The 144,179-nt window shown below is 35.4% G+C and overlaps 1 protein-coding gene across 2 annotated transcripts; it reads right to left on the bottom strand.

Annotated features, from left to right (window-relative positions):
* Positions 1-38,925: 38,925 nt before the first annotated feature.
* Positions 38,926-98,121, bottom strand: MANEA (mannosidase endo-alpha). Of its 2 annotated transcripts, none has more exons than XM_055330448.1 (5): positions 98,047-98,121; positions 83,539-84,117; positions 65,740-65,849; positions 44,741-44,817; positions 38,926-43,956 (listed from the first exon to the last, which is right to left on the bottom strand). In XM_055330448.1, exons 2-5 carry the CDS (start codon positions 84,077-84,079, stop codon positions 43,299-43,301), a joined length of 1,386 nt encoding a protein of 461 aa, XP_055186423.1. In that variant the 5' UTR covers positions 84,080-84,117; positions 98,047-98,121; the 3' UTR covers positions 38,926-43,298. The 2 variants fall into 2 exon arrangements, with proteins under 2 accessions (XP_055186423.1, XP_055186424.1); XM_055330449.1 differs by lacking the exon at positions 98,047-98,121 and adding an exon at positions 97,833-97,906.
* Between the last annotated feature and the right edge of the window lie 46,058 nt (positions 98,122-144,179).

The raw sequence follows: 144,179 nt of genomic DNA, 5'->3' as shown, positions 1-144,179 counted from the left end.
GGAGGCATAGTACCATCAATTGATAACAGATCTTGTCACAGAATTCCATATCTGAATTCTCGCTCAGTATTCAATATCTACATGATTTGAGGCAAATTATCTTAATTATCTGTGCCTCAAGTAGTTTATGTGTAAAATGGGAATAAATATTGTATCTGAGTTTCAATTTAAAAAATGTATCTGAGTAATCCCACTTCTGGTCATGATGGAGTAAATATTACCAGATTTTCCTTCCTTTATAAAGAACTAGATAAATACGTACAAATAACCTATATGAAACAACTGTTTCCAGACATTGATCTATGCCAAAAGCTGACTGCCTTAAATAAGGAAAAAAAAATCATTTCAGCTTTCTGCCTGGATGCATCTTCCAAATTATGGAGAGGGAGAGAGAATCTATGCAAGGGTGACATTTTTGCTCAGTTGAGGAATTAGCAAGCAGAGATCAGGGAAGCTAAGGCAGCTGGAACTTTCAGGGCACAACTGTAGGTAAGGGAGCAACACAAGAAAAGAGCACTAAAATTTACAGAGGGGTTCCACTGGTCTTTAAGTCTGAAACTGTCACATGTTATCAAACTCAATGAAGACATCAAAGAAAAGTTACTGAACAGGACAACTTCTGGGAACTATTCACAAAAAAATAAAACAAAACAAAAAACCCACCTTTGAACAATTTAGCCTGTATTGCTTCTCTCCAAGGAGCCCCTTGTTGTTCCTGTTTCATTTTCTAAAGTTTGATGTAGGGATGGAGGTAAACTTTTCTAAAAGGGAAGTGGAGATATGACCCTCTTCTTAGAAGAGGAAAAAGAGGAAAAGAAGGAGATAGATAGAAAATACACATAGGATACACATGAATCCAAAAGGAATCTGACAAATTTCATAAAATAAGAGTTCGGAACCACTTTAACACTCATGACAAGTGCTCTTACCTCTCAGCACTATGGCCTAATAATGTTCTTCGATATGACTCCCAATGTTGCTTCTTCTTCTTAAGAGGTAGAATACAGAGGGCCTGAATTCAGCTGGCAAGACTGAAGTTTTCCATTAATAATCATGGCCTGAACTCCAGCAATGGCAACATGGGGGGAAAAAAAAGGAAATAAATTGAGAGATGGTGCAGAGGGATAAATTAAAGATGGGAGTTTCAAGAATTAAAACGAAAGAAAATTGTGGCACCATTTATGGTATATGGAACTTATATATAATTGACAAAGATACAAAAATATGAAATGTTTGGATGTGTGGAAATGGGTCTAATTTTGCATGTACTGAATTGGAAGTGCTGCTGTAGTACTCAGGTGAAGTTGTGCAGCTAATAACAGAATAAAGAGATATATATTATGTGAGCTGTTGGAATTGAATATATAGATTTTAAAGTGATCTGTTTGAAGGTGACTATAGATATTTAGAAGGTAATCAATGAAGAAGTTGACATTAAAGGAAACAAAAGAAAGCTTGAGATAAAATATGGAGTAAATTGGACAGCTGAGTCAAATGGAAGATAAGCTGGCCAACGTAGATAAAGGGTGGTGAGAAGTGAGATTTCCAGTGTTCGGTGGGTAAATTAGCTTGCTTGTGTGATATTGTGGTTATAGTAGGAAATATATGTTTTTTGACATCCTTTCAGCACAGAGCTCCTAAAACCCTTAGGTTTTCTCTAAGTGATGGGAGTAACGAATGTGTTTTCATTATGGTAATGAGATGGCTTTTAGAACACACCTAAAGAAGAGGGCTGGTTGCCAGGAGAACCAGGCAGAAGGTTAGAACTTCAAGTCCCACTCCCCCCCAAAAAAAAACATCCTGGGAAGAGAGAGGGGCTGGAAATTGAGTTCAGTCACCAATGGCCAATGACTTAATAAAGATGCCTATGTAATAAAGCCTCCATAAAAACCCCAAAAAGATGGGGCTTGGAGACCTTCCAGGTTATGAACATGAGAAGATTAGCAGAGTGGCAAAGCATGGTAGCTCCACATGCTTCCCCCATGCCTTGTCCTATGCATCTCTTTCATCTGTTTCTGAGTTATATTGCTTTATAACGATCTGGTTATCTAGTAGGTAAGATATCTCTGAGTTCTGTGAGCTGCCCTAGAAAATTAATCAAACCCAAGGAGGGGGTCATGGGACTCTCCAATCTGTAGCCAGTGAGTCAGAACTCAGATGACAAGTGTCAGATGACACTTCGAGTTGGCACTGAAGCAAGCATGGGGGAGCAGGGCAATCTTGCAGGACTGAGCCCTTAACCTATGGAATATGATGCTATCTCTAGGTAGACAGTGTCAGAATTGAGTTGAGTAGGACACCTAGCTATTGTCAGAAAGTTGGTGGTGGTATGGGGAACACACACACACACACACACACACACACACACACTAATTGGGTACAATACCCTTAGGCTGCTGTAACAACATACCATAGATAGGTGGCTTAAACGACATTTGTTTTCTTAACCTTCTGGAGGCTAGAAGTCCAAGACTAGGGTGTCAGCCAAGTATGAAATTCTTCTGAAGCCTCTGTCCTTGGTTTGCAGATGGCTGCCTTTTCACTGTCATTTAGGGTCTTTTCTCTGTGAAGGAAAATCCCCGCTGTGTCTCTGTATGTCCTAATAGCTCTTTCTTATAAAAACACCAGTCAGATTGGATTAGGGCCTACCCTAACAGCCTCATTTTTACTTAATTACATCTTTTAGGCCCTATCTTCAAATATAGGCTCATTCTGGGGACTAGGACTCAACATATAAATTTTGAGGGAATACAATCCGACCTTAACAGTGAGGGAGAAAAAAAGCATTTCAAGAAAGGCATACTGAAGAAATATCTACAATTAATTATAGGGTGATCAAGGATGAAGAGATTATAAAATATAAGCTATGGAATTCATAAGCAGAATAGTGTGATAGGGATAGAGCACAAAGTAAAGGGTTTATGGTTCAGTGGTTGAATGGGCAATGATGAAATAGCTGTTGAAGTTTGAGACTAGAAGTACTATTTTTTTCAAGTGCAAAGATTTGAGCATATTCTGTTGAACGGGGGAAGTTGATGCTACACAACAAAATAGATATAGTTGGAAAAATTGTGAAGGACTTTGGAAGAAAATGGATTAAAAAGAAAGGGGTTGGGGCATTTAATTTGCATTATATATATAATATATAATATATATATATTATATATATTTTTTTTTCTGACTTATGGGTGAGAGAAGTTGAATATGCCAGTTGGTCTCAACCTTCATTAAAATAGGTTGCTAAGCCATCTTGAAATAAAATGAAAAGTGTTTGTCTTTCTCTGACTAGCTTATTTCACTTAGCAACTTGTATGAGGTATCTAAAATAGTCAAATACAAAGAAACAGAGTAGAATGCTGGTTATCCAGAGGCTGGGGGAATGGGAAATGGAAAGTTGCTATTCAACCAGGTATAAAGTTACCAGTATATGAGATGATTATATTTTAAAGATCTGCTATACAACATTGTATCGATAGTTACAATACTGTTTTTTTACACTTAAAAATTTAAGAGGTATTTTTCATTTTAAGTGCTCTAACAACAACAACAACAACAACAACAGCAACAGCAGCAGCAGCAGCTCTACCTTACTGGTAATGAAAACAAGTAGGGAATGATGGAGAGAATATAGAAATTAATATAATGTTGGTGTTGGGTAGGTTTAATAGGATGGAATGAATGGGAGGTTGAAAATAGGAAATTGTATTTAAAGATGTGTTCGGTGGAATGCTGGAGAAATCATAGGAATAGAATTTTTTCTCCTTCAGAAGAAACAATGCTAATACTATGGGTTTCAAGGATTTGGCAAATAAAGAAAAGTAGTTTAATTTTACTGAAGGATGGGTGAGAGATGAGCTAATATCAGGCAGCTGACATTAACAGAAGTAATCACTTTTTTTTTTCTGTGTCTCTTAGTGGCTCTGCTCACTATAATAAAACCACATTAGGAGCTAAGGGGTTATTTTAATTCTGTAACAGTGCCTCATCTTTGAATTATCTGAGTGGTTTTCATTATAAACTTTTGTTGCAAAATTTAATAGGCTGAATATACAGAGCCTTAGGAAAGCTAATTTGTTTCTAAGGAATTCTTTAATAGCTATTACAAAAACTAAGAAAAAAAACAGGCCTTAAAAAAGGATTAAAGTTGATTTATTTATGTCTCAGAAATTGCAAGCTAACTGAAAATACAACATGCCTCAATGCATGGAAATTGTTGTCATAAAAATAAATTATCTCAGTGGATATGCATTCAGAAAGTGGTAAATAATGCTATTCACTCATAGGAACACATTTCAAACTGGCAAAAATTACAGACATCTCCCATTAAGAAAGATAGCCTCTTATGTTCTTGCAATATAGACACAGTAAATGGTATAAAATCACAACACAGTCAGCAAGTCTGGAAACTCATGAGGTCATATCTACATAATGATAGTACTAGGATCCAGGTTCAAAAATTATATTGTGCTCATGTTGCCTGTTCTCATTCTAGAACAAAATAGTGTAGCTAAAATAGAAATAGATGAGCAGATTTTTTATCTATGGTTTCCTAGGATCAGAAAAATTTGGTACATAATCACACTCACAAGGACATAAATTTGGCAGGTGGCAGGGTAACATATTCACTTCCACTGCAGTTCAAAAGCAAAAAGAGTGCATAAACCTTCTATTCTTTTTCTCTGATCTGTTCTTCCTTAGAAGCCCCATTCCCCACTGGGCAGGTGAAAGAAAGAAAACTAAATTTACCTAGTCCAGTAATCTTAGTTTGAGGCAATAATATCAAATGACTCTTTAAGTTATTCCATTTCTTTGGACTAAAAGGTTTTCTTTCAAATGGCCATCTCTTCCCTTTTGAGAGAAGGTGGCCATTTATGCACTCTCATGTCAGCAGAAGAGATTTAGGCTGTAAACTCACATGTTATATGCAGGAGTTCTGATAATACTAACTCCACTTTGTTTATGTCTCAACCATGACCTCCCTTGGGACTAAGTGTTCCAGGCTCTTTGGAGGTTGATGCATACCTGACCAGAATTCAGGAAAGCTTGTTCTGATCTTCCCTAAAGTTTGGATAACTAGTAGACACAACATAGTTTCTTCCCCTCTGGCACACAGACTGTGCCACTTTAGATAACTACCCTTGACTTCACCATAATGCCCCTACTCTATAAAATCCGGATATTAAGGTCCAGACTTTGTGGAGAATAGCTGTGTACTGCCCTGCCCATTGTCCACCCAATCTTTCCGTAAGTTACCCTAAACAAAACTCTGTGTAAGTGGTATGGAGTGGCTTGATTACATTTTTTTTTTAAAATCTCAAAGTGACTTCTCAGTCTGGAGAATTTTTTACTGTCCCTTCTCTACCTTCTAACTGTGCCCCATGCATCCTCTCTGATCTTGGCTGTGGAGGGTCTTAGACTGGTCAACTCTCGAGTTCAGTAAAGTACGACTAATCATATATCACTCTATGTGTGTCGTGCTGGCACCCGCTTTTGGATTATGGCGACAGATACTTGTCCTATATCTCAAATTTTCAATCTGTAATAGCTGTCAGAAAACTGCAGGTTGGACACGACATCTCCTATCCCCCTTCGCACATCTGCTTTCCCTCTCAAGGTATGTCTGAAGGCACAGAGCCTTAGTACAACAAATAAAAGCCTAGAGGAACATGTGCATGCACATCTTCAAGTCTATCTACATACCTCTGGCCATCACCGTTGAACCAGTACTTTTATAGCACCTTGACGCATTGGATCCAGAGCATTTTACCAGGGATTTACAGTTCCCATCACAATTTCTATGGAACTATGCCATTTGCTACAATGTTTCCAAATTCTAACTTACAGGAATGCATGTTTTTTAAAACCCTCACCTTAAAGTTTGGGTACTGAGTGATAAAGAAAGGAGTTTTGACCTCGAAACTACCTTATCTTCCTTAGGAAACTATCTTACCTTCCTATAAACTCAGTTTATAATGTTCAAAATAGTATTTTGATGAAAAACAATTATCTAGATATCTAAACTTTTCCAGAGAGACATAGTTTTCTAAATCTTTTTAGTATATTAAGCAATAACCCTAATAGACTCCATTCATATTGCAGAGAAGATAATTGTTTTTCATCAAAATACTATTTTGAACATTATAAACTGAGTATAGCATTAATTCTTTAATTCCCTTTGCACTCCTGCTGCATCAACTATTACTCTCCACACATAAACTGAAAAGAATGCCTTGTATACTAGTGGGATAATTACAAACCCATTATGGGAAAAAAATGGTGCCTTAATATACTTCAAAACATCAGACCCACTACACTTGAAAGTGAAACTGTAGACTTAGGGTGGAACTGATTTGAATTTGGAATGTATTATCTACTAATTTCCTCCAGACTTTCCACTAACTTCTTTTGGATTGAGAGAACCATGCAAGTAGAATTCACATTTTATCATTTCCCTATTACCAAATCAGAAATTGACTCCCTTGTGTAACATGAGCTATCCTTGAGAACCTGTAACTCTAAGATGATCCACTATCTGATGAAAAAACAAAATTTTAAGAATCCATTTTTTGATGTATGGTAGGATTCTATTAATGTCTATTAATTGTCTACCTTTGTTACTGTTCTTACAAAAACCTAGACCTCATTCGTCTCTCATATGGCTTTGTTTTCTTTGTCACCTTTACCGTAAATTTGACCTTTATAACCTGTACCAGTCATACCTATTAGTATCTGTTCAAAATAATTTCTGTATTAGTTCTCAATAGCTGAGTAACAAATTACCTCATAATTTAGTTCTTCAAACAAAAGACATTATCATACCACACTCTGTGTATCAAGAACTGGAGAGCCTTGAGGGTACTTCTGGCTCAAAGTTTCTCATGAAGTTGCCATCAAGATTTCAGCTAGGCTGCAGTTGTCTGGAGGATTTGCTGGAGCTGAAGGATTTGCTTGGAAATATATTTGTTTGTCAGAGGCCTCCATTCCTCACGATAGGGGCCATAGGAAAGCTCTAGTGTTCTTATGACATGGAGAAAGCTGCATACCTTTTATGATCTAGTCTCAGAACTGTGACTGGCTATTACTTTCACTTTCAACATATTCTATTTGTCAGGAGCAAGTGATTGAATCCAGCCCACATTTAAGGAGAGGGGGAAGTAAGCTTTACTTCTCTAAAGGGGGAACATCAGATAATTTGTGGATATATTTTGAAACCACAACACCCTCCTCCAGAGAACTACTTTTCTGCCATAATAATGCATTTGACTTTCATAATGCTCTCCTGAACCCAGGAGTTATGTAATCAGATAAAGCCAGTGACTTCCATCCACTGGACAATGATGGTGTATTTTAGAGTTTATTGCTAAAGCTTTTTCACTCTTCAACCCAAGAGATGTGTCTATACTTACTTGTTATAATCCCCTTATCAATATGCTCTTTGCTTTCCCAAATCTATAGATTTGTCCACTAGATTCCTGCCTGAAATACATTTCTAAATAATTTCTTCATCTTACTATATCTTCTTAATCTTTATGTATAAAATCCTAATATATCTCTGAATTCTAGTTCAAATACTACCTCATATTAAGGTGCTCTGTATTAAGAGTACCTTACCCCCCTTTCCCATCCTCTTATATTCTCTCAGTCTACCCTTTATTTCAGCCATTGCCACAGATTCACACAGGTACCCCCACGAGCTATACCAGTGATCTTTTACTTTCTGTCCCAAGCTTCTCTAACACAGAACACCTGTGGGAACCAATCTGGGCAACCTGGGAATATGAGAGCATTAATGTCCCAATGGGCCACTATTAATAGAGAGGAAATAATTGTTATTAAGTTCTGACTTCCTTTGTCCTTCAGACAGGCAGTTCTGGGACATACCCTCCATGGCTCACAGAAGGTCAAGGGAGAATCAAGCCAAGTTGCCATCAGTAGTGACTGATGTAAGAATGTACTCTGTGGTTGGCATTTCCTTCTTCCCTATTTCCCTCAGCCTGATCTGACACTCCTCTTCCCTGTGACTATTCCTGAAAATAAACTACCTAATAGCAATATTCTCTACTTCTGTTTCTAGGTCAGTAGCTTGAGGAAGACATTCTACTTGGTGATAATGAAAAGCAATCACTTCTTTCTTTTCTATCACAGTAGGTCTTCTATGTTGCTCTTATTATGCCCCCCTGTACTTGGCTGTAAAATTTTTAAAAGTGGAAACAGTATGCCATTTATCTTCACAGCCATGATGCTTACCCCAGTGTTTTTAACATCATAGGTTTTTAATCATTTCTTGAATGAAGACGTAACTCTTAAATTCCTTAAAAGGAGATGACATAGTGAATACATATGCATGTTGTCCACAAAACCAGACAAGTAACTTAGCTGAAATGTGCACTATAACATTTAGTCAATGAGACAAGTCAATTTCAACTTGTTTATATTCTCAAAACAGATGCACACTCTGGCAGTTTGGATTTTGGGAGGCATCTCTTCTAGCAAATTATAGCTGTAGATTTATGGGGAACTTTCAGGGATTTTAAGGACTTAATATTAAGTCCAAACATCTTGGGAGAATCATCTGAGGCTATGTTATATGACACACACACACACACACACACACACACACACAAAAGAAAATAACTTACAGCATAGCCAGATTAATATAAGATTGAAAAGCATTATTTTAACATAGAAACCAGCCCTATCATTTCCCTTTGCCTGTGTTTCACAATGTTCTGCTGTAATGAAGGAGATTTCTAGAAAAAAATTCCTTATCTTTTGGTTGGTCTGTTTTCTAAATCTTCACAAAGTCAACATCTTTCCTTTTAAAGAGTTATAAGGTATAAATGTTTTCCCTGTTCTCATTTGACTTAAAATTAATTTCCCACACACAGTGCCAAAATATTTTTGAAAATGCCTATCAGATCATGTCATCATCCTGCTTAAAAAAGGGGATGTTAGAATAAATCCACCTCTTACCCAAATTACATAGCTCTGTATCATCTGACTCTTGTCTCTCCCAGTTTTCATACCTTTCTCACTGTTGATTATGGTGCTAGGCACACAGTCCAGTATTCTTTAACATTCCAGTTTTTTCTCATGTTGGGATCTTCACCTTACTTCTCTCTATCTGGAGTGCTCTTTTTGTATGTCTGAGTCCTTATTATCCATCAGTATCAGTTCAATATTATCTTCTTAAGATAATTCTCCCCTATAATTTTATCTAATGAAACCATACTTGATCATTTCTTTCACAGCACCTTTTACAATCTAACATTAAATTACATGTTTATTTGATTATTATACATTTCCCATGTCTCTCTCCACCCCCATTAGGTCCATTAAAGCAGAAGTGTCTTTTGCTATATCCCTCTTGATCTTCCCATAGCAGGGGGTATTCAGTAATTCTATATTGAATAAATGAATGAAAATCAGTATATAGCATGGTAGGAAGATGATGGGGTCTAAGAGTCAGACTGCCTGGTTTTGAATATCAGCCACACTGCCCACTTGCTATACACCATAAGCAATTTACTTGGTCTCATTATGCCTCAGCAATATGGAATTGATTAAAAAAATAAAAAAACCTCAACATTATTGTGAAGATTAAATGCCTAGAACACAGCTCAGATTAACAAGCACTCAATGAACTTAGATTTGTCAGGTTAGGGAGAAATATGGCCTTATTTTAAAAGATGAAAACTGCCTATATCTTTACTACTCATTTTCAAAATTAGGGATGCTAGTAATTAGAGGAAAAGAGAGTGGTGGTGGATATTCTTTGTTATCTTTATGTAGAAAGGGAAAATTTGAAATGTTTCCATTAGCAAGACCCCTGACAAACTGGGCATAATCATGGGGTGATGTAGGCTTGCCTAAGAAAAATGTCTAGGAGGCAGTGATGGTTCTTCATGGAGTACCATGCATAATGACATGAAAGATTCTCAGATAGAAAGGTCAAGATGGGTAAATGCTAGAATTTCCTTAGACTAACTTATGAAAAGACTGAATGATTTTCCGAAAGTGGTTTTGTACAAATGAAAAACACTATTTTGAACCAGAAGTAATGGATAAGCCAAATTCAAGGTTTGTTTTTTTACTTATTTCAGTCTTTTGAAACTAGGGTTAGATAGCATGATGAAATCAGTAATAGGAAATAAGATTACAGGATTTGTGAATGTATTATATACATTTTGAAATTCTAGATGCACACAATACACTCATTTTGAAGATTTTAAAAAATATTCTATGAAAAAATTCACCAATTATGCCATATCTAACACCAAGGAAAAGGTCCTCAAACTTCAATAGGTAAAATAATTGTATGGTAATATTATGCAACTATAGATATGCACTATTTAACTCCAAATAGTCTGATTCAGTAAGGTTGAGTAGGCTTGGAAATCTGTTTTAAAAAAACTCTTTCAATGACCAGTCATATGACAGGCTGCATGAGGACTAAACTTAAAACTCTTTGTGTTAAAGATCTGTCAAACTGGTAGTACCAACAAATTAAGAAGGCATTTTCACAGGGCTTATTCCACAAGGGAATAACAAGCCCAGATTTTAGATGGTATGAAAAGAGGGGAATAAATCATTGAAAATATAAATGCCATCTGTTCACAATCTAAAAACCTGATAACTAACACTGGTTGTATTAACTGATAACCAGAAAAAGTTGAAATACTTTAGAGAACGCAAGCTCTGTATAATTACAAAGCTTAGGGAAAAGAAATATTACAATGAAATGAAGACAAAATTTCATATTTTTCTTTCTTCTACCCTTCCTGAGTATTTTATTTCCAAATAGCTACATTATACCTGAAGTAAATACAAGGTGTGCTAACTGCTCACATGTACCTTAATTTTATACCTATGAATGTGCATAATCAAGGGCAAATATGTTCCCGTTGGAGCCTCAAGTGACATGAGCCAATTTGTCATTTCAAAAAGAATTTTCTTCCCACTGTGTGATTCTTTCTGTGGTTTACATTCAGCAACAGGTAAAACTAATCTATACTGTTAGAGGTCAGGATTGTGGTTGGAGGGATAGAGACTGGGGTTGGAGGTCTGGGGAGAATGAGGAGGCTTTGGTGGTGCTTGTGATATTCTACTTCATGATCTGGGAGCTAGATACATGTGTACTTTCTAAAAAATGCTTTGTAAAATAACATTTGTTGTTTTAGAATAGTTTTAGATTTATAGAAAGATTATAAAGATAGTACTGAGAATTTCCATATACCTCACAACCAGTTTCCCCTATTAGTAACATCTTATATTTGCCATAATTAGTTTATTCAGATTTTCTGTTCCAGGATTCTATCCAGAATTCTACATTGAATTTAGACATCATGTCTCCTTAGCTGTAACAGATTATCAAAGTTTTTTGAGTTTTGATGACCTTGACAATTTCAAGAATATGGTCAAGTGTTTTGCAAACTATCCCTCAATTAGAATTTGTCTCAGTTTTCTCATTATAGATTGAGGTTATGGGTTTTTTGGGGGAGAAAGTGCCATTCTCATCACATCATATCGAGAGTACATACTATCAACCTGATTTACCACAGTTGATGTTAACCATCTTTACTTGTCTAAGATAGTTATTGTCACTGTAAAGTCATCTTTTTTTCTTCCTTTCTATACTGTGCTCTATGGATGGAAATCACTGTGTACCCACACTTAATGAGTAGGAAGTTATGCTCTAACTACTTGAATTTAGGTATCCTAAATTATTATTTAGGTATTATTAGGTATACCTAAATTATTTTAGGTATCCTAAATAAATTATGTGGAATTCTTCCACACAGGAGTTTTATCTATTTTCTTCTGTTTATTTGTTTATTCTGTTAGTTATATCAACATAAACTCATAAATATTTATATTATACTTTGGATTGAAGTAATATTACTTTGTTTATTATTTGCTCAAACTTTACCAGCTTTGGTCACTGGGACCCATTTTAGCTGATTCCAGTGCCCTTTTTATGTATCCATACATTGTACCTTTTTTGTTTTGTTTTTGTTCCTTTTGTTTATTTGTTTTGGTGAGCATTTCCTTCCTTCCTGGCATGACAAAAAGCTCCATACTCCTCATATATTTCCTGCCTCAGGCCTAGAATCAGCTATTTCTTCAAGGAGCAACTGGCTCTTTTTATTGGAGAAAAATAAAACCGAGATTTGAGAGCTAAACGTGATCACTATTACTAGGATGTCATTGATTCTAATCCTTTTCAGCTTACACAAAAACACGTGTGTGTACCAGCTTATGTATGTTTAAATATCCATAGATATTTCTATATGTCATCACCTATATCTACATTAATCTGAATATAAATATAACATAAATATAAGAAAACTCTATTCTATTACTCCATGAATCCTTCCAGCTCTTCTTCTTACTTACCTGTAACCTCTCACTCTAATAATAAGAATCTTGGTTCACAATGTATGCAGTCTATTAACTGGTCAGTTGAAGTATACATGTAAAACATTATCAGAATTATTAACCAGTTATGCTGTATGAAACAGTTTTATCAATTAGGGTACAGTACATACATGCAGTTTCTTTTGCCTTTTGTCTTAAAGACTTCACACTTTTCCAAAGTCACTTCAGTCAGCGCCTGTCACTCCATCCCCTTTGGTGAAATTGTTTTATACATTTAACTCTGCATTCTATCCTATGGTATCTTTTTAAATATTTAAATGATTAAAAATTTTCATACATAAAAGTTCATTCTTTTTGCTATAAAGTTCTATGGGTTCTGCTAAATATGCAGTTTCATATATCTATCATTACAGTATCATACCGAACAGTTTTGCCTCCCCTCAAAATTCCATCCCCCTCCCCTTCAAAATTCCATCCCCCATCATCTTCCCCCACAACCACTGAACCCCTAGAAGACACTGATCTGTTTATTGTCTTTATAATTTTGCCCTTTCCAGAATATTATATAATTGTAAGTATATGTATGTAGCCTTTCAGACTGGCTGCTTTTCTTTAGTAATATGCATTTTAGATCCAACTATGTGTTTGTGTGGCTTGATACTTTGCTCCTTTTTATTGTTGAGAGTATTCTGTTGTATGAATATAAAACAGCTTGTTATCAATTTACCTATTGAAGAACATCTTAGTTGTTTCTAGTCTTTGCTGATTATATGTAAAGCTACTATAAAAAATTGTATGTGGGTTGTTTTGTGAATATACATTTTTAAATTATTTGAGCAAATGTCTAAGAGTTTGATTGCTGAATCACAAATTAAGGTTATGTTCGGCTTTGAAAGAAACTGAAATGTCTTCCAAAGTGGCTGTGCCATTTTGATTTCCCTCCAGTGATGAATGAGAGTTTCTGTTGTTGTATATCCTAACCAGCATTGGTAAATGTCACTTGTTTGGATTTTAGCCATTCTAATATGTGTATAGTGGTATCTCATTATAGTTTTAGTTTCTTTGTCTTAATGACATACAACACTGAGCATTTTTTCAGGTGCTTATTTGCTATTACTATATCTTCTTTGATGAGGTAATTTGTTCAGCTCTTGTGCTCATTATGTACCGATTTAACTTAATTTTGTGTTTGAAGAGTTCTTGTATATTTGTCATTTGTTCTTTATCATATATGTGTTTTACAAATATTTTCTCCTAGTCTGTGGCTTGTCTTTCATTCTCTTAATATAATCTCTTCCAAAAGCTTTTTATTTTTTTAAAGATTTTATTTATTTATTCATGAGAGAGAGAGAGAGGCAGAGACATAGGCAGAGGGAGAAGCAGGCTCCATGCAGGGAGCCTGACATGGGACTCAATCCCAGGTCTCCAGGATCACGCCCTGGGCTGAAGGTGGCTCTAAACTGCTGAGCCACCTGGGCTGCCCGAAAAGCTTTTCATTTTATTAAAGACCAGCTTACCATATTTTTTCTTTTATAGATTGTGCTTTTAGTGTTGCATCAAAAATTAATCACCAAACTTAAGGTCACCCAGACTTTCTCATATATTTTCTTCCAACAGTTCTGTAACTTTTCATTTTACATTTGGTATCTACATTTTTTATGTAAGATGTACATCAAGGAAAAAAATCTTTTTGTTTTTTGTTGTTAGTTTTGTTAAGATGGATCTTCTATTCCAAAACATTTTTACCAAGGGCTCAGCCACCAGGGATTGAGCTGGATTAAAGAAAAGTTGTCTCCAGGAGTTGTCTGACCTCAATTAGATGTACCAAAACTGTGGCAACATTTCCTCTAAGTGTGATAGCTGTGTTGGCTGCCAAGACCAAGCTCCAACTTGGTGCTATGAGACCCCAGAGTTCCAGTCCATTGCTCATTGTCCATTGTGGATCTTCTCTGGCTTTAGGTGAACTTGAGGGCTCCTAAAATCTTAGGTTGAATTTTTAAGGCTGTATCATGGAGAAGGAAGGTAGAAGGTAGTGGTGGGTTCTACATGGCATACACTTGTATCCTTAGTTGCCATGTTTGAGGTTCAATCCTATAAATGGTTTTATGCTAAAGAAAAGACAAAATAGCTTGACCTGATTATATAAATGAAATTTACTTTGTTCTTGTGCAACTCTTACTTCAGCAATTGATACCAGGAGTTCAGATTGATAGACAGCTCTTTGGAAACCATAGCACAGTTAGAAACGCAGGTGGGTGGGCATGGCTGACATTTTAAAAACTAGATTTATTATACAGCTAATTCTAAGGTTCAAGTACTCTCCCTTAGGTTGGAATTCAGTTTTTTGTTAATTAAAAACTCATTTATCTAAATTGTATTAGGTTTCCCACAAATCTGAAATGTGAACACCTGCAAGTGATATTGACATTCTAAAGCTCTGGCTGCATAAGGGTGGGTGAGTTATTTTTCATTGTCAGAAATGCCCTTTTTCCAGATCTCTATATGAAGAAAATAAGTATGTAACAGAGAAAAAAAATGAAGCCCAGCATTATCCTCTGAGAAGATGGATATTTTTTAGAGGCAAGGGAATGTCACTATATTGATAAATCCTTATTCTGAATTATTTTGCAGTGGATATTTAGAAGTAGTAGAACATTATGATAAATTAAAGCTCTGAAGCCACACTACATGGGTTTGTATCCCAGGTCCAAAAATGACTGAATAGTTGATCTTGCACAAGTTACTTAATCTCAGTTTCCTAATGAAAATAGTATGCTAATTACATACATTATAATGAGTCTAATGTTACCTATGCTCACAGGGAAATATGCTGGCTTAACTTAGTGCTGCTTTGGTCAGGGGTGAGGTTCTTGCTTCAGCCCTGTTTCCATCAGGATGTTCAAATTTCCTACCATCTTTTTAAGAGGGAGTTTACAAACATCCAACTGTGAAAGAGCAAGTTGTTTACCATTGATACACTGGTAGGAATAGGGGAAATTAATGACCAACCACAGTTCCATCTAGGAGGTCTCTCCAAACAATCCAGTCTCTCCTTTAGGTTTTAATGTCACATCATTTTTTATCTCTCGTTTCCACAGGCTATTTTATCTCATAAAAAGCCTGTTTCTGAAAAACAAAACAAACCAAAAAAACAAAAATATGTTTTTTACTTTAGATTGGCAGTTTTTTTATATCTTTCTTTTCCCTTTAGTGTAAGATAGACAGAAAGAAAATAGCCCCTGGGTTACAAGTGTGAGAGAAGAGGGAAGAGAAGCATGGAAGATACCTATATTAATTAATACTTCAGGATATAATTTGACCATACATATAATGCCCAAAGTTCAGTGACTGGCACCAGTAAAAAGACTAGTAACAGACTTGTTATTATATAATCATATCACCACTATTATGATGACTGTCTTAGTCAGTTTGGGCTGCTGTAACAAAATACCACAGATTGAGTAGCTTATAAACAACAGAAATTTAGTGCCAGCATGGTCAGGCAAGGTCCCTATCACAGACTTCTTATTGTATCTTCCTTTGATGGAAGGGGCAAAGGTGCTTCCTGAGGACTCTTTTATAAGAACACTATCTCATTCATTAGGGCTCTACCTGAATGACCTAAGCAACTCCCAGTGTCCCCACTTCCTAATACCACCATTTTGAGGCTTTATATTTATAACATATAAATTTGGATGGGTAGGTGGTGGATGGGACACAAACATTCAGACCATAGAAATAACCCAGAAAGTTTCCCTGACATGGGGTTTGGAAAAGGTTATAAATAAGAATTCCTGACTAGAGAGACTTAAAAAAAAAAAAAAAGAAAAAGAAAGAAAGGAAGAAAGGAAGAAAGAAAGAGAAAAAAATAAAGAAAACTGTCCTGACCACTTCAAATAGCCACCAAATAGAGACCAAAGAGAGAGTGACCCATGGGATGAAAGGAATCAGAATTGTCCTGAATGCTTTCTTGGACTAGTTTGTACATCACTCTAAATAGCACCTTGATCTCAGATCCAGGAAAGACAAAATCAGTCCTTCTTAGGCACCCAAATACATTTTGGTAAGTGACAACAGATCATTGTGCAATGAACAGCAAGATAAGTAACACACATAACTTTCACATCAGTCTGGTCTTGAGTGTTGGTCGCCTCAGAGCCTCAGATGGTGCCAAGACCAGGGCTCACTACAAGGTCCAGGCTGGGTGACCCCTAAAATTTTCCTTTTCTTTTCAGGACAAATGATTTCCAAGTCATTTGGAATAAAGCAAATTTAATAAACAGGAAACTCTTATGCAACTGGCTAATGTTTATTAACCAGAAATGGTGAGGTAGTTAAAAGATTGATCCTATATTAAGGGTTTAAACAATTTGAGAAATCATTTTTTTATTTCTTGGGTCACTTTTACATGTTGTAACCAGAAGCTAGCGTTATTCCTGTTACTAGTCATCAAGCCTATTCCTTTTCCTGACAGGATAGTCTCTGAAGCTACTCTGCAGCTACAATGCCTTAATCATAATTTTTTATTTGTTTTCACTAAACATGTAGATTTTTAGCACTGAACCTCAACTTGACTTTTACATAATAATGGCCTATTTGCATATGCTTTACATGTTAATTATTATGCTGCTAATCTCTTTGCTATAATTAAAGTTAGCACTTCATTATAAAAATCCTATTTTCTAAGTTTTATAGCATGGCAGTAAATATTTCCTGAAGCTAATATTAACCTACCCACTTATTTGCAGTTACTTTTTATGTATTGAGATGGATGTGTGTGTGTGTGTGTGTGTGTGTGTGTTTACCCAAGTGTGAGGATGGTAAAGTTTAGAAAGTTTTGTATTTTTGTTGTGTTCTTTACTTAACCTAGAGTTAGTTTACATGTTTCACAGTGATTGCACATATTCATTAATAGTTGTTTTATCTTTATATTAGTTTGTGTTACATATATCTGATGCAATATTTCCTATATTCCATTTATATTCCTATAAAATAAAACCTTTTATTTTAAATCACTTCTACCATCTTATGATTTGTGTGGGTTTTGAATAATCTAACTATTTGAGTGTCTTCTTCCAATGGAAATAGACTCTACCAGAACTTTGCTAAGGGCTGACACCAATATTGACTCTGCCAGTCTTACTAAATTTAGAGACTCCAGGAGAAACACAAAGCACAGATATCATTTACTTTCCATCTAATTTCCAAACATAAGCCATATCTATTGTCTCTTCAAATCCATCTTTACTAACTGAAAAAAATATTCTGAAAGTAATTTGTAGCAATATGATTGGTTGTCAAGAGACCAAAGTTTTGTCTAGCAGTTTGACCAGCTGCATGCCTCTTAACTTCTCTGGTATTTGGTTCAAAATATGAGGTTTTTGATGAGATCATTTGTAGGATCTACATGCTTTAAAATTCTGAGATTCTGAGACTGAAATTTTAAAGCCCTATGCTCAAATCCCAAATCTACTCTGATAAGCTATTAATTGGCCAATTGATCTCCCTGGGGTTAGATTTCTCATCTGTAAAACAAAAGAAAGGGCACTTTGGGTGGCTCAGCAGTTTAGCGCCGCCTTCCACCCAGGGTGTGATCCTGGAGACCCGGGATCAAGTCCCACGTGGGGCTCCCTGCATGGAGCCTGTTTCTCCCTCTGCCTGTGTCTCTGCCTCTTTCTCTCTCTGTGTGTCTCTCGTGGATGGATGGATGGATAAATAAATAAATAAATAAATAAAATCTTAAAAAAAGAAACAAAAGAAAGAAGCATCTGATATCTATAGGCTTTTTCAAATGTAACATTAAGGATTATACATTACAAGTGCAGCAAAATAAAGAATGAAACCAGAAACAATGGCATGTTGAATGGATGTATTATGTTCTGCTTCTTCCTAAAATCCCATTAAATGACCCCAAAAGGATGTTTATAAGATTTGGAGATTTGAAGATTTGGAAAGAAAATCTTATAAGAAAATGACAAGAACAATGAGAATGGGAAAAGACACAATAGCAAAAAAATTTGGAAGCTGGAAAATTAAGGTGGAAGGAGTAAATGACTTGGTACACCCAAGAAAACTGAACCCTAAGCAACGGTAGGGAAAGCAGAACAGCAACTATATTTATACTGTGACCCTTGAAAAGGATCCAGAATTCATTTTACTAGTTAATTCTGAAAATGGGGCAGACAGTAGGGCTATACTAGGTTGATTGGATATCTCTTTAAGATATTGGTAGACTTCCATATGCCCTTCTCAGTTTTACAACTGAACAATGCCTCCTCCTCTATCTAGAGAGTGATTGAAGTTCTGTTTAAGGATTGAATCATAGTGAGGGTTTCTGAACTGGGGGAGAGCAGACCAAGTTGAAAGTTAGATTCTATACAGAAAAGAGGCAGAAAATTAAAGTACACATATTGATTAAGTCCTCAAATTTTATCCCTCACTTGGTCCCTAGAATGCTAGCAACCAAGTCAGGAGATAGAAAGAATCCAACTACTCTTGATCAATCAAGAGGAAAAACCTAATGATATTGACAGAAAATGTCTCAATAAATAAATAGTCCACATGAACATCCCACATTAAAGCTACACTCAATACAATCTTACCTAGATGTCCCTATCAGTGTGTTATTTTCTACTCTAAAACATAAATGGACAGCCAAGGATTAGTAATCTGACATTTTAGGGATGCATTTAATAGAAAGGGAAGGCCAAAAATAAACACAGAAACAGAATAAAAGGATAACTTGGAAAAAACAATCTTTTTAAAAGCAACATGATAAGGAATTACCAAAAAGATTTGAAAAGATGAGGGGGAAATATAGGGATCTAGGGATGAAGAGCAGGAGGGGGAAGAGAAGCCATTCTCTGGATAACTAATGTAGTAAACTGAGCCAAATTTCAACCAATCAATGCCCAGAAAGGAAACTTTGTAAGCTATTGACCAATTCATTCCTTTCTTTAATATGAAGAAATCAAGAGGTAAATTTCAAGCTTAAGGAGTATTCAAACATAAGATCCTAAAATAAGAACTTACAATGAACTTTTATTTAAAAGGCTCTTTTAGTCATGGTTATTTGGATTCATTGTCTCAATTTTCTACTCAATTCTCTTAGCTAAATTCTGGCTGCAGTGACACAAACATGCTGAATTCTTTCTCTTTGCTTGCTTTGGAACTGATTCAGAGGGAAGTCTCTCTCATATCTCTAGAGGTCCTCTGGGGGACTAACAAGGGCAATCCCAGGTGTTTGAACCACACATACATTGGGGGACCCACTGATTTACTCCTGTCATTCTCAGAACATTGTGGCAAAGGGGTGTATTTGAAGTATGAATTGGCAAGGACTGTGGCAGATCTGTCTGAAACAATGGCACAGTCACCAGATGGAGAGGAGGGACTCACTTAATGGTCTGGGACCCCAGTGGAGAGCATATGGCTGTGCTCATGAAAGGAAATCCACATGTACGTGGATCCATATGTTTCATCTCCTTCCTGTGGCATTATCCAGGGAAAACCAGGAGCCCTGTCCCAGCTTATCGCTTTACGTGCTTACTGTAACACAGTGGCCTGCTTGGTATGTGCAATTCACAGGCTGAATTGCTCACTTTTCTTTCAACTTTGTAGGTGTCCAGTTTCTATATTTTAACCCAGTGGTTGGCCTGGCCTAGGAGCTCCCAGCTAAGGGAGGAGGCTATGCTGCGTGAAGTAGCCCCTCTGTTTTGTGAAGTAGATTTGAGAGCAAGTGGAAGAGGCAGGACACAGCTATTCTAACCTATTTTGTGGGAAAGGAAACCAATATGCATCCTGTGTTTGTTTCTCTGCTACTGCTTTTTTTTTTATTAGTATGCAGGAGGGTAATTATTCTTAAAACACCAATTTTTAATTTGATTGGTATTTACTTTGTATTTTTAGGTGTGGAAATACTATTTAACTATATAGCATGCCAGTGATATGGCTTCTTGTTCCAGTATTCCCTACTTACTTCACAGAGGTGAAAGAGATTGTCACACTTCAATGAAGGATCCTTCATAAACTGCAAGTGCTAGTTTGAGAAAGCTGACATTTGAGAAGTCATGCTGTGTTTCCATGGAAACTACTTGCGGTTTTAAGAAAAATTCTTAGAGCCAGATTTTAATCTCAAATGCAAGAAGCATAGAACTACACATTCTAAATGGAGAAGAGAAATGGAGGGATGGAAAAAATGCTAATTTGAATGCACAGAATGATTGTTCTTTGCAAATTTAAAACCTCATCCTAAAGTTATATTTGTTGTATGTATATAGTATGCTAATAGTGCATCCAAGTTTGATTTTGTCAGAGGTCCAAGTGCATTGATTTAAAATGAAGCATTTTAATATGAGACTCATCTTCAATTTTGGAGGGAATTTGAGAAAGCTATTTAAAAGGAAGAACTCTATGAAGGGACACTTTTGCAGTAACCCACGATGAAGCTATGAAAGTTTGGCATAAACTCATCTCTGTGGAAATAAAGCACCATTCTTAGGCACTAAATGACAAATTGGCTGTGTGTTAAAAATTTATTACAAGGACGGGCAGGGTGTGATAAATAAAGACTTAGAATAAAGGAGTAGGATTCTTTTGTAATATTAATAATGAAAAAGAAATGGGAAAAGGGAAAAGCTTTGTGATAGTCTCAAAAACATTCCTACGTATGTTGGCACATTTAAAAAGTAAGTTGGAAGGAGATATGAGGTATTGCTAGCTAAGACAAAATGTCTTTCAAAAGTTTTGAAAGGTCTTTTGAATGTTCTTGCCATCTGTGAAAGATCAAAGCCAACTAGAGGATTAGTGAATAGGTAGGTGATGAATGTTATAAAATGTCCTAAATAATTCTTTTTTTTTTCAGTGAAATTTTCAGAAAAGGATAAGTTAATGAGAATTTCTTACAAGCCTAGATAAATACTGCTATGATAGTTGAAAAAGGAGAATGGAGAAAAGGTCCCTTATTTCCCAGAAGAAAAATAATGAATCTATCAGAAATGTGATAAATCATCAAAACCATGTATATAGCTACAAATAAATCATAACACTAGGTGATAGATCTATTGCATAACAAAATTCTTTATCAAGATATAAACATTTTAATGGAAAACTGTCTTTTCTACAACCCAACAAATGGTGGTATTTTGATATTTTAATTTTTATGATTTGCTGCTTTGCTAATGCTTCACCTAACTCCGGGAACTTCTATGCATTGAGATATAGTAGTGAGTAAACAAAGAGAGGACCTAACAGGACATGGAGCTTAAATTCTAGAAGGAATGACTATAAAACAGCTATATAATATTGTCTTTTGGGAAAAGATCCTTGAAGCAAAGTGATATACTACAAGGAAATAGAAAGTGATATGGCTGCTATTTTAAATAGTATAGTCAGGGAAGGAATTTACAAATATCTTGGGGAAGATCATTCTGGACAAAAGAAACAACAGGTACAGAGAAAGGAGGAGCCTGAGGAGCACACCAGTATAGAGCACTCTAGAGACAGCAAAAAGGTCTTTGTGGCTAGGGTGGAGTGAGCAAAGGAAGACTGAAGTAAAGATGATCAGGACAGGCTAGATCATGCAGGGTTAGATGCCTACTAAATACTTTAGATTTTATTTCTAGTGTGAGGGGAGTCTTTGGATGGTTTTATGAAATATCATGATATAACTTAACATATTAAAAAGAATCACTCACTCAGCTACTAGGGAGGAGATAGATGCATGCTTCCAGAAATAGAAAAAAGGTGAGGAATTACATTCAGGAAAGAAAAGATGGTGCCTATCCAAAGTGGCCCTAGTAAATGAGTGAGAAAGGTTCACATATTTGGGACATATTTTAAGACAGCACTGGCATATTCTCCATTAAAAAAATGGATGTGGGATGTGAAGTAAAGATTGAGTCTAAGGATTTTGGTATGAAGAACAGAAAGTATGCTGGGAAAGCAAATGTTTGTGGGATGCGGGAAATTGAATTCAGTTTTTAAAAAGTTAAATTTAAGTTACCTATTAGACATCCAAAATCAGATTAGCTATATAAGCTTAGTCATTCAGGTGAAAAGTCAGGGCTTATAGATACAATTTTGGAAGTTATATCCTATAGATATAGTTTTGGACGTTATATGCATATCCATGAGATTCAAAGACATGGAACTAGACAAGTTTGCCTAGAAAAAGAATGTGGATAGAAAACAGAGATGTACAAGAACAGAGCCCAGAGCCTTGTAACTTTCATGAATATGCAGCAAAGTAGATTGCTAAAGAGCAATGAATGTTAGAAGGAAAACCAGAAGTGGGTGATATCACCAAAACTAAGAGAAGAAAGTTCTTTGGGGTGCCTTGGTGGACCAGTTGGTTAAACATCTGCCTTCGGCTCTGATCATGATCCCAGGGTCCTGGGATAGAGCCCCATGTCAGGCTCCCTGCTCAGCGGGGAGTCTGCTTCTTCTTCCCCTGCTTCTGCCCCTTCTCTCTCTCTCTCTCTTTCTCCTTCAAATAAAATCTTTTTTAAAAAAGTTCTTCAAGGAGGAGGAAGTGATTCACTGTGTCACTGCTGAATTTGAATAAGATGGAGACTGAGAATTACTTTTTAAATTTGGCAATTTGGAGGTCATTAAAAACTCTAATAAGAGCATTTTTAGTGGAAAGAAAGATTAATTGGATCTAAAAGAGAATATCAAGAGATGAATTATATAAGAGAGTATAAACAACTTCCTGAGTTATTTGCTGTATAAAGGAACAGAGGCTATAACTGGTAGGAAAGAAAGTCAAAGGGAAGTTTTATTATTGTTTTATGATGGGTATATTATATATTCTTCTATGAAAATAAGAACCATCCAATAGATTAAAAAATGGAAGATAGAGAGGGTATAAATAATTCTGGAAGCAAAGTCTTTGAGGTGAAGAGAAGGAATTGGGTTAATTGCACAATTCAAAAGATGGCCTTAGGAGCATGGAAAGTTTATACATTGTAACAGGAAAGACAGTTGAATAATCAAGGAAAAAAATTAGGTAGATTTGAATACTTGCTAATGGATGTAGAAATTCTCTTCAGACAGCCTCCATTTCCTCAATGAATTCCAGAGGTCATGTACAAAGAGTTTTGGGGATTCAGGGGTGCATTAGTTGCATATTGCTGTATAACAAGATCACAAATTTAGCAGCTGAAACAATGCAGATTTATCATCTTCCAATTTCTGTGGGTCAGGAGTCTAAGCATGGTTTATCTGATCCTTTAAAAGGTTGCACTAAAATAAAAATAAAAATAATAAACAAAAACAAACAAACAAACAAAAGGGTTGCAATCAAGGTTCCAGCCAAAGCTGTGTTCTCAAGATTTGACTAGGGAAGGATTCACTTTCATACTCACGTAGCGGTATACCTGGGTGGCGCAGCGGTTTGGCGCCTGTCTTTGGCCCAGGGCGCGATCCTGGAGACCTGGGATCGAATCCCACATCGGGCTCCCGGTGCATGGAGCCTGCTTCTCCCTCTGCCTGTGTCTCTGCCTCTCTCTCTCTCTCTCTGTGTGACAATCATACTCATGTAGCTGTTGGCAGGATTCAGATACTTGCAGGCTGATGGATTAAGGGCCTTAGTTTCTTGTTAGTCTCTTGCTTCTGTCAGCGGATTCCCTTCAGTTCTTTGTCATGTAGACTTTCCAAGTAAAACTGCTTGCTTCATCAAAACCAGCAAAGGGGAGTCTTCTAGCAAAGCAGAAATCATAATCTCATATAACCAGGGAAATGAACATCTATTAACTTTTGCAGTATTTTCTTGGTTAGAAGCAAGTCCCAGGCCCCCACACACACTGAAGAGGAGGAGATTATACAAAAATTTGAGTATCAGGAACTTGGGATAGCTGAGGTTGTCTTAGAGTATGTGGACCACAGGAAAGAATGGGAGTTTGTGTCAGATTAAAAAATATTTAGTCCCATGTGCAGACAAATTGAGAGGGGATATGGGGTATGGACTTTCTGTCAGGGGGACTAAGATAAAGAGGAAAAAGACACAATGTTATTTATACTGATAGTATCTTATGAAGAGATGGATGATTAAGTCTAATTATAGATCTATCTAGGAACTGGGTCAAGGCTAGGTTTGGATAATTGGAGGATGGAAAATTATGGTCATAGTGAAGTTAAGCCAACTCTGTCATCTCCCCCGCCTTACCCCGACAATACCTGATCTAATGGATGGTTCTTTCCAGCAGCAGTTAGCTTTTAGTATGTCAGTATAGCACAATTAAGCACGGAAGCTCTAGAGTTGAACATGTCTAGGTTTAAATCCTGGCCCTATAATTGTTAGCTCTAGAACCCTGTGCAGATTACTGTGAATCATTTTCCTCAACTAATACACATACCTCCAGGAGGTAAGTGCTACTATTATTTGCATTTTTTCAGATGAAGAAACTAAAACTGGAGTTAAATTACCTCCTTTAACCTCACACAAATGATTTGAAGGTTAAGGAGACAACAAACTTAAAATAGAGCCAGTAGATACTCAAAAACTATTAGTCATAAATGTTATTCTCATCCAAGATGGACCAACATGCTCTAATCAAATTACATGTAGGAAGAGTAATACAAGTTTAAATATTACCTAACTTAGAGTTTATAACTTATGAAAAATATAATAGATCATTATCACTAAAACTTACTATCAAAGACCACAAAGTTCAAGGCAGGTTATAACATGTGAAAGTTGCTTGGTATTTATATTTAACAATTGAAAAGAGAATTTAAAAATGTATGGCATCATACTTTGTATCCCAATAATTCTATCTATAAGAAAAAAAATATGGTCTGGAGAGATGTTATTTGTAGCACTTAGTTTTTATTTTATTTTGTCTTATTTTATTTCATTTTATTTTTAGAAAGGAAGGAAGGAAACTGGGAAGGAAAAAAGAAGGAAGGGAGAAAGGGAGAGGGAAGGAAAAGGGAAAGACAGAAAGCAAGAAAGAAGTGAAGAGAAGAAAGAAAAAGAGGAGACCCTAGAGAAATTTTTAAAACTTTGAAAATGAAGTACATGTAAGCTTATTTCCAACCTGATTATCAAGCTTTCAGTGAAAGTGTCACTATAAATTGTCAGCTCACTTGAAACTAGTTAGTTAAAATAGGTTTCTCAAATTCATAGTTGAAAACATTTTATTTCTTAGAACACAGTAATTACCACTAAGAAAGCATGATGCTTATAAATGGTGAATAAAAACACATTTCTCTGGAGTTCTTGGAAATCAGTGCACAATAAAGTAGAAATATTTCAGTTTATGAATTCTTGGATTGATGCCTACAAAAGGCAAAAAGTCAAAAAGACTGAAATGTTCCAGGGTATCATTAAAGAAAATCAATATTTTCTCAGCAATCTTAATAATATATAATGCCATAATGCTGAGCAACAAAAGAACAGTTGTCAATTAGTGAAAGATACCTTAATTAAAGAAAAGTTTTGGGTGTTTCACTAATGATAGAGAGATTACTGAGATCAATCTCCATGACTTTATAATACATCTGCAGAATATCAGATATTACTTGAAGAAAGTGAATGTTTGAAAATGTGGAGAAAAGGGAACCCTTGCACATTGTTGATGGGAATGTAAATTGGTATAGCCGTTATAGAAAACTGTATGGAGGCTCCTCAGAGAATTGAAAATAAAACTGCTATATGATCCAGTAATTCCACTTCTGGGTATTGATTTGAAGAAAACAAAAGCACTAATTCAGAAAGATATTTGTACCCCTATATTCACTTCAGCATTATTTACAACAGACAAGATATGGATATATCCATAGTCTATAGATAGATGAATATAGAAAGAAGATGTAATACACACACACACACACACAATGGAGTATTACTCAGTGATAAAAAAACAATGAAATCTTGCCATTTGATATGACATGAACCTAGAGGGTATTATGCTAAGTGAAATAAGTCAGAGAAAGACAAATACTATATGATTTGAAACAAAACAGAACAGGACTCACAGATACCAGAAACAGACTGATGTTTGAGGGAGACGGGGGGGATGAGGAACAGGTGAAATAGTTAAGGGGATTAAAATGTACAAACTTCTAGTTATAAGATAAATAAGTCATGTAAAGTACAGGATAGGGAATATAGTCAATTATATACATCTGGTAACAGATGGTAACTAGACTTAAACTCCATCATTTTCTAAAGTATTTAAATTACCTTAGTTAAGCCAAAGTTAGAACATTTGAAACTGCTATCATATTGTATATCATCTATATGTCAATGAAAGATTAAATTAAAATGAAATAAAATAGAATAAAATAAAACCATTTTTAAGAGAATCCAGGTCTCACTTAACCATAAAAGAAGGAATTTTAAGTTTATTTATACTTATGTAATATAAGAAATCTAAGGATAAAGAAACTTATAAAAAAGAAACTCATTATATGTGAAAATATCCATTATTAAATGTGTTTCATATAATTATCAAATACTATAATTATCAAATACTATAATCATGAAAATTTCCAAATATGGGTCTGTGGCAGCTGACATGGAGAAAAATATATAAAATAATGGGTTCTCAATTATTAGTCATCCCTGCATAAATGTATTTTCTTATTTTTTAAATTTTCTCAAATTATAAATTATTGAATGAAACTTTATAAAAATAGCTGACTTTATGTGGTTTTTAAATTATAACAAAACAATTTACAGCATCCTTTCTTGATTAAAACTCTTCACAGTGTAGGAATAGAAGGAACATACCTCAATATCATAAAGGTCATATGTGAAAAGCCCACAGTGAATATAATTCTCAATGGAAAAAAACTGAGAGCTTTTCCCCTAAGGTCAGGAACATGACAGGGATGTCCATTATCTAGTATTATGTTCAACATACTAGAAGTTCTAGCCTCAGCAATCAAACAGCAAAAAGAAATAAAAGGCATCTGAATTTGCAAAAAAGAAGTCAAGCTCTCACTCTTTGCAGATGACATGATAATATATATGGAAATCCCAAAGACTCCACCCAAAATTGCTAGAACTCATACAGGAATTCAGCAAAGTGGCAGGATATAAAATCGATACACAAAAATCAGTTGCATTTCTATATATTAACAATGAGACAGAAGAAAGAGAAATTAAGGAGTCAACCCCATTTACAATTGTACCCAAAGAGAAATTAAGGAGTCAACCCCATTTACAATTGTACCCAAAGAGAAATTAAGGAGTCAACCCCATTTACAATTGTACCCATAAGATACCTAGGAATAAGCCTAACCAAAAAGGCAAAGGATCTGTACTCAGAAACTATAGAACCTTCATGAAAGAAATTGAGGAAGACACAAAGAAATGGAAAAATGTGCCATCTTCATGGATTGGAAGAACAAATACTGTTAAAAATATCTATGCTATCTAGAGCAATCTACACATTCAATGCGATCTTTATCAAAATACCATCAATTTATTTCAGATTTGGAACAAATAATCCTAAAATTTGTATGGAACCAGGATAGACACTGAATATCCAAAGGAATGTTGAAAAAGAAAACCAAAGCGGGAGACATCACAATTCCAGACTTCAAGCTCTATTACAAAGCTGTAATCAGCAAGATGGTATAGTACTGGCACAAAAACAAACACATAGATCAATGGAACAGAATAGAGAACCCAGAAACAGACCCTCAACTCTCTGGTTAACTAATCTTTTACAAAGCAGGAAAGAATATCCAATGGAAAAAACAGAGTTTCTTCATTTAACACAGATTTAAACAAAAGATCTGCGTGTATGGTTTTGTTATTCAGTCCTCCTTACTGTTGAATTAATTTAATATTCATTAATAAGCACCCCTTTTAACATAGGCAGAAAATTATTGGGTTATATTGTAAATGTAGCATATTAAGAAATAATGTCCTTATTGAAGCTAAACAGGCCATGCTTACTTGAGGCAACAAAATCAACATACTTAATTTAAATGTTTTTTTCTTCTTTGTAAAAATATACAATGGTTAAATAAATAAATCATGAATAATTTACATATTAAGCTTAAAATGGATTTATAAGAAAAATATTCATAAGAGAAAAAGTTCAAGAAGCTGCAGCATGTAGAAAATTCTTTATCACTTGGTGTTAGATGTTATTAGATTTTGTGAGCAAATCAATCTGAAGTTTTCTCAAAACTGCCAATTCTTAGAGGATTATTCATGCATCCTCAAAAATACTTGCCACTTTTCCTTATAGAAATTAACATATTTTTGGTAAAAAGTATCTTGCTATTCTATTATTCAGAAATAAAGCGTTTTAAAACTGGCACACTTAAGTGTCTCAAACTCCATCTTTTTGCTTGACTAAGTTCACTCATGGAGAGAACACCCACTAACTCATCCAAGCAGTTGTCACCAACTCTACCTGACTCAGTGGTTCAACCACAGTAGGGCAAATACTTGATTGCCATAAGAAGTTTTTCAAATTGTAGATGCTTAGAAATAACTGCTCCACCTAGGGATCAGCAGTCCACAGGTAGTAGACCACTAGTCAATAAACTCAGTTATTCTTCTTAAGCCCCATTTCTGTTTTATCCATCAGTCCTTAGGATATTATTCACCTTAATTAAGCCAAAGTTTGATGGTTTCGGGGCTCAAATTATATACCCTTTACAGGAAATCCAATCCACAACAAATAAAGTTTTGTGTATTAATTTATAATTCTCAGAAGGTGGCAAAATGTCAAAAATTATATATCATAAAACTTGTTTTCCTAAAAGGTGCATACAGTGGAATTTGGCTCTTGATTCAGTTATTTGATGTAAACTTGGGCAATTTATTAACTGCTTTCTCCCTCCATTAAGAAATTGATGCCAATAACAATCTATTTCCTAACATATGTGATGTACTTAAGACAAAGCTGGCTCATAGTAAGAACTCAGAAATTCAATAAGGTATTTTCTTGGTTAGCCCATGTGTTGGATTCTTAGGCTTTAAAACTTAAGAGTGACTCCTCTGTGAATGTTTCCTAGCCTTTCAGAGAGGATGTCTTTTTTCTTATCTACCTGATGTCTTTTCCTTATCTACCTCTATGTTCAGACTTACAACAGTATATGCAGTTGTATTAATCAGAACTATTTCAGTTTTGTGAATGAAATCTAAAATTAGCTTAATCAAAAAGGAAGGTTTACTGGTTTATGGAATGGAGCTGAAAGGCAGACATAGATTAGGGTAGAATTTGAGAGTTCCAAATATGTTATCAAGGCTATTTTTTCCCACTTCTTGCGTCCCTCTGCATATTTTTTTCTCAGATCAAAGACTTCCATGTAGGACAAAATATATCTATGGAGTGCTTCACACCTATATAATTAGAGCACAACTGAGGTTGGTTCACACGCCTAGCCCTGGAGCCATCACTGAAGTAAAGAGAGTAGATTTATTTGCTAGTTTATACTAACCCAAAGATACAGGGATTAAGAATACTGCCAGGACCACACAGAATAGGGAAAGATTGTCCCTCAAATACAAAGCCAGACCTTTTATCATAAGAGTCAAGGGACACTGGGCAAGCAGAAATGACAATTGTGAAGAAATTATTCTTTGGCTTCTAACATGTGAACTCCTTCGGCATGGAGATATTACCTTCATTTTATTTCCTCATTATCTAAAAGTAAGTACATTATATATGTGTTTGATGAAAATAATGGGTGTAATCTAAACTAAAATAGACTAGTCAAAGGCAGCCTGCCTGGAAAGCCCTCACTGATATTTCAGCAAATTGAAGAAGGTGAGGGACCACCATGGTATATTTGTCAAAACTAAGAAAGGAACACTGATTACTTCAGACTTTATTCAGGCTTTATTTATCAATTTATTCAGCAATTGTTCCCTTAATGTCCTTTTCTTGTTACAAGGTCCAGCCCCAGAAACCATTTGCATGTAGTTGCCAAGTTGACTCAGTCTCTGCTGGCCCAGGACAGCTAGCCATTTTGTTTCATGACCTTGGGAGTTTTGTGGAGTATTGCTTAGATATTTTGTTGAAAGTCCCTCAGGACTAGACTGGGATTATTGTTTCTTGAAGAGGGGACCACAGAAGCAGTATATTTTTTGAAGTCAGAAGAAAACAGATCCTATTTGCTGATGAGATGAGTCAGCAGAGAAGGGGAGATTTAATGCTGTTCAAGTAAGAAAGGACTACTTACTGCCAGAGTCATGCCTTTGAGCACACAAGAAAAAATAGGATTTTGAACCTGGAGGGAGAAATTGGCCTTAGATGAAACAAGGATGGTTTATTCATAATTAAAAGAAGGTCTGATAGAGTTTATGAGCATAGTGGCTTGCAGGGCAGTGCCTGTGGTGGCAGTAGCTTATGCGCATTTTCTTTTGATTGTGTGTTAGTTTTCCATGGCTCTGTAACACATTATCACAAATTTAGCAGCCTAAGATGAATATTTTATGATATTACAGTTTCTGTGAGTCAGGATACCTGGCATGGCCTACCTGGATTCTCAGCTCCAGGGTCTCATAGGGCTGTACTTAATATGTCAGCTGGTGCTGAGGCAAATATAAAGCTGAGTCTTCCCAGCTCATGGGCTGTTAGGGGATTCATTTCCTTGTAGCTGTAGACAGGGCTCACCTGATTAGATTAGCCTACCAAGGATTAATCACCTTTTGATTAACTTAAAATCAACTGAGTAGGTATCTCAATTATATCCTCAAAAATCCCTTCACCTTTGCCATATAATAATTGTGGGAATGGTAGCGCATTAACTGTGATGTATTCTGTTTAGAAATAAATTAGAGATCCTGCTCACACTTATGGGGAGGGGATTATATAAAAGCATGGCTCATTGGGCATCATCTTCAATTGCTTCTACTTAGTTAAGTAGGAAGCAAGATCACAAATTGGATAGAAAAGGTAGTGGAGGTTTCAGGAAATGGGAAAAAGGATGACCTACATCTAAAAATGTGTACCTTTTGACTAAACAATCTCTTCAATGTTTCTCCAAAATGTGGTTTCCTTGGATAATGGCTTATGCAACCCAATTATCATACTTTTGTCAATTACTTAATATTTTGAATGGTATTTCACAAATAGTTAAGAAAAAATTGACTCTACTGTCTTTCTTAAGATTGAACGATCTATGAGGAATTATGATTAATGGAGAAATGAGGTTAATATTCAACACATGGTTTTCTCAATCTTAATATTGATTGAAAAGCATGTCAATATTTACTTTTAAAAAATTTCTGGTGCATGTTCTCTTTTAATAGCTGTGTTAAATTTAGCAAAACATTTAGTGGAAAGAGCACAGGGATTATGCAAATAGCTTAGAAGCTATGACTATCTCAAACATTATACTGTTAGGGTAAATGACTGATTACGAGTCTGTTTAATTGGGACACTTCTAGAATTTCTGCCACTAATGTGTTCAATCAACAAAATAGCTTTACTTTTACAGAAGCAATGTAGTTTTTTTGTCTTTTTGGTTTTGTTTGCATTACACAACTTTCCTAAAATTGACTTCATAAAAAAAAGGGTCAGAAAACAAACAAAAAATCTTATGAGACACAACTACAATCTTATTTCTAGTATTTTAGTTAATGAAGTTAAAAAGAAATTGTATCTGCCAATATTATTTGGTTATAGCCATCAACTCATAGAACACATCTATAATTTTCTTGCCAGTAGCTCGAGGAATAGAATAACAATAATAAATGTTCATGAACAGAAGCTTCTGTGTAACACATTGTTTTATACATGCAAAGCTTCATATAAATCTGTCTTCAACAATAATTTAATTGGCATCTACTCTTTGTCAGACATTGTGAGTGTAAAGGTGGAAAAGACACATTCCCTGAGGTTTCAAAGTTATAAAGAATGCTACATTTCATTACATTTAGTATTGGGTCTATGTCTGCCTTTTAAGAAAATGTATATATCTATTATGTTCTTTTTTCTGTATGTGATATATTTATATTCTTAAAAAAGTGAAACCAAAGATATTTCCCACCCCCAGAAAGATAGTCATGAAGCTTATTTCAAAACAAAGTAGCAGAGTACCTGAACTGGGTGATTTCAGGGAAAGTGTTGGGTGTAGGGAAAATACTTCTAGATAAGTTGGCCCTATAGGAGAATGAGATAGTTTAGTCAGACTCACCTCTACTCAGCTGTGGGACATTGGCAACTTCTGTAATATACTTTATTTAACTATAAAGTAAATAAAAGCTACCTCAGAGTTGGATGCATATTACATGAAATAACATGTACAACACTTTAACACAACATTTGATAGATATTAGATATTTGTTAGAAATATTTATTTCCTTTCTTCCTTTGCTTTTCTGATCCAGTCTCATCCTTTTTTTTCCAAGTAGGAGCAAATAAGTGAGGGACAATGAGAAAGACATCACACACACATGCACACACACACACACACGTTTCCATGGGTTTATGAAATAGCAAGTTGTGTTTAATAATCCCACTGAAGTAAAATAATATTGTCGCAAAAATTTTGAGGGAAAAAAATTAACCAGGAGATGAGACTGTCGCTATATGAATAGAACAGTAATGAGGCATCTTCCATACCTTTGAAATTTGTGCTTTTATTCTACAGGAAATTAGCTGTCACTTAAAGGATTCAAAGCAAGAGGATGACCTAGATTCTGGGTCTGGAGATTGATTTGAATTAAGCAATACTCTAGTTATGTAAACCAGTTGAGGAAATCTAACAGGCCAACTGAAAAATGATAATGTCCTGGTTATGGTCAGAGATTATACAGATAGAGAATGGCAGAGAATGGCATAAATATTTAGGAAATATCTAGGGGAAAAAAAGGTAGCAGTACTTAACTGGCTGATGTGATTTAGGGCACTGAGAGTGTGTAGTAGGGCAAAGAATGACTCTACATTTCTGGTTGTGTGGTATGAATGACAACGTTATGAATTGAGATAGGGAAGCAAAAATGAGGGAAGATGTGAAATTCTACTACTAGTGGAAGTGACATTCTTGGCCATAGTGTAAAGATATGTTTAACTTGGGATGCCTGGGTGGCTCAGTGGTTAAGCGTCCGCCTTTGGCTCTGGGTGTGGTGCTGGATCCCAGGACCGAATCCCACGTCAGGCTGCCTTGAGGAGCTGCCTTCTCCCTCTGCCTATGTCTTTGCCTCAATGGGTCTTTCATGAATAAATAAATAAAATCTTAAAAAAAACCGATATGTTTAACTTTATAAGAAATTGCCAGTGTTTGAAAGTTGGGGAAATATTTTATACTAGCACCAGAAAAGTACGAGTCCTTTAGCATTGTTAAGTCTTTTTAATCTTAGTCATTTGTATGAGTGTAGTAGTACCACACTGTAGGCTTAAAGAACACTAAGATACAGACAATTCATCTCTCTCTCTCTCTCTCTCTCTCTGCATATGTATGTGTTGACTGAGAGGAGTTGTATAGCTCTGAATTTTGGCAAACATATAGTGCTGTTGAGTAACCAAAAATAATTTTGTGCCGCTCCTTTGTAATCAAGGCCCTGTCCCCGAATCCTAGACCTCGGGGACCACCAATCTATTTTGCCTTTTCCAGAATATCATAGAAGGAGAATCATAAAGTATATACAGGCTTCCCCTGCTACCTGAGGGTTTGCTTTATGCCACTTTTCTTTCAGGAAAGACCTACATTAGTATCAATTTTTGCTAACCAGAAGAAATTAGAAGAGGATTTTCACTTTTGTGAAATGGTAATTGCTTCTTTCTTCACATGAGTTTAGCTCACAAAGGTTTCATAGGAACATTCTTTCAGATAAGTGGGGAAAACCTGTAATCCTTGGAAGCTTCTTTCACTTAGCATGATGCATTGAGATTTATCTATGTGGTTGTATGTATCATTTTTTTTTACTACTAAACAATATTTTATTATATGAATGTATAACAGTTCATTTGTCCTTTTGCTTACTGACAGACATTTGGGTTGTCCTTATTTTGAGTATAAAAATGACAGGGATGGCTGACATTTACTGATCATTAGCATGTTTCAGGACTATTTTAGGCACTTTATTTGTATTAACATATTTAATACCCACAATGATGTTATTTGAAAGGCAAACATTGGAGTAATAAAATCCAGGATGGATGACAGATGTTAATTTTAAGTTTTATATGATTATGTCAAATCTTTTTTCACATAGTTTATATGTCTGTAGAAATGCAGGCTTTTACATTTTTGTTTTGATTTTTTTTAAAGATTTAAATTATTTATTCATGACAGACACAGAGAGATGCAGAGACATAGGTAGAGGGAGAAGCAGGCTCCCTGCAAAGAGCCTGATGTGAGACTCAATCTCAGGACCCCGGGATCATGCCCTGAGCCCCAGGTGACCCTTTTTCATTTTGATTTTGATGCTACTGATAACATAAAATATTAGTTCTAAATAGCAATCTTAGCTGTTATCCAACCCAATGCCTTCATTTTAAAGATAATGGAAACCAGGCAGATGAGTTATCAGTAAACATTTTAGTCTCCTTTTTTTGTAGATGAATGGTGATGTACTACCAATTCAGCAAATATAAATCTTTTCCTGTATAAAATTGTAAGCAATATAATTTCTTTTCCCTTCTGGAACTAATATATATTTGACTCAGCCTTTCTTTTGATTATTTATAAGAAAACTTCTGTTATGAATATAGCTTATTGGGTACGAGGGATCAAAAAATGTTAACTGCATCACCTGAAACATAATGCTTTGTTAAACACTTTAAGTATTCTGAAAGCAGGAGGCTAGCATCTTATTCATGTGTAATCCCCTTCACCATTATACACTCTGGCAAAAATTCAGGAAATATTAATTAATATTTTTTAAAATAGGAAGAATTGCTTGAAAGATACATGAACTCTTTGAGACAAATGGATGGGTGCGTGGGTGGGTGGATAGATGTATAAATGCTTTTAGTGATTGTGTTTTAGCATGATACTGCAATCACATAAAGATATTTAAGAAAAAGCCTTATGAAATTTGGTCTTGACATATGATAATGAGGATTTTGATAAAGGTATCATTCATTATATTACAGTTTCCTTTCTGAGAACTCTCAAAAAGAAATTCCTCTCTTAATATTAAGACATATATACATATGTCAATTATATTATATATAATTGATATATATTTGATTATATTATATATATAATTGATATATATATAATTATATATATATATATATAAAATTGACATGTTACATCAGTTTCAGCTGTACAACATAGTGCTTTGACAAATCTGCACATTATGCTATGTTTACCACAAGTATGGCTACCATCTTTCACCATACAACACTATTATAATACCATTGACTATATTCTCTGTGCTGTACTCTTCATCCCTGTGGCTTTTTTATTCCAGAACTAGAAGCCTGTGTCTCCAAACCACTCCCCTTCACCCATTTTGCTCATTCTTCCACCCCTTCCCCTTCTCGAAACCACCACTTTTATTCATGTGTCTGTTTCTGCTTTACTTGTTCACTTTTGTTTTTTAAATTCCACATAGAAGTGAAATCATACAGCATTTGTCTTTCCCTGACTTACTTCACTTAGCATAGTGCCCTCTATGTCCATCCATGTCTTTGCAAATGGCAATATCTCATTCTTTTTATAGATGAGTAATATTCCTTTGACTGTGTTTACCACATCTTCTTTACCCATTTATCTATAGATGGACACTTTGGTTGCTTCCTTTATCTTGGCTACTGTAAATAATACTGAATAAACAGGGATGCGTGTATCTTTTCAAACTAGTGTTTTCATTTTTGTGGGTAAATATTCAGTATTAGAATTACGGATCTTATGGTATTTCAACTTTTAATTTTGTACAAAACTCCCATAGTGGCTGTATCAATTTACATTCTCACTAATGGTCAGTGAGGGTTCCCTTTTACTCTGCATCCTTGCCAACACTTTTTTTTTTTAATTCTAGCCATTCTGATAGGTATAAGATGATATCTCATTGTGGTTTTAACATTTCTTGATGATTAGTTGATGTTGAGCATCTTTTCATGTCTCTGCTGGTCATCTGTGTATCTTCTTCGGGAAAAAGTTTATTCATGTCCTTGGTCTATTTTTAAATCATAACTGTTTTATTGATGTTGAGTTGTGTACGTTCTTATATATTTTGGATATTTACCCCTTATTGTATATGTTATTTGCAAATACCTTCCCCCATTCAGTAGGCTGCCATTTCATTTTGGTGATGGTTTTCTCTGCTGTGCAAAAGCTTTTGATTTTGACGTAGTCCAATAGTTTAATTTTGTTGTTTCCCTTGCCTAAGGAGACATATCCACAAATATGTTGCTAGAGTTGAGGTCAGAGATTACTACATATTTTCTTCTAGGAGTCTTATGGGTATAGGTCTCACAATTGGGTCTTTAATCCATTTTATTTTGGGGTATTCTGTAAGAAAGTCATCCAGTTTTCCCAACGCCATTTATTGGAGACGTTTTCCCACTGAATTCATAGATTAGTTGACATATGAGCGTGGGCTTATATCTGAGTTCTATTCTGTTCCATTGATATATGTCTGTTTTTGTGCCAGTGTCATACGGTTTTGATTATACAGCTTTGTAGTATATTTTGAAATCTGGGAAAGTTTTGTTTTTCAAGATTGATTTGGCTATTTGGGACCTTTTGTGGTCCATATATATCTTAATATTATTCTCATTCTATGAAAAATGCTGTTGGCATTTGATAGAGATTGCATTGAATCTGTAGACTGCTTTGGGTAGTATGGACGTTTTAGTAATATTATTCTAATTGATGAGCCTGGTGTATCTTTCCATTTGTGTTATCTTCACAATTTCTTTCACCAATGTTTAAGAGTTTTCAGAATTCAGATCTTCCACCTCATTGGTTAAGCTTATTCCTAGGTAATTTTCGATAGTTTTAAATGGGATGGTTTTCTTAATTTCTCTTTCTTGTCATTAGCATAGAGAAGGACAACAAATTTCTATATATTAAGTTTGTATCCTGCACCTTTACTGAATTCACTTATTTCTAATAGTTTTTTAGTGGAATCTATAGGGTTTTCTGTGTTTTGTACCAGGTCATCTGCAAATAGTTTTCGTTCTTCCTTACCAATTTGAAAAAATGTGGTAAGAGTAGACACCCTTAAGATATAAAGACGTTTTATCTTACTCTATGAACATTGCACAACATGTAGATGATGTTTGTTTCATATTGGCTACTCAAAAGCTTAAATTTCTAATCACCAGTATAGCAGTGTATTTCCCATAAGATTGTTTTCCTTTTAATGCTGGGTTCAACATGTATTCCTATTCTTGTTCAACTGAGACTTTTTGTCACGCTATATATTCTAACAGATCACTAATATCTTCTTTGAAACAAAGCAGATAAGAAAGGCAGGTAAGTAGAGAACAAGAAAGAAAGGTTGAATAGCAGGCCTCAAAAAGGCAGAAAATAGGTTGCAGAAGTGGGGGCTATAATTAAATACGATTACAGGGTTTTCTACTTACTTTCCAGGCTTTAAACATGGATTCATATCTAGTAAGTAAAAGAATCAAAGGACTTCAAGTCCTTCTCAATAAATAAAATTAATTCAAATCAGCTATTCAGAAGCCAAATTAGGTTAAAGGGAGAAGACTGGCTAAGAGATATGAACCTCATTGTTGGGGTACTTTATTTCTGATCTTCCATAAAATCTGGGAAGACATCATATAATCAGAACCCTCGTGGATTCACTTTCACTGAGTTTTGTTACATACTTAGAATTTACTCAATAATTATCACCATAACTAGTCCCATGAAAAATTTTTGTAATTTTATAAATAATGTTCCCAATAATTTTATATTCTTTATATCAGAGGTCACAAATTAGTGACCCCAACCAGAAAGTATTTTTAAAATCTTTTCTGATATTTGCCAAAATGTTATAATTAGAAAAATTTATAGACACGTGGGCATACATACTTCATTTTAGTGACCCATAACTACAAAATGAACATTGACAGAGGTAACTAGCAATTACTCCTTTTAGGTGAGAGTGGTCCAAAGTTCCTTGGACTCTCTAGGGTCTTCCAACCTGATGCATTTATTTACATTACATTGCCTGACAGGTTCCTGTAGGTTTTTACATTTTTATTTTGAGGTATAATAATGTCAATGTGCGAAATTGTTTTTGAAGTTTTTGTTGTTGTTTTGTATAGTTAATATATGTTACATTAGTTTAGCTGTACAGCAGTGTTTCAACATTTCTATACATTTATTGCCATAAATCTAACTACCACTTGTCTCACACTATTACAGGACTGTTGACTATATTCCCTATGCTTTTTTATTTTAAATTGTGACAAGGTAAAGTTTACCCTGTAGAGGAAAGGAGGTGCTTCTTTTCTGGCAAAAAAAAAAAAAAAACCATATAATATCTTGTATTAACTACTCAGAAGCTCGATACCAAATATGTAGTCAATCATATATGCTAGCATTGTATATATATTTTTTCAAAATCCCATTTTTCATTGTTCATGTATTTTTAAATTCTCTTTATGGAAACAATACTTTAAATCCTGTCTTCAAATAGAGTACACATTTTATTTTTAAATATTTTATTTATTTATTCATTGAGAGACATACAGAGAGAGGTAGAGACACAGGCAGAGGGAGAAGCAGGCTCCCTGAGGGGAGCCTGACGTGGAACTCGATCCCGGGTCTCCAGGATCATGCCCTGGGCTGAAGGTGGCGCTAAACCGCTGAGCCACCCGGGCTGCCCGAGTACAAATTTTAAAAAGAGAAAACATTACCTACACTTGATACAGGAGTGACTCAAGTAAAAAGAAAACAATGAAATAAAATATTAAACATTAAAATAATATTTTATTTGGGAATTATATTGTCTTTAGCTAAGAATACATAATATTCATGAGGAAAAATAGAATTTGAGCTCAGCTACTATTCATAAAATGATCGTCACTCAACATTTTTTTTTACAAGACAGCTAAAAGAGTGTAGTTTTCAAGAATGTACTTTAATTAAATATAACACCAACTTTTCAAATAAGAATTTAGCAGCCTTGCAGTTAACTTTTTACAAGAAGCCAGAGATTAGATTGCTCTATTTTAATATTAATGGCTTAATAGCCTGCCACATGGCTAATGAATCTAAGTAATTAAAAAACAATACATAGAATGGCAGCATTCAATAAACACAAACTTTGACTATAACAAATGTTCTGGCACGCTCTTCTTAGGTGACTATATAAATTTCTAAACTTTATTGCATTTATTTCAATTGAATTTCTTCTAAATATTTTTCTCTTTTGTATTTGATAGTTTTAAAATCAGGGTAAAGATCACATTAGACATTATCAAATTAATATAGTACTGTTTTCATAATGGCCTTTTGTAAAATGCACTCACTTTCATGCATGAACATAATTAATACATCTTAAATGTGCCTGAATAGTTAAGTAGTTCTCCCTTTATTTCATGTTGTTTACAACAATCTTTGGTCAGACTGACCAATTCTTTCAAAAAGTCAAAAACAAACCATGATGATATAGTCATAAGTTGAGTTATGTATATAGAATTATCAAACCATAGAAACTCATTGTCTTATTTCATGAAATATTTATTTCAAGTGGGTATTTTCTGAAAGTCTCTTTATGATTTATGATAATTTATGATTAAATTTATGGCTAATTTTTTAATATAAATTGAGAAACAAAAGAAAGATACTTTTAAATGAAATCTAGAACATCCAAAGTAAAAAGTGTTTTAACTACACTAAATTTCAGATCTGTTACCATATAGTTATTTTTCTTTTGATACTATAAATTATGTAACAACAAAAACCACATTGAAAAAATGTTCCTCTCTTCATTGATGAAATCTAACAGCACTACTCTAAGTTCTTTGATCAGACTGGAATGAGTCTCTATAAAGTAATTAAGCCAATGTAGTAGTTGAATTCTCAAGAATGATGATCTTACAGGAAGAATACAATAACATTCAGACTTTGTTATGTATCCACATAAAGTCAGTACAAAATTTAATTTGAAGTACATTTTTTAAAAAGAAGTTCTGAGCCAAAAAAATTGTTTTGCTTGTGGCTAGGCCCATTTATCATTTTGAAATTGTAGATATTTATAAAAATAACTGAAATTTTGCTGGTCATAAAGTATTGCTTCTATGCTATGGGACATGAAAGTGTTCGACTTTAATTCAAAATTTAGACACAGACTTTCAAGAGCTATTTCTGTAGGCACTGTAGAGTTCAGGAACAGTCTTCATGTTTAAACTGAGTAACTGATCAGTTTGAAAAAGTGCAGGGTTAGAAACTTGGTAGGTTCTCTAGTGGTCTGTTAGAGCTAACATATGATTATGCCCAAAGAATAAAAAAAATAAAACATCTCCAACCCACCCCCCCCAAAAAACCCCACATTTTTTGTGGGTGTGTTTAACAAATTCACAGATTTAAAATGTATATATAGTTAAAGACACAGACTTTGTAAGTGTTACATATTTAAATAGAGAAAATATACAGAGTGCTGAATGAATATTACTTTTCATCTGTTAATCAGAAATTAAACATATTTCATAATTAGAAAGGAACACATTTTTATATCTAAGATACACGATTTCATGTATGCTTTTATTAAATGAAAAGTTAGTTACTACATATAACAAAATAGCCTTTTAATTACTTTTAAAACAGAAAAAAGTTAATGAATAACTTAAACATTAATAACAGCAGTTTTTGACAATATTAATCCTCAAGGGGAACAATGAAAAAAAGACTGTTTTCTATAGAGTCAAAACAGATTGATTAAACCATAGAAGAATTATGATTCATGCATTGCATATATTACACTGTTTGACAGTTATTTTAGTTTATTGAATTCACATCTAGATAGTTTAAATTAGGTAACCAGTTCTTTGCTTTTACTTGTGATCATAATGATCCAAACTGTGTTATAAGTCCAATGATAAAGGCAGCTGTAATGAATACCTGAGGAAGATTTTTGAGAGCATTCCTCCCTAAGAATAATGAAATTATTAAACAGGCAAAAAGACACAGGATAGTCATATAATTATAAATTCTTAAACCACTATGAGATCAGATTCCAAACATTTTCCCTTGAGAACAAATCTGTTTTGTTTTACTTTGAAATCTGATCATTACAGGCTAGTTCGAGTAATGTATTGGGAAGCACAACAAAGTTCAGAGGTAAAGAGTACTGCTGTACTAGATTATCTAGGCTTGCAAGGGGAGCAAGATAGAAAGTGGTGGTATTTGTGCTGAGGTTTTATAGACCTTGGTTTTATAATTTCAGAACTATTTCAAAAAATTTTCTGTTACAGTAGGTTCAGATATGCAGTATAAGCAATGACAAAAATTCCTCTGTGGTAGTTATTTCTCTAAATTTAATAAAATATGGTAAAAGTGATTGTTAGATATATTTACAGTTTATCCTACGATAACATATAGTGGCTAACTGGATATAAGAAAAAAAAATCCACAGGTTAGGAAGAGGCTTCATTATATCGTTATAGTGATTTATTCTGATAATTTCTTCTAGAAAGTAGATTACTACTATTGTTTGCATTTCCCATGGCCTGATCATTCTCTGAGAAATGGCAAATTCTTAAGGTTTAAAGAAGTTTTATATTAATCATGCCTCTTTTCAAATAAAAGATATTTTATTTCAAAATTACTAACTAAAAATAAATTTCACCACCTGATGGGCTATTTTATGATAAATTCTACTGTTACCTTATTTCTGAATGAGTATCTCTAAAACCTGAAGATTTATATGTATTATTGTTTAGTACTGCCCTACTGCTTCTCTTTAGTAAATTAAATATCTAAGGAATAATCATGTCATAGTATATATATATATTTTATAGTTCTACTTAACTCTAAGAATTGAAGAATAACAATCTATTAAGGAGATTCATTTTTTAGCATATTGGTGGATTAATTTGTCATAATATGATAAACAACTGATCACAAGTATTGAATATGATAGGTACTGTCAAAGTATAATGTTTTTACATGGGGATATTTTGTCTTTTAAATGAGATTATTCCCATCACTAAGTGTTAAACTTAAAAGTCAAACTTCAGGAATGAATTTAAGATATAAAAGAATTTTCATTTCTATGTCGTTAAAATGCAAAGTAATTTTCTCTATTTTGTTAAAATAGCTTAAAATATTAAGAAGGAAAGCTAATGGTTGGTAAGAAATAAAAAGATTGATACTAACAGTTGGTCTCTGATTAACATTAAATTAAAAACATGAATGACAAGGCAAAGATTGACAGGTATCCAAAAACTTGTATTTTGGTCATTCTATCTTCATAATAACTATAAACCAACTAGGTTTTCTTAACAGAGAAGCAATCATTAACTTCTATGACAGAATTTTTCATAGCTTTTAAAGCAGACACAGTAGACATGCAAAATACCTAGCATGCTATGTTATCAAAAATTCTTCAAAGAATGATGCATATTGTGCTGCAGAAAGCAGGCCTTCCTAACACAATACGATTCACAGTAAGGCTTAAGTTAAGATTTTATTTTCCTTAAGAATTCTTATTGGAGACTGGACTGTATTAGTGAACAGACTCTGGATGACTGAATCTTTGAAAAAAAAAACTAATGAAATATACACTATCTTGTAGATCTTATTTTCTTCACTAGACATATCAAATATACACATTCTCTCTCGTTGGGCCCAGAATACAAGCAGGATTTAACTGTGCATTCTCTATGTAATAATGTCAAATAACATTATTTGCACAACTTTTCTCTCAGATTTTTTTCAGTGCAGAATTGTGAAGGGTGACAATGATGATATTAGCATTTTTTAAAAAATTACAAATTCTTTTTATTACATATATACTGATGGGGTAACTGCCAAACAACACGAAAGGTGTTTATTGAAATTAGGTTATTTCTATAATTATTTATGCATTAGGAAAGAGGCAGCTTCTGATCAACTGTATAACCTGCTCTTTCCTTACTATATTTCTCAGACCACTTGCGAGTTAGTTCTAGATAAAGACTTGGTTTATGAGGCCGGTAATCGAGGTATACTGTATTACTGGTTCTTTTGGGAATAGCTTTTTCAATCTGAGTTCCTTCATGCCACTCATTAAAAGAGGTGATAGAAATTATACTGGGATGGGCATGGAGTGCAGCATCCAGAGCAGTTTCATAGTACTTCCCGTTGATTCGGTTCCGAGTGTTCTGAGCGTTCCATGGACGGATGCTGGTATCTATATATCCTGGGCCCACACTTGGGATAAACAGGAGGTTGAACTGATCACAAAAAAATCTTAGCCTTGCCCAATTCTCATATGATGAGCCATAAGTAAAGCCATTTGTGGCAAAATATGTGTAAATTCCATCAAAACCACCTTCAAGAATATCGTATCTGTGTTTGCTCTCTACTAGAAGTGCAATAAACAGTCCATCATAAGGAGAATTGCGGATGCTCTGAGACCCTGTGGGGGTTAACAAATTGGCCCATTTTTCAGGCTTTGTGATATAAGAATCATAGATATAAAACATAGGAAGAGCATTGCCGGTCCTAGTCTTGTACCTATAAAAGGCTGGATGATTTCCATATCTAGAATACAAAAATATGTAAAAGTGAAGTGAATATCTGCAACTCATTTTCCACAGACAATAACTGTTTCTATATTGAAAATAGTTGAAACACGCTATTCACTTTCTTTGGGGGATCAGTTATATTAAGGGTAATCATTAAGAATACATTTTCAATTTTGCAGATTGGAAAAATGAGACACTGGATACATCAAGACATCACCTAACAAGAAATTAATGATCTTATATTGAGGTTTACAAATGATGACCAATACTCTAAAAAGCCCATTTTCTATAGGAATATGTCAACTGCTTTTTTTCTACCAGTGATAAATGTCTCACTGTTGCTGGTAGGTTTCCTTTTAAGAGTACAGTATCTGTCACAGGTTCCTATCAGTAAAAATCCTTGAACACAGTGAAGCTGTAGAATTTTTTTTCTTGTAATCAGACTAATTATAAATGAAAATAATGGATGTGGGCCCACAGATATAAAAGCAGTTCACATTTTATAATTTGAACCTTCTTTTGAAAAGGCAAAACTCTGTATTAGTGATTTATGGAATACCAATTTAAAGTATCAGCCAACAAATCATAAATAAAGCTTAATAAACACAAAATCAGTAAATAGAATCTATACAAAAAGTGAATCATAAGGAATTTTAGAAATGTTCCTCAAAATGATTATTTATTATAAAATTTAGTATATCAGACCATAAGTCTTCAAACTCAAATATAATTTAAATGTACTCTTATAACTGTATATTATCATTGGATCATAAAACAGTAATATAAACAAAGAAACTCACTTGTCTATAATATATTTGACATTTTTGTACATGTTTTGATCATCTCGATTGCTATATGGTTCAATGTGAAAAGTGACCTAAAACAAAACAAAACAAAAAAATCGATTAGAGAAAAAATTATCTATAATGTAAAAATAAAAGTGAAAGTATATATTTTTAATAAAGTGATTTAACAACTTTAACATAAATACTTATTGAACATAAATGTTATTAACAGAATTCTAGCAGAAAAAGCCCTTAGTCAATTTTGTTACTGTGAAATAATATGCTCAAGAGTCTACTTTTTAACTACTTTAGGGAACTATGTGAAGGGAGGTACTAAATGAGATAGACGGTTGGAGGCAAAATGGGCAATCTGAATTCAGAACTCAAATGTTTGACTACTATGCAATACTTCTTCCTATATGTTTATTTCTTATAAAGAATAAATAGGGATATACTCTACATCCAGAGAAGTTTCTTTAAAAAGAGTATGGTACAGAAAAATCTGGATTATATTCCCAGGTGTGACCAATCAAGTTTACATCTAAATGGAATCAATAGCAACTTTTTTTTTTTTTTTTTAAGATTTGAGAGGAAGTGTATACCAGTGGGAGGAGGGAGAGAATCTCAAGCAGACTCCCCACTGAGCTCAGAGGCTGCCTAGGAGCTAGTTCCTACCATCCTGAGATCATGATCTGAGCCAAAATCAAGAGTCAATGAGCCAAGCAGGCACCCCATTAGCAAATATCTTAAAATGACAAAGTCCTCTATCATTAAAACATTTACAATTAATGTAATCAACATTTAAATAATCTACATTTAATGTGTATTATTACTCAAAGAATTTGTCATAAAATTACCAGAAAAATAACACCCACTAGTACTATGAATGCTTATTATTATGGTTTATAGATGTCTTACATAATTGTAGAAAGCAGTAATCAAAAGTATTTTTTTAAATACTGTGCACAGAAGATTCATTCTTTAAACTAAAAAAACATTAGCTATATATAAATCAAGAAAAAATTGGTTATGGCTAGTAAAACTATTTTGTATGAAACTTCTACAGTAGTGTAGATTGTCACTTAGATCTGTATATCAAATTTTGACCAGTAGCCATTGAACATCTTTATGACAATCTAAAAAACTTCTTGATGTTACTCTGATTTAGGGTTTAGTCTCTATGAAACATCTATGGAATTAAAAACTTCTATGCTACTGCAACATAAAATGCTTTTGTTTTCGGGACACCATGGTGGCACAATTGGCTAAGCATCCCACTCTCGGTTTCTGCTTACGTTGTGATCTCAGGCCCACCTCGGCTGCGGCTGTGCACCGAGTCTGCTTGGGATTCTGTTTCACTTTCCTGTGCCCCTCCCTCTCATGCTGTTTAAGATAAATAAATCTTTAAAATGCTTTTGTTTTCAATTACCCAATTAATGTAAATTGAATAAATAAGTAATATGAATACTATGAATAATAAAATGAATTTTACTACTTGTCACAGAATTTTAAAGTCAGACAGCATTTAGTGAAAATATTCTTAGTATTATTGAAATCCCATTTTTATTAAAAGGGAAGTTTTATCGGTAACGAAGGTTAAAAACAATTCTGTGTATCAGAAGCATTGCTAGGACAGTCATGGTTTTCAGTAGCTCTGGTATTTGCTTTTTAACTTCAAGTGAAGCAGATTGGCAAGGGTATAGGTATTTTCGTGTTCTTATCTAATGTTACCTCGGGTAATTCTCCCTTTAGATGGAATGTTGTATTTTCTAAGCTTCCATTTTATATATAAAGGGTACTATATTTAAGCAAATAGTACCATGGCATCCTTTCCTTCTTTTGCAAATTATAGATCAAAAAAAGCTGTTATTGAAATACAATATTTTCATTTTCCCTCATATAGTTCAAACTTATAATAAAATTATGATGTGATCTAGTTACTAGTCCTCTTTCACTGGGAAAAATCAATTAGACCAATACTAAAGTAACCTTATAAATGACAAAATATTCTCTATATAAAATCAAATGTTTGAGTTAGCTTTAGATTAGGAAATAACAGTCATAAATATGCCCTCATTTCATGTTTCTACACTTTTGACCTTTTTAGCTCTTCCTCACCCTGCAGCCAAAGTGAACTTTCTAAAGTGAACATCTGATGATTTTGGAGAGTGGGGTCAAGCAACATGCTTGCCATAAAATATTCCTATTTATCCTCCCTCCAAAATCAAAGGATTAGACATTCATACATGAACAAAAGGACTCTCATGGGTGTTTTTAGCCCTATTATCTTATACTCTAAGGAATCCTCTGTATGGGCTGGGAACCACAGGAGCTAGCCAAACTTCCTAGACCCCTCTTGCCCCTACCAGGACAAAAATCAGGTAAGTGTAGAGGGAATAGCATCAGAAAGAGAACTTGCCAGAGTTTAGCCTTTTATTTGTTCTTTTTTTTTTAATTTTTATTTATTTATGATAGTCACACACACAGAGAGAGAGAGAGAGAGAGAGAGAGAGAGAGAGAGAGAGAGAGGCAGAGACATAGGCAGAGGGAGCAGCAGGCCCCATGCACCGGAAGCCCAACGTGGGATTCGATCCCGGGTCTCCAGGATCGCGCCCTGGGCTAAAGGCAGGCACTAAACCGCTGCGCCACCCACGGATCCTGAGTTTAGCCTTTTCTAAGGCAGACTCTGGCACACCACTGTAAAGGGGAGAAAATAGAGGAGTTTGTCTGCCTGAGAGATAGTAAGAGAAACTTTCACTGGGCAGTGGGGTGGATGCCAGGAAACAATGAAGAGTGCTAATTTATCTAGTGGTGGTGACCTCTCCTGCAGGGAAAAGAGAAAAGCAGTGAGTGCCTAGTTATGGCAACTGGAGAAATCCATTCTCTTCCTCCGCACTGGAGTAGGTAGGAGATCTATAACTGGGGGTTGGGAGGATATTGGGAAAGCAGCAGATAAGAATTTCAAATGGTGTAAAAGGGATTGTGCTTAGCAGGGAATACTACTGCTGGGATCATCCTACTGGGTGTGAATGCACCGGATTCTAATGCCACATTTCTCTCCTCATGCTCTGTTATTCCTTATGCAGGATCCCATGTGCCACTGTGAGAGCAGTCTCCAGGAGATAAGAGAGCGGGCTCAGAAACCACAAACTTGAGCTATAGCATTACTTCTAGAAAACAAACAAACAAACAAAAAGATTTTTGGCCTGGTACATGATAAGAACCAGGTAAGACATATAAGCTTTAAAAAACTGCCACAAAGAAGGTACAAAACTGGAACAGGTGCATCTTCATAAATACAGAGGAAAAAGATGACAACAGCAGTACTATAGAACGTAACACCCCATCCGCTGAAGACAATAAGAATTAAAGAGGTATGTACTACTTCAAATGTGAAAATACTAATGAATTTCTACAAAGGTTATGAAAAATCAAGGAAATATGGCACCACTAAAAGAAAATTATAATCTTCAGCAATCAAGCTCACTGGCACAGAATAGTTTAACTGATAAAGAATTTTAAATAGTTGTAATAAAGAAACTCAACAATTTATAAGAAAATTCAGAAAGACAATTTAATTAAGTTAGGAATCAAAAACACAAATAAGGGCAGCCCAGGTGGTTCAGCGGTTTAGCGCCGCCTTCAGCCCAAGGCCTGATCCTGGAGACCCGGGATCGAGTCCCACGTCAGGCTCCCTGCATGGAGCCTGCTTCTCCCTCTGCCTGTGTCTCTGCCTCTCTCTCTCTGTCTCTCTCTCTCTCTCTCTCTCTCTGTGTGTGTGTCTCTAATGAATAAATAAATAAAATCTTAAAAAAAAAAACCCAAACAAAATGAGTTCTTTACCAAACAAATTCTGGATCTGAAAATCCAGTAAATGAGATCAAGAATGTAACAGAGAACATATATATGAGGCAGACCACAAGGAAGAAAGAATAACTGACATGGAGGATAAGAATTTTGACATAACACAGAAGAGGGAACTTAGAGTTAAAAAAAAAAATGAAGAAAGCCTAATGAGTGCTGATTATCCATAAAAAAGACAAATATCAGAATAAAAACAAAACAAAACAAACAGCGGAGGATTTCCTAAACCTGAGAAAAGGCTTGCCTACTGAACTCATAGATTATCCTTTTATCTCTAAACAAAATGACCTTGTATAAGACATAAATTCTCACAAATCGGTACTAAAGAATCATAAAGGCATTCAGGTAAAAAAAAAAAAAAAGTAACCTACACAGGAGTTCCCATTAGTCTATCAGATTGCTCTGTAGAACCTCTACAGGCCAGTAGAGAATATAAGGATATTTGAAGTGTTGAAAGATATAAAATTGTCAGCCAACAATACTTATCTGGCAAAGTTTTCCTTCAGATGTGAAGAAATAAAAGCTTTTCCAGACCAACTAAATCTAAAAAAATTCACCACCACCAGACTTGCCTTGCAAGCAATGCAATAAGGGATTCTTCAAGCTAAACAAAGACAGGCTGACCAGCCACATGAAAACAGAAAAGTACACAACACACTAGGTAAACATAAAAAATATACCTTTCAGACTTAGAAAACTAACTGTTAATTAGGATGGTGTGTCAGCTATTCATCTACGGTATAAAAGTTAAAGGAAAAGCGAGAAAAATTACAAGTTGTTAATGCAACTCAAAAAAAAAAGGTATACATACATTGTAACATCAATAATATAAAATAGAGACTTTCTAGGCAATCAGAAATAAGTTGTTCTCAGCCTGAAATGGTTTCATCTCTAAGATATTTTATGTTAGCCCCATGGTACATACAAGACTAAAAACCCACAGCTGATCAACAAAGAAGGGGAAAACAGAGCATAACACCATGGTAAATAACCAACTTACAAAGGTTTCTACCTAGAAAGAGAGGGGAAAAAGGAAAAACTGAAATACAAAACCAGGAACCAATTAAAATAGTATCAGTAAGTCTCTACATATTAATCATTACTCTACATGGAAGTGGATTGAACTCACTAATCAAAAGGCACCCTGGTTGGCTGGACAAAAAATATGACCCAATTATTGGTACCAATAAGAGATGTACTTCAGCTTCAAGGATGTGTATAAGACTTGAAGGGATGGGAAAAAATACTCCATGAAGTGGAAACTGCAATAGAACACCAAATATCAGCATATAAATTCAAAGAGGACTGAAAAATTAAGTGTTCAAGTGAAAATCATTAATATTTTATGGGAATATTTTCATTGGCTGGGCAATGATGCTATATTTTAGTGTTGCTTCTGGTAATACTTTCCCCCAAAATATCAACAGATATAATTTATTGTACTTACACTAATTACTGCTAACTTTCGTCTTTACAAAATTGTGTCTCTGTATCAAATACTTTTCTTTGTAGTTTTACTTTATGATTTTGTTGAATAATAACTCTAGTAGGAAAAGAAAAAAAAAAACCAGTTCCAATTCAAGATAGGGTCCTAGGAAGAGCCTATAACTCATCTCACATGGACACACTGAGTCTACAGTTATCTATAGAACAATTTCCTCTGGAAAAAAAAAAAAAAACCCTAAAACCTGGTACAGTGACCTCTTCGCATGTGGTATGCAATGGCAAAACCACATCAAAATGGGCAGGAAAGGTGGAGGCACAATCTCACCATAAACCCCCACCCCCGACCCATAATCAGATAGGGTTTTTAAAGTTGGAGCCTCTCCCTGAGAAGCAAAATGTTTGATCCCACATTGGGCATCGTAACGTTTAAGACTGGCATCTGAGAGATGAGACTTCCAAACACCTGGCTTTGAAAACCAGGGTTTATACCTACCAGATTAATGGGGATACAGTAAACTGAAAAATGGCTCTTCAAAGACTCGTGTGCAGATTCACTTGTCCCAGGGCCCAGTACAGAAGGAGTCCCTGGCAGGTGCCCAGACTTTAACATTAGCAAATGAATTCTTCAAATAAAGCAGTAGTCTGAAGGGCAGGTGTCTACAGGAAGCAGTGGTCTGAAGGGCAGGTGTCTACTCTGGTGAGTGCCATCTTCCTGATCGCTCTTGGTTGTGCTCTAGAGTACTAGTATCTTCTGGAGGAGAGCTTTTATCCATGCCCAGGATCCTGGTTTGTATGTCTGGTGCTCCAGTTTTGCGGTTGCCACCCAGAAACACCCCTTGATCACCTGGCTCTAGAGAATGAGCAGCTTTTTTTGTGGGTCCCACAGGACTGTAACAATCAAAGAGGCAGTTTGGCAGACCAAGACTTCCAGGGCAGAGTACAGATAGCAGACCGAATCTCACTCTCAGTCTGAGAAAGAGGCCCGTTTGCTAGTCCAAGAGCTCTGACCTGAGGGTTTGATTTGAGGTTCTTGGTTTGGCACATTTATAGACATCCACAGAATTGAGTTCAGTAAACAGAGGCCAGTTGATGCAATGTTTACACTCTCCATCTGCCTTGCTTAAGCTTGCCCTTAAGAGAGGAACTTCTATTCTTGGCTGGTGCCTTGGTTTTTACAACTGCTTCTGGGGGACACCTCTACATCAACTGGCTCTGGAGGCCAGTGGAGACAATGCTCATAAATCCCACAGGATTATAACCAACAGAGAAAGAGTTCTTAAACAGCTATCACCCCCAGGGCACAGCAAGAGGTAGAGAACTAGGAGCTCAGTCTTTTTGTGAAAGAGGCCTATTAGCTTATCATCATAGCTGCAATCTGAGAAGCAGGCTTCTAATTAAACACACATTTAAGGGCTGACTGTAAACCTTTCCCCGAGCCCTGAGAGGGCAGGTATTATCTATCATTCTCCCTCTTTTTTTTTTTTTTTTTTAAGGGATTCTCCCTGTTTTGTACTCCAAAGTATCAGCATCTCTTAGGAGGGAGGTCTTACATGTGTCTAGTGCCCTGATTTTTGTGGCTACAACCCAGAGGATAATCCTTCATTACCTGGCTCTGGTAGCAACTGAGCTTGAGGTCCTGAGTCCCCCAGAACTGTAATAATCAGACAGTTCTTGGGGTACCACACAGCAGACTGAAACACATCCCCATTCTGTTAAAAATGGTGACTTGCCTGTCCTGGAGCTTCAGCCCTAGGGACAGGCCTCAGGTTTGGCACCCAGCTAGAGCTTACAGAAGTGCTCTCAGGGAATGTAGGCCAGGGAATGCTATCTTTGTGCTCTCCTTCTGCCTCATTATAGCTTATGGAATCTTCAAGAAAGGAGCTTATAAATTTGCTTAGAGCCCTAATTACCACAACTACCACTCTGACAATGCCTCTAGATCACCTGGCTCTGAAGGCCAGTGGGTCTTATGTTTGTGGTCCCACTGGACTATATATATTTGCATTGTTTAAAAGCTACTGCCTAAGGGTCTGGCTTCTAATCAGCCTGAATCTAGATGCTGACTGAGGCCCTCCCCCACTTTGGGTTGCTAACTGGTACTGGAACACCACAACTACAAGGATCTACTAGAAATAAGAAGATGCTTGGACAAACACAAAGAATTGAGAGACAACCAGAAGCTAGGGCAGGGTTGAATGTTAAAAAGTGAGAACTTTGACAAAGGGATAGGGAATATAAGAAAGTACCAAGCAGAAGTCAGTGCTAAAGAATAAAATAGCTGAACTGGAAAGAATACAAGAGGGGTTCAATACCATGAAACAGAGGAAAGGCTCAAACACAGGGCAAAGAAACTCCTCAATCAGAGTAGCAACGAAACAGAGGAAAGGCTCAAACACAGGGCAAAGAAACTCCTCAATCAGAGTAGCGATAGATAGATAGATAGATAGATAGATAGATAGATAGATAGATAGAATGGAAAAACAGTGAAGCTCGATTAAGGGACTTACAGGATAAAATCAAGCAAACTAACATTTGCATGATAGGACTCCCAGAAGGAAAACAGAGAGAAAGGGGCAGAAAACTTATCTGAAGAAATAATGACTGGAAATTTCTCTGAGGAAGGAAAACACCTCCAGATCCAGGAAGCTCAGAGAATTCCTAGAAAGATGAACCCAGAAAGATGCACAGTTAGACATTACCAAATGCTTTCAAATGTAATTAAAACGTCAAAAGTTAGGAACAAGGAGAAAATCTTAAGAAGACTAAGAGAAAAAATAGTTGTTACCATACAAGGAAGCAGGCCAGAAGAAAGTGTCACAACCAAGAACACTCCACCTAGCAAAGTTATCATTCAGAACTGGAGAGATAAAGAGCTTTCCAGACAAGCAAAAGCCAAAGGAGTTTATCACCAAAAACCTGCCTTACAAGAAATGTTAAAGGGACTGTTTTAAGAAGGAAAAAAAGTGTGCTAAATAGTCACAACTTGTGAAAGTATAAATTTCACTGGTAAAAATAAATATATATTGAGGGTAGTGAATTAATCATAAAGCTAGCATGAAAGTTAAAAAATAAAGAGTAAAAATAACTACAATAAAAAAATATAAAATGTGATATCAAAAACGTAAAACAGGATGTGAAGAGAGTAAAACTGCAGAGCTTTAGAATGCATTCAAAATCAGCTTAAAACAGATTGTTATAAATTGTTATATGTGAGCCTCATGGTAAACACAAAGCAAAAACCTATAGTATATAAGCATATACGAAATAATGAGAAAAGAATCTAGAAACACCACTAGCAAGCCATCAAACCACAAAAGGAAGTAAAAGAAGACAAAAGAAACAGAGGAATGGAAAGAAAACCACTAACAAAACAGCAAGAAGTACATAACTATCAAATTACTTTAAATGTAAACGGACTAAATTCTCTGATCAAAAGATAGGGCAAATGGGTTAAAAATAAAAAAAAAATAAGATTCTATGTGGTACCTATAAGAGTACTCAGATATAAGAATATGCAGTCTGAAAGTGAAGGGATGGGAAAAGATATTCCGTGCAAATGGAAACCAAAAGGAAATCTGGATTCGCTATATGTATATCCACAAAATAAGGGTTTTTAAAACAAAGACTATCATAAGAGATTAAAAAGGGGATTACATAATGATAAAAGGATCAATTCAATTAGAAGAAAAGCATTTGTAGATATTTATGCATTCAGCCACAGGAGCACCTAAATATATAAAGCAAATGTTAAAACATCTGAAGGGAGAAAAAGCAATTCAATAACAGTAAGGAACTTTAATACCCACTTACATCAATGGAAAATCAATTAGTAAAAGGAATTATAGGCCTTAACATGTCAGAACAGATGAACTTAACAGATATTTACAGAAAATTTCATTCAAAGCAACAGACTGCACCTTCTTAAAGTGCATAGTCATTCTCCAGGATAGATTAGATGTTAGGCTATAAAACAAGTCTTAACAAATTTAATAAGAGGGCACCTGGTTGGCTTAGTGGTTGAGTGTTGTCTGCCTTTGGGTCAGGTCATGATCTCAGGGTCCTAGGATCAAGTCCCACAAGACTCCTCACAGGGAGTCTGCCCCATCTCTGCCTCTCTGTCTCTCTGTCTCTCTGTCTCTCTCTCTCTCATAACACACACACACACACACACACACACACACAAAACAAATAAACTCCAAATTTAATTTAATAAGATTGAAACCATATACTACATGGTCAGAAAAGATGTCTGATGAAACCAGAAAACAATTATAAGAAAACTGGGAAATTCATAAACAAGTGGAGATTAAATAATATGATACTGAACAACCAATATATCAAAGAAGAAATTAAAGGAAATTTAAAAATTCCTTGAGACAATGAAAATAGACCTAAAAAAATACAAAAACTTAAGAGGGGGAATTCTTAGCAATAAATGCCTACCTCCAGAAATAAGAAAAAATCTCAAGTAAACAACTAACTTTATGGGTCAAGGAACAGGAAAAAAAAAGATAGAGCCCAAAGTTAGTAGAAGGAAGGAGATAACAAATCTGAAGCTATATATATAAATATACATATTAATTAAAAAGTTTGGAGTTCTTTATAGGAAACAGAGACTAAATGACAATGGAAAAGAAACGAAGAGCTGTTTCTTTGAAAATACAAATGAAATGGACAAACCTGTAACTAGACTCACCAAGAAAGCTCAAAAAAAAAAATCAGAAATGAAAGGTATGTTACAAATTAACCACAGAAATAGAAAGGATCATAAAGACTACAATGAACAATTATATGCTGATAAACTGAACAACCTTGAAGAAATAGGTAAGTTGCTAGAAACATGCTACCTTCTGAGTCTGCATCAGGAAGAAAAAGAAAATCTGAACAAACCAATTACTGGTAAGGAGATTGCGTCAGTAACCAAAAACTTCCAATAAGCAAAAGTCCAGGGCAGAATGCTTCATTTGTGAATTCTATCAAATATTCAAAGAAGTAATAACAATCCACACTCTTCCAAAAAACAGAAAAGGAGAAAAGAGCAAACTCTTCTAAACTGTTTTTATAAAGCTAGCATTACCCTGATACTTAAACCAGACAAGGATGCCACAAGAAAAGAAAATTATAAGCCAATATTCATGATAAACATAGATGTAAAACTTATCAAAAAATATTACTAAACTCTATTAATTACAATAGCCAAGACAAGAGAACCTACATGTCTGGTGAAGGATGAATGGGTAAAGATGTAGCAGTATGTATGCATATATTCTCTCTCTCTTTCTCTCACACACACACAGACACACACACACACACACACACACACACACGGAATATTATTCAGCTATAATAAAGAATGAAGAATAAAATCTTGCCATTTGTGAGAACGTGGATAAGCCTTGAGGAATTTATGCTATGTGAAATATGTCAGATAGTAAAAGAGAAATGCTATATGATCTCACTTAAATGTGGAACAAACAAATCAAGCTAATAGCTACAAAGGCAGGGGGTGGGAGGTTGAGACATGTGAGCAAAAGTATTCAAAATGTACAAATTCCCAGTTATAAAAAATGTTAGTCATGGGGATGTAATATGCAGCATGGTGACTATAGTTCCTAATAGTTTCAAACTGCACATTTGAAAGTTGCTAAGAGAGCAAATCTTAAAAGTTTTTATCATGAGAAAACTTTATAATTACACGTGGCTGATGTTCACTAGCTTTATTGTGGTGATTATTCCACAATATATATAAATATAAAATATTTACATTTTAAACCTGAAACTAATATAATTTTACATGTCAGTTGTACCCAATTAAAAGAAAAGAAACAAAGAGTATCTCAAAATAAATGAAAATGGAAACACAACATACCAAACCAATGGGATGCTGCAAAACTAATTTGAGACCGAAGTTTATAGTGATGAAAGCACATATTAAGAAATGAGAAAGACCTGAAAAAAACAGCCTAACTTTACACCTCAAGGAACTAAAAAAAGAACAAATTAAGCCCAGAGTTAGAAGAAGGAAGGAAGGAATAAAGATCATTGTAAAAGTAAATGGAAACCAGAAAAGCAATATAAAAGACTAGTGAAACTAAGAGCTTTTTTTGGAAAGATTAGCAAAATTTACAACTCTTTTTTAATTAATTAATTAATTAATTTATGATAGTCACAGAGAGAGAGAGAGAGAGAGAGAGAGAGAGAGAGAGAGAAAGCGGCAGAGACACAGGCAGAGGGAGAAGCAGGCTCCATGCACTGAGAGCCCGACGTGGGATTCGATCCCGGGTCTCCAGGATCGCGCCCTGGGCCAAAGGCAGGCGCCAAACCGCTGCGCCACCCAGGGATCTCAAAATTTACAACTCTTAAAGGAAGACTGAGAATATGAGACTGAAGACTCAAATAAAAAGAAATTACAACAGACACTACCAAAATAAATAGGATCATAAAAGACTACCATGAATAATTATATGCCAACAAATTAGATAACCTGGAAGAAATGGATAATTTCCTAGAAATACAGAAATAGGAAGTCTGAACAGTAGCAAGTAAGGCAACTGAATCACTATCAAAAACTTCCTGACAATGGAAAACCATGACCAGATGTCTTACCTAACTGGGCAATTCTACCAAATATTTAAAGAAGAATTAATGAAGCCATTTTATGAGGCCATCATTACCCTGATGCCAAAGCCAGATAATGATGCTACACGGATGGAAAACTATAGACTCTATGAAAAGAGAGGCAAATATTTTCAATATTAACAAACTGAATTCAGGAACTCATTAAAGGAATTATACACCATGACTAAATGGGATTTATCCCTGGGAATCAAAAATTGCTCATACTTAAATCAATGAGATATATCACATTAATAGAATGAAAGATAAAAAAACATAGGATCAACTCAACGGACACAGGAAAGACATTTGAAAAAATACATCCTTTCATGATAAAACCCTCAACACATATGCTATAGAAAGAACATAACTAATGATAATAAAGTTAAAATACAACAAACCCACAACTAACATTATAGTCAGGGAAAAGTTGAAAATTTTTCCTCTAAGATCAGGAATAAGACAAGTATGCTCACCTTACCACTCTTATTCAATATAATTGGTATAAGTCCTACGTAGAGTAATCAGGCAAGACAAAGTATCCAAATAAGAGAGGAATAAGTCATTATTTGCAGATGATAGGACCTTTTATACTGAAAACCCTAAAGACTCAAAGTATTGGATCTAATCAGTGAATTCAGTAAAGTTGCACAAATTAAAACCAATACATGGAAATCAGGTGTATTCTATATACTAACATACATCTGAAAAGGAAAACAAAATCTATCTCATTCACAAAAGCATCAAAAACAGTAATAAATACAGAGGAATAAGCTGAGAAGTAAAAGATCTGTATATGACTTTGCTAAAAGAAATTGAAGACAACATAAACAAATGGACAGATATCTTGTGTTCACAGTTGCAAGAGATAATATTGTTAAAATATTCATGCTACCCACAGCAATCTATAGATTCAGTGAAATCCCTATCCCAATCCAATGTAATTTTTCACAGAAATAGAAAAAACTATCTTGAACTTGTCTGGAACCACAGAAGACTCCAAATAGATAAAACAATCATGAAGAAAAAAAACAAAATTAGAGCTATCACACTTCCTAATTTCAAACTATCTTATGACGCTATGGCAATTACAATAGCTTGGCACTGGCATAGGATAGACAGACATATGGACCCACAGAACAAAATAAAGAGCCCAGAATTAAATCCCTGCATATAAGGTCAACAAGTACTTGGTAAAGGGATCAGGAATATCCAGTGAGGAAAGGATAATCTCTTCAAGAAATGATGCTGGGAAAACTGTATAACCACATGTAGGAAAAAAAAAAAAAAAAAGGAGCCCTATCTTATACAACTCACAAGAATTGCCTCAAGGGGGACTTAAAGACTTAAATATAAGACCTGAAACTGTAAAACTCCTAGGAAAAAAACACAGGTAAGAGCCTCTCTGACATCAGTCTTGACATGATATTTTGTGTGACACCAAAAGTACAAAACAAAACAAAAACACAAGAAAACTCCACAAAAAGCAGTAAGTGGGACTATATCAAGCTTAAAATCTCCTACACTGTAAAAGAAACAATAAAATGAAAAGAGAACTATGGAGTGGTAAAAAAAATATTTGCAAACTATGTAGCAGATAGGAGTTAATATCTAAAATTTATAAAGAACTCCTACAATTCAGTTAAAAAAATCTGATTAAAAAATGGGCAGAGGAACAGCTGAGACATTGTGTCTAAATACACAGACACAATATCCAAATGGCCAACAGGTACATGAAGAGGTGCTCAATATCACTAATCATCAGAAAAATCAAAATAAGATACTCATAATAAACAGATGTGAAGTGCTATCATCAAAAAGAAATGTTGATGAGGATGTGGAGAAAAGGAAACCCTTGTGTACTGTTGGTGGGATATGGAGTTTCCTCAAAAAATTAAAGACAGCACTATCATAATATAGAAATTTCACTTTATTTATTCAAAGGAAATGAAATCACTATCCCCAAAAGATACCTGCACCCTTCCATTCCTTCCAGTATTATTTACAATAGGCAATATTATGGAAACAATATTAAGTGTCCAATGGATGAGTGGATAAGGAAAATGTGGTATACATACACAATGGAATGCTATTCAGTCATGAGAAAAAAATAAATCCTGTTTTGTGTGGCAACATGGGTTGATCGTAGGTCATTAATCTAAGTGAGATAGGTCAGACAGAGACAGACAATGTAGGATATCTCTTATATGTGGAATCTAAAAGAAAATGAATGCAAAAAACACAGTAGAATGGTGGTTGCTAGGGCCTGGGGCCTGAAGGAATTGGAGTGATTTTGTTTAAGGGTATATACTTGCAACTAGTAGATAAAAATCATGGAGATCTAATAAACTGTAGTACAGTGGTTATACACAATAAAACTATATTATAAACATTAAACTTACTAAAAGACTAGATCTTAATTGTTCCCACCACTGGAGAAGATAATTATGTGACATGATAGAGGTATTAGCAAGTGCCACAGTGGCAATCATACTGTGGTAGTGTAAATTTTATCAGTGTGTTGTAAACCTCAAATTTTCATGTTATATGCCAGTTATAGCCCCCCAAAAGGAGCTAAAAGTCAGATCATGCCTCTTCCTCCAATTCCTCCATTCCCTACCTTTACTCCTTTATACCCTTCATCTCCCTCTAGAATACAAATGAGGTCTTCCTACACCCATATGGTGCTTTAATACTTCGTCTTTTTCTTGCAGTTACTTGTGTTTGTCCCTGACCTCCACCAAACTGCAAAGTTCCTTAAGGTACAGAGGTTATATTATTTGTAATAGTGCCAGCATCTGGAACAGTACCTGCCAGGTAGCAGGCCCTGCATGAATGCACACATGAGTGAGTAACTTCCATGCAAAATTGGTAACAAATTGAAGTGCAGGTCTGCCATTAAATACCCCATTTATGTAAGATTTACCAAGTTTTCACCACAAATTCACCCTATTAAAATAAGAATTATTTTAGCTTCCAAATGGAGCTAAAAAATAATCTTAAAGGGAACCACATACTATACAGAACTTTTAACATAGCCAAAAATCTGTGTGAGCCTGAGAAACAGATAGAATGATGACTTGAGAGCCATAGGCCAAATAAATACTGGATGCTGATAAATCAACAGTATGAGAAATGGGATTTATATATAACATAGAACAACACTTGCTATTTTAAATACTAAAAATGCAAGACCATCGGTGGCTAAGTTGGTTCTTTCATTGAATCTGCTGATTTTCTTTTACCTAGATGGATGGGTTAATTCAGATTGTGATGTGATGATGTTGTATAATTAACCACTCACAATCTCAGTGGCTTTCAGAGACAAACATTTGTTGCACATAGTTATATGGACTGGCTATGTTGGCTCTGCTCCAGGCTGTGGATCAGGTTCAGATCTGCTTCATGTGCCTATCCTTCTGGGTCCTAGGAAGAAAGAGCACCTGGAGCATGCTGTTCTCATGGAAAAGAATACAACCATGGAAGCATATATGTTTATGCTCAGACATGTACATATTCTTTCACATCTCATTAGCTAAAGTAAGCCATGAGGCCAAGCCCCACATCAATGGGTCAGGAGGTACACTCATTCTTTTCCATGGAGGGAAAGGAGGAAAGGAAAATCTACTAAACAATGGCACAACCCATCAAAAATATGTCTCAAACACTGTTTCACTGTTGAACTCTTTTTTTTTTCCTTTTAATTTAATTTGGAGAAAAGTACGAATGGGAGGTGGGGCAGATGGACAAGGAGAGCAGAAGACTCCCCACTGAGCAGGGAGCCCCATAGGGGGCTCCATCTCAAGACTGTGAGATCAAGACCAGAACCAAAATCAAGAGTCTGATGCACAAGGAACTGAGCCGTCCAGGAGAGCCCCTCACTGCTGTGTTCTTAAAGATACAGAAGGATGGCAAAGATAGAGTGGAAAAGATCCAGCTCTGATTTTTATTATATGATTTCTACAAAACCGCCTACTCAGAGACTGTTAAAAGTACAACAGCAGCCCTTGTTCCAATGAATATGCTAACAAATATATCAAAGAGAAGATATCTAAATCTCTTTGAAAACTTCTAATTTATATTTTACTTTTATTCATTGACTCTGCACCCCTAAGAAATTAATTAGTCCATGTTTGCTAAAGATAAAGCAAAACAAGTAACTAAAGTGTCAAACATTTTTGTTATTCTTGCTCATTTGACTTAAAGCACTCACCTAAAATTACTCTTGGATGTAGGTAGTAAATAAAAGCTGCAATTACAAATTACTTAGTGACTAATACTAGTTAAACCATTATGTAATCAGAACTAATGAGGTGTGACAAAAGCTTTACTGTGAGACAAACTCATTCTTTAACAAACTCTCTATTCCTAAACCAAAAACAGAATGAGGATAAAAGGAAAAACGTTTTCAGCTCAAAAAGTAGAAAGAGTATAACAAACCCAAAGAATGATTAATTTTATCAATCAAGATTGAACAGAACGAATACATTAAAACTATTAGAACATTTAATAAAAACTATTCGAATATTTTAAAAATAAAATTGATAAATTTTAAAGCTCCCAGGCTGCTTTTTTTGGCAGGAAGGGGCTAAGCAACTCTGTACTAATCAAATTGTAGGAAAGGGGAGATTATTTCCTTGTGCTAAAAAAATTAGCAAGGTAAAAAGAGTTGTTACTAATAAACCCACTTATTTTAAAGTTTCAGATGTGGGAAGTTATGCACATCGTAGGCCCCAGTCTATTAGCACAGAACTCACAACATTATTCATCTCTTCTATCATTGCCTTAGAACTTTAATTTTAGTAAGTTACTGTCATTATTTAAGCATTAACTTTTCTTTGTATTAGCAGGCAAAGTTTCCATTCTTTATAAAAACAGGATATATTACACTTTATCTAATTATAAAAAAAATCTGTTCAACACTACAGAAATCACACAAAAATCCAATAAATAAAATCATCTTATGGTTTCATCCTGTCATTCTACAAATGAAGAAGATAAGCAAGGAAGATGAAGTAACTGAGATAACTCTAGTCTCTTCCTGGTCTATTTTTGTAAGCACTGCATAGTCTCTCGGCAGACACAAGGCCAAGAAATTATCCTAAACATTTTGTAAATTAGCCTGTCTGGTTCCAAGTGTTTCTGACCTTTAGATATAAAAGCTAAAGTACAGAGAGACCAAGTATGTTGACAATTAGACATCTTTGCCACATTCTTCTAAACAGGAGAAAACCAAACCTATCCTCAGGCATCAGAACACCCTCATTTTACCTTTAAATTCCTGAAAGTACATACTAAAAAGCCAGCTTTCTTGAGTTGTGAAGGCCTTTTCCCTCTTATCTCCCAGGATTAAAGTACCTATAATTACATGGACAGAAGAGTGGCCTCTGGACCTGTTTTGTGGAAGATAAATCATATTATTTATCCAGTTTCAGACCTGGTGCCAGAATTTGCAAGGTCTGTGTATTTGCAGATTTCAAGTGCCAATGAGAGCTTACTGAATGGTACTGGGGGATATGGCAAATGACAGCTCTTTCCAGTCAGCTAATTTAGGAGATGCAGCCTTAAGAGCTTTAGGATTATAAAGTAGAAAAATAAGGTTTTATGGACAGGAATGTGGGGCGGGGAGAACCTGCCTATTTAGCTGATCCTGTTTCCCCAGAGTTCCAGTTCTACTCCCCAATAAATTACTGAATCCTTATGCTGCAAAAGAAGAATTAAAAGTAATTTTTCATATTTTTATTTGGAAACAAATATTTCAACAGTGATCTGTATCATCTCTCAAAGAACTCAGTTAATTTACCTTGACTGGACAAACAAGCCTGTCTTCCATTACGATATATAAACTGCAAGGCATTTCAGACAAAATAAAAACCCTCGTGATTTTTAAGAGTAGTAACAACCTGAGAATTCAGAGTAAATAGTCTGTAGTGAAAAGACACTGAGTCACATTTTCATTAAGATTTGCTAACACACTACCTTAAAAAACAGGAATAAACTTGAAGAAAAATGAGCAATCTAAGAATTATCAGACATGAAAATTGTTGCCTAAAACAGGAGAACAGATAATGCAAAAAAACAAAACCAGTATCATGAAAATAAGATTATTAATAGACATTCCTTTTATATTTCATTCTAAGTGATTCTTGAATTATATACTATAATCTCATATAAAGTGGTTTGTTTCTGTACTATTACGGTTCATTGATCTTTCTGCATACTAGTACTAATGCCATACTCCTAATATGTCATTTTATAGTACATGCAGTTATTTGGAAAAAGAAGTTTTCCCTTCGTAATAAACATTAAAAAAATTTTTAAAAGATTTATGAGTGAGAGCATGTGGGAGGAAGCAAGAGCAGGGGAGGGGCAAAGTGAGAGGGAGAAGGAAAAGCAGACCCCTGCTGACCACAAAGCCCAAGAGAGCGCTCAATCTCAGGATAACCCTGAGATCATGACCTGAGCCAAGGTTAGACACTTAACTCAATGTCTTTGATTTCAAATTGTATTACAAAACTATAGTAATCCAAACAGTAGGATACTGGCAAAAACAAAACAAACAAAAAACTAGACACAGATCAATGGAATAGACAGAATAGAAAGCCTCCCTCTCCCCCAAGAACCACATGCAGATATGGTTAATTAATCTTCAACAATGGAGCCAAGAACACACAATAGGAAAAGGCCAGTCTCTGCAAATAAATTGTGTTGGGAAAACTACAGCTACAAGCAAAAGAAGAAAAACTGAATCACTAAATTATACCATATACAAAAGTAACTCAAAATGGATTAAAATTGGGACACCTGGGTAGCTCAGTTGGTTAAGCATCTGCCTTCAGCTCAGGTCATGATCTAAGGGTCCTGGGATGGAGCCCCTCATCAGGTTTTCTGCTCAGCAGGGAGTCTGCTTCTCCCTGTCTCTCTCTCTCTCTCTCTGCACCTCACTCTGCTCATGCTCTCGATAAGTAAAATCTTTTTAAAAATGGATTAAAATCTAAAACATAAGTCTAGAAAGTATAAAACTTCTGGAAGACAACACGGGTGGTAAACTACTTCACACAGGTCGTAGTGATGGTTTTTTGGATCTGACACCATAAAGTAAAGACAAAAGCAAAAATCAACAAGTGGGATTACATCAAACTAAAAAGCTTCTGCACAGCAAAGTGAAAGGCAAATAGCAAATGGGAGAAAATATTTACATAGTACATATTTAATAAGGGTTTAATACCAAAATCAATTTAAAAAGTACAACCCAGGGTCACCTGGTTGGCTCAGTCAGTTAAGTGTCTCCCTTTGGCTCAAGTCATGATCTCAGAGTAATGGGATCAAGTCCCACATGGGGCTTTCTGCTCAGTGGGGAGTCTGTTTCTCCCTCTCTCTACCTCCCCCTGTTCAAATAAATAAAATCCTTTAAAAAAAAAAAAAGAAGTACAATCCAATTTAAAAAGGGGCAGTAGTTTAGACTATCTTTCCTAAGAATATATCCAGATGGTTAACAGGTACATAAAAAAGAGCTTATCATCACTTATTATCAGGGAAATGCAAATCAAACCACAATGAGACACACCTGTTAGTATGGCTATTATCAAAAATATAAGAAATGACAAGTGTTGGGCACCTGGATGGCTCAGTCAGTTGAGCATCCAACACTTGGTTTCAGCTGAGGTCACGATCTCAGAGTTGTGGGATCAAGCCCCGTGTCAGGCTCCGCACTCAGTGTGGAATTTGCTTGAGATTCTCTTTCTTTCCCTCTGCCCCTTGCCCTGCTCATGTGCAAGTCCCTTCCTCCCTAAAATAAATAAAACTTTAAGAAATAATAAGTGTTGGAGAGGATGTAGAGACAAGGGGACACTTGTGCACTATTGGTGGGAATATAAATGATGAGGCCACTATAGAAAACTTTATGGAAGTTTTTTAAAACATTAAAAATAAAACTACCATATGATCCAGTAATCCCCTTTCTGGTATTTATCCAAGGGAAACAAAAACAAGCTTGAAAAAATACCTATGCTTACTGTATCCTTACAACCATGCTTCAGAGACATTACGGGTTTGGTTCCAGACCATCATAATAAAATGAATATGGCAAAAAAAAAAAAGTGAGCCAAATGAATTTTTTTGGCTTCCCAGTGCATAAAAAAGTTATGCTTACACTACACTGTAGTCTAAGTTTACAATGGTATTAGGTCTAAAAAAACAATGTATGTGTCTTAATTAAAAAATATTTTAATGCTAAAAAGCACTAGCCATCATTTGATCTTTCAACAAGTCATAATCACTCATCGCAAATCACCTTAACCAATATAATGAAAAAGTTTGGAATACTGTGAGAATTACCAAAATGTGATGCAAAACATGAAGCAAATATTGTTGGAATATAGTGCTGATATATATACATATATATATGCTATATGCAGCCTTGCCACAAAATGTCAATTTAAAAAAAAATATAGTATCTGCAAAGCATAAAAAGCTAAGCATCACAAACAAGGTGTGCCTATATTTACAACAACCAAGAAATGAAAATAACCTAAATGTCCATTAATGAAGAAAATTTATATAGACAAGGTGAATGTTATTTTACTACAAAAAGAAGGAAATCTTGTCATTTGCTACAACGTAGATGGACCTTGAGTTCATTATGCTACAAATAAGTCTGTCAGATAAAGACAGATATCGTATGATCTCACTTAAATGTAGAATTAAAAACAAAACAAAACAAAACAACAACAACCTCATAGATACAGAGAACAGATGTTCTGAGGTGAGAGGGGGTAGAGGGTGAAATGAGTGAAGATGGTTAAAAGGTACAGATTTCCAGTCATAAAATAAAAATATACCTAGGTATATAATGTATAGCATGGTGACTATAATTAACATGGTATCATACATTTAAAAGCCAATAAGAATAGATCTTAAAAATTTGTATCACAAGAAAAACTAATTTGTAAAAATGTGATGATGAATGTCAACTAGGTTTTTGTGATGATCCTTTCACAAAATAAACCTATCAAATCATTATGTTGAACACCGGAAACTAAATATGTCATATGCCAATGATATCTCAATAAAAATATAAAATTAAATACCTTCAGATTATATTTATGAGCTTTATCCAAAATAGTTGGTACCAAGTCATCAGTATTTTCTCCATTCTCATCATTTGTACCAGGTGGGTACCAAGATAGGGCTAGTACACCTAATAGAAAAGGCCAAAAAGAAAAATAAATATAGGAACAGGAGTAACTAGAGGTATTCTAAAAACGTTTTGAAAAAGGTAGAATAAAGATCAAATTGTTAATAATAGAAAAGAAATACATTATCATATGAGTTGTTTTCTTACTTAGATACTATGTATGGTTATTTACTATATATAGTCATATTTGTGAATTTTTTATCAGATATGAATATATTTTAGTTAATAGGTTTTACTTTCCAGAATAAGTTTAGGTTTACAGAAAAATTACACAGAAAGTAGTTTCCATATATTCTCCTCCTACACCCCTGTAGGAGGAGACTGTATGTCTCCAACTGACATACAGTGTTCCTGTTATTAATATCTTGCAGTAATGTAGTATATTTGCCACACTTGAACCAATATTGATACATTATTAAGCAAAGTCCACAATTTAGGGTTCACTCTGTATGATGCACAGTTGTATGGCTTCTGACAAAAGCATATGTGCCCACCATTACAGTATTATGCAGAATAGTTTTACCAACCTCAGAATCCTTTGGCATCCATCTATTCATCCCTCCTTCCTCTCCCTCTCAATTCCCTGGATAATAACTGATCTTTTCAGTATCTCTATTGCTTTGTCTTTTCCACAAGGTTACATAGGTGGAATCACACAGTAACTCAGTCAGCCATCTTAATTAAGGTTCATTTATGTCTTTTTATGAATTTATAGAGCATTCTTTTTACTGCTGCATAATATCTTATTGCACAAATGTACCACAGTTTATCCACTTACATACTGAAAGATACTATGGATACTTACCATTTGGCGCAATTATGAAAATTCAAGGAAAAAATTAGTTTCTCCTTGTATTACATACTTACTTTTGAAATGATATATTACAAAATAAGTTTTAGAAACATAAGCCTGCAAAAAAACAACAACACTAACTTTGAAGGAATATTGGAAATCAACTAATTCAAAGCCTCACTAATATATAAAGAAATGAGAGGCCATTAATAAAATGCTACTTATTTCTAAATCAATCAAAATACTCTTCAAGGCATGGAGATAAATACAATGGTACCAAAAGGAGATAAATACAATGGTACCAAAAGAGAAGCATGTGGAAATACAGAAGTGCAAGGTTAGAAACTGGCAGAGAACTAAATTATAAGCCTTAAACTTTATAGTAGAACCAGCAATGTACAGAGCAGCCCCATCTAGAGAAATAAAACAGAACTGTCATCAAAGTTTACAGAAAGAGATGTCTGTATCATCTATCCACTCTGAAAATAAAAATAGCAATAAGAACACAAGAAGTAGAAAAAAAATCTATAATACATCAGATGCTTTAGGGAAGCTTATGGCTAGCCACGAAGGGAGTCCACCATATAGAGAAAAATGCTGGTAAGAAAGTGTCTGGAAACAATGGATCAAACATCTAAGCTGCCTACTAGCCTAGCTTATAAAAAGAACACTATCAATGAAAAGTCACAATCAAAATATTCTCAACATGGAACTTATGAAAAAATCCTGCAAGAAATAAATGAAGAAAACAAAGTTGAGACAAAATAGTAAAGGAAGAATATACAAAAGAAAGAAAATGCCGTGAAGCCTAGGAAAATTGTAGGCATAGTATTCTTCCATGAAATACAAAAGCTTCCTGTTTCTAGTAATAGATTAGGCTACACAGAACATTTCCAATGAAAAAACTTATTAAATAAAATATGGATTACAGAAAACTTAAAGTCAAAATGCTGGAGAGTAAGGAATTACCTGTCCAAATTGAGGCAAAATCATGAAGAAGAGAAGTAAATGAGCAAGCAAATCAGTCTGCCCAAAAGAGTTGGCAGAAGTAAACCAATCCCCAAAACTGTTGATTAAGTCCCAGGTTGAAAACACTTGGGAAATTCTCTAGCTTTCAAGTGACGAGTATTTTATACTGTATTGAACAGCACAGATAGAACATTTTCATTATCAAGAAAGTTCTATTGGACAGCATTGCTAGATTATTGATTCTCCTAATACTCTAACCATTAATTCTTCTCTACTGATTTTTCTTCCTCATTTTCCTCGTTGAAGTTATATACTAAGGCTTGAGAAGAATGTTCTTTGTTCCTCATTTTCTTTCAGATTTTTATTGTATCAAATTATCCTTTCCACATGTCTAATTCTATCCCCATACTGTGTTCCACAGTCTAATTTATCTTTGTATAGTGTCTCTTGGACTATATGACTCATGAGTTCTGAGTAAGTAATGGCCTGTGAAATAAGCCAATGATGATGGTCCTCCTCATGAGGAGGGTTGGACCACTTACAGAGGTAACGAGTCATCACAGCAACCAGAAAACTTTCTCTAAACACATAAACTCAGTATCATTTACAAATATGATTACTGTGTATTTCTACTATTTCAACTGTTTGGTGAAAAGAGATATTCTTTGAGGTCTATTCTTAGAATATTAGCAGTTTATTTTTTATTTTTTATTTTTTTAAGATTTATCTATTTGAGAGACAGAGAGTGTGTGCCAAGCAGGGGGTGGGGCAGAGGGAGATAATTTTCAGGCAGACTCCTTACTGAGCTCAGAGCCTGATGTGGGGCTTGATCTCATGACCTTTGAGATCACAACCAGAACTGAAACCAAAAGTCAGACACTTAACCAACTGAGCCACCCAGGTACCCCTAGCATTTTATTAAATACAGATGTCCTATTGATTATGTTGTTCCTCCATAGCACATATCACAGGGCCTTCAATATAAATGAAAACCAATTATGTTTTCTTCCAATGTAGTCAAATAATGAATCTAGACAGATAATAGTTAAGAACACAAGACATGAAATCAGACCTAGAGAATCAAGTTCCCATTCCATTATTTGATAGGTATTTCTTATTTTACTTAAATTTCCATTTGTAAAATGGATATAAGTTCAGTTCATTCTCTAAAAGTATGTTTTAAAAAGTACAGAGAATGAATTAATAGAATAAGATCCCCACATAATTACAAGGAAATAAAAAGACAATGACAAATAAAGTAGGATGCATTTAACTCCGCAAAGTTTATAATAGCTTCTCATATAATTTACTGTTTCTTTCTAACATATCAAACGTTATTCCAAACTAAAGATTTAGAAGAAAGGCAAGCCCAGTTCTAGACATGAATACTATTGTCACTATATAAGATAACCTATGTTCAACAAAAAGCACAAGGCATATAAAAAAGCAAGAAAAAAATAATTGTCAAGAGCCAAAGCAGTCAAAAGAACTAGATTAAGATATGAAACAGAAATAATTAAACAATGAGTATAAAATTATTATGATTAAAACATTAAAAGGTCTAATGGGAAAGAGAGCCATCATATGCAGATCAGCTGAGATGAAAACTAAGAATCAAATAGAAATTCAGGAAAGATACGTAGGATGATCCCAAACTCACCTCCTCCCATGGACACACCTCTAAGATTATAGCCACATATAAGTAACTAGCTCTGAAAATAATCTGAAGACTGGCAGAGAAGACTTTCCACAGTTAGATCACAGACAGGTAGTCACATCAAAAAGGATAGAAGAGGTGGAGGCACAATTAGGAATCAAAACGCCAGGTGAGATTAACCACAAACAGGACTTATACCATAACTAAAGAAAAGGAAGAGGATTAAACCCTACACCAGCACGCAGGACACTGGGGAATGCACTGGGAAGATGAGTTCCCATAACATCAAGCTTTGAAAACCAATGGGACTTAACTTTAGGAGCTTTATATCAGCAAGACTTAACTTCGCATACTTTAAAAATCAGCTGGGATTAACTTCAACAGGGTCAGATAACAATAGGGAACAGAGTCCTGCCTTTAAAAATCCAACATAATTATTAACTCAACCAGAGACACAGCACAACAGCAGTCTGAAAAGTGCCTGGGGTATACATGAAGGAGTTTTATTCAGTAATCTTAGAACATATGCGGGGGGGGGGGGGAGAGGGAGGGGGGAATCATCAGAAGACTTCTTTAGAAACAAAAGTATTGGTAAGGTGTCATTTCTCTTGCCCTCTCTCATCCTAGGTAGTCGGACACTTGCAGGAGCCAGTACTAACACTCTCTACCTATCTTGCTAGTACTATGTGCTCTGTCCCCACATTCACCTGCAGACCTGACCATCCAACCCTCCTGCCACCCTGTCAGGCATTCCACCAAAGTGGTTCCTGCCCCACCATAACCTGCAAGCAACCCCAGCAGGGACCAGCATCACTCAAAAGTGATTCCTGCCCTGGGGAAAGGGGAAGATAATCCTACACACTAGAATGCCCAAAGTTCCAGCATCAAAGCCTCTTTACTGGCTGAACAGAAAGAAGGTGTGCTTTTTGGTATCCCACAGCTGTGGCAGAAAGGCTAAGGGCAAACAGCCTGATTGCTGACCCTACCCACCTACTAGCCTGCCAAGGCCTCAAAATAGACTTCTCAATTGCACAAACTGCCTAGTGTGCCTACAATGGGTCACTGCAATTGGCTGAGCTGAACACAAAAGGAGTTCCACCACAACATTAGGGCACACACCGCCTACAGAGGAGACACCCCAGGTGTACCTGTTTCTGGTGACCAGGGAGGATTGACAGGGTACCACAGGACCTCTTCTGCAGGCCATTACTTTTAAAAAAGCAGGAGACATAAATGATCTCCCTAATATATGGACATAAACACAGAGTTAGACAAAACGAGGACATGGAGAAATATGTCCCAAATGAAACAAATCATAGCAAAAGAATTAAATGACACTGAGATAAGCAAATATGCCTGACAGACAATTCAAAGTAATGATCATAAAGATAGTCACTGGACTTGAAAATAGAATGAATGAACTCAGAACTTCAACAAAGAAATGTATAAAAGAAGAGCCAGTCAGAGATAAAGAACTCAATTGCTTAGATTATGAAACAAAACCAAAAACCAGAGATAATCCACAGAAGATTAGAGGATGTAGAAGAACAGATCAGTGATCTGGAAGACGGGGTAATGGGAGGAAGCATCCAAGCTGAACAGCAAAGAGAGAAAGAGGTTAATGAAAAGAAGAGGAGGAAGAGGACGAGGAGGAGGAGAAGGAGGAGGAGGAGAAAGAGGAGGAGGAGGAAGAGAAGAAGAAGAAAGAAAGAAAGAGAGAGAGATAAAAAGAAAGAAGAAAGAAAGAAAGAAAGAAAGAAAGAAAGAAAGAAAGAAAGAGAAAAAGGAGAGGAAGAGGAGGAGGAGGAGGAGGAAGAGGAGAAGATGATTAAGGAAATTCATTATCAAATGTAGTAACATCCACATTATAGGGAAAACATAAAAAGGAAAGAGAGAAGGCAGGAGAAAATCTGAAAAAGTAAAGCTGAAAATTTCTAATCTGGGAAAGGAAACGGACATCAGATCCAGGAAGCACACATAGGCACCAACAAGATGAACCCAAGGTCCACACTAAGACACATAGTAAGTAAAATGGCAAAACATAACAATAAAAAGAATTTTAAAATCAGCAAGAGAAAAGAAAACGTTATATACAAGGAAAACTCCCTAAGGCTATTAGCTGATTTCTCAACAGAAACTGTAAAGGTCAGAAGAAAGTGGCATGATATATTCAAAAGGATGAAAGGGGTGGGGTGGGGGGAACAAAACAAAACAAAACATAAAATTTGCTACCAAGAATGCCCAGCAAGTTTATCATTCAGAATAGAAAAAGAGGTAGTGGGATGCCTGAGTGGCTCAGTGATTGAGCACCTGCCTTTGACTCAGGTCATGATCCTGGGATTGAGTCCTGCATCGGGCTCCCCACAGGGAGCCTACTTCTCCCTCTGTCTATGTCTCTGCTTCTCTCTCTGTGTCTCTGATGAGTAAGTAAAATATTAATGAAAAAAAAAAGAAAAAGAAAAAGAAAAAGAAAAAGGAAAAGAAGTAGCTTCCCAAAAATTTAAAGGAGTTCATCACCACTAAACCAGCCTTACATGATAAACAGAATTCTTCATATCAAAAGAAACCATAAGTACAAGTAAGAAAATTATAAAAGAAAAAAATTCACAGGTAAAAGCACACATACTGTAAAGGAAGTAAATGAATTACTTATAAAGCCAGTATGGAAGTTAAGACACAAATGGAGTAAGATCAATTATACCTACAAAAATCACTTGAAGCATATACAAACTAAAAAGACATAATATATATATTTAGTACTATTCAGAATGTGTTTGAACTTAAGGAATCATGAACCAAGACTGGTATGCACATTATATATAAATTAATGGAAACCAAAAATCAAAAACCTATACATGGATACGCAGAGACACACACACAGAATCCAAGCATAACACTAAATAAAACCATCAAACCAAATTAACAGAAAGATACAGAGAAAAGCTAAAACAACCAAAAAAGCATTAAGTACATACCTATCAATATTAAATATAAATGGACTAAATGCTTAAAAGACACAGGGCTACTGAATGGCTAACAGAACAAGACCCATCTATATCCTGCCCAAATAACATTCACTTCAGACCTAAAGATACACACATACTGAAAAGAAGGAGACCTGGAAAACCTACACCATCCAACAACAACAAACTTTGTTATCAATACTAATGGGACAGAATAAACTTTAAAACAAAGACTGTAGCAAGAGACAAAAAAGGGCATTACATAATAATAAAGGGGTCAATCCAACAAGAAGATATAACAATTGTACATATCTATACACCCAAAATAGAAACACCTAAATATATAAAGCAACCATTGACAGCAATGGAGAAATTGACAGTATTATAATAATAGTAGAGGTGTTTATACCCCACTTACATCAATGGAAAGACAATCCAGAGAGAAAAATCACCAAGGAAAGAGTAGCTCTGAATGACACATTAAATCAGATGGAAATTAACAGATGTATTCAGAACATTCTATTCAAAAACAGAAAAATATACATTCTTTCCAAATGCACATAGAACATTCTCCAAGACATATCATATGTTAGGACACAAAACAAGTGTCAATAAATTTAAGAAGATTAAGATCATATATAGGATCTTTTCACCATGATAATGTGAAACTAGAAGTCAATTACAAGAAAAAAATCTGTAAAGATCATAAATACAGCAAGGCCAAACAACATGCTACTAAGCAGTGAGTAAGTCAATCATGAAATCAAAGAGGAAATTAAAAAGCACTTAGAGATAATGAAAATGAAAATATACTATCCAAAATCTTTGGGACACAGAAAAAGCAGTTCAGCTCTAAGAGAGAAGTTATGGCAATACAGGCCTGTCTCAAGAAACAAGAAAAATTTCAAATTACCAAACCCAGGCCTAAAAGAGCTAGAAAAAGAACAAACATAGCCCAAGACAATAATAAAGTTCAGAGCAGAAATATAGATAGATAGATAAGTAAATAAATAAATACCACCAAACTGAAAAAGGAAAAAAAGATCAATGAAATCAGGAACTGCTTCCTTGAGAAGAAAAACAAAATTGATAAAATTTTGGCCAGATTCATCAAGGAAAAAAAAAGAGGACTCAAATAAATAAAATCAGAAATGAAGGAGAAATAACCACCAATACCACAGAAATGTAAAGATTTATAAAAGAATATATGAAAAAAATATGTTTCAACAAATTGGTGCAACAGGCAGCGTGGTGGCTCAGTGGGTTAAGTACCCAACTTGATTTTGGTACAGGTCATATCAGGGTCACGAGATTAAGTCCCACTTGGGGTTCTGTACTGGGCATGGGGCCTGCTTAAGATTCTTCCTTTCCTCTCCCCTTCCCCACCACTTGCACATCCATAAAATTGGGATAACCTAGGAGAAAAGGATTAATTCCTAGAAATACATAATCTTCCAAAACTGAATCAGGACGAAATAGAAAATTTGAATAGGCCAATGACTAGTAATAAAATTGAACTGGTTATAAAAAAGCTCCCAACAAATAAATGTTCAAACCAACAGATTTACAAGTGAATTCTACGAAACATTTAAAGAAGAGTTAATGTTTACTCTTATCAAACTATTCCCAAAAATAGAAGGAAAATTAACAAATTAATTATACGAGGCCATCATTAGACTGATACCAAAACTAGACAAAGACAATACATGGAAAGAAAACTGGAGACCAGTATTTCTGATTAACATGTAGATATAAAATCCTCAACAAAATACCAGCAAACAGAATTCAACAATATACTAAAAGGATCATTCACCACAATCAAGTAGGATTATTCTAGGGATGCAAGGGTGTTTCAATATGTGCAAAACAATCAATATGATATATCACAGTAACAAGAGAAAGGATAAAAACCATATGATAAGCTCAATCGATGCAAAAATAGCAAATGACATAAACATACACCCATTTGTGATAAAGACTCTCAACAAAATGGGTTTTGAGGTAACATAATTCAAGATAATAAAAATCACATAGTAAAACCCCACAATTACCACCACAGTCAATGGTGAAAGATTGAAAGTGTTTCCTTTTTCAGGAATGAAGCAAGGATGTCCACTCTCACTATCTTTATTCAATATAGTACTGAAGTCCTAATTGCAGTAATCAGACAAGAAATACAAGGTATCCAAATTGGTAAAGAAGTAAAATTGTCACTATTTGCAAATGACATGATACTATATATAGAACACACTAAAGACTCCACCAAAAAACTACTAAGAACTGATCAATGAATTCAGTAAAGTTGCAAGATACAAAATTAATAAAAAGAAATCTGTTGCATTACCTATACATTACTGACAAAGTAGAAGAGAAATAAAGAAAACAGCTTCATTTATAATCACACCAAAAATAATAAAATATCTGAGAATAAACTTTATAAAGAAGGTAAAAAAAATTATACTCTGAAAACTATAAAACACTGATGAAAAAAATTAAAGAACACCAATAAATGGAAAAATGTTCCATATTCATGGTTTGGAAAAATACTGTTGAAATGTCCATATTAACAAAAGTAATCTATAGACTCAATGCAAGCTCTATCAAAATACCAACAGCACTTTTCACAGAACTGAAACAAATAATCCTAAAATTTGTATAGAACCACAAGACCTCAGTCAAAGTAATCCTGTGAAAGAAGAATAAAGTTGGGTCACCTAGGTGGCTCAGTCAGTCAAGTGTCTGCCTTTGGCTCAGATCATGATCTCCAGGCCCTGGGAGTCCCGCATTAGGCTCTCTGCTCAGCGGGAAGTTGGCTTCTCCTCTTTCTCTGCCTCTGTGATCTCTCTCTCTCTCTCTCTCTCTCTCTCTCTCTCTCTCTCTAATAAGTAATTTTTTTTTTAAAGGAGTAAAGTTGAAGGTATCACAATCCCAGATTTCAAGGTATACTACACAAAGCTGTAGTAATCAAAACCGTATTGTATTGGATAAAAAATTATATACATAAATCAATGGAACAGAACAGAGGGCTCAAAACTAAACCCACAGTCAATTAGTCTATAACAAAGGAAACAAGGATATACAATGAGATAAAGACAGACTTGTCAATAAAGGGTTCTGGTAAAGCTCGACAGCTACATGCAAAGAAGTGAAACTGGACAACTTTCTCCCAATATACAAAAAAAATAAACTCAAAAGGGATTAAAGACCAAAGTGTGAGACCTGCAACTTAGTATCTCCCTAGAAGAAAATAGTAATGTCTTTTGACAATGGTCTTAGCAAAATTTTCCTAGTTTTGTCTCATTTAGCAAGGGAAACAAAAGCAAAAATATAGTTGATCTTAGCCAAAAGGCCAAGAAGCGCTACAAAAGCAAAAATAAACTATTGGGACTATCCCAAAATAAAAAGCTTTGCCCAGCAAAGGAATCCATGAACAAAATGAAAAGGCAACCTAATGATTGGGAGAAGATATCTATAAATCATATGTCATATAATATAACTTAACACCAGTATCACCAATAAAAAAAGAAAAAACAAAAAATAATTTGATTTAAAAATGGGCAGAAGTCTTGAATATTTTTTTCCAAAGAGGACATACAGACGACCAATAATCACATGAAAAGATGTTCAACACCACTAATCATCAGGGAAATGCAAATCAAAACCAAAATGAAATATTATCTTGTATCTGTCAGTATGGCTAGAATAAAAAAGACAGCAAATAACAAGTCTTGGCAAGAATATGGGAAAAAAGAAACCCTTATACAATGTTGGAAGGACTGTAAATAGGTGCAGCCACTGTGCAAAAAACTAAAAGTAGAAATACCTTATGATCAGGGGCACCAGGTGGTTAAGTGTCTGCCTTTGGCTCAGGTCATGATCTCAGGGTCCTGAGATCAAGCCCTACATTGGGATCCCTGCTCAGTGGGGAGTCTGACCTCTGTCTCCTCTCCACATTCATGCATGCTCACACTCTCACACAGATAAAGAGATGATAGATAGATAGATAGATAGATAGATCTTGAAAGAATTCAGAAAGGAAGGAAGAAAAAGACCTTATGAACCAGTAATTCTACTACTGGAAATGAAAACACTTATTTTTTTCTACAGAAAATGAAAACACTAATTCAAAAAGATATATGCACCATTATTTACAATAGCCAAAATATAGAGGCAGACCAAGTATCCTTCCATAGATGAATTGCTAAAGATGATGTGGTGTGTGTATATACATGTATATATGTACACACACACAATGGAATATTACTTAGCCATAAAAAGAATGAAGCCTTGCCATTCGAAAAACATAGATGGACCCAGAGCGTATTAAGTGAAATAAGTCAGGGACACAAATATCATGGTATTTCATTTATATGTGGAACCTAAAAAATAAAACAAACAAACAACAAAGCAGAAACAGACCCATAAATATGAAGAACAAATTGGTAGCTGCCTGAAGGGAGAACGGTGGGGGGATGGGTGAAATGGATAAAGGATATTAAGAAGTACAAACTTACAGTTAAGGAATAAATAAGTCAGAGAGATGAAAGGTATAGCATAGGGAATGTCATCAATAATATTGTAATAACATTGTATGGTGACAGATGGTGACTACACTTATAGTAGCGCTAAGCCACATATGTTGAACAAGTATGTTGAGCACTTGACATTAATACAACACTGTATGTTAGTTGTACCTCAATAAAAAAAATAAGAAATTTGGGTATGAAAAACATGTTAAAAGATGAAGAATACCTTCAACAGACTCATGAACAGACTGAACAGAGCTAAGGAGAGTAAATTCAAGCAAGTCACAAAAATTATAATAATTAAAATATAATAATAAAGTTTAAAACAAAACATCCAACATTTCTAGGATAAACATCAACATTCTACCATTCATCTCATTGAAAACTCTGAAGAGGCAGAAGGTAAACATGTCAAAGTAATTGCTAAGAATTATCTAAAGCAGATGACAGACAAAACGACAAATTCAAGAAGCTCAGAATACCCAGGATAAATACCAAAACCAACATATACAAATATCTTTAAACTGCTAAAAATCAAAAACGAAGAAAAAAACATTTTAAGTCAATGCAAAAAAACAGAAACATTCAGAAAAGTAAAGATATGAAAAGATTTGTAAAAATTATAGTATACTTATCAGAAACCAGGATCGAAGATAATGGAGTAACATTTTTAAAGTTCCATAAGAACACAAAAACCTCTAAAATCTGCCCACTGAGAATTCTATAGCAGAGGAAAGATCATTCAAAACAAAGAATATAAACAACACTTGAAAGAATTCATCACAAGCAGATTAGTATTATAAGAACACTGGAAATATAAAAGATAAAATTAACATTTGTCTTTTAATTATTTATAAGATGAATGATTGTTTATTTTACTTTTTTTTGAATGATTGTTTACAGCTGTCATCAACAAACTATGGCACATGAGCCAAATCTTCTCCTCTGTAAGTTTTCTATACATTTGTTTACATATGGCCACTTTTACATTTAATGGCTGAGTTGGGTAGTTGTAATAGACAATGTGGCCTGCAAAACCAAAAATATGGCTGGTCCTTTAAAGAAGATGTTAGCCAACCTCTGATCTACAAGAAAAAGAGTAATAATGGACAGTGTCTTATGTGACAGTTATGACAATAGCAAAAGATACGGGATGGAAAAATTTGGAATATATTGTGATGAGGTCCTTATACTATATACAAAGTATGTATTATTTGCAAGTGGAATGATCACATAAAGATGTACTTGGTAAACCTTATGTCAACAACTAAAAAAAGAAAAAAGAAGCAAATAGTGAAGAGTATATGAATCACAAAAATTATTCAATTAATCCAAAGAACACAGAAAAAAAGAGGGGAACAAAGAAATGGAATAAACAGGGAGTGGCAAATGACACACTGCAATCCATCTAATCCTATAACAATCACACTGAGTACAAACAGTCTAAGCATACCATTTTAAGGACAAAATTTTCAAATTGGTTTAGAAAAAGCAAGACCTGATCAGACTGATTTCCTTGAACACAACTTAAGTATGAAGACATAGATGGGTTAAGAAAGAACAAAGAAAAAAAAAAAAAGATTTACCAGGTAAACACTAATTAAAGAGAGCTTGAGTTGTTATATTAACATCAAAGAAGACCTTAGAACAAAGAATATTTCCGGCACTAATAAGGGATATTTCAGAGAAGCATGGGTGGCTCAGCAGTTAAGTGTCTACCTTCAGCTCAGGGCATGATCCTGGAGTCCTGGGACCGAGTCCCATATCAGGCTCCCTACATGGAGCCTGCTTCTCCCTCTGCCTATGTCTCTGGTTCTCTCTCTGTGTGTCTCCCATGAATAAATAAATAAAATCTTTAAAAAGAAATAAGGGATACTTCATAATAAAGGATTCCATTCAAATGATATAGCAGTTCTCAATGTTCATGTACTTAACAAAAGACCTTCAAAATATAGAAAACAAAAAAATGGCAGACCTGGGAGGGGAAACAGATTAAGTCCACAATTACACTTGAAGACATCAACACTGTTTTATCAATAATTGATAGAACAAGTAGACAACTGGCAAGCATACAAAAGACCTGAACAATACTATCAAGAACTTCAATTGACATTTGTAAGATGTAATTCCACAGCAATCAACATTTTTCCAGATAATGAAACCAAGTATTGGTTTCCTGAAAGGATCAGTAATATTAGATACACTTGACAAAATTAAAAAAAAAAAAAGGAGGAAAAAAAAACTATTAAAAGCACAGATGAAAGAGGTAAAACATTCAGAATATAAAGACCTCATATATTTTAAAAGCGTAATGGAGGGATAAATATAAACAAATTTTTGTACATAAAACTGACAAATATGATGATACTGACCAGTTCTTTAAAAACTAAAAAAGGACCAAACTCACTCAAGAAGAAATAGATAACATGGATAGTCCTATTAATGAACTTGAATTTAAATGAAATAAGAAACCACCAGGCCAAAATGGTTTCACTGGAGAATTCTATCAAATACAGAATATGAAATACAACCAACTCTACTTAACCTCTTCCAGAAAAAAAGAGGGAAGTTTTAACTTGTTTTATCAGGCTAGCCTTTTTATTTTTGTTTTCTTTTTAACATTTTAATTATTTATTAGAAAGAGAGTGCAAGTGTAAGTGAAGGGAGGGGCATAGGGAAAGGAAGAGAGTATCAAGCAGATTCCACACTGAGTATGAAGCCTAATGTGAGGCTGGATCTCATGACCCTGAGATCATGATTTAAGCCAAAATCAAATGCTAGACACCTAACTGAGCACTCCACCAGTACTACTTTAATAACAAAAAGACAGATATTTCAAGAAAAGAAAAATTGCAGACCAATTTACCAGCTGAACATGGACACAGACAAAATCTTTTTAAAAAGATTAGCAAACAGGATATACTATTATATAATCGAGATAATAAATTATCAACAAATGGGGTTTATTCCAGGAATGAATAAGATTTAACATTAAAAAATAAATCCTCTCAAGTCTATATTTAATATACTATATTAAAGACTAAAGGATTAAACAACAGTAGATCAAAAAAGATCATAAGCCAAGTGTTTTCTAAAGACTTAGAAAAAAATAAAGCAAACATGACATATCAAAACTGGATATGGACAAGGTGATACTAGCTAAGGGGATAAACTGACAGCCATAAATGCTTACATCTAAAAATCAAGAATGATCTCAAAACCACCACCTAACTTTACAACTTAAGGAATTAGTACAAGAAGAAAAAAGTAGTAAGACTTCTAGAAGGAAGGAAATAATAAAGATTAGAGCACAGATAAGTGAAATAGGGAAGAAACAGAAAAATCAATGAAAACAAAGGTTGGTTCTTTGAAGAAATCATCAAAACTAACAAACCTCTAGCAAAATGGGCTAAGAAAAAGGAAAGAAGATACAAAGTACTAAAATCAGAAAGACAAGTGGGGACATTACTAATAATTCTACAGAAATAATTATCAGAGAGTACTATGAAAAAATATATGGCAAAAAATTGGACAACCATATTGAAATGTACAAATTCCTAGAAGCCCCAAAGCTACTAACACTAAACCATGAAGAAATAAATAGAATGGACTTATAACTAGTAAGCAAAGTAAATCACTAATCAAAAATCTCCCAACAAGGAAAAGCCCTGGACCCAAAGGCTTCATAGGTGAGTTCTATCAATATACATTAAAGAAGAATTAAGCCAATTCTTCTCAAACTATCCAAAACATTAAAGAGGAGGGAATACTTTTTAATTCTGAGGTCAGCATTACCTTAACACCAAAGCAAAGACATAACTAAACCATTATCCCAAATGAATATTGATGTAAAAATTCCTCAACAAAATACAGATGGTACCAGATATGAGATGGTTCAACCTAAGATTTTTCAACTTTATGATACTATGATAGTGTGAAAGTGATAGGCATTCAGTAGAAACCGTATTTTGAATTTTGATCTTTTCCTGGGCTAACAATATGTGGTACAATACTCCCTCCTGATGATGAGCAGCAGCAGTGAGCCACAGTTCCTAGTCAGCCAGGTGATCATGAAAGTGAACAAGCCACACATCTACAATCATTTTGTACCCATACAACTGTTCTGTTTTTCACCTGCAATATAGTATTCAATAAATTACATGAGATTTTTGACACCTTATTTATAAAAGAGGCTTCATATTAGATGATTTCCCAACTACTGGTGAATATAAGTGTGCTAAGAACCTTTAAGGTAGACAAGACTGAGCTATGTTAGGTTAGATGTATTAAATGTATTTTCAGGGCGCCTGGGTGGCTCAGTGGTTGAGTGTCTGCCTTTGGCTCAGGTCATAATCCTGTGGTCCTGGGATCGAGTCCTGAATCAGGCTCCTCACAGGGAGCCTACTTCCCCCTCTGCCTATGTCTCTGTCTCTCTTCTCTGCCTCTCATGAATAAGTAAAATCTCTAAAAAAAAATTAAAATTTAAAAATGTATTTTTGATCTATGATATTTTCAACTTACTATGGATTTAACAGGACATAAACCCATCAGAAGACAAGGAAGATCTATCATTACTGAAAAAATCAACAGTATAGTAAAAGGATTACAAATCTTGATTAAGTGGAATTTATTCCTGGAATGCAAGGATGGTACAGTATGTGGAAGTAAATAAATGTAGTATACCACAGAGTGAAGAAGGATAAAAAAAATCTACATTGATGAGAAAAAGGGCCTGACAAAATTCAACTCTTTCATGATAAAAATACTCAAAAACTGAGAAGGAAATTATCACAACGAAAGCTATATATAAAAATACCAGAGTGAACAGCTAAGAGTGAGACTAAGTTTTTCCTAGAGAATCAAGAACAAGGCAGAATGGTCACTTTCACCACTTCCATTTAACACATACACTAACACACTAACCATAAAGCATCTGAAAAACATGGAAGAAAACTCCAATTCATAATACCATCAAAATAATAAAAAAAGGTATTCACAAAATAACACAGGCATAAAAATAAATATGAACTGAAAGTTTTCTTCCTAATCACGATTAGATAATAACATACAAAGTATGTCATTTACATATTATTTCTTTAAATGAACATATATGGGGGAACACTCATTGCATAAAGTTCAGTTTGCACTTAAATCTGAAACTTCCATGTATATCCATTTTTTTGTAAAGCATAGCTTTTATAGTTACAATCAACCTTGAAATAACAAAAATGACTTAAATGTGATATAAACTCTTTGTACAAATAAGAAAAGCCATTTGAAAGGTTTTTCTCCCCAAAAGTAAATTGTGAACAGATGGTAGTCAATGCTGTCTGATATTTTATGTCTTTATCACAGACCATAGAAACTGGAGCTTTAAGTATATATTAGAAAGGTAGATTTTTTAAATAAGAATTACAGAAGAAAAACAAGTCATCTTACACATAGTTGATGTAGATTCACAAAATTCTACATTTTGTTCAGGAATAAGTCTTGCATACCTCTGATGTACATATCAGCTCAATAGTGTGAGTTTGTGCTTTTTGTACAGCTATAAAAATGTGAGAATACTCAATTTGTTTTTATGGCCCTGGTGTTAGGGTCACTAATAAGACAGAGGAAACACAACAACACAGTTTTGTTTTGTTTTTTTAAAGATTAACAAATTGACGAATTCTCAGGGATCTAATTTTTTTTTATTTATTTTTTTACTAATTACCTATGGGATAATATGGCTTTATGTAAACGTGTGCAATTGGAGTGCTAGAAGTTAGAGGGAAGAGAAAGTTAAGGGGAAAAGTGAACAAAAATAACAAGAGACTTCTGATCGGATAAAGTGCGTATTATAAATTTTAGAGCAATCATAAAATAACAAAGATGAAAAATATGAGAAGACAAAAAATGGAACAAGCCTATTTTATACAAGAGAAGGCAGAAAAAGAGGAAAAAAATAACAGATGGGATAAATAGAAAACAGCAAACAAAACATTTAAAGTAAACCATATCATTACATTAAATATAAATAAACACAAATTTAAAAAGATATTAGACTAGTTTAAAAAAAAAAAACAGAAAAACAAGGCCAAATTATATACTACATGCCTAAAATTTGAGACAGCCCAGATGTCCATCAAGATGAATGCTGAAACAAATTGCTATAATCATATGATGGAATACTACTCAGCAATAATGACTAAACTACTGACACAGTTAACAACATGAGTAAACTTCAAAATGATGTGCTGAACAAAGGACTACACACACACACACACACACACACACAAATTCTAAATGATTCTATTTTCATACAATAAGAGAACACTCACAACTACTCTACAGTGACAGAATCAGTTTCCTGGGGAGGAATACGGGGTATATAAGTGAAGCATGAGGAAAGGTTTTGGGCTATAGAAAGTTTTACTTCATGTTGGGGTAATATTTAAACAGGTGTATACTTTAGAGAAACATAATTGAGCTTTATACTTCAAGTGGGAGAATTCATTGTATCTTACGTAAATAATTTAATATAATTAAGAATATTAAATTAGAACCTCTACAATAAAAATATATCCAGAAATGTCCCAAATATTAGAAATTAAACAACGTATTTTAAAGTAATGTTAAAAAGTGGTGTCCTAGGTGTTTAAGAATATATATACAGCTTAATTTGGTATTTATAAGTTTAAAATTATAATAACAATGTGAAGAGTAATTAGCTATTTAAATGTTCTACATTTATATACACACACAATCACATACCTAAGCACACACATATAAAAATAATTACCAATTGAAGCTGAGTACATTTGTTTCATGTGACTTTCAATGACAGAAGGATCCCGAGAGCTGTAAATTCCCAATTCAGGGTAAAAGCTGGAGCCAATGTCATCCGGGGGACTGTGTTTCCCTTGTGGATAATTCTTGGTTATTCTAGGGTCCCAATGCTTCAATATTGGATGGTTCCAATGTATATATTTACCATCAAATTGTGGGTTTCCATACCAACTGTAATAAAATGCATGTAAATAATAATTCAGGGGTGGCAGCTCTTCCAGGTAAGGTTCAGAGGTTTTGGAAGGTTTCATAGTGATTTCAACACTTTTTAAGTTCTTGATATTTGTTTCACTGTTGACTTTGTCACTGTTTTGGGAATCAAAACTTTTCCTTAAGTGAGTTTGTTGATGAAGTTCTGGAAGAAGTTCAAGTCCAAAAGGATCTCCGGAAGTAGCTTTATTTGGTCTCAGCATTTTTAAACCCATCATCAGGGAGAAAATAAATAGAATAATAAGTGACAAAATGATGCAAGTCCTTCTTCGAAACTTTGCCATGATGACATACTTTAAACTCCAAAATGGTAAATGTTTAGCTGTAATTTATTGAAAAATGGTAATTAGTAAATGGTATTGACAATATTTCTCAATGTATTTGAAATGAAAACTAAAACCCATAAATTTCATTACACTGAAGTTTTAAAAGTACATTATATTAGTTGTATCATCAATCAAGGTCTACGAAATATATAGCTAGACCAAATGGCAGTATTCACTTGGAGATACCACAATTATGTTTTGTCGGATAAACATCTTAGGAATTTTATTTAAGAAAGTGTTTTTTCATTATTTAAACAGATTTTGTGTATGCTGAATATATAAAATTAAAGGCTCATAGTTTAAAAAGGCAAATACTCATGAATTAGATTAAAAGCCTAGTCAATATATGAATTTTCAACAAACTTTTTTTAACTAAAATAATGATTTTACAAGAAGAGAGTAACCACACATTTTTGAAATGAAAAGAATGAGATAAATAATGATCACAAGTGAGAGATTCCTAATTTAAAAATATATTACTACTTTATAACTTTGAAAATCTTACTACTGAACAGAGGTTATAAATATGGACTTACAACTTCTAAAATAGTATTGTGTTTGTATTTTTGTTTCAATAACTATGTATATAAACATATGTATAGGTATATGTTACGTATATATGTACATATACATATACATATACATACATAAGGATAAAATTTTTGTACAAATTTCTTATTAGAAAGGTTATCTGAGGAAAAATTGACATTGACTATATTTACAAAATATGACTTTCTATAATAAATCATGCTGTTGTTATTCCAGAGAATTAAGTTACAACAAATTAACTTTAATAGAAAAAACAAGTAAAGCTTAATCTAACCAGCAAGTAATTGTGTCTCTCACATAGGCACACACAAATACTTTCTATAAATTGCTACTTCTATTATGCATATATGCAAGAATTACTAAGATGAGCAAACATATTTCTTTTAAGGCTAAAATAAGTCATAGATTTTTCTTGAAGTTAACCTTGTTTAATTGTGAAGCATATGACACCTTAAGATTAATATATAAGACTTAGATCTAGGTTGAAATACAAACATTGGCAAAGGAAATTGACAGTTTAAAACCCATCTCCATCTTTTGTGCCCCTTGCCAATCACCAGCCTTTCCCCTTCGCCTTGCTTAAGAACGACTTGACTTTTGTATTTACCATTCTCACCTTTCTTTATAGTTTAAACAGTATAGTATAAACATAAACATACCTAACCAATATTAATTGTTTTGCCAGTTTCAAAGTTTTATTTAAGTATATATGGTATATCCATATAAACTACATACATACACACACATTACTAATATGCTTATTAATTTTATACATAGATTATGTATGCTTTACATATACTTACATGCTATAAATACATATAATAAGATATAATTAGATATACATAAAATACACAAAAATATTGGGAAACATTAAACCTTGACACTTTACTTTGTATCCTCTTTCTCATCCCTGCATTCCACCACATGAGTCCTTCTGCTCTTATTTTAAAAAGCCACGAAAGTGGAAAGGCATAGGTAGACAGGTCTGGAGAATTTTGTTTTACAACTCTATTAATCCACTAGTTTAATGGAAATGCTTTCATGTCAAATAGTCTCCTTCTTAAACTTTGGAAACAGAAAGTAACCCTTCCTCTACTGTCCCTAGACTCTAGTTTAGGGACCCCCCTCCCCCAAGTTTTATTACATGGATACACTGTGACCATACCAATAAACTAGATCCTTAAAGTGTGTCATGTAACCAATCGATAACATTACACATAAACTAAGCATTATGAAAGTAGACATAGTTGACTTTAAGATGAGAAACAGCTAAATTCTTACTATTGTTCAAGGAAAAAACAAAAATTTATTCCATTTGGTTGAAATATCAAAAAAAGTCTAGAAAACTAAAAAGATGTGTAACACAGTTTAACTGAACAACTAAACTTGTGTAAAAACTAGTATGCTAAGCACCACATGAAATTGCTTGATTAGTAACACATAGTTCTTATGTTCAAGGTGCTTAGAGTCCATGAGGAAAGCAGAAGACATATATGCAAATAACTATGATTCAAAGAAGAAAAGTCTCAGAAGTGAAAGACATAAATAAAACAATAAAATGCCTTATATAAATTAGGACGTTGAATAAAATGGTAAAAAAAAAAAAGGTAAAATCTTAGAAGAATGAGCACAATATGAATAGGCTGGTGTAAAAGGAAAGGAAAAAGAGAATGGCCACAGTGTCAGAGAAAGGATGTGCCCAGAGATATATTTACTGGATATGAAAGATGCTGTGAAACAAAAAGTCCTCTGTAGGCTGCAGCCAAGAAAACAAGATGAGGAGGAAAAATAAAGTTGTAGGGCCATGCTGGAGCCATACTGTACCAAAGAAAGAGGACTCTTCTGGTAAATAGGGAAACACTGAAGACTTGTAAATAAAATATTGGCATAATGAGAGTACAGATTAGAAGGATAGAGCCCTTATAAAGAATATTCAAGACATCAAACTTAACCAATTTCTCAATCTAATAATCTCCCATTCACTGATAATTTTAACTAATTTTTCTTTTCCTACATTACTGTTTTTAGTGACTCTACCAACATAATCCATCTCGTAGTTTAACCTCCTAATTCTTTGCCTCTCTTCTAAAGATTTGTTCTTCCATTCCCACTTCACCAATTCAGGTGTCATACTCTTCCCTCTTGATTTTTTTATTAAATCACTTACCACTTCAAAATCTTTAATTTTTTCCCCCATTTTCCAAACAATCTTTTGTGCTTCGAGGCCCTCTAATTCAGTATTCTCATTCTGGCAATTCCTGGACCCTATTGAGATGTCCAATCAACTGAGTCCACTGTTTCTGTTATTTCTCCTTTTCATCATGTTTTGTCTCTAGTATAACCCTTCACTTCTCGCCTTTCTTGACACATACCTGGTAAAATCTTAAATAAATGACGTGTGTCTTGATCTTGATTCAGAACCACAAAACTATACCTGACAAAAACATGCAACCATGACTTTTCCTTATGAATTCATGACCATAAATTTCACATGAACACTCAAGAATGCTTAACTATCCTGTTACCACACTCTAATATGTTCACTTTTCTAACCTCAGAATATCATTTTCAGTTTTCATCAAACATACTGCTATGTCACCAACTTCCTTTATTATCTTCAGATAGTTATGTTGCATACAGTTGACCACTGAACAATGCTGCAATCAATTGTGCAGGTTCCTTCATATGTGGATTTTTTCAATAAATATGGTACAGTACTAAAAAATGCACATTTTTAGATTTTCTTAATCATTTTCTTTTCTCTAGCTTACTTTATTGTACAAATACAGATATAACATGTAGGACATACAAAACATTTTAATGAAGTGTTTGCTCTTGGTCAGGCTTCCAGTCAACAGTTGGTAATTAGTTATTGAGTTTTGGAGTCAAAAGTTATATGCAGATTTCCAACTGCACAAGAGTCAGCACCCCTAACCTCCATAGTTTTCAAGGGTCAACAGTACTTCATAGAGAAAACAGAAACAATCATAGAGGAACTCCCTTATCTTCCCATTAAGAAATTAACTAACCTATTGGCATCAACTTTGTCAACAAATGTTTCCAATTATAATTGTTTTAATATTTAATTAAATATTTAATATTTCACTTTTTTTTTTTAAGATTTATTTATTCGAGACACACACAGAGAGAGAGGCAGAGACATAGACAGAGGGAGAAGCAGGCTCCATGTTAAGAAGCCTGATGTGGGACTTGATCCCAGAACTCCGGGATCAAGCTCTGAGCCAAAGGCAGACACTCAATCACTGAGCCACCCAGGCGTCCCTCACTACTAATTTTAATTTTTTAAAAATTCTGTTTTCTTGAATTTTGCTCAATTTTTTCAATTGCATTTTCTTTTCAATTTTTTGTTTCTTTATCCTCCTCCTAAGGCATGATCTGTTGTGTTTATCTTATAGTCATTTATGAAATAATTAGCTCATTTCTGATTTTTCAGAGTTGTAATTTGCTTATTCATTCATATCTCCTAACTTTTAGTTCTATTTAAGTATTAGGTTACAGTGGTCATATTTTGTGAACATGTCTCTCTGGCTTGCATTCAGTGCTTACAAGTATGTTTACTTTTTTGCCTATAATGACTTTGTATGGAATGTGGCTGATCTTTTTCTGTTGCTCAATATTGCATGAAATAATCTCAATTTTTAGAAGTGTTTTATCATGATAGTTTTTCTAACTTCATGCTTCAGAGAACTTCCATTGTTTTTGTGAAATCTTACTACGGACTTAATTTTTTTCTGAGATCAGCTGGATTTTTCTCCATTCTCACATATACCCGGATGTTTTAATTTCCTTGGCTTCTATTTTGTTATCCTGCTCAACTTTAAAGTTATTTCCAAAAGTTAGTCTTCAATACGGGGTTTTGTCCTAAAAACCAAGATACTCTAGCACCTTCAGGTAGAAAACTTCAAAGTTCCCCCTCCTCGTCCTTGCAGCTATTATTCTCAGAGTGGGCTGTCACTCTTTCATGTAAGTATATTTAGGAAGGTTCCTGTTTCCAGTTGAAGCAGATGCATTATTGCTTTCCTCTCCTTCCTCCAGCAAAACAATTAGAACACAAGTCTTATAGCTGTTATTGAGCAGTCCTCTTCCACTCATACCTTGGGGGGCCATGGGGATAACTTGTCATTTTTTGTTAGATATTTGTTTGATTTCAGAATGATTCAAACACTATACCGTTGCTGTTGCAATGACCCCGAACTGTATACTTCCCTTAAAAATCTGTCAATACCATAATTTTACTGCTCAGTACATCTTTAGCACTATCTTGTGAGTTTTAGACCCCTGTATCTCCACGACCACTTAGTTCAAAATATATTCAGATTTCCATCCTTTCTCCTAATGACTTATTTGTAAACATATTATATTTAGGAGACTTCCTAGTTTTTGTTATTGATTTATAGTGTGACTCCACTGAAAACATCCCCTATATGATTTCAGCCCTTTGAAATATGTTGAGACTTCCTTTAAGGCTTGACCTATAATTCTGTTAAGTGTACCATATACACCTGAGAATACATATTCCACAGCTAGTAGAATATATTTATAACATTTACACATGTCTACCAAACCAAATATGCTGTTTTGCTTCTATTTTTCATATCCTCACTCTCTTCCGTGTTAAAAATCCCCCACTACCATATTTATCTCTATGTTTCCATTACATAATTTTAATTGATATTATGTAGAGACAGATTTGAAGACTATTTTCCTAAAGCATTAAATCTTATAATGAAATTTCCTTTTCTACTGATTGGTTCTCTTACATTTTACTCCAATATTAATATAGCTACAATGGATTTCATTTGGTTCATGCTGGAAAGAGTATCATTTTCATCATTTCATCACCTTATATGTTTTTTAAATATGACATTGTTTTATTATTGTTGCTGTTTTTAATCTAATCTAGTCTGTCCAGAAATTGTATGATGCAGTGCATTTACAGTTCTGCAAATATGGACATATAAATATACATCTTACCCATATTTTTCCTTTTTGGCCTTCTTACAAGCTCCATTTTTCTCTTACCCTTTTGTTTTCCCCTACTTGTTAATTGTATATTTACATTCTCTTTGCCATTATTTTTATTATCTTTGTGATTATAGCAGGCATTCTTACTTGTCAAAATCCTGGATGAATTAGAATTATTTTTACTAGATCTCAAACAATAAAAGCACACTTAGAAGATTTTAGTTCCCTTATCCTTGGCCCAACTTTGTGCTCTGTTTTGTTGTATTTTACTTTTTACACAAATCTTTAGCCCCACGAGATAGGATATTGTTTTACACACTCAACATTCATTGCATTTACCCCTTCTTTTGCTTTTCACTTCCTCCTGCATCCTACTTACATTCAAAGCAACTTTCCTTATGGTGAAGAAAGTATTCCCTTTAGTGGGGCTTTTATTATCAGCCTGCTGCTGCTAAGTTCCTTTTTTTTTTTTTTTTAATATATTTTGCCTTCACTGTAACATGCATCTCTAGACTTCTGTATTGGCAATTTTCTTTCAGCACAATCCATTATCTTCTGCCGTTGTTTCTGTTGAAAACTCAATTACTGTTTTGTGGGGTTTTTTCTTTGTTCTTTAAAGACTTCAAAGGATTTCTTTATCTAGCTCCTTTTAATATTTCTTATCTTTGGTTTTTCAGCATTTTCCTATGGATATACATGGAATATGGTCTTCTTAGTATTTATCCTGCTTTAGGTCAAAAGTGCTTCTTCAATCTGTATGTTTACAGCTTTCCCTAGCTTTGTAAAATTCTTGACCACAGTCTCTTCAAATATTGCTTTTGCTCCATTATTGCCGTCTCGTTCATTCATTTCTCATCTTGAAATACAATACACATTAGAATTTTATTCCCGTTGTTTTTAAGCATTTTAAAACTTTCCTCTTCTCCCCATGCCTCAGTCTGAGTACTTCTGAACTCATTTCCTAATGCTCTTCATCTGTGGTTTGTTATAACTTTACTCTTAAAACTTTCATTTGATTCTTTTCAAAGACATCAGTTCTTGGCTAAAATCTTCGATCTTCTAATTCCTTGAATATGTTAATCCCACTTATTTAAAGTCTACTTCTACTAATCTGAATTGGATCTTAAGGGGATCCCTGGGTGGTGCAGCGGTTTAGAGCCTGCCTTTGGCCCAGGGCGCAATCCTGGAGACCCGGGATCGAATCCCACGTCGGGCTCCCGGTGCATGGAGCCTGCTTCTCCCTCTGCCTGTGTCTCTGTCTCTCTCTCTCTCTCTTTGTGACTATCATAAATAAATAAAAAAAAAATTAAAAAAAAATTTGAATTGGATCTTAGGGATTCTGTTTCTATTGCCTGTATTTTTTTGGTTTGTTCTCTCAATATCTGGACAGTTTTTTTGTATGCTGGGCACAGTTTTTAATTGAATGCCAATCACTGTGTATGAAATATTTTTAGAGACAATGAAGCTCTGTATATGATTTTCCTCCAGAAAAAAACTTGTTTGCTTCTTAAAGATTGCTAGGGTAGAGAAGATTATCTTAATCTAATCAGAGTGGAATCTTCAAAACTAGTTAAAGTCCTTGTAAATATTTGAACTATTTCTGAGTAATCGTATTCCCTTACAGGCATGGGTAATGAAACTAAAGCCATGGGTTTTATCAACATCCTGCCACTTTCTATCTTCTACTTAATGTTCTTAGCTTCTCTGCTACTTTTGAATCAGGGGTTTTAAACAACCCTTCCCTATTTCCTCCACAGTCTCCCAAAGAATAACATATGTTGCAGGTCTCAAAGCCATTGAAATGATTAATTCCACCCTTATAATCTGAATATAATGGAAAGCTTTATAACAATGACTTAAAATTCAGATGCAATAAATAAAAAGGCTTAAATTAACTATACATTTAAAAGTATGTATATTGGAAAACACTATAAACAAAGGACAACTGATGAAGAGTGAAAATATTGGCAGATCTTCTACCTCACTCAAAATTTTTAAAAAATGCGAGTTAAAGAAGCTCCTGGGTAGCTCAGTAGGTTAAGAATTCAACTTTTGATTTTGGCTCAAGTGGTGATCTTCGGGCCATGAGTTCAAGCCTGCTTGAGATTTTCTCTGCCCTGTTTCCCCCTAAAGTTAGTAAATCTTCAAAATAATGCAAATTAAAGCTACATAAAGATATCTTTTCTTATCTGTAAGACTAACAAAAACAAAAATATATTATATTGGCAAGATGATAGGAAATCAAGCACTTCCAAACACTGCTAGCTGAATGCAAACTGTACAGCCTTTTTGCGAATTTGGCAATATCTAACAAAATTACACATCCATTTATCTTTGGACTCAGAAGTCCTACTTCATGGAAATTACCTTAAAAATACACAACCACATAAATAACACATAAATCCATATACAGCACTGTAATTCTAAAATACTGGGATATTCAGCTGAATAAAATGAGGAAGAGCTCTCTGAAATGACAAATTGATTTTCTAGATATACTGTGCTAAATGAAAAAAGGAAAATGAAAATAAGGACACATACATTTTCTCAAATGCACAAAAAACCAGTGGAAGAATAAACAAGACTCTTAAGGAGGTTATGTATAGGGGTAAGGAGAAACAAGACTGAGACTGTGGGGTGAGAACAGGTAGAAGGTTGGAGATTGGAAGGGACTCTTCTTTTTGTACAGTTTTGGGTTTTGGGGCCATGTCCTATTTCACATACTCCAAAATTCAAACATTAAATGTTAAACTCCAGTTAGTATGTTTTTGCAATGATACATATTAGCAATTCTTAACACTTAATGTGAATTCTACAGGTAAGCAAATGATGTATGTTGGAAACTGGGGCCCAGATTTTTCCATGGACAAAAAAGTGAGTTATGTATAAAGTGGGAGGCTGGAATGAAACTTTTGTTGTCAGATTGTAATTAGCAATATGAATATGTGGCTTTTTTTCAGTAACAAGGGGTGTGTGTTTGTGTTATGTATATGCATTAATATATTCACATTATTTCCTAGTTCTCTCCACTGACAGAGTCTACAAGCAAAGAAACCCCAGCAGCAATGAACACATCTGATGCCAAGATTTTTGTTTTTAAATATCCTTCTCTACTTAGAAGTAGGTCCCTCGTTGAAGTGTTGATTCCCAAACTGTGGCTGGGAAAGTACAAAATGAGCCTTGATCATCTTACCAGAAAGTAAGAAGTACTCAAAATGTGTTGGAGACATTTCCATTGGACAGAGGAGCTACTGTGAAGGTGCAACCACTGGCTAAATCCCGGACAATTTCAGTATCAAAACAGAGAGTAATAAATGACAGGTATTAAGATAAGAATTCATGAATCCATACTGATTTTTTTTATACTAGTATTTTTTGATGCAAAAATAAAAGGAATGAAGAAAACTCCTATTAGAATGCCAACTAATAAAATTCAGATGGAATAATGGAATATCATTATTTGGCAACTACCATAATTGTCCTAGGCAAAAATCATCAATGGGTATCAAATGAGGGAATAAAAGTCTCATGAGAAACAGGATAGCCATATATGGGCAAAGAATCTCTCCAAAAGACACCTGATTAACTACAAAAGGAACAATAATAACTCAGTGTCTAGCAGACACCACCTTAAACGAGCGATCAAAATGAACTTTGTCAGTTAATTTTGGTTAAGTATTATGAGTCTCCTGAGAGGATACCCTAACAAGGAACCAAAAGCACTGCTACGGTATTTCTGTCAAAATTTAACTTGGATCAAAACATAAGGAAACATCAAACAATATATTAGTTATTCACAAATATATCCAAAATACATATCTAGGTACACACATACATGTTACATGTAATATATATATATATACACACACACACACACACACACAAACACACACACAATGTAATACATAAGTGTGTGTACATCAGTATAATGATAAAGCAAATATGGTAAGATATTACCATTTGGTGAATATACATGAAAAATACACAGGAATTGAGTTGTTTGTACTATTTTTGGGACATTTTTAAGTCTAAAATTTGAAAATTAAAAAAAATGAATATCACCAGCAAACTGGAGACATAAGCTGATAAACCTAATACTTATTTTTGGGAAGGGCCAACTCATATCATCTTTCAAGCTCTGCAATACATGACCCCTGGGAGTGAAATTCTAATGTATGGAATGTGGCAGCCCTACAGAGAAGAATAGAGATGATACAACAATTTTGGCCTGCCTCTACTATTTATTGTCCTGAAATTTCCAAGTTATCAAGATAAAAACAAATCCTTCCCTAAAGACAATAAGAAATTTCACAAGCCATGAAGCAGAAAAAAATAATTATTGATATATAGGATCTCAACTACATTAACAATACACACATGAAAAAAGAAAAGTACTTAAACATGTAAAATTATTACCTCTGGGTGATAAAATCCAGTGGTATTTTCTAGTTCTACCTTCTAAAATTAGAATACTTCAAAAGTAACATTTAGGAAATAGCAGCAATGAACACTATATAAGTCACAGAGCATGGGAGCAGTAACTTCATGATTTAGAAATTAGCAAGACCTTGTTTTTTGAGAGGCTGACCAGATGAGTGGTGAAATGTTGGAAGAGTCAGGATATATAACAGAATATTGGCCTTGCAATCTAAAAACCAAAGTCCAAACCAGCCATATTTGCCTTCCTGTGGGACCCTAGGTCATTTAATCTCTTCTTTAAAAAACATTATCTGTTGTGTTTTCTGACAAAGTCTTTCTGTAAATCATACAAGCTAATATACGTGGAAGTCTGAAAGGGTAGCTTTAATCTATTTTAAATACCAACTGGATTTAAAAATAAAGGCGAAGTTAAAGGTGAAGAAATATAGAAAACAAATAGTTCTGAAACTTTCATGTTTGTTGGATTCATTTCTCAGATTAGTTTCTCATATCTACACAAGAATATGAAACAAAATGTACATTTATGGAAGCCACCTTGTCCCCCGCAGTCCTTGCCCATAAATATAATTGAGGTCGATCCCTCTTCCTAACATTACTTAATTCACTAACTTAAAATGTTCATTTATTACATCATTACAGATGATTCACTGGCTTTAGCCCAATCCGCACATCTCAATTAACAGTAAGTCACCTCAACCTAAAGTTAGAACACTGTGATTAAAAGCAAATAACCTCCAGCTGTGCCTTTTAGAAAGCTATTTCACCTATTCAAATGACCTCATCTTTCTCTGCTTTTCTCATCTTTACAATGAATTATTACCTCATTCACAGATTTTTGAGCATAAAATAAGTTATTATAAAACTTTTAGAATCACTTCCTGTTTAGGGTAACACTGAATAAAAATGAGTATTTATTATGAAGATGATTATTAAAGATGGGCATCTGGCAAGCAATTAATAACCAATTCATAGTTAATTTTCTCTAAATGTCTATTCTCTACATGACTAACTTTTAAAATGTTACTCATCCTTCAAGATAAAGCTGAAACGTTGCCTCTTCTTGATACCTTCCCTAGTGATTCCAGGGTGCAAAGTACTCATTTTCTCATTCATTCTATTGTTACAGTACTACCTACTTATTAAAATAGCAATTCTTTACATATTGCATTATGCTATTTACTTACATGCATTGTATCCACTATTACATTGTTCCTTAATGTCAAAAAAATGGAGTCCTTGTCTTTACACTGCAGAAGAGCCCCATATATCTTATAGTCAGTGACCATCAAATATTCAGCTTAACCGATTTGAGGCCCTTTTGTTTTTAACATTGGTATATATTTGGGCAGTCTGTGTATAAACAGACTCTGTACAAATGGTTGACCTTTCCATAATCTATACTGAATATTATTTAGGAGGAAATACAGATCCAGTAATTTTAAAAATTCATTTTAATAAAATTATCATGTTCAAGATAGCAAAACCACAATGACCCCTGAGATGTGTAACAAGTCTAATGATGTAGCAAGAAAGGAGTGGAGGAATTATTTGGCTTCAACATAAGGAAGAAGTTTCAGAAGTCGCATGAGAAAATAAAATTATAATCGCAGATGTATGGGTTTCCAAAGTTGCAATCTACTCAAGATATTGGCTATTGAAGGCCTGTTTACTTCCAAGGACAGTTTTCATTACATAATAGGATACACAGAAGTTATACCAAACGTATTCTCTTGAAACTCTATGGTTTCTACTTTTGTGTTTTATGCTTTTAATCTTCAAAATGCTAGTTTTTGACTTGGAGGTCTAAGAGTTCCAGAGCAGTGTAATATCAACTTATTTCGAGAAGTATTTGCTGTCGATCCAGTTAGGCCAAAAGATTTCACTTTTTAATTATTATTAAATTATATGGACTCCTAGTAATTTTTTAGCATCAACTTAGAAGCCACTGTAGATAAACACAACTAATAATAGAAGACACACCTGGGACTTTCAAAATCAGTTTCAATACCAAGGCTTCTGGCTCAGGGGGTTTGACCCCTACAGACTCTGGTTAACAGAAATTCAGTTAGGCATAATCTCATCCTCCCATTTTCGCCTTCACAACTACCTACGAAGTACAACTTTTTAACACCATTTTACAGATGACATAACAGAGGTACAAAGCAATTAATTGTTAAGTTTTCAGTAGGTTAGTGAAAGGCTAAGTAATTTGCCTGAGGCTAGGAACCTGGAAGAAGCAAAGTTTGGCTCTAGAACTGAAATTCCTGACTTCTCAGTGTCCTACAAGGAACGTAATATACAAATTAAGTTTAGAGATTTTTTGTTTTCGGTGGCAGATGAAAACTGTGACATGTGGTCATGTTTTCATTTAAATAGGGGATCCCTGGGTGGCTCAGCGGTTTGGCGCCTGCCTTTGGCCCAGGGCATGATCCTGGAGTCCCGGGATCGAGTCCCACGTGGGGCTCCCGGTGCAAGGAGCCTGCTTCTCCCTCTGCCTGTGTCTCTGCGTGTGTGTGTGTGTCATGAATAAATAAAATCTTCAAAAAATAAATAAATAGTATGGGGTTAGAAAATGATTATACTCCCTACTAATAAATTGCAGCTCAACTCTAATCTGAAGACAGTTTCTTTTCCGATCTTACCCTTACTACTCATCGCCTGACTACCAGAAACAGCTCTGGTTAAGGTTTTATGCACAGGGCGTCAAAGTTTCCAAGATTCACTGCACCCCACCGGTTTTCTAAGCTCACATATAGTTCAAGGAGGAGGAACTGAACACTTTGTCACGAAAACGATTTGTAACGTGACAGGATTACCAGACCTACATTTTGCTTTTCTTTCTTTCAAACTACTCTCTAAAAATACCTAAACGACCCACTCCAGTCCTTTCCGTCCCCTTTGAAGTCCTGTAATATTATCCTCCCTTGTTCGACTCCTCTTTAAGTCACTTCCACGTTTTCTCTGAACATTTATCCATAGGGTCTTACGCTCTTTAAAAGGAAATAATCTTCTATAGTCCTATAATGTCTTTTTTTTTTTTTTCCATCTGCCACAGGAGCAAACTGAAACTCAGGCGTTGATGATAGTTTTCCTTTTATGACCGTAAGACCCTGTGGATAAACGTCCAGGGAAAACGTGGAAGTATTTAAAGAGGAGTCCAACAAGGGAGGATAATATTACAGTAATAAAATGAAAACTATGATAAACGCCTGAATTTCAGTTTGCTCCTGTGGCAGATGGAAAAAAAAAAAAAAAAAAAAGACGTTAGTCCGGCAGAGCCGCATCCTGAAACTTAGCGAAAGGTTAACAGTCTACGCTGACAGAGCCAAACGTGTTGACAAGTGAGCGGAGGAAAAAAAAAAAAAAAGAAAAAAGAGAAAAAAAAGAAAGAAAAAAACCAAAACAGCCAAGTCCGGGCGGCCTCGCCGTCCCGCTCTCCTCCGGGAGGCCTGAGGCGCTGGAGGCGGAGGCGGAGGCGGAGGCGGCGGCCGCGACCCCCCCGCGACCCCCCGAGCGCGGGCGGCCTCGACCCTCCTCCTCTCCCCGCAGGCTCACGGCGCGGCTGCAGTTTGCACACAAACGGACGAGGCGTTCACCGGCTTCCGTCCCTCGGGGAATTTGCCGAGGGAGAGGAGGGAAAACCGAGGCGACGGGAGGCTCCGCCCCAGGGAAGCGGCGCACGCCAGGCCGCCGGGGTCGGGAGACAGCCGGCCCCCGAGAAGGCGACCAGACTAACCGAGGCACAAAGGAGAGCCAAGCGCCGCCGGCAGGTACCCGGGGTCCCGCGCGCCGCACGCGCGCGCCTCTCGCCGGCCGGGGGGGCGCGGGGTCAAAGGCCGCCCGCAGACGCTGCACGCGCATTGGCTGGCCGACGGGCGCGCAGGCGCCGGGGGTGGGTCCGGGCCCGCCGCAGCCGCGTCTGCGGAGCCCTGAGGCCGCCGGCTACTCACCGGGGTCTGGGAATCCGGCCACCAGCAGACGCTCCAGCCGGAGCCGCGGGGGGTGAGCCGGGCGGGGAGCGCGGGTACCGGATACCGGATGTGGATCCCCGCCTCCCGGAGGGCGCGCGCAGAGCGTTCCCGCAGCCCCCGGGGGCGGGGCCTGGCTCCGGCTCTAGGAGGGGGCGGGGCACCGGCTTTCCCCGCGCGGGCTCCCCTCTTCTGTGAGCGCCGGGAGCGGCGCGGGGGGAAGGAGCGGAGAGCTCGTCGGGGCGTCGGGGCGGGTGGAGCTCTGGCTGGACGCACACCCTCCCTCTCCGATTGGAGGTGACCCACCTCTCTTAAAAACTGTTCTTTCTTTTTTCTTTTCTTTTTTTTTTTTGTTTTATGAATTTACTTTTTATTGGTGTTCAATTTGCCAACATATAGAATAACACCCAGTGCTCATCCCGTCAGGTGCCCCCCTCAGTGCCCGCCACCCAGTCACCCCCAGCCCTAGTCCGTTAAAACTGTGCTTCTCACGTTCCTCCGGGAAGCTCTCGCTGACAGAGGACAGCTGGCCTGGGTGGGGGAGGCCTTCCAAAGCTGTTGCAAACTCCACTTGTTTTCAGACTCTTTGAAGGGACCGTTTTATCATTAATAGAACACTGGAACTTCGCTTGAAGCCCCTAAGTAGATGAAGATGACATTGGATTTGCAAACGTATGAAATCACATTTGTAGTGGGAGTACAGAAATAATCGGGAGCAATGAGGCAGGTGTAAAGAACAAGAATTTTCGAAGGAGGGGTTACAGCTGAAGGTTCCCGTCTTACATCAGCCTGAGAAGCCAGGAGAATTCTCTATTTTGTTTGGTTACGTAGTAACAAGGAAATCCTGACTCACAGTCTAGAACTTGCTGACGTAAGCAATTTTGTAAGGGCTGGGCCTTAAAAATCACACTGGATTGTTAAGAGGAATTTTGGTTGTGAAATATGCGGATATGAATGTATCCCGTATGCGCACATTTTTAAGCATAATGAAAAGAATACCCTGGTATCCACTGCAGAGCTGAAGATGCAGAAGAATACCAGTGTCTTTGAAGGCTTCTCCAAAGCCCTCTCCATCTCCTTCGCAGACAGAAATAAACATTATGCTAAATATTGTATTACTTATTTCCTTGCATTTTGAACACAGTTATATATGTATGACTGCCTAAAAATATGTTATTCTGGTGGTGTATTTTTTCTTTTTAAGATTTTATTTATTTATTCATGAGAGACAGAGAGAGGTAGAGACACAGGCAGAGGGAGAAGCAGGCTCCATGCAGGGAGCCTACGGGACTGGATCGGGGTCTCCAGGATCACAACCTGGGCAGAAGGCAGGCAATCAACCGCTGAGCCACCCAGGCTGCCTTGTATTATATATATATAGAATCCTACAGCTCTTTCCCCTCCCAGCCTCTTTTTTTTTTTTTTTTACTACACATTTGGGTTTTGAGATTCATCTATGCACAGATACATTTCCCATAAATAGATTAGACTGGCACATCATTATCCACAACACCTATTATTGTTAGATTTTAAAATTTTTGTTTGATAATAACATCTTTTAATTTGGTCTTTTATTTTTTTAAAGATTATATTTATTTATTTATTCATGACAGATACACAGAGAGAGAGGCAGAGACAGGCAGAGGGAGAAGCAGGCTCTATGCAGGGAGCCCGACGTGGGACTCAATCCCGGGTCTTCAGTACCACACCCTCGGCTAAAGGCTGCGCCAAACCGCTTAGCCACCAGGGTTGCCCCTTAATTCACTTTTTATAGGCTTGTTGCTTTTGGGAATTAATTTGTATATAATCTTTATATATTTTTAAAGTTTAAATACGTTTCTCTTGGTTATGTATGTTTCAAATAGTTTCTCTCAGCTTATGGATTGTCTTTTAACTTTCTTTTTTTCTTAATATTTATTTATTCATTTATTCATGAGAGACACCTAGAGAGAGAGAGAGGCAGAGACACAGGCAGAGGGAGAAGCAGGCTCCATGCAGGGAGCCCGATACGGGACTCAATCCTGGGTCTCCAGAGTCACGTCCTGGACTGAAGGTGCTCAACCGCCGAGCCCAGGCTGCCCTCCTTTAACTTTCTTTTTTTTTTTTATTATTATTATTTTTTTTTATAATTTTTTTTTTTATTTATTCATGATAGTCACAGAGAGAGAGAGAGTCAGAGACACAGGCAGAGGGAGAAGCAGGCTCCATGCACCGGGAGCCCGACGTGGGATTCGATCCCGGGTCTCCAGGATCGCGCCCTGGGCCAAAGGCAGGCACCAAACCACTGCGCCACCCAGGGATCCCCCTCCTTTATCTTTCTATAGTATCTTTTGATTACCAAAAGCTGTATATTTTAAGTACTGCTAGTTGAATTTAACAAATATTTTCATTATGGTTTCATGCATTTTGCTCTCTTTAAGATTTTATTTATTTATTCATGCGCGACACAGAGAGAGGCAGAGAGAGAAGCAGGCTTCATGCAGGGAGCCTGATGTGGGACTCGGTCCCGGAACTCCAGGATCACGCCCTGGGCCTAAAGCAGGCACCAAACCGCTGGGCCACCCGGCGATCCCTGCTTTCTTGTTTATAAGAGTCCCAAGCCATACCTTAGAGATCATAAGGTATTCTTTTTTATTTTCTAAAAGTTTAGTTTATGAAATATTTTTGGACACAGAAAAATAAATAACATGATGAACACCCATGCATTCAATTCTACATATTGAAAAATTTTGCAAGCTCCTCTTTCTTAGGATTCTTCTCTTAAATTGTCTTTACTCTTGGCTCTTTTTATTTTCTTTTTTTTTATGAATTAATTTTTATTGGTGTTCAATTTACCAACATACAGAATAACACCCAGTGCTCATCCCGTCAAGTGTCCCCCTCCGTGCCCGTCACCCATTCACCCCCACCCCCCGCCCTCCTCCCCTTCCACCACCCCTAGTTCATTTCCCAGAGTTAGAAGTCTTTATGTTCTGTGTCCCTTTCTGATATCTCCCACACATTTCTTCTCCCTTCCCTTATATTCCCCTTCACTATTATTCATATTCCCCAAATGAATGAGAACATACACTGTTTGTCCTTCTCCGATTGACTTACTTCACTCAGCATAATACCCTCCAGTTCCATCCACGTTGAAGCAAATGGTGGGTATTTGTCATTTCTAATGGCTGAGTAATATTCCATTGTATACATAAACCACATCTTCTTTGTCCATTCATCTTTCGATGGGCACCGAGGCTCCTTCCACAGTTTGGCTATTGTGGACATTGCTGCTAGAAACATCGGGGTGCAGGTGCCCCGGCGTTTCATTGCATCTGAATCTTTGGGGTAAATCCCTAACAGTGCAATTGCTGGGTCGTAGAGCAGGTCTATTTTTAATTCTTTGAGGAACCTCCACACAGTTTTCCAGAGTGGCTGCACCAGTTCACATTCCCACCAACAGTGTAAGAGGGTTCCCTTTTCTCCACATCCTCTCCAACATTTGTTGTTTCCTGCCTTATTAATTTTCCCCATTCTCACTGGTGTGAGGTGGTATCTCATTGTGGTTTTGATTTGTATTTCCCTGATGGCAAGTGACGCAGAGCATTTTCTCATGTGCATGTTGGCCATGTCTATGTCTTCCTCTGTGAGATTTCTCTTCATGTCTTTTGCCCATTTCATGATTGGATTGTTTGTTTCTTTGCTGTTGAGTTTAAGAAGTTCTTTATAGATTTTGGGAACTAGCCCTTTATCTGATATGTTATTTGGAAATATCTTCTCCCATTCTGTAGGTTGTCTTTGAGTTTTGTTGACTGTATCCTTTGCTGTGCAAAAGCTTCTTATCTTGATGAAGTCCCAATAGTTCATTTTTGCTTTTGTTTCTTTTGTTTTCTTGCAAGAAGTTACTGTGGCCAAGTTCAAAAAGGGTGTTGCCTGTGTTCTCCTCTAGGATTTTGATGGATTCTCCTCTCACATTTAGATCTTTCATCCATTTCTCTTTTATTTTCATACAAACTTTAGGATGAATCAGCCAAGATCCATAAAAAATCCTTTTTGGATTTTGTTTGGAATAGATTTGACTTCATAGATTAATTTAGCAAAAGTTGTTTCCTTATCAGTGAACATGGTAGAAATAGTCATTTATTTAGGTCTTTTATATTCTGCAATGCTTTATAAGTTACTAAAATTTTGAACAACTTTCATTACATAGCTCATAATTTTATTGCTAAAATTGAAGCTATCTTTCTTTAAATTATATTTTCTGATTGGCTATTAATGGTTTATTAAAAAAGACCTAAGTTTGTACCAATTTTTGTATATTGGTCTCATATCCACAAAACTTTGCTGATTTTTTTGTGTGTTTGCTTTGTTACCTCTCTGGATATTTTATATAAACAATCATATCATTTACAAATAAAAGTAATTCTTTTCTTCTTTTTTATTTCTTAAACCACCTATTCATATTTCTTTGTTTTGTATTAACAGGACCTTCATACAATGTTAATGGAAGTAGTGATACCATCTTTATCTTGAGTCCCTAACTTTACTGCTGTATTTTTAAAATTTTATTATAAAGTATAATGTTTGCTATGGCTTTTTGGTAGATACTTTACCAGGATTATTAAGGGTTCTATTTCTAGTTGCTTACTGTTTTAATCAGGAATGGTTATTTTTTTTTTGTATTTTTTGAAATAATCATTATTCCCTTCTTTAATATGTTTACAGGAGTTATATTAATAAATATTCTGATGTTGAATGAAAGGAAGGATATTTTATTTTATAAATATATCAGTGCATACCTACTTCTTAAAAACTATTTGATTACGCCTGCCAGCATAAATAAATTAGAACAAATATATTCTCTTTGCATGCCTTTTTCTATCCATCAGATTCAGTACATAATACTATTTATAAATTGGATTGTGATTATAGATAATGCCCCATCCTATAACTCTGTTCTGTTGGTCCCTTGCTAATGGCAAGAAATGTTGAAATATCACTTATAGAGACAGTATTGTCATTGTTTTCTTTTTCCACATTACATTTTCTTTTCAAAGTGTTTTTTTTGTGGATTAATTATTGGGAGGAATGGGAACGGTGTTTTGTTGTAATGATCATATATATTTTTACATACTAAATCCTGACATTTTCAAATATAGAATGGCTGTAATTTCTACCAAGTTCAATTGTCTACTTTTCAGATGTTTTAACTGAAAAAGTAGCATTGGAGGAATATGCCATTCATCTAATAGATGAATTCCCAGAAGGAAAAAAGTGAGAGCTGCATATAAATTGATTTTATGTAATAAATAGACATTTTAAATGTGTTGCATCAGCATGGTCACTGAGATCCCAAAGAAAAAAAAAATGATCCAAACAGGGAATAATGGAAGAAAAAATACAAATTTTGCTTATCAAATTCTTGTTGAGAATTGTTCTAATGCATTAAACTAATATTAGCCTTTGGCTTCTCCTAATTACCATCTATTATTATAATAGTCTCTACTCCACGAGATCCTTGGGGTTGATCTTGTCTTGCTACTAGCTAAATAGCATCCCTTTTTCTTTTGGCATTAGCAATAAAGATCCTTCTTATTTTCCAGGCCTGTGCAAACTTTTATGCCTACAGACATCCTTCTCACTCTATTTCAATGAACCTCAGAAATATACAAAATATACAGTATGTAAGGAGGTACACCAGTTAGGATAAGCTTTAGTTGCATAAAACAATATTCAGCAGTTCACATTTTGTCAAACAGAGAATATTTATTTATTTATTTATTTATTTATTTATTTATTTATTTATTTATTTAATAAGATTGAGGCAAATAGCCTGCTTAGAGTGTATATAATGGGCTCTGTGGTTCTGACTATCCCAGCCCCTAAATGGTAAATTCTAGGGTGTCAAGGAGATCAATATCATGCATACCTGTAACACATTACTGGCACCCTGAATGACAAACTCTTCCCTGGATAATTAATTTCAATTCATCACAGCACATCGCCATACAAAGAGAAACTGGGGCTCCAACAAGTATGCCAGTGGGATGATAGAAGACCACAGTGCATGCTACTGTGGCTTGTGGATGGCATGGGAAGTAATCCATCTGAGGGAGAAGACTTGGTTTGGACAATCTCCTTATTAGTGCTGTATAGATAAGTCCCTGTGAGTCTTCCATAGATGAGGGTTATTACTTCACTCTGCATCTTGTAATTGTATCTTACAGACTAGTGCATGTCTTTCTAGCCCTTTACTTTCCTTGAAGCAACAAAGGGTATGGAAAAGAGTGAGATATCAACATCCTTTTCACTGTGACAGGTAAATTTTGTCATTTCCCTTTTCTGTTTGGCTAGTGAGTTTACACCACTTCATTCTTTAAACTCTGTATTCTATTTGATTAGAAAAGAGGACTATCAGAGTTGTAGCAATAGAATTTAAATCCAGAATTTGTATCCTGAAAGCCTCGACTGCACTGTAAAAGATGAGTGTCTCCTTGACAGCATGGATTTTGCCCTTTTTATATGTCCAGAGCCATCAAAAGTTGTTGACATATAACAAGAATACAACAAATAATTTATTCAGGGGATAAAAGAATAAAAGACTAAGAGGTTACTTACTCATTATTATTTAATCCTACTTTCTGATACGTACTATTTGCTCTAGTCCTACAACTGTCCTTACTGTCTGTTATCTGAATTCTTGATGTCTTTTTTCCTCTCCAGTCCCTGAAGTTTCATTAGAATTTCCTAGACATATTATGTCATTTTATACCTTTGTTCATCATTCCACTCACCTGACATGTCTTCTCAGTTCCTGTCTATATCATCTCCACTCATGTTAGAGTTCTTTTTTGTAAGCAATAGAAAACAATCTGGCACACTAAAGCACAAATAGACCTCATGTAAAAGATTATAGAGTATAGCAGGAAGGCAAAGCCTAGTAAATTAGACAATGGGCAGGAACCCAGAAGGACTGGACAATTGGGATCACAGCTTCATACAATGATATAGATTAAGGCACTGATATTTTCAAGTGTGTATTGAACTCTCAGTGTTGTTGACACAACCATGAAGAATTTATCGCTCTTGCCTGCAAGGTTTGCCTTATCCAAGATTCAAATCTTTGGTTGGAAAAATCTAATTACCTAAGCCTAAGTTATATGTCTGTATCTCCTAAGCTACCTTGAAATGGGCGTCAGTCCTTTTAGCTTCCTTCATGAGAAGTCAGGCAAAAACACACAGTCTGGTATTCCTCCAAAACCAGAAGGATTTTTGGTTTCTAAATAGCCAAGAAACAACAAATGCAATAAATCCCAAAACAAAAGTTCAGTTATCTATTACACTATGCTTCAATATCCATGTCAAGTCTACCTACTCTAATGCTATGGTATTTCATACAACATAATTATTATTATATACATACATTGATCCCTATTTCCTTATAGTCAGTACTGTGAAATGCAGGAATAATTTCTTCATTAATTGTCATACCATTCTTTACATCATATTTTCCTTGATAAAGGTGTAACTAGGCTATCTCTTGATATCATTTAGAATGCAAAGATATAACTCCCAAGAAATCCTCTGAATAGAATACCAGAGCCTCTACCAGTTGATAGCAGCAGATAATTCAGAGATCCAAACTCTTACCCATCACCTAATGCTCTAATTTTCACCATGTATATCCAAAGATCATAAGTACCTACCAGTCTTGACAACAAAGAATCTACTCTATCTTACATAAATTGATGAGTTGTGACACAGGTCTAAGAAGAAACTGGCCTTGGCAGATCATGTGTCTAACCCAGAGCTGTGTAATTCCCTGGTCTTGTGTGGCCACAGGAGCTAAGATGCCTTTTTTATTCATTAGTAGAGGCTGATTTAGGATTGACTCAGCGTAGGTATTTCCCAACTACTATGGTCTCAGTGTTTGCATCTCTTTAAAATATGTTGTAACCAAACTCCTCAGGTCGTACTGTCCTACCAGGAGGTTGAGACTTTTGGAGGTGGGGACTCTGGAGGTGATTGGGTCACTAAAGCAAAGCCCTCATGAATGGGTACAGTGCTTTTATAAAAGAGGATCCAGAGAGATCCTGGCCTTTTTCTGCCATGTGAGGATAAAATAAGAAATCTATGACCCAAAAGAAGGCTTTAGCCTGATGATGCTGGTCTTGATCTTGAACTTCCAGCCTCTAGAACTGTGAGAAATAGATGCTTAATGTTTATAAATCATCTGGTTATCATTATCTGATATAGTGTCCCTAAGCAGACTAAGAAATGAACTAAAAAGGCCATGTCCCTTGACAAAAGTTCATTTTTGATTCAAGCACTAGACCAGGTCATGGAATTCTAAGTGGATGGAGATGGGAGAGAGTTCCAGTATCATCTTCTTACACTTCTGGTTAATTGGCGCTGCTAGATTGAATGCACTGATGACTGGATATGGGCCATCTCTCCTGGCAAGACCCTGTTCCACATGGCAGTTGAGACAGAGGCTTGTCTTTAATTGAAAGCTGGGCCAGAAGAAGAATAAGGCCCTTCCTGAGTGGGGGAACTACTCCACAAGTTGATACAGAGCCTGACAGTGTTTTGAGGGAACGAAGTTTCATGTGTTGTGACTGAGCATTAATTTCATATCCTAATTAGCAAACCTCCAAATGTTGTACTACCTATAGTCCAGATTTTACAGTTATTTTCCAAGTCATTAGGTTGTTTATTTGTTTGTTTTTCCTTTTCAGGATGACATAGATTGCTTAACCAAATCGACCTAACCTTTATTCTGCCATAAAACCATCATCTCCTGATGTACAAAAAAAAAAAAAAGTTTGCAAAGTCACTAAAGAAAAAAAGGCTTATTGCTTAAGATAGATAAGCCCACTCATCCTCTGTTTATGTAAGAGAGAACACAAGTAATTTTTCTCAACAGTGAGTGCTGCAAGGTGATTTTCTGTGCCTGCTTATTCTAAGAAGTAGCCGGCAATTTCTCTTGCTAAAAGAGTAAAAGAAAGAACGTGCATTTTTTCTCTGATAAAATATTCCTCTATTATACAAACTAATTAAAAAACAGGTCTGTGCCTTGTACATCTTTTCTACCTCCCATAATGTCAAGATCCATGAGCACAGATACAAAGATGTCTAATTCACTGCTGGGTCTCCTATATCCAGCATGTAGTAGGTGCTTGAAGTAGGATGAGTAATGGTCCCCAAAGAGAACTAGCTCCAAATCTTCGGAAAATGTGAATGTTACTTTACATGGCAAAAAAGACTTTGCAGATGTGATTAAGTATCTTGAGATTAAGATTGTCTGCGTGGGCCCTAACTATCATCACAAGTGTCCTTATCAGAGGCAGGGAAAGGGAAATTTGACAGAGAAGGCAATGGGACTGCTGAAGCAAAATGCTATGCTTCTGACTTTGTAGGTTGGGAAAGAGCTGCAGGAAAGGAATGAAAGGAATGTAGCTATAGAAGCTGGAAAAGGCAAAAAAATGAAATTCTCCCCTAAGCCTCCAAAGGGAGAGCGACCAACCAAGCCAGCACCTCAATTCCAGCCCAGTGAAATTGACTTCAGCTTTCTGAATTCCAGAACTGCAAGAAAATAAATGAATGTTTTTTTTTAAGCTATCAAGTTTGTACTAATTGGTTCCCACAACTAAAGAAGACTAATATGGTGCTCAAGAAATGTGTTGAATAAGTAAAGCAACGAGCAGTAGGGATTCAGTAAATGTTACAAGACACCCAGGTTGGTCTAAAACTAGTGTGTGAGAAGAGAAATGGTAGATGTATTGTTTACTCTTCTTTTTATTGTTGACATTAAAATGGTTTTTTGGATGTGAGGGAATTGTCTTTCAAATAAATGCATGGAGTTAAAATTAATCATGCTGATCTAACTTGGGGTTTTCCTTCATCAAGTCTTATTCTGGTTGTTTTGTTTGGTTGGGCTTGCTCAACATGTTAGTTTTATGATAATTGGTTTTATCTGATTATGCATTTATTCACAATTTTTGTGGGGGGGCTGCCTATGGTCAGAATACATCGGTTCAGAAGAAATACCTGCCTTCCGGGAGCTTGCTATCTACAAGGTACAGATATACACACTATGTGGTTTATATTAATTACCCACTTACCACTGTATGGGCTGCTGCAATTTTATTTGTAGATGTCTATATATGTTCAAGTTTGTGTTCCTGTAAGGTGGGTTTTCCTTCATTTTTTTTTTAAGATTTTATTTTATTTATTCATGAGAGACACAGAGAGAGAGGCAGAGACATAGGCAGAAGAAGAAGCAGCTTCCATTCAGGAAGCCCTATGTGGGACTTGATCCTGTGACTCCGGGATCATGCCCTGAGCCAAAGGCAGATGCTCAACTGCTGAGCCACCCAGGCGTCCCTCATCTTTATATTTTATAGCACCTAGCTCAATGCCTTTACATAGCAGGTCTTCAAATATGTTTTTTTAATTGTATGTATCTAGTGGGTAGAAATTTATTCTTTATTTACTAAATAAGGAATAAAGCACTGTGTGTGTGTGCATGTTTATTCACATGTGTGAAAACTTGGTGATAACATTTTTATGTTCCTGTTTCTTTCAAAATAAATTCTTTGAGTATGATGCTTAATAATCTTTTAGAATAAAAAATGCAACAATAAAAGCAGAACTTACCAAATTACCATTTATGATTCCACAGCAGAGAAAAGAAATACACATGTATTCTCTAAACACTCTCTTAATATTTTATGATTCATCAGAAAAATATAATATGCTCCCAGAAAGATTAGAAATTGTTTTACCATGTAGTTGAACAGCTTTTGTATCTTTAAAACTTGTTTCAATGTCTGAAATAGCCTTATTTTGCAACATTAATTTTTCTATTTTGTACTTGTTCAGAAAAAGTATAGAACATATCAAAAGAATGAGAAAATATTGACTTCAAAAACTATTTTTCAACTATTTTTTCTAGTGAATGTCAATAATATTGAGTCCATTTGAAAAAAAAAACAAAAACGAGATAAGGAAATTTTAGATTGAGTTTACCAAGAAACAGTACGTTGGCTTCCCCAAATTTTTCTCTAAAATCTCTCGTTCAGTTTTGATTTTCTCCTATGTATGTTCAGGCTCCCCAGATGATTCTTATCTTCCTAGTTGTGCCTGGGGTATCTTTAGCTCCAAGCCTGAGATTTCTTTTTCCTCCAGCTCTTACTGTGGGTGGCTCTGTGATATCCCTCACAGACTAATCTGTAGTCCTGAAAATTCTGACTGGAGGTACCTAGCTTAGGCTCATTGGCTCCCCTTTGATTATATCAGGCTTGCATCTACTGGGGGCTTTGTTGGAGTTATGGCAACTCACAGAATTTTAGAGTGTGAAGGAATATTAAGTTCAGCTGGACGGTATTTCTCTTGGTAGAACAATCTCTTCTACAACATTCCAAACACATGGTTACTATAGTTTGCTTGGAATAGTGAAGAATAGGCGACTGATGCCCACAAAGTCAGAACAACTTGCTGTAAATTTTCCTCGAACTAAGCCAAAACTAAGCCTATCCCTTAAATATATTGGTCCTAGCTCTTTTTATGGAGTTACAGAAAATGCTATGATCCCTCTTCTATAAGAAAGCCCTGAAACTAAATATGTTTCTAATTTTCTTTCCAAGTTTTTAGAGAGGAGTATTTGACCTCTTTAACATTCTCTGTGACTTTGCAGCCAGAATAAAGAACTGAGTTGCCAGTGAAGAATATACTCTATTTTTTTTTTGTCAATTTAGTCCAAGATGTCAGTATCATAAAGAAAGAAAAAGCCCTAATTTTTCACATCAACTTACTTTAAATATCAAGTTCCTGGTGAACCCAATGTTGGATGAATTAACCAATGTAGACAGCCCCCTTCCCACACACATAGAAATGCTCTGTAAAATGTAATTCTAAACTGTTTGGTTTTAATAACAGTGCAGAGAAAGAGAAAACTTTTAAGTTTCAAAAACAAAGAGAATTTGAAGCCAAACAATAAAGGCAACAATTCAATTAATAATAGCAACAACCCATTAGTCACAGACTGTTTTAGAAGAGCTACTGAAAACTGTTCAAAGAAACAAGAAAACAAGATTGAAGAGTCAGGCAAATACAACTAAATTTTAAATGGATGGTAGAAAAGTAAGTAAGTAAATAAATAAATAAATAGATGGTAGTTATATGCATTTAATATTTTTGAGCATATGGAAATATTTTATAATATAAAAAACTAAGGATATATGTTTAACATACTTAAAATATGAAATACATGTACCCACAGTTTGCTGCCTCCTGATCCCAAAGTTGTCTGGACAGGAGTGTTGCACTCATGGTAATTGTTACAAACTTTTTGTGGATAGTTGCTGGATATGTGCTGAGCAACCTGAACCAGTTCAGAACAGAGAAGGCAAAAGAAGATGAAGACCTGTTAATGTCCAACAAGCTTTCAGAGAAAGCCGTGGCTTCTTTAAATGAACAAAATGATTGGGCTAATGACGCAATCATTGTGGGTATTGAGTTTCATAATCATATATTTATGGTAAACATTTTGCACTTTTTTAGTATAATGCATTATAGGAACATGAGTTTGTATAGTCACTTAAAACATTAACTAGCCCCTCATCTGGCTCCCTGCTCAGCAGGGAGTCTGCTTCTGCCCCTCTTCCCTTCTCCTTCTATCTATCTCTCTCTCTTACTCACTCTCTCTGATAAATAAATAAATACATACATACATCAAAAAAAAATCTAAGCAGAATCTCAGAGGAATCTTGGGAAACTTGGTAAGCAAGTGTAATTTTGGTTTTTAAATTTTTAAATTTTTTTTATTATTTTTTAAGTTTTTAGCTTTAATTCCAGTATAGTTAAAAGACAGTATTATAGTATTATATTAGTTTCAGGTGTACAATATAGTGATTTGACAACTCTATACATTACTCAGTGCTCAAAATGATAAATGTACTCTTAATCCCCTTCACCTAATTTACCCATCTCCCTACCCATCTCCACTCTGGCAACATCAGTTCTCTTTAGTTAAGTGTTTCCTGGTTTCCTTTTTTTTTTTTTTCCTTTGCTCATTTGTTTTGTTTTTTAAATTCCACATATGAGTGAGATCATATGGTATTTGACTTTCTCTGACTGACTTATTTCACTTAGCATTATATTTGGTAGTTCCATTCCTATTGTTACAAATGTCAAGATGTCATTCTTTTTATGACTGAATAATATCCAATGGAATATTGGATATATATGTGTATATATATATGCATATATAATTATACTTTCTTTTTTTAAAGATTTTATTTATTTATTCATGAGAGACACAGAGAGGGGGAGGGAGAGAGAGAGGCAGAGACATAGGCAGAGGGAGAAGCAGACAGAGAGGCAGAGGGAGCCTGACATGGGTCTTGATTCCGGGTCTCCAGAATCATGTCCTGGGCTGAAGGCAGCGCTAAACCGCTAAGCCATCCAGGCTGCCCATAATTATACTTTCTTTATCCACTCGTCTATCAATGAACACTTAGGCTGCTTCCATCACTTGGCTATTATAAATAAGTGTGCAATAGACATATATCACTTTGAGTTAGTGTTTTTGTATTTCAGAGGTAAATACCCAGTAGTGTGATTACTGGATCATAGTGGGAGTTCTATTTTTAACTTTCTCGGGGGACTCCACATGGTTTCCAACAGTGGCTCTACTGGTTTCTATTCCCACCAACAGTGCACAAGGGTTCCTATTTCTCCACATTGTCACCATCACTTGATGTTTCTTACGTTCTTGAGGTTAACCATTCTGACAGGTGTGAGATGATACTACATTGTGGCTTTGATCTGTACTTCCCCCAGGATGAGTGATGTTGAGCTTTTTTTCATGCATCTGTTGACCATTAGTATGTCTTCTTTGGAGAAATGTCTGTTCACGTCTTCTGTCCATTTTTAATTGGATTCTTTGTGTTTTGGGTGTTAAATATATTTTAAAATATTTATTTATTTATTTATTTATTTATTTATTTATTTATTTATTTATTTATTTATGAGAGACACAAAGAGAGGCAGAGGCATAGGCAGAGGGAGAAGCAGACCCTCTGCTGGGAGCCTGATGTGGAACTTGATCCCAGGACCCCAGAATCATAACCAGAACCTAAGGCAGACACTCAACTACTGAGCTACCCAAGTGCTCCTGGGTGTTAAATTATATAGGTTCTTTAATTATTTTGGACACGAACCCTTTATCAGCTACGGCATTTGCATATATTGTCTCCCATTCAGTAGGCTGACTTTTAGTTTTATTTATAGTGTACTTTGCTATACAGAAGCTATTTATTTTGATGTCATCCCAATACTTTATTTTTGTTTCCCATACCTCAGGAGACATGCCTAGAAAGATGTTGTTAGAGCTAGTGTCAGAGAAATTATTGCCCATGATGCCTTCTGGGATTCTTATGGTTTTAGGTTTCACATTTAGGTCTTTAATCTACTTTGAGTTTATTTTTGTGCATGGCTTTAAAAACTGGTCCAGTTTCATTATTTTGCAGGTACATGTCCAGTTTTCTCAACATCATTTGTTAAAGAGACTTTTTCCCATTGCATATTATCACCTCCTTTGTGAAAGATTAATATGTTTGTGGTTTACTACTGGGCTATCTTTTATATTCTATTGATTTATGTATGTATTTTGGTGCCAATAACATACTGTTTTTATTTTTATTTTTTTAATAATAAATTTATTTTTTATTGGTGTTCAATTTGCCAACATACAGAATAACACCCAGTGCTCATCCTGTCAAGTGCCCCCCTCAGTGCCTGTCACCCATTCACCTCCACCCCCCGCCCTTCTCCCCTTCCACCATCCCTAGTTCGTTTCCCAGAGTTAGGAGTCTTTATGTTCTGTATCCCTTTCTGATATTTCCTACCCATTTCTTCTCCCTTCCCTTCTATTCCCTTTCACTATTATTTATATTCCCCAAATGAATGAGACCATATAATGTTTGTCCTTCTCCGACTGACTCATTTCACTCAGCATAATACCCTCCAGTTCCATCCACGTTGAAGCAAATGGTGGGTATTTGTCATTTCTAATGGCTGAGTAATATTCCATTGTATACATAGACCACATCTTCTTTATCCATTCATCTTTCGATGGACACCGAGGCTCTTTCCACAGTTTGGCTATTGTGGACATTGCTGCTAGAAACATCGGGGCGCAGGTGTCCTGGCGTTTCATTGCATCTGCATCTTTGGGGTAAATCCCCAACAGTGCAATTGCTGGGTCGTAGGGCAGGTCTATTTTTAACTCTTTGAGGAACCTCCACGCAGTTTTCCAGAGTGGCTGCACCAGTTCACATTCCCACCAACAGTGTAAGAGGGTTCCCCTTTCTCCACATCCTCTCCAACATTTGTTGTTTCCTGTCTTGTTAATTTTCCCCATTCTCACTGGTGTGAGGTGGTATCTCATTGTGGTTTTGATTTGTATTTCCCTGATGGCAAGTGATGCAGAGCATTTTCTCATGTGCATGTTGGCCATGTCTATGTCTTCCTCTGTGAGATTTCTCTTCATGTCCTTTGCCCATTTCATGATTGGATTGTTTGTTTCTTTGCTGTTGAGTTTAATAAGTTCTTGATAGATCTTAGAAACTAGCCCTTTATTTGATACGTCATTTGCAAATATCTTCTCCCATTCTGTAGGTTGTCTTTTAGTTTTGTTGACTGTATCCTTTGCTGTGCAAAAGCTTCTTATCTTGATGAAGTCCCAATAGTTCATTTTTGCTTTTGTTTCTTTTGCCTTCGTGGATGTATCTTGCAAGAAGTTACTGTGGCCAAGTTCAAAAAGGGTGTTGCCTGTGTTCTCCTCTAGGATTTTGATGAAATCTTGTCTCACATTTAGATCTTTCATCCATTTTGAGTTTATCTCTGTGTGTGGTGCAAGAGAGTGGTCTAGTTTCATTCTTCTGCATGTGGATGTCCAATTTTCCCAGCACCATTTATTGAAGAGACTGTCTTTCTTCCAGTGGATAGTCTTTCCTGCTTTGTCGAATATTAGTTGACTATAATATGTTGAGGGTCCACTTCTGGGTTCTCTATTCTGTTCCATTGATCTATGTGTCTGTTTTTGTGCCAGTACCACACTGTCTTGATGACCACAGCTTTGTAGTACAACCTGAAATCTGGCATTGTGATACTCCCAGATATGGTTTTCTTTTTTTAAATTCCCCTGGCTATTTGGGGTCTTTTCTGATTCCACACAAATCTTAAAATAATTTGTTCTAACTCTCTGAAGAAAGTCCATGGTATTTTGATAGGGATTGCATTAAACGTGTAAATTGCCCTGGGTAACATTGACATTTTCACAATATTAATTCTGCAAATCCATGAGCATGGAATATTTTTCCATCTCTTTGTGTCTTCCTCAATTTATTTCAGAAGTGTTCTATAGCTTTTAGGGTATAGATCCTTTACCTCTTTAGTTAGGTTTATTCCTAGGTATCTTATGCTTTTGGGTGCAATTGTAAATGGGATCGACTCCTTAATTTCTCTTTCTTCAGTCTCATTGTTAGTGTATAGAAATGCCACTGACTTCTGGGCATTGATTTTGTATCCTGCCACACTGCCAAATTGCTGTATGAGTTCTAGCAATTTTGGGATGGAGGCTTTTGGGTTTTCTATGTAGAGTATCATGTCATCAGCGAAGAGGGAGAGTTTGACTTCTTCTTTGCCAATTTGAATGCCTTTAATGTCTTTTTGTTGTCTGATTGCTGAGGCTAGAACTTCTAGTACTATGTTGACAGATCAACAAAACCAGGAGTTGGTTCTTTGAAAGAATTAATAAGATAGATAAACAATTCGCCAGCCTTATTAAAAAGAAGAGAGAGAAGACTCAAATTAATAAAATCATGAATGAGAAAGGAGAGATCACTACCAACACCAAGGAAATACAAACAATTTTAAAAACATATTTATGAACAGCTCTACGCTAATAAATTAGGCAATCTAGAAGAAATGGACGCATTTCTGGAAAGCCACAAACTACCAAAACTGGAACAGGAAGAAATAGAAAACCTGAACAGGCCAATAACCAGGGAGGAAATTAGCAGTCATCAAAAACCTCCCAAGACACAAAAATCCAGGGCCAGATGGCTTCCCTGGGGAATTGTATCAAACATTTAAAGAAGAAACCATACCTATTCTCCTAAAGCTGTTTGGAAAGATAGGAAGAGATGGAGTACTTCCAAATTCGTTCTATGAGGCCAGCATCACCTTAATTCCAAAACCAGACAAAGACCCCACCAAAAAGGAAAATATAGACCAATATCCCTGATGAACATGGATGCAAAAATTCTCAACAAGATACTAGCCAATAGGATTCAACAATACATTAAGAAAATTATTCACCATGACCCAGTAGGATTTATCCCCGGGACACAAGGCTGGTTCAACACTTGTAAAACAATCAATGTGATTCATCATATCAGCAAGAGAAAAACCAAGAACCATATGATCCTCTCATTAGATGCAGAGAAAGCATTTGACAAAATACAGCATCCATTCCTGATCAAAACTCTTCAGAGTGTAGGGCAGAGGGAACATTCCTCAATGTCTTAAAAGCCATCTACAAAAAGCCCACAGCAAATATCATTCTCAATGGGGAAGCACTAGGAGCCTTTCCCCTAAGATCAGGAACAAGACAGAGATGTCCACTCTCACCACTGCATACTGTTTTGATTACTACAGCTTTGTAACATAGCTTGAAATCTGGAATCATGATGATTTCCAGTTTTGCTTTTCTCTTTCAAAATTCCTTTATCTATTCAGGGTCTTTTGTGGTTCCATACACATTTTAGGATTATTTGTTCTAGTTTCATGAAAAAATGCTATTAGTATTTTAATAAGGATTATATTAACTCTGTATATTTCTTTGGGTAGCATAGACATTTTCACAATATTTTTTCTTCCAATCCATAAGCATGAAATATCTTTCCATGTCTTCATGTTGTTTTTCAATTTTTTCATCATTGTTTTATACTTCTCAGAGTACAGGTCTTTCACCTCTTTGGTTAAGTTTATTCCTAAGTATTTTATTATTTTTGGTATAATTATAAATGGGGTTGCTTTCTGAATTTCTTTCTACTAATTCATTATTAGTATATAGGAATGCAACAGATTTCTGAACATTATTTTATATCCTGCAACATTACTGAATTCATTTAAGAGCTGTAGTAGTGTTTTGGTGTTTAGGGCTTTAGGGCTTTCTATACATAGTATCATCTCATGTACAAATAGTTTTATACTTCTTTATTGATTTGGATGCCTTTTTATTTCTTTTTGTTGTCTGATATGGCTTGGATTTACAGTACTATGTTAAATAAAAGCGGCAAGAGTGGACATCCTTATCATGTTCCCTACTTTAGGAGAAAGCTGTCAGTTTTTCCCCATTGAGGTTGATGCTAGCTATGGATTTTTCATATATGCCTGTTATTATGTTGAGATATGCACCCTTTAAGTCTAGCTAGCTGAGGGTTTTATCACAAATGGATGTTGTACATTGTCAAATGTTTTCTCTGCATCTATTAAAATAATCATATGGCTTTTATCCTTTTTCCTGTTGATGTATCACACTGATTGATTTATGAAGATTAAGTCACCCTTGCATCACAGGAATAAATCCCACTTGATTGTAGTGAATATTTTTTTTAATGTATTGGATTTGTTCTGCTAGTCTTTTATTGAGGATTTTTGCATCTATGCTCATCAGACATATTGTCCTGTAGTTCTCTTTTTTGTGTTGTCTTTTTCTGGGTTTGGTATCAGGGTAATAGTGGCTTCAGAGAAAAAATAGGAAGTTTTCCTTCTATTTTCTTGGGATAGTTTAAGAATAGGTATTAACTCTTCTTTAAATGTTTGGTAGAATTCGCCTGTGAAGCCCTCTGGTCCTGGACTTTTGGAGGTTTTTTGCTTATTGATTCAATTCCATTGCTGTTAATCAGTCTGTTTAAATTTTCTATTTCTTCCTGCTTCAGTTTTGGTAGGCTATATGCTAGGAATTTATGCATTTCTTCTAGGTTGTCCAATTTGTTGGCATATAGCTTTTCAAACTATTCTCTTACAATTGTATATCTGTGGTCGAGTTGTTATTTCTCCTCTTTCATTTGTGATTTTGTTTGAGTTCTCTCTCTCTCTCTCTTTCTTTCATGAGTCTGGCTAGACATTTATCAATTTTGTTGATCTTTTCAAAGAACTAGCTCCTGGTTTCATTGATCAGTTATTTTTGTTTTGTTTGTCTCTATATCATTTATTTCTGCTCTAATCTTTATTATTTCTTTCTTTCTGCTGCATTTGGATTTTTTGTTTTGTTTTGTTTTATTTTGTTTGCTCCTATTGGGTAAGGTTAGGTTGTTCATTTGAGATTTTTCTTGCTTTCTGAGGTAGGCCTGCATTGCTATAAACTTCCCTCTAACAACTGCTTTTGCTGTATTCCAAATATTTTGGATTGTTATGTTTTCATTTTCATTTCCACGTATTTTTTTGTTTCTTCTTTGACCCATTCATTGTTTAGTAGCATATTACTTAACTTTCATGTATTTGTGCTCTTTACAGATTTTTTTCCTGGGGGATGATTTCTAGTTTCATGGCATTGTGATCACAAAATTGAATGGTATGGTATGACTTCTAGCTTTTTGAATTTGTTGAAACTTGTTTTGTGGCCTAATATGTCATCCATTCTGGAGAATGTTCCATGTGCATTTGAAAAGAGTGTATATTTTGCTGTTTTAGGATGGAATGTTCTGAATGTATCTGTTAAATCCATCTGATCCAGTATGTCATTCAAAACCACTGATTCCTTGTTAATCTTCTATTTGGATGATGTGACTATTGATTTAAATTGGGTGTTAAAGTCCTCTACTATTATTGTACTAGTATAGATTACTTCATTTATGTTTGTTATTAATCATTTTATGTATTTGGGTGGTCCCATTTTGGGTGCATAAATATTTATAATTGTTATGTCCTTTTGTTGCATTGTCCCTTGACTGATTATATAATGTCCTTCATTGTCTCTTGTTACACATTTTGTTTTGAAGTCTATTTTGTCTTACATAAGTATTGCCACTCTGGCTTTCTTTTGCAGTTCATTTGCATAAAAAATGTTTCTGTATTCCCTCATTTTCCATCTGCAGATGTTTTTAGGTCTGAAATAAGTCTCTTGTAGACAGCATATAGATTAGTATTGTTTTTGTTGTTGTTGCTTTTAAAGATTTTATTTATTTATTTGAGAGAGAGAGAGAGAGAGAGAGAGACAGCATGAGCAGAGAGGAGGGGCAAAGAGAGAGGTAGAAGCAGACTCTCCACTGAGCAGAGGGAATTTGATGCAGGGCTCGATCCCAGGACCTTGGGATCATGACCTGAGTTGAAGACAGTCACTTAACCAACTGAGCCACCCAACCAACTGAGCCACCCAGGTGCCCCAAGTCTTGTTTTTTTTTTTTTTTTAATCCACTCTGTCTCCCTATGTCTTTTGATTGGAACGTTTAGTCCATTTACATTCAAAGTAATTATTGATAGATATGTATTTATTGCCATTTTGTTACTTGTTTTGTGGTTGTTTTGTAGTTTTTCTCTGATTCTTTCTTTTCTTTCTCTTTTTCATGGTTGTTGGCTTTCTTTAGTGGTATACCTGAATTTCTTTTCTCTTTATTCTTTGTATATGTGTTACTGGTTTTTGTTTTGAGGTTACCATTAGGTTTGTATGTAATATCTTCTGCATATAGAAGTCTATATGAAGTTAATGGTCACTTAAATTTGAACTTATTCTAAATTCCCCCACCCCTCACATTTCAGGCATATTGTCATATTTTATATCTTTTTATTTTGTGAATCTCTTGACTGATTTTTATAGATACTTATTTTTACTGGCTTTGTGCTTCCAACTTTTAAAAATATTTTATTTATTTATTCATGAGAGATACAGAGAAAGAAAGAGGCAGAGACACAGGCAGAGGGAGAAGCAGGCCCCCCTCAGGGAGCCCAATGTGGGACTCCATCCCTGAACTCCAGGATCACACCCTGAGCCCAAAGCAGAGCTTAACCAATGAGCCATCCAGGCGTTCCGTGCTTCCAACTTTTTATACTTTCACTTGTAGTCTTCCCTTTCCACTCAAAGGGTCCCCTTTAACATTTCTTGTAGGGCTGCTGTAGTGGTCATGAACTTCTTTTGTTTTTGTTTGTCTGAGGAACTCTTTACTTCTCCTTTTATTTTAAATGATAGCTTTGCTGAATAGGATATTCTTGGATGCAGAATTTTTCCTTTCAGCACTTAGATTATATCATGCCACTCTCTTCTTGCCTGCAAAGTTCCTGCTGAAATTCTGCTGATAGCCTTCTGGGGTTTTCTTGTACATAATTGTCTTCTCTTCTCTTGCTGCTTTAAAGTTTTGTTTTTTTTTTTCTTTATCACTACTTTTTGTCATTTAAATTACTATGTACCTTGATGTGGATCTCCTTGGGTTGACTGTGTTGGTGAATTTCTGTGCCTCCTGGATTTCAATGCCTGTTTCTTTTTCCAGATTAGGAAATTTTTCAGCTATTTTTCTCCAAATAAATTATCTGCCCCCTTTTCTCTTCATCTTCTGGGATCCTTATAATGTGAATATTATTATGCTTGATGGAGTCACTGAGTTCTGTAAGTCTATTCTTGTGTTGCATAATTATTTTTTCTCCTTATTCTCAGCTTGATTACTTTCCATTACTCTGTCTTCCAGGTCATTAGTTCATTCCTCTGCTTCTTCTAGCCTATTTGTTCTATTGAGTGTATTTTTAAATTAATTTATTGTGTCTCATCTCTGATTGGCTTTTTAAAAATATCATTGTTAAGGGTCTCACTGTTGTTTTGCACTTTTTTCTCATCCCCAGTATCTTTATGATCATTACTTTAAATTATCTATCTGAGATATTGCTTATCTCCATTTCCTGCAGGTCTTACTGTGGTTGGTCCTATTCTTTCATTTGTAAGACATTCCTCTGTTTCATTTTGTCTAACTCTAGGTGTCTATTTTTGTGCTTTAGAAACTCAGTTATACCTCCTGCTCTTGAAGATAATAATTTTATTAAGAAGAGGCCCTGTAGTGTCCTGCAGTAGTGTCCTCTGTTCACCAGACCCTATGCTTCCAGAAGTGTCTCCTCTGTATATTACATGTGCCCTGCTATTGAATTCTGGTCACTTTTTCCTTCAGTCTGGTTGTGTGCAGAGGCTCTCTTTGCCTGTTGTGGGCAGTGTTTGGTTCCTGGCTGGGTGGGGTACATTTTAAGAAGGTGTGCACTGCTCTGCTTACAAAATGAGACCTGCCCTGCTGCTGCCACCACTAGTGGAACTGAGGTCCCAAAAAAAACACAGGTTGGGAGATGAGGTGTTGGCGATATTTGCACCAGTCTTCTAGGCAATAGGGCCCACATCACCAGAACTGAGGCAAGCATGGCTGGGAAGGATGGACCTACTGAGACAAGGTTTGGGTCAGGGGGTGGTATAAGCAAGTTTGGTAACAAGCGTGGAATCTGCACTGGGAATCTGTACTGGGAGGTGGGGGAAGGAAAGGGCACCTGCCAGCTCCTTTGTTCCTTGGGGTGGGGGGGTCTTCCCATGAACCCTGCCTCTCTGGGCCAAGGTCTGTGATGAATAAATAACTTCTCTTCACTCTGGCCTGGCATTTTTTTAAAGTTCAGCTTCCAGGCTCCATCCCTGCAGGGTGTTTGTAGTGCCATCTCTTTAAGGGTGAAGACTCTACTTTCTAATACCATCTAGGCTCTCTCAGGCAGGTCTGCCAATTTTTAAAATTCCAGGTTTTAGTCTTACTTGTTGTAAGAACTCACAAGATTTAGCCCCCCGTTTTCAAATCATAATATTATAGGAATTTATTTTCCCCATGAGGGCTCCCTAGTATGATAGTCTATTTTCCCATGCCTTTCTGCATCCTGTGGGGTGCCTCCCTCTCCATGACAGATGGCCATGGTCCTTTTCACTTCCAGTGTCTTACACTTCCTAAATACTTTGATATGCCCTCTTCTCTACCTTTAGTTGTATAGTTTGTTCTTCCCATCTTTGGGTCATTTCTGGATTATTTACACTGATGTGAGCATTACCTCATTGTAATCATGGGACCAAGTGAACTTAGGATCCTCCTACTCTGCCATCTACCCAACCTCCCTAAGCAAGTGTAATTCATAATAGATTCCTTATGAGAATTGTCTCTGATAAAGTGTATCTACTCTTTGAGCTGTTCTATTTTCTAGTGAATTCCTCATTGATTAAAGATTTACCTTAACTTACTATTGTACATTCAGAAAATATCCCAAGACACCTCCTATGTTTTGATTTAAGTTATTTAGGAAATAATACTCTTAGAACTTGGGTTGGGAAGGGTTGTGGCAACAGGAAGAGACTGGAGAGTGGCATTGGAATCTGGGTAAGTGCTGCTAACACCATCAACTGAGGTATATGAAGTATCTGATTGAATGTAAACAGTTAGCTACCCTTCAGTTAAGTCCAAACACAAAGCTTTGGGACTCAGAAATATGGACCTTTTATTCAAAATTATCTAAATATTTTCTGACTTAATAATGAATTTTATACTGCCAATTTCTCATAGACACAAAGAAAATCTACTAGGTTAAAAGGCCAGTCTTGTAAAATCATGTGTGGGCTTCTAGTATGTCACATTGGAACTCATGTAAGATTCAGACAAAGAATAAATAATGGTATTCAATGGTCTGAAAAGCAATTTTCATTCCTGTAAAAGGCAAAGGCCATGGCATTAAAATGACTGATAATACTCAGTTCGGGCTAGGACACAGAATATGGACACTCTCATATATGATTAGTGGAAATGTTAGTTGAGAAAACCTTTCTGAAAGGTAATTTAGGTACATCTGGTAAAGTCTATTCTTTGTGTGAGCTATTTGTGGCAGTTTCTCCTACAAATTACACCCACAGTGTGCAAGCTATACACATAAGTAAATGGCACAAAAAGATGTTCATGTATTTTTTTAAGAAAAATGAAGTTGCAAGTCATGTAGATAACTATAGAAATACATTTATGTTTATATAGTTTTCTATCGCTATCCTATAAAATCACCATAAATTTAGTGGCTTAAACAACACTGCTTTATTATTTCACAGTTTTTGAGGTTTGAAGTCAGACTTAGGTCTCCTTAGAGTAAAGTCAAGGTGTCAGCAGGGCTCCCTTACTTATTGGAGGTTCTAGGGGTGATTTAGTTTCTTTCCTTATTCAATTGTTGGCAGAATTCAGTGTCTCACAGTTTAATGACTTGAGGTCTTCATTTTTCTGTTAGCTGTAAACTGAGGGCAGGTTCCAGTTCCTGGATTCCTTGCATTTTTTTTTTCCAGGGCCTATCATTCCACCTACCACAATATCTATAAGTACATTATATATATGTATGTATATATAAATTCCTTTGTGTACTTATGCATATATTTATATGCATATTTATATGCATACAACCACAGAGGTGAGGAAAGGGAGGCAGACAGAGGGTGGACAACATTGACAACAACAAAAAATAAATATGTGTTCATGTAGAACAGATATCTAGAAATAAATATACCAAATATTTTTAGCTGGTTACTTCTGGGAATTGGGGTTTCAGTTTCTATGTATACTTTTAAGAGTGGTTTGCATATATACAATAAGCACATATTAATTTTGCACTGAAAAAAGTAATAAATTGATCAATTGGCCTCAAGACACTTGATGTAAATCACTTGCTACATCCCCTAATATAAACACCTAGAGAAACAGTCTCTAAGTAAAATCAATGCTCCTTGAATTATTCATCAAAATAAATTGGCAGACACTTCACCACAGGTGTTATATGCTCTGAATTGAAGAAATTAACCTTTAAACTAGTAATTGGCTGATTTGTGGCATATCTAAATGTTCTTAGTCTCAAATAATCATATTAGTATTATTAATAATAACCCTCTTCTGAAATGGTAATAACAAGGCAAATAATAAATTGTTTTATATTTTAGTGATTTGTATGCTATATTTTCAAGTACTTTTTTTAAAATTCTGAAAACTATCATATAATGCTAAATAGAAAGGATAACATTATCATCATATTTTGGAAGGGAAAATATTCAAAAGGCCTAGGTAAACTTTGTGAAGTTTCAATAACTCAAAATTATGCAGGACAAAAATAAGTACTTAAGTGTTCTATTTTGGGAACTACTATAATGTAAAAATAAAGATAATTTCTTCCCTAATGAAATTAACAGCATAGAAGGGGTGGTAAGACATACATGTGGGTGGTCATACTCAAAGCAGAAAGTCGTTAGCATTATATAAAGAGTACCAATGAAGTTTTTTATAAGAGTTCAGAGACAAGTAGATTGCTTGAGTATGAGATCATTAGGGAAATTTGATTAAACAAGCAGTATTTGGATTGAGCCTTAAATAATACAAATGGTATGATTTTCCATAAACAGGAACTGAAGCAGGAATGTGAGAGTATAAGCCCAGGGTTGAGTAAGAGTAGTCCTATTAAAAGCCATGACAAGGAGAAACAAGAAAGAAGCAAGAGTCATTGTGCATAGAATTAACATCGGAAGACAAATGAGAGGAAGGAATCAAAGATGAATCCGCATTTTCTATTCTGGATACAGAAAATAGTGGAACTGTTAGCAACACTCATGGGAAACATTTCCTTACCTTCCTTCACTTCCTGAACCTTCTGTATGATGTTATTGCTCTCAGTATTCCTTAGGAATTGCTTTTTCAAGGTCTCTAGTGATGTCCTTGGACTAAATAGAATTTTTTAAAAATGTAGTCTCTGCCATATTTGATTTCCTGATTATATTCAGCTCTATAGTCAGCTCCATCTGTCTTGAACACTTTCTTCTTCGACTTTCTTGACTCCACAGTCTCCAGTTTTACATATGGCAATTTATGCAAACTGCACTGTACTTCATGCGCAGTGCACATACATGTTAGCTTAATCCTATGATTATCCCATTACTTTTTTGATGATCCCACAATCTCCTTTGTAGGCTTGTCTTTTTTGGTTTAGCCCTTAAGTAGACTCTCTTCTGTCTCGGTCCTCTCTTTTCTCATGCAATATATTCACTGTTGGCAACCTCTGTTCAGTTTCTTGGCTTTCATAATCATCAGTATCTTAAGAATCACCAAAGAAAAGTTTCTAGTTCAGATTTTTCTCCTAATATCCAGACCCATTGACTTCTTTTTGACTATTGTGTTATTTCCTTTAAAAAAGCTTTTCCTGGGATCCCTGGGTGGCGCAGCGGTTTAGCGCCTGCCTTTGGCCCAGGGCGTGATCCTGGAGACCCTGGATCGAATCCCACGTTGGGCTCCCGGTGCGTGGAACCTGCTTCTCCCTCTGCCTGTGTCTCTGCCTCTCTCTCTCTCTCTCTCTCTCTCTCTCTCTCTCTCCTCTGTGTGTGTGTGACTATCATAAAAAAAAAAAAAAAAAGCTTTTCCTGACACCGAATCAGGATTAGGTGACCCCTTTGTTCCTTCATCTTATCACAAGTTCATCATAACTTGGCACTTATCACGCCATCTCATATTTTTTTCTGCTAACTAGTGTGCATGCATGTCCCTTAATTCTGTATAAACTCCCTCAGAGAAGAGACCTTGTCTACCATTTTCATCAATATACACCCAGTAACAAAAACTGATACAAAGAACGTATTCAATAAATACAGCAATGAATATATAAATGAGTAGATGAATGAATGAGTAGAGAAATAGATTTAGAAAGGTATAAAATGATGCACTGAAGTTTGGACATGTTGCTTTAACTTAAAGTCATCATCATACTATCCAAGGCAGGAACAGGTATTCATCTGGATGGCTAAACCAGAGTTTACAGAAAATGCAAATGTAGATAGTAAGATCCATAAAGTAGAGATATCAGAAGCTACAGAGCTAGATGAAATTGTATATAAAAATATAGAGAAAAAGAGAAAAGAATCAAAGATAAAACATTAGGTAATATCTAGGTTTATTTTTAGGTAAAAGCACAGAACACCTGGTCTCTGATGAGTAAAATCTCCATTAAAGACTTCAGAAAAACATAATTTGATGAGGATTTAAGTTTGTGAATGAGAAGCTATTGGTGATGACTTCCAGACAAGTGAATGCCTTGAGTATTAGTACATCTAGTACCTTTGCCAACCTAATGTTCTTAGTTACCTAGTAATTAATAACAAAATGCCCAAAGAAACATAAAAATGGTGAAAAGCCTCTGTAATATTAGAAACCATGACTATTCAATATACCTCAAAACTGAGTTAATTTACCTGGAAACAAATAAAGGACTCATTGCTTCTTCCTGAGATTGTAATGTAACATTACAGAAAATAAATTTAGGAGATTCTGGCATTCACAATTTCCAGAAGAGAGAGATAGAGGCAATGGCACAGCATAAAATAAGCAGGGAGCACCTAAGATCCCTTTACTTGCTCAGATCAGCAGCATTTTTTATTATCTGCCCTGGGAGGCATATAAGAATGTAAGCTACTCAAGGAGGAAGTCAGTAGGTGGTGGTTTACTCCCTGATCTACTGGGATTCTTCACAATGATTAGGTAGTAACAGGGGAGAGGCAACAGGATACATCATATCTGTAGATTTAAGACTAGGGCAAATGGAAGATGAGACACAGAAAGCTGGTGCCTGGATAGCAGCCTCATAAATTATGATGAGAAATTATACACAGATTAAACTATTCCACTAGGCCTGCCCATGTCTTAACGTCCTTCCAGTTCTTTTTTAGAGTGCTGGATTACTAAATTTATGCTAACTGCCTTTCAGGTTTAAAATGTTAAAAACGAATTCTGAAAAATATATTAAGTGTATAATAAAGATACCAAAATGTATCTTCCCATGTGCTACTTAGACAAATTGCAGGCCATAAATGACCCTTCTACGTTACAGAATAAGAAAACAGAATGAAGAAAATTGAAAGTAATAGTTTGTTTTAATAAAAGGAGTAGAATCCAACACTAAAAATCGTTTGTTTGTTTGTTTGTTTTTTAAAAAAAAAACCTTCCCTGGGAAACAAAATCTGTTTTAAAGTGTCTGTCTCAGAAAAAGATATATACCATTATGATCTCACTTATAGGTGGAATCCAAACAAAAAAATTAAAAAAAAAAAAAAAACTTTAGTTCATGAGTATAGAACAAAGATTGTTGGTAGCCAGAGGTGGGTGGGGAAAACAGGTTCAGGGGGTCAAAAGGTACAAATTTAAGGTATAGTAATATAGAGCATGGTGACTATAGTTAATAATACTGTATTGCATATTTTAAAGTAGCTGGGGGAATGGATCTTGAAAGGTCTCATGACAAGAAAAAAAATGTGTAACTATGTATGGTGTTGGATGTTGACTGGACTTTTTGTGGTGAAAATTTTGCAATATATACAAATATCATACCTGAAGTTAATATGTTATATGTCAATTATACCTTCATATAAATTATTTAATTCATTAATTCACAAAAAGAAATTAGTAATACATTAAAAAAGTACACTGCAACACATTTAATTTATCTCCACAATGGGATATATAGCGTGTCTTATTAATTGGTCAAATGAGATTAAAAAATAAAAATGTCTTATACCATCAAAAGAATTCACGTGGACTCTTGAAGCAAAACATAAGATGAAATGATAATCAGAATACTAAGTTTGAATCTTATAACAGTCATTAATGTCTTAGTTTCAAGGAATTTGGACTGAAGGTGTGTGCTATAAATGAAGCCTTACTCCCTGCCACACATCAATTATAAGAGACTATTGACCTCAGACAGTTAAAGGTAGCTAGATGGAAAACTACCCAGTGCGACACTTTTTGTCATGTTTTCTCTTCTGGAAGTTGGCTAATAGCAAAGTATGTCGTTAGATGATGCATGTGTAACACATGGTTGTGAGGGTACATGTAAATTGCTTAAAAGACCAAATTCCATTAGTGGAGGCCTACAGGTGAAGTAGGCCTACAGGTGAAGTACAGAGAAAACATGCATCTATGCAACAAAGACAAAGCCATCAGAAAGTTTTGTGTGTGTTTTTTTTTTTTATCTCTTTTAAATTCTTACCAATATGGCTGGTTCACAACACAGTAGAGGAGCAATCTCTAATACACATTCTTGCAATAGGTCAATATAATACCTCATAATTTTAAAAACAAAAATTCTTTGGCTTTAGTGATCTGAGAGTATATAGCTCTCACTCTCTTTAGACAGCTAAATATTTGAACAGGTAATAAAACCTTACACTCTTCCAATCCCTTAAACTTAAGTTCTGTGTAGATGATCAAATGAGGCCCAGTAAACAGAAGACTTAAGAAGAATTCAACCAAATTCTTGTAGCACATTAGTAACTTACCTGCAAATTATAAATGACATTCTCTCTAGGCTGACAAAATATTAAAAGATATCCTTTCCCTGTGATTTCAACTGAAAACCAGGAGACAAGGAACCTGATTGATTCAGTACCCATTGGACTTTGTCCTCTGACACACCACAGTGTGGGGAAAAATAGATCATAATAAGCAAACAGCATAGTGACCACTAACAATATTAATATACAAAACTAACAGCTTTTCTATCTTTTGAAAAGATCAAATATAAAAAACAGTAAACTTAAGAATGTGCAGGATTTATATGAAGAAAGCTATATTTTACTGAGATACATGAACAATGACTTAGATAAATGGAAGTTCATATCTTGTTTTCCAGTGTAAAAGTTAATATTTAGAGACATCGATTTCTCCAGCTAGATCAACATATTCATTGTTTTGGCAATCACAATCTCAGGAATTTTCCCAACTTAATGAAACAATTCAGAAATATATGTTAGAAAATTAACCAGTAAAAAAAAAAAAAGAAAAAGAAAAAAAGAAAAGAAAAAGAAAAAGAAAAGAAAAGAAAAGAAAAGAAAAGAAAAGAAAAGAAAGAAAAGAAAAAGAAAACCAGTACGAAAATCACCAGAAGGGACACCTGGGTGGCTTAGTGGTTGAGTACCTGCCTTCGGCCCAGGGCGTGATGCTAGAATCTCAGATCCAGGCCCACATCGGGCTCCCTATGGGGAGCCTGCTTCTCAATCTGCCTGTGTCTCTGTCCCTCTCTCTCTGTGTCTCTCATGAATGAATAAATAAAATCTTTAAAAAAAAAATCACCAGAAAAATTCTGAAGGAAGAAGAATCATAGAACTAAAGTAGTTAAAATAGATTAGGTTTAGGGAAATATCACTCAGATCAATAAAAATGAATAGAGAATCTAGAAATTGATTCTACATTCTTACTGACCCATGAAAAATATGGCATTTCTAATCACTGAGGAAAATATAGATTATAAGATAAATGATACTAGGTCAATTGAATAACCAGTTTGGTTAAAAGAAAATGCAGTTAAGATCTGACCCAAGTAAAAAACATTATAAAATTAAATATTTAAACATAATGTAAATGTAAATAAAACCTCATAAAATATAAGAAAAATTAAATAACGTTTTAGTAATTTAGGTATGAGGTATATGAAAAATTTGTACAAATCAATAAAAAGATAGACTAAAACTGGGTGAAAATCATTCATAAACAGGAATCAGAGCTAAATAAAAAGGGCTAAATACGCAATTGAAAAGCTAAGGCTGAGGTTAGCTTGCTGAGTGTGAAACTTTTAGAGTCAATAGAGCCCCAAGCTTATAAAGGCCCCATGCTCAGTGTAATACTCTGTTGTCATATTCTTGAAATTTTTAATAATTTCTAAAAAAGGGTCCTGGACTTTCATTTTGCATGGGACCTTGCAATTTATGTAACTAGTCCTGATTTATTTTCACACATAGTCCACGAAATACAAATTAAACATGAATTTTAAAAACTGTTTTCAGATTGAAAAAGATAAAAAATCTTGATAATATAACATACTATTAAGAGTGTAGATAAGGGAGGTGCCTGGGTGGCTCAGTTGGTTAAGCATCTGACTCTTGATTTCCGCTCATGTCATGATCTCAGAGTTCTGGGACTGAACCCAGTGTCTAGCTCTAAGGTCAGTGGCGAGTCCGCTTGAGAACCCTTTCTCTCTCCCTGTCCTCCTCCTGCTCATGCTCTCTCTCTCTAAAATAAATAAATAAATCTTTAAAAAGAAAAGAATATAGATAAGGCAAAACTCATAAAATTTTAGTCCAGTCAATTGCAAACATTCTAGAATCATATGCCAAAACTTAAAGTGATCCAGCCATTTTTCCTCCAGAAATAGATCTACAGAAACTAACAGAACCAATATGTAAAAATAAAGATATTTACCATAGTATTGTTTATAACAGCAAAAGCTCAACCATTTAATGTGCATAAAATCATTGATTATATATTTCAAGATGCATTTATATTTGTATGACTTGAAGTGTTATACAAATTGTACATTTGCATAAACATACCCATATGATATATAAAGGTATATACAGTGATATGGAAAGATATCCGTGATCTACTGCCAAGTGAAAAGCAAGCTATGTAATAAGGAGAGTGAAATGCTATAGGTACCTATAGAAAACTTTGTGTGTGTGTGTGTATGTGTGTATATATATATACAGAAGGTGGCTCGGAAGTTCTGGTGGAAGAACGTGAAGATGATTGTCTTCATCCGCGTGATTGTTTTTATCATCATCCTCTTCACGTGCTTTTCGCCACCCATGCCATGCCCACATAGGGAGCCCCTCCCCCCTCCCTGCCCTCTTCTTTAGGGCAACCCTCCATAGCAGGTGCCAAGAAGGGCCCTCTCTTCCATCCTCGTCTGCAGGAAGTGCTGCTGAGTCCTCCTGCCCCTCACTCTGAGGCCCCTCTGCCATACTGTCACCCCAGGCACCTTGGTCCCCCAGAAGGAGAGAGCTGGACTGTGGCTGTTTCATGGGCCCTCACAGTTGGTTGAAGAGATATCCAGAAGGCCCAGCATGGGGCTAGGACACTGATGGTGGCCGGTGGGCAATAAAGACCTTTCAGTATAATAATATATATTATTATATATATGATATCTGAAAAGAAAAATACAAAGATATTTTTGTCTGGATTATGGACAATTTTCATTTTTTTATACTTTTGATAGTTTACTTTTTTAACAATGACCTTTTATTCCTAGTAAAATTAAGAAAAAAAAACATTTCATTATAAATTAATAAGAATCAGTCTATTTAATTGTGTGTGTGGTCATTAAAATACTGAAATACAGGCCTTCCTTCACTCAAGATGGGGTGAATAAACACATCCTATCATAAATTGAAAATGCATAATATACCTAGCCTACCAAACATCATAGCTTAGCCTAGCCTAACTTAAATGTTCTCAGAACACTTACATTATAGTTTATAGTTGGGTAAAAATCATCAAACCCAGCCTATTTTATAAAGTGTTGAATATATCTCATGTAATTTATTGAATACTGTACTGAAAGTGAGAAACAGAATGGTTGTATGGATACAAAATGGTTGTAAGTGTACTGGCTGTTTACCCTCATGATCACGCAGCTAACTGGGTTCTGTGGCTTGTTGCTACTTTCCAGCATCATCAGAGTATTTACTATTTGGCACTAGCCTGGGAAAAAATAAAAATTCAAAATTCAAAATACAGTTCCTACTGAACACATTATTTTTGCACCATCATAAATTTGAAAAATTATAAGTCGTACTATTGTAGGTTGGGGACTGTCTGTATGTAGTTGCAAAAATAATTTTAATATGTCATCAAATAGGATAAATGACATGAAAAATTCTAAAAGAAAAGAATCAACAATGTTTAAAAGTTATGGTAAATTGTTTCAAACATGAAGATTATAGAACTAAAAATTTGAAGGTAGAACCACAGGTATACCCATTTCTTCCTCTTAAAAGGAAGCAAATAAATATACAGTGGTTCTGTTCTGACATAGATAAAATTAAAGAAGTATAGGTTTAATTTTGTTTTTGAAAAGCATAATTATAGTAGAATTTATAAGGATTTTTAGAAGCATGAAAAATATACCAGACAGCACAGGATTATGAGGTGGAACATAAGTCCGTATATCTTGAGTTGGAATGAAGAATAGTACTTAATGTGAAAAATAATAATGGATTTGGATTCAAATTTAATTAAAGAGAGGAAATCATACCACACTTAATGAACCGAAGAAAATTTCAGTCTTTCATCTAAAAAGAGAGCACACAGAGTGTAGCTGAATCCAGATGATGTATTACAGCCATTGAGTTAATTCTCCCTGTTGATTAAAATAAATACATAATCTCCAATAAATTGCTTCCTGATATTTCTTTAAGTTGTTTTACTTGAAAGAGACTTCAAATGGAGGAAAATAGCATACATCTAAAATAAATTCAGGACCACCTGCAGTTTGACTCTTAGAAGTCTGATGAGTGGAGATATTTTAGTCAAGTGTTTGATGTAAAACATCACATTTCTATCATCATTTTTGATTGGAAAGGGGATTCTTGGAAGCTATCCAGCACAGTGTGGTAGTCAAACTGAAAGGTAACATAATGCTAATTTTATCTGTATATCTTAGCTGTTAAAACTTAATTTTAAAGAACTTAATGGGTGTTTCATTTTCTTGCCAAATTCACTTAAAGTTTATTTTTTATTTTCTATTTTTTTAAATAAGATCCCATTTTATTTTATTTATTTTATTTTATTTTATTTACGATAGTCATACAGAGAGAGAGAGAGGCAGAGACACAGGCAGAGGGAGAAGCAGGCTCCATGCACCGGGAGCCCGACGTGGGATTCGATTCCGGGTCTCCAGGATCGCGCCCTGGGCCAAAGGCAGGCGCCAAACCGCTGCGCCACCCAGGGATCCCTCACTTAAAGTTTATTAAGTCATTTCTTTTTTTGCTTTTTGAAAACATTGAAACCTATACTATCAAAGTGATAGAATAAGAAAAATTACATAAAAATTCAAAAATTGAATCCATATTGTCTATATTCATTATATTGATAGCTGGATAACATGAAGGAATTGAAGAGCTTAAACCTTTTAATCATTAACTAGGGTCACCTGGGTGGCTCAGTGGTTGAGCATCTGCCTTTGGCTCATGTCATGATCCTGGGGTCCTGGGATTGAGTCCCCATATCAGGCTACCTGCAGGGACCCTGTTTTTCCCTCTGCCTATGCCTCTGCCTCTCTCTGTGTCTCTCATGAATAAACAAAATCTTAAAAAATAAATAAATAAACATTAACTAAAATGCCTATGTTATAGGTTGTCAAAAGTAATACTAAATTAATTGCCTATATTATAGGTTGTCGAAAGTAATACTAAATTAATGAATGCCCCTTTACAGAAAGCATTATTATCTTTATATATAAGTCTGACCCTATACAAAGGCAAATGCTTTAGTGACAAAATTTGGCCACCTTAAACAACAGAATGCTTGTGCCCACTTCAGAAAATAGGTGACCAGAAGAAAAACAATGAAATAGTAGCTTAGCTGATTGTTTTTCAGCCTGTTTTCTGTAGACCATCAGCATAAGGAGTATCTGCCTGCTTTTTAAGAATTCAGATATTTAGCCCTGGTTTAGAATGACAAAATCCAAATTTCTGAGGTAAAACTCAGGAATATGCATTTTCGCCAAAACCTTACTAACATCTTTGAATAGTCCAGTACATTAAGGTCTCTAAGCCACTGCTTACAGGATGAGAGGCAAAAATCTGCAGGAGGAGACAAGGAAAAGCATGAAATGCGACACAAGGGCCTAGTTGGTTCTCTGAGAGCAGCTGACTTCCTAGTTCTTAGGCGCCTCTAAGCAAGACTCTGTAGGTTCTGTGGGGTCTGCATCAGGAAGACAGATGTCATGAGCATTAGGTTCAGAGAAGAGAGTGACCATGGAGGGTGCAAGTCCCTGATATATCAGCAGTTTTGCAGATAAAACTTAGGAATGAAAGTTAAGAGATGTATACGTATCTTCCTACCTGCTGTATGAGTTTTGGGAAAAACATATTTTTATATCTATTTTGCCATCAGAAGTAAAAAAAAAAATAATAAAAATAACGGATGCGCCCTTCCAGCCCCAGATAAACATTTATGTGAACAATTAAATGTTTCAAAGAGCTTTGGCATGTCCATAGAACTGGTGCTTTCTTAACCAGGCTCACTACTTGTCACTATATCAATTTTATTCCTTTCACTGAACTATATCCTACCCTATTTGATCCCCTCTTTTTGGGGAAAATATGGATAGACTTCCTTGTAGAGTAACATTTTAATACAATACCTAGAATTGTCAGCAGACGTTTAATTTATTAATAAGGAATATTTAGTATTGTTGGCAAATTTCTTACATTTATGTTTCACGTTCGCCTATTTTCTTTTTAATTCATTGATCAAACATGTTTGAGTCTTTACTTGTACAAGTCACTAGTAGTCCCTATTCAGGAAGTGATATACTCAATAGACACCATCATAAAGTTTGCAGGATAACAAAGGAAACAAATATCAGACAAGTATTCAAGCAAATACATTTTTAAAAACTTGTAGATGGGATCCCTGGGTGGCTTGGCAGTTTGATGCCTGCCTTTGGCCCAGGGCATGATCCTGGAGTCCCAGGATCGAGTCGCATATCGGGCTCCCTGCATGGAGCCTGCTTCTCCCTCTGCCTGTGTCTCTGCCTCTCTCTCATTCTGTGTCTCTCATGAATAAATAAATAAAATCTTAAAAAAAAAAAGATTTTAAAAATAAATAAATTAAAAAAATAAATAAATACATAAATAAATACATAAATAAATAAATAAAAACTTGGAGATGCTATTGACAAAAAAGCATACGGTACTGTCAGAGAATATAATACAGTGATTAGCACAATAATTTAATTAATGCAGTAATCTGATAGGAAGGTCACTAAGGCCTCTCATCGGGTGTCCTATTTGAGGAGGTACAGGGGCCTGAAAGATAAATTTGTTAGCATTTGTCCACATGAGTGAGGGTGAAAGTGTTTCAGACAATGGAGAGGTTAAATAGTTATCTTCAAAATACAGAAAGCAGTCTAGTGTGGCTGAAGCGTAATAATAAAGAGAGGGACTGTAGCTAGAAAGAAGCTGAATATGAAGACATGAGTCAATGCAAAAACTTAAAAAACTTGTGCTAAGGTAATGGTAAGCCACCGAAGCGTTTGGAGCAGGAGAGTGACTGGATCCTCCTGGCTGCCTCCATGGAGAAGAGATGTAAACATTAAATATGAGAACATTAGAGGATATTTTATTCTGGGTAAAAGATAGCTGTGACTTGTTTAAAGTCATCTAGTGCAGTTGGTGATAATTGGTTAGTTTTAAAATATATTTCACATGTGCTACCACCTAAATTAGTGGTGGATTAGCCATGCGGTTGGCTGGAATGAGAGGAAAGAAAATGCCAAGCTAACTCAAAGATTAAAAGATCTTGCTTATCTCACATTTTCTCATTTTTTAATTTGACCAGGTATGATCTAGGAAATGAGGCTTGGGGTAATCCTGGAGAAATGCTGACCTAGAACTTGGTCTCACCATAATGGTGAAATAAAATTTGTTGCCAGGAGTTTGGAAAAATGCAGTTCAGAGAGTAGAGTACGATGTTGAAAAGCTAGTATGTGTTAACTCTGTGGTATCAGAGGGAGCCTACTGAGAGGAACAGGTTTAAAAATTCCAGCAGGGAAGCAGGGGCAGCCAGGCAACAGCTGATTGTCCTCCTCAATTGGGCAGCAGGTTTTGATCTTCAGGGAAGAATTACAATCCCTCACTTTGCTACAGAAGTAGGTAAATCCAGAGGATCTAAAGTACTGGGTAGGTAACCATAAGAGGGATTTGAACTCACAGAGGAAAAGGCGCAGCTCAGTCTTCAGAACTCATATGTAAGAATAAAACCAAGGCAAAAGTTTCAAAAGTATGGCAAGACCAGTGGCACAGGTGACAGCGCTTAATGTCAGAAGGTGGGGCTAGGAGTCATTAGGCTTCTCTCTTAGAACCCATAGTGCTGTGGGTGTGGCTTAGGAATCTTCAAAGGTGGTAGACCAGAGAGCAGAAGCTGGTAGGTACCTCCAGGTAAAAAATGCTTTGTATTTTAAATCACTGGATGATATGGTGCAATGTGCGTTATGGAATAAATGTCACTACAGAAATTTAAATGTGCCAAGGATGTGTGCTGCAGATTTAAAGTGATGGGTACAAGCACCAGAATCACCTCAGCAGTGCTGGATCAAATCTTTCCCAACTTCCAACTATAATATCTATAAAGAAATTAAACATAAGCATCTGTAACTACCCAAATCAATACACTAATATTATCTACACAAATTACACGTTTCTTTGAACTGAATGAGAAACTATAATTAATGGGTGATGCTAAGACACACTTTGCTTTTTTGAGGGATGTATTCCCCAGAGAAGCAGAACCAATAGGTTAGATAGCTATAGATAGGTAAGATGGAGCTGATATAGATATATAGATACAGAATTATTGTGAGGCTCATGTGATGAGCTCATGTGATGAGGCTCATGTGATGATGAACGCTGAGAAATCTCACAATCTGCTATCTACAAGGTGGAGATCCAGAAAAATTGGTGATATAATTCAGTCTAAGTCTGACAGCCAGAGAGCCAGTGGAACTGATGATGTTAAATCCCAACCAGGAGAAGAAGATGAGATGAAATGTTCCAGCTCCAGCAGTGGGACAGACAAGGTGCACATTTCTCTTTCCTCTTTTTTTGTTCTGCTCAGGCCTCCAATAGATTGGATGATGCACACTTGGGGAAGGCCATCTACTTTACCAAGTTCACAGATTCAAATGCTAATCACATCTGTAAATGATCTGACAAATATATCCAGAAATAATGTTTAACCAGAAATTTGGGCATCTCCTGTCAGGCTGGCACATAGAATTAACTATCATAGGAGATAAAGAACGTTCATCAGATCATTCATCTTCACAGTTTTACCACAGGTAGACTCTTGGCCTCAGAGTCCAAATGTCTATACGAACCACACACGAAATTTGTTTTCCTCTAATGTGGAGGAAAGAGTTGTTTTCTAAAACATACAAGACCACAAAATCCTCCAATTTCTCTCATTTGCAGTTCTCTCTGTCTCTCTAAGACAAGCAAAGTGTGTCTTACCATCACCTATTTCTGTTCATTCTGGAAATAAAATTTCTATTTTAGCCAGAGGCAGACATGGAAGGTATTGGTGCTCTTCAGGAATGTGGAAGGATCAGGAGGGAGGAACCATGATGGGAAGCAATGGAGCAGTGTATGCTGTGTGCTGTTATCATCATTGTCTAGCAAGGGAAGATAAAAATAATATTTTCAATCATTAAAGTATAAATGATCCTTTTCAAAAGACAACCAGATAGCTACAAGAGATAAATGTTTTCTGAATGTAAGAAATTTTGATAAAGACTCTGCACATAAACTCTGTGTCTCAAAGTCCATGCAAGGGAGATTATAATAGAGTCAGATGGCCCATTAATTCATCCACAATGTTTATGGACAAATACCATATTTGGATACAGTCTTCCTTATCAGAAAAAGCAAATGTAAAAGATATGATTGACATAAAAGAAGTATAATGGTATTTAAACTGCAAGGACATATCTTTGGAAAGAGGAAGAGATTGGAAACGGTTTTCTATCAGAAATATTGATCACTTTTTCTTAGAGCATCTGCTTTGTGTCCTTAATATAATTTAAGAAAACATGGACTCTGACTTAAAAGGTAAAAATGTGAAGTGAAAATGCAATAGATTGACAAGAAAAGGACACTAATTGAGAAGGTAGAAATGAAAAACAAAAATGCAAGAACAGACTCTCCACAAATATATATATATATTTATATATTTAAAATATATATAATATATAAATAAATTTATATATTTAAATATAATATATATATTTATATATTTAATATATATATATTAAAAACATACATAAAGGGGCTCCTGTGTGGCTTAGTTGGTTAAGCATCTGCCTTCAGCTCAGGTCATGATCCCAGGGTCCTGGAGCTCCACAATAGGCTCCCTGCTTAGTGGGGAATCTGCTTCTCTCTTCCACCCCTCTCCTGTTCATGTTCTCTCTCTCTCAAATAAATAAAATCTTTTAAAAAATGCATAAATCCAGCTAAGCAATGAGCTCAAGTAAAAGACTCAATAATACATGGTATTAGGCATTAGAAACAGTGATACACAAAATGTTGAATTAAATGTTATTGATAGGTTATGAGAAAAAATACGAAAGTAACTCTTGAAATCATATATACAAAGTGTAAAAATAACGATAAGGATCTGGCTTCAAATTCCAGATTATAACAGACAGACAATTGAAAGAGGTGAATCCCATATTATCCAACAGACAATTGAAGGAGGGATGAAGGAAGCAAAATAAAGCAATGCTAGAATCCAGAACTACATCAGATAGTATCAAAACACTACTTTACTTGTTATTTTGATTATTATAATTCATTTTTAACATGTATATATCTGTTAAATTTAAAATAAGATATGTTTTATAAAGTGCTAGCAAAAATTATAGTAAAAACATAGCCCATGAAGAATCAGACAGGAAAGATAAAGATGTATTTAAAAATGTCAAAATTGAAAGGGCAAATAAACAAGCTTTTCAGGCATAACAGGTTTAAAAGATTTGAGGTTGGATGAGTCAAACTGTTCTATTGAAGACAAAGTTCAATCTATGTTATTCCCAAGAGACATAGCTATGGGGAATATGACACAGAAAATTGAAAGAAAAAAGAACTGTCAGAGATGTATTGGGTAAAGAAAACAAAAGAGTATAATATTAAAATCAATTATTAGATTTTGAGGCAAATAAGTCATCATACAATCAAAAAATGACTGTCATTTTATATAAAAATTGTAAGTTTTGGATCTATAATTACGGGAGATATTCAAAGCATATGCCTTTGTATGACAAATAACACAGTACAAAATATTTAGAGTAAAAACTACCCTATGAAACTTTACAAGAAAAACTTAGAAAAGAAGAAAAAAGTAGCTTTGAAGACACATTTCTCAAATTCTGAAGAACCATGTAGAAAAAAGTAAAAATATACAGGGTATATAATACTTTAATTTATAATTTAAAAGAGTCCAAATGTGTTTCAAATATGCAGTACATACACTTTCTTCTAAAAGTCAATGGATCATTTACAAAAACTGAACATCTAATCAGCCACAAAGAAAAGTATTTTAAATAAATTACAGAAAAGCTGAAATTGGGTATGCCATGATATTAGATCAGAACATAATAATAGCCATTAATAACAAAAGTTGAAAATTAATTATTTGGAAATAAACAATGCATGGCTCATTAACATGGATCAAGGGGGATGGATTACTGATTGTTTACAAAGCAGTACAAATGAGAATAGTTTATTAAATATTTGATAGAAGCTTTATGTCTACAAGTTCTTTGGCTTAAAATTACAAGATGGGATGAATTAACAGCTAGGTAGATAGTGATTAGCACTAGGGAAATACACCTTTAATGTTTATGGTCAAATACCATATGTGGGGACGCCTGGGTGGCTCAGCGGTTGAGCATCTGCCTTTGGCCCAGGGTGTGATCCTGGGGTGCCAGGATCGAGTCCCACATCGGGCTCCCTGCAGGGAGCCTGCTTCTCCCTTCTGCCTATGTCTCTGCCTCTTTTTCTGAGTTTCTCATGAATAAATAAATAAAAATCTTTTAAAAATACAATATATGAATATTCTTTCATCATGGAAAAAAGCAGATTTTTTTGAAATATTTTATTTATTTATTTATTTATTCATTTATTTATTCATTCATTTATTTATTTATTTATTATATATAGAGAGAGAACACAGGGAGAGGGATGGCAGAAGGAGAGGGAGAAGCAGCCTCCCCGTTGAGCAGGGAGTCCCATGGGGGCTCAATTCCAAGGTCCTGGGATCAAGACCTGAGCCAAAGGCACATGCCTAACCATGTGAGCCATCCAGGCACCCAGAAAACAAGCAGATTTTTAAAAAAGAAAAAATGTGCATGGGTGTAGTTAAAAATGTAGCAAGCAGTCTGCAGCCAAAACAAAGTTATTTTAAAATTATTTTTAAATTTAAAAATTAATGCAGCCAAATTATTTTTAAAGGCTTTCAATACCAAAAATAAACAAACAAACCACCACCACCACCAAAAAAAGCCCAAAGCACACCAAAGAAAGGAAAGAAGAAATAAAACTAAATATAAAGAAAAATCAATCATCTGCTTATTTTAAAAAAGGTAGGTATAATTATTTAGTATGGTGAGTCCAACAGTAAAAGAGATGACTGCCATGGAGAAGATAGTTTATTACTCACAGTTCCCAGGACGGAGGCAAGGCATGCCTTCATGGGGTCCCGCAGGGAAGCACCAGTATTGGTCAGGAAACAGGGGTTACATGGGAAAAATGTGGGTAAGAGCCTTTAGTGTGGTTTCCGTGGCAAGGAACAGACATAGCAGGGCAAGCAGGTTTAGGGTTGACTGTACTGAATAATTTCAGTGGGCTCTGGGGTGCGGGGGCTGTCAGAAACTGTTTAGTATCCAACTCTGGGGTGATTAGAGTAGGGAGATAGTGGCCTTGAGAGTAAGGGAGAAGGTGGTGGGGTGGGAAGACTCTGGATTGGTTGGTTTGCATATGAAAGGCATTCTCCTGGCCTCATCATTTACTACCTCTAGGAATTGGCTAGCACCTGCCAGGCACATCTGTCCAGGGTCAGCAAGGCTTCAAGATGTCAAAGCTATGGAATTACAGAAAAGGTGTGATTAATACACTGCTGATCCCTGCAGGTGGCCCAAAGCAGGCTTCCTTATCTCCCTTCTGCAGCCATGGCAGATGCTGTGATGCACTGCTGCATTCCTAGTTAGAGAGATGAAGGACTTCTCCCAGCTGCTGTCAGCAAACACCTCTCAGCTGCATTGCTCTTTCCTAGGTGGGCCCACATCCAATGGGTGTTCTGTGCAGGACAGGGTTTCTCAACCTCGGTATTATTGATAATTTTAGACAGAATAATTCTTTATTGTGGGGGTCTGTTCTGTGCACTGTAGGATGTTTAGCAGTATCTCTGGCCTCTACCCACTTAGATACCAATAATCCCAGCCCTCAGAATGTCCCCAGACACTGCCAAACATCCCTGAAGGAGCAAAATCACCTGCAAAGAGAACCACTGGCATAAGAGTATAAAAGTCCACCTGCTTCTAATTCTGGACAGTGTCATTCTTTCTTCCTCGCATCCCATGAGTTCCATATGGTTTCTGTGGCAAGAAACAGACATAGCAGGGCAAGCAGGTTTAGGGTTGACTGGACTGAATTATTTCAGTCACGACTCTGGTCACACTATCCACTTTTTCAGGGCTAATTTATCCATTTCCATGCATCCATTTTCATGTATATACTGACAGGTTTTAGGTCCATATTTCCAGCCCAGATCTCTTGCTTAATCATCAAATCTGTATAGTTAACTATCTATTGGCTGTGTCTTTTTATCAAGAGACATTTTATTTTTATTCTTAAGAAAATGAGCTCTAAAAAAATAAGAAGAAAGGAGAAAGAAAAAACAAAAACAAAAAGAACACAAGCTCTAGAAGCAGTTGCTCATGTATGTACCTTGACTCATCTACTAGCTTTATAACTTTGGGATACTACTGAGCCTCCCTTTGCTTCTTCTTCATCATCTATAAAATGGACACATGACTATGATCTTCCTTATAGGTTTGTGTGGAACTTAAGTGAGATAATGTAGATAGAGAATTTAAAACAGTTCCTGGAAAATTTTAAGTTCTCAATTGTCTTGCCAGAATGAAAAGGAGTATGTTCAAATCCAAACTAAATTCTCCATTTCCCAACTTGAGTCTTCTGTATTTATTTCCATAAATGACATCACCAATTACCTATTCAAGCCAGATGCTTATTCAATGATGTTATTATTGATTGTTCCATCTCCTACACCAAATCATAGTGAATTTACTTTCTTAGAATTGGTGGATCTGTACATTTTCTTCATCTCAATTGCCACTATCTTAGTGTAATCTCATATCTCTTATTGTAAGAGCCTAATGAAGAAATGAAGAACGTGGATGCTGGAGTCACAGCTGAGTTAAAGCTCAGCTGAATGATACTGAGTAAATTATATTTCCTCTCTCTTTATTTCTTTGTCTGAAAAACAAAGACAATCAGGCTTACCTCAGAAGATTGTAAAGAATATTACAAGAGAAACATTGTTTGTATTACTTTCAACCTAAAATAACACAAATAACCTTTATTATAAGACTGGATTAAATAAGTCATAATATTTTCATATAATAGAATACCATATAGCAATAAAAAATAAGGAAAGTACCATTGCACAGTACAACATGGTTGAATCTTGAAAAGATAATATTGAGCTCACCTACAAAAAAAAAGGCAAGATGCAAAAGAATACATGCAGAATTTATATAAAATTTAAAACAGGAAAATCTTAACTATATTATTTAGTGATATATACCTAGTGGTAAAACTGTAAAGGGACACATGTTTGTAATTACCATAAAATTCAAGCATATGAAAAGGTCAGGGAAATACTGAGGAGGGTTGATTTAGAAAATGACAATATGGTACCTTTTGAGATACTGACAATGTTCATTTTTTCAGCCTAGGAGGTGGTTGCATGGGTATTTATATATAAATATTATTTATTATATTGTGGATTAAGATTTTATGTTCTTTTTTATATGATAGTTACATTTCACAAATTAGAAAAGGTTAAATAAAAGGAATGTAATAACTGAAAACTAAGTATAAGCACAGAAATAGAAAAATGTAACACTGACATTATATATAATATATATTTTATATATTTAATATTATATATAAATATTTATGTAAATATATAAATAAATATAAATATTTTATATTTTATATATAATATATATATTATATATATATATATATAACTTCTGTGAATAAAGAGTTACTATCAGACCTGAATTTTAGGCCTGTTTCAGGAATATCTCCAATTCTCATAGCACTGTTTCCTTGGAAACAGTAGAGCTAAAATAAATGAGGAATATTTTGTTTGCCTCATTGGTGTGTGGAACACACATCTGCCTTGTGTTAGGGAGCTTTGAGCTGGTTTGAGCTGGCATTGGGCGTATGTGGTAAATATGATGTAAAACTTGGTGGGAAATAGAGGCCGAGGTCTCCATGTGTCAACATGACCCACACATACTCTGGCCCTCATCTGTGGCAGTCATATGTGTCTATGTAGGTGAGGCTGCAAGTGAAGCCATCTCTTTGTGTACTTATGTAGCTGCTGAGTCCAGATGAGGAGATGATGCCTAACCTGCATGTATGGCCTTCTTTTCTTCTCTAATGCCAAGTAAACAGAGATTTACGTCAAATCTTGCCTATGTCTCTTAAGTGTGATAGCTAATTCACACCTATAACCACATCTGTGGTGTTAGACACTGGTGTCCAAAATAGACTTGTCTTTCAGACCCTAGAGTCAAAACACTGTGATGCAGGAAGCAGAACTGGGCAGGGTAGGGAGGAGATGTGATGAGAATTTGCTGTCTGGGGGGCTACATGTCAGATTTATCTTCTGGGTTACTGATAAAACAGTCAAGGAAAGGCAAAGTGAGGTAGGGAGCAGCTGAAAAAATAAGGAAAGGGTGAATCAGATAGACCTATTATTAGGTGACAGTTAAGATGAGGGATGAGAAGAGACTTTTTAAAAAAGATTTTATTTATTTATTCATGAGAGACACAGAGAGAGATAGGCAGAGACACAGGCAGAGGGAGAAGCAGGCTCCCTGTAAGGGGCCTGATGTGAGACTCAGTCCTAGGACCTCAGGATCACAACCTGAGCGGAAGGCAGAAGCTCAACTGCTGAGCCACACAAGCATCCCAAAAAGAGAAGAAATTTAAAGAGTTCTTTCAAAAGATTTACTAGCTCATTATCATTAGTTGGAAAATCTGTTCCATGTCGGGCAGAGTCTTCCCTTAATTAATCTCATGAAACATGTTCCCTTTAACCCAGTCTGGATGAATTTAAATCCAAACATACTATTAGGGAACAATAATAAAAGGTGCTAACTAAGGCTGTTAAAGGTACTCTGTAGGGATCCCTCGGTGGCGCAGCGGTTTGGCGCTTGCCTTTGGCCCAGGGCGCGATCCTGGAGACCCGGGATCGAATCCCACGTCGGGCTCCCGGTGCATGGAGCCTGCTTCTCCCTCTGCCTGTGTCTCTGCCCCCCTCTCTCTCACTGTGTGCCTATCATAAATAAATAAAAATTAAAAAAAAATGTACTCTGTAGATTGAGGCAGTAGAAACCAAAGAGGATTAACCTATAGGCTAGGATATTTTGCCCTATCCCTGGTGGAAGCTCCAAGATCATGTGCTTTGGTTAAAGTAGAATATCATCATATGGTTGGTAAAACTTTTGGGTTGAGTGGATACTGGTATGTAATGCACTATGAATTTCCAGAGAGCAAGATAATATGAAGAAGCAAAAAAGGAAGCTAAAGGGGGATGGAAATACTGTGATAAGATGTATCATGGTCCCAGTAAACTCCAGCTTGAAACCTGATAAAGGAGAAGGTATCCAGTAGTGAGTGGTATCCTCTTTGCTTGAATGTATTACTGGAAAAGATGTGATGCACAAGTAGAAGATCTTGCCCTCACTGGCCTATAGTTGAATGTTGGGGACATCTGCCCTTTGTCAAGTCTTAATTGGATCAGCTAAATCAGAGCCTTTACAATTGCCCTAACCTTTTCCTGCAGTAAAAACTATACTACCTTCCAGGAGGGCATCAGGCAATCTTAGTCCTGATTAAAGAAGTCATGGAACCAATTGTCCTTCTCAGATACCAATTCTTTCTACCTTTGTCCTATCTGTTCTGGGAGAAAGTCCAAAGCTTCTACTGCGCCAGACACGTAAAAACTATCAGGAAATTCAGGGGACAATGGTGATGGTATGCTGTCATACCGACTCAGAATCTTGAAAATGTCAAGCAGAGGAGAGACCCCATAATATATACTTTTACTGTCTTTTTTACAGTTCCTCATATTGTCTAGGATTCTGTTACTGCCCTGTTGATTCATCAAGTTGATATTATAATGATACTTCCC

Source organism: Nyctereutes procyonoides, unplaced genomic scaffold (assembly GCF_905146905.1).
Source record: "Nyctereutes procyonoides isolate TBG_1078 unplaced genomic scaffold, NYPRO_anot_genome, whole genome shotgun sequence".
In the NCBI taxonomy this organism is placed as follows: Eukaryota; Metazoa; Chordata; class Mammalia; order Carnivora; family Canidae; genus Nyctereutes; species Nyctereutes procyonoides.
This window is presented reverse-complemented; position numbering and strand designations above follow the sequence as displayed.

Excerpts from the sequence above, each read along its gene's own strand:
- MANEA (XM_055330448.1), bottom strand. The coding sequence starts at position 84,079 with ATGGCAAAGTTTCGAAGAAGGACTTGCATCATTTTGTCACTTATTATT. Across the intron at positions 65,850-83,538 it reads AATGTACTCAGCTTCAATTG|GTGTACTAGCCCTATCTTGG; the intron begins GTAATTATTTTT and ends CTTTTCTATTAG. Across the intron at positions 43,957-44,740 it reads GTCAAATATATTATAGACAA|ATATGGAAATCATCCAGCCT; the intron begins GTGAGTTTCTTT and ends TTTGTATTCTAG.